Below are 126,746 nucleotides of genomic sequence, written 5' to 3'. Positions count from 1 at the left end.
GCTTATACAGTAGAGCGTCTGGAACTAGACTTCAACAGGAAGGTTTATACAGTAGAGCGTCTGGAACTAGACTTCAACAGGAAGGTTTATACAGTAGAGCGTCTGGAACTAGACTTCAACAGGAAGACTTATACAGTAGAGCGTCTGGAACTAGACTTCAACAGGAAGGCTTATACAGTAGAAAATATGTACTATAACACACTTTTTAAAACAGTGTTCATTGTGGATTCCAAAATGTGTTCTGCCAAAATGTATTATTTTGAAATCCTTCAAAGTAAATTCTAATTTTGCTGTAAGATGTTTACTACAGAATTTGTGTTTCAGATCTATTGTTGTAGGATAATTTATTGGAAGTGAAACTACCCTGTTCTAAACATAAGTGCATGGTTCTCTGTTTTTACAATGGCTGAGGGTGAACAAAGACTGTCTTAAAAACAATGTTTCAGATACACCACATGGATCAGTGAGCAGGACCCTGACAGATGGCATCACATGTTGCCAAGACAACCAGAACCATTAGTGTCTCCCCAAATATGGTGTAGGGGGGTGATGGAAATCCAGTAATCCCTGTGCTGTGCACCACTCAAATTGGTCTCCAGGGTCAAGAGAGCCCGTGCACAATCAGATGGGTTCACACATATTAAGTATAGACCAACGTTGCATCACTCTGTCAAATTAGAATGGACAGATCTCCTTTTCAGGGGTATATTCTGCGCTCAAGTAATACCATTTTTACCATAGATGTTAAATGTGCAATGTTTTAATATGTTTTAATAATCATACATTTTTGTTTGAGCATGTAGTTCCAGATCACACTGTGTATGATGACTGGACCCTTGAAGTTGTTAGTAATGTTTCACACACTAAATACTGAACACAATCAGTGGAAAAGCATTGCCATATTAAATGTTAGTAATGTTTCACACACTAAATACTGAACAGAATCAGTGGAAAAGCATTGCCATGTTAAATGTTAGTAGTGTTTCACACACTAAATACTGAACACAATCAGTGGAAAAGCATTGCCATATTAAATGTTAGTAGTGTTTCACACACTAAATACTGAACACAATCAGTGGAAAAGCATTGCCATGTTAAATGCCAGTCAGAAAGTATTTTCTGTCTGCCGTTGTAGAAAAAAAGAAGAAGTACTTTGTTATTTTTCACTCTGACTCTCAAAGGAACTTATTTATTTTTAATCAGCTTGCTGTCCTCTTCTTAATTAACCAGAGCTGGAAAATTCAATCAAACTCAAAGACAGCAAAGGAATGGGTGTGAGACGTTCATAAAAATGTCTAATGGATAATGTGTCAGTCCTGCCAGACAAATGAACCTGATATTACTGGAGCCTGGGCTTCCAGGGCGGCAGGTCAGTAGCTGCAGGGTACAGTTGTAAAGTAATTACACTGGCTGTCTGCTTTGTCACAGTATAATGCTGATCTTACATGGAAAATGAGACAGCGGTAGCCTTGGACTGGAAATGAGAAATATTTCAATAGGGATCGGAATTTGACAAACTAAACTATCCAGTTGCATTATTTTGGTGATTGAGTCATTAAGCTCTGCAGAAATATAACAATATGTTCTTCTCTATAGCATCTGTAAGATATTTTAGATACAGTATTCAGTATGTTCATGATCCTGCAGTGTTTAAACCAGCCGCCAGGGGGAGATATAGTTACTTACTCAGTAGACAGCTCAGCATACTAGCCAAGAAAAAGGGAGGAGAAATGTCTAGAGGGACAGCATGATATAATATGCTGTGTAGGATACAAACAGTTCTGCTTGGATTATCCTTTCCTGCCAAAAGGGGATGTATTGAAGTATATCGGTGAATCATTTTAAGCAAGTTCTTTCCAATACATTTATCCATTGTGGCGTTCAAGTTCCAGCCTCACCCTGCGTGTAATGACTTCATCATAATGGAATATTTTATTTGATTACATTATAATACAACCAACACATCTAATTCAAGTGAAATTTCAGCCTTTCCTTTTTCAGTATATTCTTAATCAGAAATGAACCAATCTTTCAGCAATTAATACAAGGAAAAAAAGATTATTGAACCAACCTCTGCATGACTGTTGCTCCCCAGCACCAAGGTTACTCAACAAAAGCTTTACTCCTCCACACTGTGCATTCATTCATTCAGACAGACATTGGCTGCTCCATGAGCCTTTGTATGAGAGAGGCTGCCTGTTCTCTCTGTCACTGGGATGCCGACTATTTGGTTTTAACAAGATTATCCTTAGAGTGTGGAAGCAATGGAGTGCCACTGAAATGTAATTATCATGTGATGGAGTGCTTGTGATGGCTGTATTATCACTCCTCAGTCTCTTAACCCCTGTCACCAGGTGAAGTTGTATACACCTGGTCTCTGAGTTATGACTGAGGGTGGACGCCTGTTTAAACATGTTGGAGGCTACCTGGTCATGACGATCGGACACAACCACAAGCTCCAGGGGAAGGTCCCAGCCAAGCCTCCGCAGGACTGGTGTTTGTGTGCATGTGCATATGGTTTCAACTTGTCCTCTTATCTACATTTACACCACTTGGCCTGAGCAGAGAAAGGAAAGCAGGATTTCAGCTGTGCCTGTGGTTTCTCTACTCTCTGTCGCTGTTGCAGTCTTCCTGCTCTCACTCTCGTTCTCTCTCTCTCCTCGACTCCACAATCTCAGAGTATCTCATGACAACTGGATTTCTCCCTTCTGCCTGTTTCCTTTTTCACAATTGTCCCGGTCTCCATGACAACCTATCTCAGCTTTGAAAAGATGGACAAAAGGTGTATAGAAAAAGAGAACTTGACAAGGACACACAAATATTCTACATGCACACATACACACCTAGTCATGTACTGGATGTACACTGCCATAGCTAATACAAACACACACAGGTACACTGAGTCAGGAGTTCTGATGAGCATTCCAACACACAGGGCGGCAGGTAGCAGCGGCAGGTAGCCTAGTGGTTAGAGTGTTGGACTTGTAACAGAAAGGTTGCAAGATCGAATCCCCGTGCTGACAAGGTAAAAATCGGTCGTTCTGCCCCTGAACAAGGCAGTTAACCCACTGTTCCTAGGCCGTCATTGAAAATAAGAATTTGTTCTTAACTGACTTGTCTAGTTAAATAAAGGCAAACAAAAAACAGGGACTGAGTTAAGAGTTCTGATGAGCATGCCAGGACACAGACCCTCTCTGAGTCAGGGTTTGTGATGAGCATCCCAACACACAGGGACACAGACCCTCTCTGAGTCTCACTGAGTCAGGGTTTGAGTTTAAAACTAGACTCTCTCACAAGGTAGAGAAAGACCTGTATAGTTGTGGTGTGTTATAGACATATTCACTTGGTTTCACATCAAACTAACACTGACTGCTCTGCATCTTTCCAGTCCCCTTACTGTGTGCTTCGTTTTCTGTCCTTAGTCAATTGTGAGGGGAACACATATACTACATGTATGCTGTGCCACAGCCTTCTGTTCCACTACATTTCTCACTACTACTTTCCGTTATGTGTCATATGATTTACTATGTTTCTCTCGCTCTGTCTCTCTCTCTCTCTCTCTCTCTCTCTCTCTCTCTCACTCACTCGGTCACTCTCTCCCTCTCTTCCTCTTTCTTTCCCTCTCCTCCTGCCATCTCCCCGTCTGTTGTCTGTGGTCCCATGTGTTCCTGGCTTCCAGACGGCCTATTTGTTGGCTAGACTTCAGGGGTCGTGTGACGGGGCGTAGTGCCACAACCAGCCACATATGACACAACTCACTTTCATGTGGGAGCTGCATTGCTACTCAGAGAGCAGTCAGATGGACTAAACAGGCTTTTCATAACCACACCTCCTCCCTCCTCCTTACTTCCTGCTCTTTCTCCCTCTCCCACCCCTCCTTCTTCGCCCTCCTTGTTCCCCACTCCTGCCTCCTTCCTGTCTCTCCTATCTCTCCTCCCCACTCTTCCTTATATCTCCACCTCCCATCATCATTTTCTCTCTGAACAGTACAAACATGTCTGCCAATACCCGTTCAGGGGACATGATTTTATCTGAAACAGTAACAAGACACTTAAGCATTAGGTCTGTGAGAACAGCGTGCATGTTTATTTGAAGGGGGGGAGTGGCAGTAAGTAATCCATTTGCAAGGGCACTTTGAAGAGCTTGTGCACCAAGCTGTTAAAGCAACATCAACCGTCCCAGAGTGCTCATAATGTCACTGAAAGCTAAATGACAAAAGAGTGTCAAGCATTCTTCTCAGGCCTATATATGCAGAACAGTTTTCCTTTCATGGTCACATTCTATCTATGGGCAGTGGGCACTTTTATTTTCAATAGAAGGCCTGTGCTTGACTGACTTGGCCTTCGAGACCAAAGAAAATACTTTTAAAAGACTGTGCGGTTTTTCACAGCTGACATACCAACCATGCAGTGCTGACTTTCAATTTGAGAGAGAGAAATGGAGAAAGAGACAGAGAGAGAGCAGGATGTCTCTGAGGGGAGGCGTGTGGATTGACAGCCTCAGCCAGTCTGGGCATTCATCTTGTGTGATGTGTGGTCAAGGCAGTGTGAAGAGAGCATCATTAAAATCAGTTTATGTATTTATTCAGGTGTCTAGGTACATTGGAAGAGCACAGTCTGGTAATGGGCTTTCTTTGATAAGTACACCAGCTCACTGTCCATGCCAGGCTGTTTGCGGGCCAGCTGCAGAGGAAGGTTGGTAGTGAGTACTGAGGCTAAATGTGTGTGTGTGTGTGTGTGTGTGTGTGTGTGTGTGTGTGTGTGTGTGTGTGTGTGTGTGTGTGTGTGTGTGTGTGTGTGTGTGTGTGTGTGTGTGTGTGTGTGTATGAGTGTGTATGAGTGTGTATGAGTGTGTATGAGTGTGTATGAGTGTGTATGAGTGTGTATGAGTGTGTGTGTGAGAAAGAGAGCTAGATAACGTCCGGTTGCAGTGTGACTAATTTCATATCATGTAAGACCTAGCAGTTCTGCAGTGTCTGAGTCACCATGCAGTGACAAACAGAGAGAGGGGGGGGGGGGCAGATGAACAGGGAATGGACATAATCAGAGAAATACAGCGACCGTGGTCATACGTTATCATATTATATCAATCTGACTCATTTTGACATTCATCTTGACCCTTTTCTGATTCTGTCCCCCACTCAATACATTATGCTCTGACATCTTCTTTATCAAGCAAACTCTGTGCTGATTTCTATAGTTCTGTCTTGGTGCCGAGACGATATATTGTGGAGTTTTCTTGCACATGTCTTTGTCTATTAGAGAATCAGACTGCACTTATTTCTCTCTTCAGTAAATGTCAAGGCACTGTGTCTCATGTGCCTCCCCTTGTATGTGTTAATTTTCTATGGTTTGTTCCCTCTCACTCATCACAAGGTGTCTGCGCTCACACCTTCCACTCTTAAAGGGACAGTACGCCCCAGCAGTGAACACCATGCTCATTAAAGCAGGACAGAGAAATAGGAAAGCGAACGAGAGATGAAAGAGAATTGAAAACCGAGGAAGGAGGAAGAGACCAAACAAAATTGAATATAAATCCAGAAGAAATTAATGAACATAGATCAGGAAGCTCACTGAATCGCCCAGTGAAAATTGGAAAGCACCGAAACGCTCACATTAGAAATGCAAGAAAGATGGAATCATGAAGCTGAAAAGACAGAAGACAATTAAAATTATTTGGCAGCACATAGTGTATCTGCCAGGAGGAAAGAGCTAGCCATCCATCTGGTTATCCGAGTGGCTGTAACATTGATAGGGTTTAGATGATAGGCCAATTGGTGTGTGTGTGTAATCTTACAATGAGTGAAATGACAGGGTTGTTGAATCTCCCATTCACTGTGTTAAACTATGAATTACAGGGTCAGTGATGTGACGAATGAGCAGTGTTCAAAGGAGGACCACCTGCACTTACAGAGACATACACACATTGGAAATCATCACTCAGTCAAGTTTGTGGATACAATATCATACAGTATAATATAACCATTCAGTCCCTAAGTACAACATTGTGCTCCATCTTAACACTGAACAAGATGGGAGACTGTGATACTGTCACTCCTGTGTTGTCCTCTTCCTTCTCTGAGATCCGTCCATCTGATGTGTCACCTCACTGTGACTTATGAAATCCGATAGAGAGGTGTGGTGACAACATGAAATCAATAAAGCATAGAGGGAGAAAGTGGAGGAAGGGACTAGGGTAGGCGGAGGGGACCAGGGACAGGGAGGAGGGCAATGTTTGTGAGTGTGGGTGGTTGTGTTGGTTGGTTGATAAGTGAAAACATTTGTTTGAAAGGAAGAAAAGATCATTGTAAAACTGGTTGACTTAAAATGCTGGTGATGTGTAACACAAGTCACAGACAGTCTTGTTTTGTGTTTGTCATTGTAAAATACGGCAGTTTTGTAAAATGTCTGTAACATTGTGATGCTTCCTTCATTTCATAACAAATATCCTTAAAGTATCTGAGGTTATTGAAGACCTTTTGTGGATAGAGTGAGTTACGGTGGGGGCAGATGTTTGTGATTGAATACAATATGCAAGCTTTCCCCATGTATTGTTATTAGAAAGCCTCCTAAAGCCTCCTTCAGCCACTCCTCTCACTTTTTAATGAGATTTGCAGTGTGCCTGCCTGTGTTACCCCACTGCGCTGCCATCGGTGACAGCCAAGAGGACAAAGGGAGGCCTAATGCTTGGGGTTCAGGAGAGCCCCCCCTACCCTTGCGACCCTCCACCCCTCCCTACCTCCCATCTGGTGAAGAGCTACTGAGAGGCTGAGAGGCATGCAGGGCTGAATGAGAAACTCTTGGCAGTAGACCCCCCCATACACACGTGCCTAAGCTCCATTAATTGAAACCCCCCTTCCTGTGTCTCACTCTTTCTACTCCGTCTACTTCTCCTATCATTCTCCATCCCCTACACACATCTGTTTTTTCCCTTCCATTCCTCAGTTGGCATTTTTTGGCAGGTTTGTGACCGTGGAGCTGTCCAGTGCTGAAACAGATCATTATGCTATCTCCATCACTCAGAGACTTTGGTGCTTTTCTGACATGCATTAGTTGTACGTGGAGGTTTTTGGCTTCTATCCCATCGTCTGTAACATGCTACCAAATGCTACCACATGGTCATTCCCTTGACATGACTAATGCAATAATGCAATTTCCCTTTTATAGATGTTCAATGCTTTTCAGATGTTATCGTAGAAAACCCATGTGATGCATCCTCTCCTTTTTATTTAGTGGTACATTTTTATGTGATTCTATTTATAGGTCAGGATCATCTCTCACACGGAAAAACATCCCCAAACCCATATTCCCAAAACCGCTGTGTCTCATTCTGAAAAATGAATGCTTCTAATGCCGAACCAATGTCCTTGATTCCTCTTATGAGAATATAGTACGAAATATTCATATTCATTCTCACTTTTACCTTTCCTCTTGAAAAACGTTTCCCTTATATGTTCTCTTCTATCCTGTAAACATCTCCTTTGATGCTACTCTAGATGCAGGCTGCACTACAAACACTGGCATATCCTTTGAAGATTGCATTCACTGACATTCTGAAAACAGTACGAGAGACAGTATTGTGTGCAACAATATTGCTAATGGAAAACTACGTACAGAGGTCAGTTCTTTGAGCAGAGAGAGGAGAGCACCTGTCCATTTGTCTGTGTGTGTGTGTGCGTGTGCGTGTGTGTGTGTGTGTTTGTTTATATGCTTGTGCTTGTGTAGGCAGGTCTTGTAGAGTGTGATCTGAGAGGAAGCCAGATGAAGTGGAAAACTACGTACAGAGGTCAGTTCTTCAAGCAGAGAGAGGAGAGTACCTGTCCATTTGTCTGCGTGTGTGTGTGTGTGTGTGTGTGTGTGTGTGTGTGTGTGTGTGTGTGTGTGTGTGTGTGTGTGTGTGTGTGTGTGTGTGTGTGTGTGTGTTTATATGCTTGTGCTTGTGTAGGCAGGTCTTGTAGAGTGTGATCTGAGAGGAAGCCAGATGAAGTGGAGTGTGTGTGTCTTCAGCCCTCTAACCATTATCGTGCCACACCCCAGAGATTTTCCAGCGGCTTCATACCTGTGATGCACATCTCATATCTCACACAGACGAGGGGGGGACAACACCTACCAGCTGGGGTGATGCAATTCAGCAGCACGTGCCAATCCCCTCCACTCTCTATCACATTGCCAGAGCCAGAGGCGGGCTCTCACCCAGCCAATCAAGGCCTCTCCCCTGCCAAATACACATCCTGCCTTAGTATGATCATTCATGTAACAATGTGAAACGTCCCGTGGCTTTTCATAACTGAAGATGGCTGGGGAGAGGAGATGCGATATGAGAGTGGAATCATATTTTTCATCCAGGGATGCCAGAGGTAACGGGGACATTACACTAATAAGATTCTACATTCTATTGTTCCAGTCTGGAATCCAAACAACAGAGTTCATTCAATAAAAAATCAGTCGGTAGCTTCGTTTGTTATTGCACAAATGTAATGAAACCTCCAAATTATAGATGAGATCTGTAGCAGTGGTTTATTAGAGAGGGGGTTGGGCTGTGTGGGTTGTACTGTTCATTGTGCTTTACAAACGACAGTTCATTCATTCATTCAGTGTTTATGCACAGAGATGCTGAAATGCACGATAGGTGTGCTTCACATTATCGTCTCTGGGGGTGTTGTGTCCTCGGACAATGATTTCAGTAGCTCCTCCGTGTATCATGGAGGCTGTATGTGGAGAACAGGATGTTATTTATATAGCCCAGAGGGTCTCATGGGCCCCAGTGCGTGCCCCAGTCATCAAAGAGTGATTTTGGCTTCCCAAAGCCTCCCCTCATGTTCCCCCGGGGCCCCTATATCACCTGTCCCCCAGCCACAGATGAGCAGTCATCTTTAAACCACTGAGCATAAGGACAAACACTCTCTTATGTAGCTACACCCTCTGATATGCACTAACACCACACATATATGTAAATTCACACACCACGTACACACACACACACACACTCACTCGCACAGACACTTCCATTTTGCTCTCTTGCCTTAATAATCATATAGGACAGAGTAGGGACAGACAGTTTAGTTATAATAGATGGGTTGATGGTCACACAGAGGGTTATGGGTCAGTTCCCCTGTTTGCTATGAGATGAGAACCGTGACCATTCTGGCTGGTTGGCTGGGAGAAAACATAATTTAAGGGGCTGGCTGGTGACACGTGTATCGAGCCTGTCAAATTAACGAAAGCAATGGGCTGAGCCAGGACATGGCTCATGGTGTAATTGCAGGGTGTCTGTGTCTACACGCTCCCTCCCCCTTGATTGTTTATCCTCTGCTGATCCAGAAGGTGCCATCAATCAGCAAAGGAGCTCCGCCCCCATGGCTTCTGCAAACATCCTGCTGTTTAGCAGAGAAACCAGGAAATACGCCTCACAGAGGCACCAAAAAACAGACGTCACAAGTGTAGAAAAAACTCTCTAGTCCTGTCCCTGTGTACTGGTACCTTTCATCGGGTGTTAAATGCTATTGAGCTGCAGCTGAAGATATATTTGATTTAAAGGGGGCAGTTTGGTTTTCTCCAGGGCACCAGTCAACACTTGACAATACTACGGATTGACAGTAGGCCAATTTTGTTAATGTATTATTTTATTTTTTATTATTACCTTTTTCTCCCCAATTTTGATCTTGTCTCATCGCTGCAACTCCCCAACCGGCTCTGGATGTGAACGTCGAGTCATCCGTCCTCCGAAACATGACCCGCCAAACCGCGCTTCTTAACACCTGCCCATTTAACCCGGAAGCCAGCCGCACCAATGTGTCGGAGCAAACACCATTCAACTGATGACTAAGGTCAGCCTGCAGGCGTCCGGCCCGCCACAAGGAGTCACAAGAGTGCAATGAGCCAAGTAAAGCCCCCCAGGCCAAACCCTCCCCTAACCCGGACAAACCTGGGACAATTGAGCACCGCCCTATGGGACTCCCGATCACGGCCGGTTGTGATACAGCCCGGGATTGAACCCGGGTTTGTGATGCAGGGCCTTAGACCGCTGCTCCACTCAGGAGGCCCAGGCCTATTCTATTTGGAATTAGTTGATCTAATAAATGGAAACAAAGCCAGGACAATAGCGGAATGCTAACACATAGCTTTACCTTTGTAGGGTTTAGGGGAAGGGACATGTAATGAATTAATCACAGTTAATGAAGTTGAATTGGGAGTTACTCATCTCTTCAGTTGTAAATTAGTTGGCAAGTAGAAGGTAGCTAAGTCAATTGGCATGACAGGGTGACAGGATTCTCTGTTAATGCACAGACACATGCTGAGACACAGGGAAGTCTAACAGAGACTGCAATCTTTCAGTTTCTGTCAAAATGTATTTGAATTGAAGGTCATCTTTTTACTGACTGTTGGTATCAATTAGCAGTGAATGCAAGAAGAGAAGCCCTTAACAATTCATCTGTGCTTTCTAAGCAACCACTCTTAGCAATCATGCTGGTCTTCACATCAACCATTTAACAATCACTCAATCTATCGATTTAACAATCTGTAAAAAACATATAAACTCTGTGTACCAGTTTAGTGCTGAATGTCGCGAATATGAGGAAATATTTCCTGGACCTGTTTCATAAAGATTGTTGTGGGTCTCCCACCATGAGGGGGGCTTTAGTCCCAAGGGTCACTCTGAATCGAGCAGTTCTTCCAAATAGCCCTATAAGTGCTGCTCCTCCCTCCCATCTCCATTAAGAGGTTAGAACAGTCAATAGGTTCGGCTGAGCACGAGGGACTGGTCCATTGATTTCACTACAAGTCAAAGAAGGAGAATAGAGAGGGAGGAAGGGTCCTTTAGTGGAGAGGGGTCACCATATCCTGTAAGCTTAGTGCAAGACGGACTCTGGTCGTGCGCAGACATCATGCAAGGTATACCATAAAGCAAATTCTCAAGGAGAAAGGGTGCTCTGGAGCAAGCATGTAACTCTGAAGGACCATTGTACCAATGTTAGCGGTCAGACACATGTGCCACTTTTTTCCTTTGGAATCCTAAATACCGCAGTTGGACTTAAAGCCAGGCTTCTTCATCAGCCTATACAGACTTCACTGACTGAGCTGTACGATTGTGGATGTGTTCACACAAATACAGACACAAGTTATGTTTTGTTCATTCGTTTTTTTATAAAATGGATATATAGAGCATTTCATTTTGACATCAACAAATCTCTCCATTGACACAGCAAAATAAGCCATAGAATCGCACTGTAACTTCACTCAGAGGCACAAAACAGGAAGAAGGTACCGTTACTTCATGTTATACATCTGCCATTTCTGTAAATGTTAGATCACCTTTACAGACAATCTTCACGTCATTGAATATTGCAACAATGAAAGGGGTTTAGGTGGTTAGAGACAGATGGTTAAGGGGGCAATAGGGGTCCAGCCACTGGCAGAACACACATCAATCAAACCAACAGGGTTTAGAGAGAGAGAGAGAGAAAAGAAACTGAACAATAGCACACCCTCCAAAACGACCACTGGAAACTGTACAGAACAACGGATGCGCAGACACCAACAGGAGTGAAACCATAGAGATATGGAGAAGGACTGGAAACTGTACAGAACAACGGATGCGCAGACACCAACAGGAGTGGAACCATAGAGATATGGAGATAGACATCATCCATGACACAGGAATGGCCCAGGATATCATTCTCTTCTGGTGAGCAGTCCCCTCACAAACTCCCTGCATTATCAGCATGTCAAAGAGCTGTGTGGAGGACTCTAACTACATAGGTTTTATTGTTACAAGTACTTGTGTTTGTTCTTTTCTATATTTGATATCACAAAAAACACAGCTTGAAACGTAAAAGAAACGCTCTAGTTACATATGCTAGTGTTTTACATTTTTCAATGGTTGACAACAACTGTTACCATGGATTTATTGCTTTGTACACTGAGTATGGTTAGCGCCACCTGGAGAGGCCTACAGAGGCCATGCAATGTCCAGCAATTCCCTTAGTATATAGCCCTCCTGTTCAAACCCAGCTTGACACGTTACCTTTGGTTAATTGTGCAAAGAAATTGACACATTAGTAACAGTTTGAGAGACAAAATACATTTTGTGAAAGAAATAAAAAGTTAAAACATTTAGTCTACGGCTTTGTTCCATGCATAAATACATTTCCATAAATACATTGTGAAGTGCTGACTTTAGGTCTCCACAGACAGACAGTGAAAAGCAGGTTTAGGTCCCTGACACGCTACTGAAACCAATGGTGTATTTAAACCCTGGATTGCTGATGCTATGTATTGGCCAATGAGAGGCTTTTGAAGCCATCGGTCAGCCATATTGGCACTCTCCAGTAGGAGCAGTCCTCCATTGGAATGAATGGAATTCTACAGTATTTTAATGAAATGTTTATAGGCCAAAATGTAATGTATTTAAGTATGTTTTGTTGTTGTATTGGGGACAGTAACGTTAGAACTTTCAAAACATTATACTTTTAAGGAAAATGTTTTAATATATATATTTTCTTTTTAAATGTTTAGCTCACATAATATAGTTTACAATTACTCATTAAATGTTCTGTAATAGAATAAACATGGCAAAAACAAATGTAGACAATAATAAATGAATTTCTATAGCTTCCAAAATATTTATTTACAATGTGCGGGAGTGCCAAGATGGAGGCACGGTGGCTTCTAAACAAGGCCGATGTCAGTCATCGAGTGTATATATAAATCATTGACTGGAACCCAGTATCTCTACACTGGTCATTCCCACTCTATACACACTGGCTAAATCATGTCTTGCTGCTCTTTTGATTGTCTACCTACTCTTTAAGGAATGGTAAACGTTCAATGTGACATACATTACATAGGCAGTAACAGCTATACTGTCATGTTTTTTAAAATTCTGTAATGCTCTAATGTTTTTACAAGTAGACGTAATATGAATCTCAATCACCAACTTGGCTAATTGTCCTCCTGGACTGCAAGGTATAGTTTTCTTTAACATTGTCTATCTGGATCACTATCCCAGTCTAAAAATGTTTCCTTTTCATTAGCAAAACATATCTCCTGCTGACAGACTGTCTGTACAGTAGATATACTGATTGGCTACTTCTGGATCGGCTGGCTGGTCTTTTTCTGCATTGCACAGGCCCTTGATAGTGCCGGGCAGCATTTCTTTATATTGTCCATGTTCTATTTCTTTAGTCACCTCAGACAAACATTTACCTTTAAACAACAACAAATCTCATTGAAATGACTTGAATTGACCAGACAATAAAACGGACATAACGATCATAAGAATTACATAACCGAGTTATGAATGTTTGTAACCTCCAATCATAAACATTTATAGATGTAACATTGTTAAAGGCATGAAATCGAGAGCTTGGGACTATAAGGTTCTATCTGCAAAAAGATGATTCTTAGATAATGTAATGTCTGCATCCAACTCACGCTCTCAAACACATAGATCCCCTGAACGAAGCTCACTCTCCAGATCCCAATGACCTGAATTCTGATCACCTGATCACACAGTTCAGTTCTTTGCACCCCATCATTGTGAGGTATTGTTTGTTTTGTGACACACTTCTATTGGGAGCGCTGTTTTCCCATAATGTAATCCTCCCATATATGATAGTTTTGGCCTGCCTCACTAACGATGCCTTTTGCCTATTCCCTGCCTGTACTTTAGCCTATCGGATTTCCTGTTATCAACCTTTTGCCTGATCTCCCAGACGACGTTACTAGCCTTTTCCCTGCCTGTACTGTTGCCTTGTTGGACCCGCTGTGTATAACCTTCTGCCTGTCCCTGGACCCAGCTACCTGCCTCCTACTGTGGTCCTTTGCAATAAACACCTGCTGCCCCCTGCACTTGAAACCAGCTCTCTGTCGTGTTCATTACAGATAATTGGCTTGAAAGTTCCGAACCCTCATTGGTTTGAATGGTGTCCGCTATTTTTATCTTGCATTCTTTTGAACTTAACAACTTGAATTGGGGTATATAGGTAGAGAGCATTGAACAGAACAAGGCTATGTCACTAACTTCATTTTGAAAGAAATGCAGATAGAACCGTATAGTCCCAAGCTCTCAAAATGCAGATAGAATCGTATAGTCCCAAGCTCTCAAAATGCAGATAGAACCGTATAGTCCCAAGCTCTCAAAATGCAGATAGAACCGTATAGTCCCAAGCTCTCAAAATGGAACAGTAAACACGTGAGCAACGCTTCGTCATTATTTCTTCTTTCATGCATCTTAAGACTTTTACATCAACCAGCGAAAGTGTTATGTCGTTCTTCAAAACATGATTGTATCTTTCAGCCTCTGTGTTAAAGACAGTTATACAAACACATAATAAAAAAATAAAATTATATTATGCATTGAAAGGACACTACTTTCAGTGCATTCAGAAGAGATACTGTACAACCTAAGACATACAGTCTCATTCCTGGTTAAGTCCCCTTTTTACAGTGACATGTTTCTTTTACACTGTAATGGCTGGCTCATGAGGAGTTGTAATAAGAACCAGTTAGGCATGATGATCCAGGAAGCCAGTTAAATCTTGTCTGATCGCACATAACAGGCTTCTCCAGAATGAAGAAGCTCAGATTGATGAGGTGGAAATGGTTCACACTTACACACAATTGCACTCCAAATAAATATATCTATAATTTATATGCATATTACATTTACAAATAGATCTGCCAATTTGATTTGCTACATCTCTATATTTTTTATTTTATTTGTACAATAAAATCATCTTTTGAACAAATTTTATCTTTAGAATTAATGATTTGAATTTGTGCAAACATACAACAATGGATTGTTATCTTTTTTGTTTGGTTTTTGACTCGTTTCGTCTAAACTGGTAAACAATACAAAATAAGTCTACCGTTTGATGGTCAGTGAGTCTCCTGTCTCTAGGAGTAGTCCTGGTCGTGCCTGTAGCCATACGGCCCTCCCTCTGCCTCTTCCTGGACAAACTCCTCCTTCTTATCCCAGCTGTCAGCCCAGCCCCCGTTCTGCGTAGTGGCACCGTACGTTTTGGCCGGACCGCCGCCCAGGGCACCGTAACTCTGGGTGATGTCGCCCGTCTCCTCTGCCAGCTCATCCTCATCGATGAAGCCACACTTCTCATCACTGGTCAGCTCTGGGTCGGCCCACGGCTGCTTCTCTCCAGAGGCAAAGATGCCATAGAAGATGACTCCCCCGTAGTGAACCAGAGCAGCGATGAGGAACACCCACTGCCACTCTTCTCGAGTCTTCATGTGGACACATGGAATATAAAAGGTTTTATACAAAGTCACAGAGAATTGTAGATCTATCCGATAATGAATCTACGTTTAACCATTATGTTTTATGGGCTTTCCAAGGGTAACAGAATGTCTTACCTTGTTTTTTGTCATGGCACCTACGATCAATGGGCATACCATGCCAGACAGGGTGCCCACACCATTGGATATGCCCATAAGGATACTGGCATAGCGTGGAGCAATGTCTAAGTGATTGACGTTGAATCCTGATGGAAAGAACGTTCAGAATGAAATACAAGGTTTTCAGTGTGAAGTTACTCTCTATAAGACAGATCTCTAAGACAACAATTGATTAGCACTTGATTAAATAAAAACAAGTGGTTATAGTTCTTGTGGTTTAACTGATTTCACTATAACTTAGACCCCGTTTCAATCAGATCGTACCAGACCGCGTTGGCCGACATCCGCATAGCGACTGTTGTTGGATGTGTAACTGCGGTATGAACTGACAAATAGGTGAGTGGCTGCTCTTGTGTCACAAACCACTCCCTACCTTAGTATCCCCACTGCGTTAGAAGTTCAAAACGCCAATAGAACGTGTAGGCTAATGCATGTTTTAATGTTAATTTGGATGGGGGGATTCATAGCCTATCAGACAATAAAACATCACGCATTCGAGCGTTTTAACTTGTAACACGGCTGCATGAACTTCTAATTATAAAGTTGGATTATGAAGTCGGTTGGTTTCGTATTTTGCATCTAATGGCAGTGTCCGCGATAAGCTGACGCAAGGAGCCACTTATGGATTTGACAGCTCTAACGCAGTTCCACCTCAGACACCGTCCAAACAACCGCTATGTGGGCGTTGGCTAGCGCAGATCTGATAGGATCTAGCCCTTACGGTCTCTAGAGCTTTTGCTCATTCTTGGTAGGTAATAAAAACCACCATTAGTAATTACCTTTTTTTCTTTAATGAAGACCACAAAACTACTGAAATACTACTGAAATATCAAAACTACTGAAATACCCCAAACATAATATAAATGTAATGGAAATGAAATTGCGATGAAAACAAAGCCCCATGCAGCCATCTTGTTGCAAAGGGAGTAGCTAGCCAGTGAATCTCCTCCCCCACACTGAGCGTCCTCTGTAGCTGCACACAGCCAGCCTGTATGGCAGCTCCTCTGGGACTTGTGCTGAATTATTAAATACTTCAGGAGAAAGCCCAAGAAAAATGAGTAGTAGTAAAACCAAGGTCTGCCTTGCGGCCACAAGCTTCAGCTGGAATAGATGTTTGAGAAATGTGAGAAATTGACCCTGTCCCCTTTGTAGCTGGATATTGCTGATTGCAAATCCTTTTTAGACCACATCGGTGGCTGTTGAACGATAAATAGGCAAGTTGGAGTTTTCATCATGAATCTTGTTCTGGAGGTAGCTGGTGGTCACTAGCTGGCAAGGCCACAAAGTCAAAAAATTTGATTTAAAATCTAATCCTAACCACACTGCTAACCCTAATGTCTAACCTTAAATTAAGACCAAAAAGCTATGTTGTGTTTTCTTGAATTTTTACAATATAGCCAATTTCGATTTTTCATGTGCCCATCTAGAGGAAATCACTCAGTTCTGCCTCCATGGCAAGATTCATGCAATAAATACTGGCCATTCTAGACAGAATCTACGGTGTAGTTGTTTGATTTGTTCTCTGTCTATGTAACAGTATTGCTTCCGTCCCTCTCCTCGCCCCAACCTGGGCTCAACCACAGTCACTCACGAAGCATCGTTACCCATCGTGCCACAAAAGCCACGGCACGTGCAGAGCAAGGGGAACCACTGCTTCAAGGTCTCAGCGCGAGTGACGTCACCGATCGAAACGCTATTAATGCGCTCCACCGCTATCTAGCTAGCCATTTCACATCGGTCACATCTACAAAGAGTAAGGGAGGAGTATCCTACAGGCAGCTGTGATCTATACTGGCAGACTCTCTGATGCCATGTGTTTAACAGGTACTACTGACCTGATATGGCAAATCCACTGAAGCCCACAGCAAGGACCAGGAAGGAAATAGCCACCCCTTTGGTGTGGGAAAATCCCACTACCAGCAGCAGCGTAGCCTCCATGCCAAACCCTGCAGAGACAGACAGTCACACACATGCTACAGTAACCCGGGGGCTATGGGCCATCACAGTTGCAATTTAATTACAGTCCCAAAAAGTCATTGTACCACGATCATACAGATAGTGTAAAAGCATTACTATTCTATCAAACTCATTTGATATAATTGTACATATTGTGCTGAAGGGGCTCTCTCACCTCCACAGTTCATGATCTTCCTGACTGTAGTGGTAGATAGGATGTTCCTGCTGCGTAGGTAGTCAGCCAACTGCCCTCCAATGGGCACAATGATTGTCATCACCAAGTGGGGCAGGGCAGACACCATGCCAACCTGAGGACAAGAACAGTTGCAATCAACATCCACATAGAGGTATTAAAAGGTATTAAAGTCAGTTAGAGCCAAGCACAACATTTTCACACATCCCTCACCTAGGCCTCGAGTACCATACCCCAGCAACACTGTTTGGCTAGGCTGGTGCCCTATCCTGGCAATGCTCCACTGGTCTCACCTTGCTTATCTCAAACCCAAACACCTCCTCAAAGTAGGCCGGCTGACTGATAAGCAGTAGGTAGAAGGTCCAGCTTCTGCAGAAGTTGGCCACGATGATTGCATAGACAGGCATGGAGGTGAAGAACTTTTTCCAGGGGGTCTTAAATTTCTACGATGGAGCAAAAGGGAGGAAAATACGTGAGTTACCGGTGAAAGGCTAGCAGCGGTGCGAAAGAGAGAAACACATACATGCAGCCTATAGAGAGTGCGTGTCCGCACATTCTGATAGATTTATTGTATATTTGAAACCATTTAAAAGTAGGCTAAATGCTACAGCCATCACACTTCTATGCAAAATACGAATTGTTCTTCAATATTTAGTTTATCATTATATCATTGGGTTTCTATGTCCTGCCTTCCTATAGGCTGTTAGTTGAAATAGGCTATGATGTTAAACTCCTATCACACAGCAATACTGTAGCTACCCATACTGTCAAATATTTTACATAAGCTACCAGTCAATTTACTGTGTTGGCAGAATCTTTTCATCTTTAGCAGTAATTTATGCTGTAGCTGACAAAAGAACTGTCCGTTTCTGAAAGAGAAAACAATGGAAATGTTGTTGACCTGTCAGCAGAACGTTTGAATTCAACAATGTTTTGCATCGACTTTTCATTGCAGTACATCAACCTGGCCTTAGAGCCATATGGAATATACTTTACGTATTTCTGAGCACCTCCAAGACGTACTGTATCATACCTTCTAATGGTCTAGTTACTTTGGACATAGGGAGGTTGGTCGGGGAGGATTGGTGGGCCAAAACAGTTCGGAACAGTTTGTGCATATATTTTGATGACATTTTGTGACTTTTTTCTTCATTGTGGACTGGCAAGGGTTTTCTCGGCTGTTCAGGCACACAAAACATTTTCTCCAGGCAAGCTAAAGTTGGAAGCCGAAGTGCCTGTTGTCATTCATCGAGAGACAACTCGTTCTCATGCAAAAAAATACTGCACCAAATATCCTAGTCAGATGCAAAACTGCACGACTATGAAAATAAATCTTCGATTAGATCTTAGATTAACTCTGACTATTTTGAGGAAGCGTATACTGGCTATGGCATCTCCAAATGGACAAACAGTACGACTGATGCTTTTTCTCGTTTTTCAAACAAGGGACTTTTAAAGTAGTATGTGAGCACACGCGTTCAGTTCACTTGGCCAAGCTTGCCTAGGCACCAGCCAAATTGAAGCATGCTGACGTCTTAATCCACGACAGACTAGCTATCCAAAAATTGCATGTTCAAGTCGCATCAGAGACAACTCTTGTATTTTAGCTAACCCTTCTCTTAACCCTTATTCTAAACGTAACCAAATTCATCTAACCAGCTACATAAATTCACGTAAACTTTGTCGTTTTAGTTCTCCTAACATTTTGTTGTTAGTTACCCTAACCGCCAACATAAATTCTCTCCATAATTCTCCTTTGTTATTATGGTGCAACAAGCAACCTGATCTCAGATCAAGACGTACAATACTATACCTAATTCAAGATATATGATAAATTAAGTCCAATTCGTATGCTATTGTATGACTGGGTAAGATGTATGAAACTATACATCCTCTAATTCATAGAATATTGTACGAGCGCTATTCCATTCATAATGTACCTAACCCCCTGAGACCCAGCAATTAATCAGTTCTTGGTCCGTATCTCTAAGGCCATACAAGCCACTGTATTAAGACCTGTTGTCCCTTTGAGAGGACATTATGGGCTTTTCAATGATATCACATGTGGGGGTGTGACCTTGACAACTTTATCTTCCTGGTTCTTTAAAAAAATGGATGCCGTTCAAAATGTACACACTTTATGGTAATTTGAAAAGAAGTGTGAGTAATTATAAATGATAATTTTTGTGAGTTTGATATTCAAATTGTTTCTAGTAAGTGGATTTCTCAGGAAAAGTTAAGTGAGTTGTCAGGACTTGTAATATTTTGTTCACATTAAATAAGATCTAAACAAGAGCTTATAAAAAAAATGTGCTCTATAGTGGACACCCACATGCTGCAACTATGTTTTTCATCTACTTTACCCATTGACTGTAATGTCAATTTTGTAATATTTACATCCTAATGACCGGTACAGAGGACAATTTTGCACATACAATAAAATATAAATAACCATATTTTTAGACCCCAAACAAATTTTTCCGGGTCACTTGTCCAAGATGGCGTAGCAGTAGGACGTATTGTCGTGTCGTGTCCCTTGTATATATCGTTTGTTTTCGTTTTTTTTCTTCACATATCTTTAAAACTTATTGCTGAACCTCAACTTCTTCTAAATACTCTCCTGCAACCCGCCTCACCCAACGTAGCTATTTTTCCTAAAGTATTTATATTTACTTCGGACCTGGAACCCCTCAACTGAAGCTAGCCAACTAACTACCAGCTTCAGCAAAACATTGCTAGCGGTCTTCAGCTAACCGGTCATCAGCTAACCTTTAGCTCGGAAAGCTCTCGCCAGTTCGAACAACGCGACTCTAACCAGAGCATAACGGACCTATTTATTATTTTATTTTATTTTTCATCCCCGGATTCCCATCGCAAACGGAACATTTTGAGCTCCTGGGCTACAATATCCAGACCCACGACCGGTCCATCGATGTCACTGCGTGAAGAGGAATAAACAGATACCCCCATCGCGACGTCCCCAAAGGCTAACTCTCTAGCCCTTGCTATCTCCTTGCTTGCAAATTCGGCCTGCTAACTGCTAGCTTGTTTAGCCCGGTCCGCTAACTGCTACCGTGTTTAGCACCGTCTACTAACTGTTAGCTTGTTAGCACAGGCCTGCTAACCGTCTGAATCGCCGCGTCCCAAACACTCACTGAACCCATATTTACTTTCTATCCCTTTTCGATTTTTAATTTGTTTATACCTTCCGGTAACCTGCCTCACCCAATGTGATACGGAACCGCTATTATCTTTACATTTTTAGAACACACTCAAGAACCTCCAGAAGCTAACCAGCTAACTGGCTACAAGCTATTTGGTCATTGTTAGTTTTCTAACCTGGATAACACTCGCCAGTCCAGCTTCCCTGCCCCATCCACCGCTGCCCCTTGGACACTGATCACTTGGCTACATAGCTGATGCATGCTGGACTGTCCATTAATCACGGTAATCCATTCTGCTTGTTTATGTTTTATCTGTCGGCCCCAGCCGCACTTAGGCTCTGTGTGTAGTTAATCCGACCCTCTCTGCCTAATCAATCGCCATTCTACCTGCTGTTGTTGTGCTAGCTGATTAGCTGTTGTCTCACCTACTGTTTTAGCTAGCTCTCCCAATTCAACACCTGTGATTACTGTATGCCTCGCTGTATGTCTCTCTCAAATGTCAATATGCCTTGTATACTGTTGTGCAGGTTAGTTATCATTGTTTTAGTTTACAATGGAGCCCCTAGTTCCACTCTTTATACCCCTGTTACCTCCTTTGTCCCACCCCCCACACATGCGGTGACCTCACCCATTACAACCAGCATGTCCAGAGATACAACCTCCCTCATCATCACCCAGTGCCTGGGCTTACCTCCGCTGTACCCGCACCCCACCATACCCCTGTTTGCGCATTATGCCCTGAATATATTCTACCATGCCCAGAAACCTGCTCCTCTTATTCTCTGTCCCCAACGCCCTAGGCGACCAGTTTTGATAGCCTTCAGCCGCACCCTCATACTACTCCTTCTCTGTTCCGCGGGTGATGTGGAGGTAAACCCAGGCCCTGCATGTCCCCAGGCACCCTCATTTGTTGACTTCTGTGATCGAAAAAGCCTGGGTTTCATGCATGTCAACATCAGAAGCCTCCTCCCTAAGTTTGTCTTACTCACTGCTCTAGCACACTCTGCTAACCCTGATGTCCTTGCCGTGTCTGAATCCTGGCTCAGGAAGGCCACCAAAAATTCTGAGATTTCCATACCCAACTATAACATCTTCCGTCAAGATAGAACTGCCAAAGGAGGAGGAGTTGCAGTCTACTGCAGAGATAGCCTGCAAAGTAATGTCATACTTTCCAGGTCCATACCCAAACAGTTCGAACTACTAATTTTGAAAATTACTCTCTCCAGAAATAAGTCTCTCACTGTTGCCGCCTGCTACCGACCCCCCTCAGCTCCCAGCTGTGCCCTGGACACCATTTGTGAATTGATCGCCCCCCATCTAGCTTCAGAGTTTGTTCTGTTAGGTGACCTAAACTGGGATATGCTTAACACCCCGGCAGTCCTACAATCTAAGCTAGATGCCCTCAATCTCACTCAAATCATCAAGGAACCCACCAGGTACAACCCTAACTCTGTAAACAAGGGCACCCTCATTGACGTCATCCTGACCAACTGGCCCTCCAAATACACCTCCGCTGTCTTCAACCAGGATCTCAGCGATCACTGCCTCATTGCCTGTATCCGCTACGGAGCCGCAGTCAAACGACCACCCCTCATCACTGTCAAACGCTCCCTAAAACACTTCTGTGAGCAGGCCTTTCTAATCGACCTGGCCCGGGTATCCTGGAAGGACATTGACCTCATCCCGTCAGTTGAGGATGCCTGGTCTTTCTTTAAAAGTAACTTCCTCACCATTTTAGATAAGCATGCTCCGTTCAAAAAATGCAGAACTAAGAACAGATATAGCCCCTGGTTCACTCCAGACCTGACTGCCCTCGACCAGCACAAAAACATCCTGTGGCGGACTGCACTAACATCGAACAGTCCCCGCGATATGCAACTGTTCAGGGAAGTCAGGAACCAATACACACAGTCAGTCAGGAAAGCTAAAGCCAACTTCTTCAGGCAAAAGTTTGCATCCTGTAGCTCCAACTCCAAAAAGTTCTGGGACACTGTGAAGTCCATGGAGAACAAGAGCACCTCCTCCCAGCTGCCCACTGCACTGAGGCTAGGTAACACGGTCACCACCGATAAATCCATGATTATCGAAAACTTCAACAAGCATTTCTCAACGGCTGGCCATGCCTTCCGCCTGGCTACTCCAACCTCGTCCAACAGCCCCCCCCCGCAGCTACTCGCCCAAGCCTCTCCAGGTTCTCCTTTACCCAAATCCAGATAGCAGATGTTCTGAAAGAGCTGCAAAACCTGGACCCGTACAAATCAGCTGGGCTTGACAATCTGGACCCTCTATTCCTGAAACTATCCGCCGCCATTGTCGCAACCCCTATTACCAGCCTGTTCAACCTCTCTTTCATATCGTCTGAGATCCCCAAGGATTGGAAAGCTGCCGCAGTCATCCCCCTCTTCAAAGGGGGCGACACCCTGGACCCAAACTGTTACAGACCAATATCCATCCTGCCCTGCCTATCTAAGGTCTTCGAAAGCCAAGTCAACAAACAGATCACTGACCATCTTGAATCCCACCGTACCTTCTCCGCTGTGCAATCTGGTTTCCGAGCCGGTCACGGGTGTACCTCAGCCACGCTCAAGGTACTAAACGATATCATAACCGCCATCGATAAAAGACAGTACTGTGCAGCCGTCTTCATAGACCTTGCCAAGGCTTTCGACTCTGTCAATCACCGTATTCTTATTGGCAGACTCAGTAGCCTCGGTTTTTCGGATGACTGCCTTGCCTGGTTCACCAATTACTTTGCAGACAGAGTTCAGTGTGTCAAATCGGAGGGCATGCTGTCCGGTCCTCTGGCAGTCTCTATGGGGGTGCCACAGGGTTCAATTCTCGGGCCGACTCTTTTCTCTGTATATATCAATGATGTTTCTCATGCTGCGGGCGATTCCCTGATCCACCTCTACGCAGACGACACCATTCTATATACTTCCGGCCCGTCCTTGGACACTGTGCTATCTAACCTCCAAACGAGCTTCAATGCCATACAGCACTCCTTCCGTGGCCTCCAACTGCTCTTAAACGCTAGTAAAACCAAATGCATGCTTTTCAACCGTTCGCTGCCTGCACCCGCACGCCTGACCAGCATCACCACCCTGGATGGTTCCGACCTTGAATATGTGGACATCTATAAGTACCTAGGTGTCTGGCTAGACTCTAAACTCTCCTTCCAGACCCATATCAAACATCTCCAATCGAAAATCAAATCAAGAGTCGGCTTTCTATTCCGCAACAAAGCCTCCTTCACTCACGCCGCCAAACTTACCCTAGTAAAACTGACTATCCTACCGATCCTCGACTTCGGCGATGTCATCTACAAAATTGCTTCCAACACTCTACTCAGCAAACTGGATGCAGTTTATCACAGTGCCATCCGTTTTGTCACTAAAGCACCTTATACCACCCACCACTGCGACTTGTATGCTCTAGTCGGCTGGCCCTCGCTACATATTCGTCGCCAGACCCACTGGCTCCAGGTCATCTACAAGTCCATGCTAGGTAAAGCTCCGCCTTATCTCAGTTCACTGGTTACGATGGCAACACCCATCCGTAGCACGCGCTCCAGCAGGTGTATCTCACTGATCATCCCTAAAGCCAACACCTCATTTGGCCGCCTTTCGTTCCAGTTCTCTGCTGCCTGTGATTGGAACGAATTGCAAAAATCGCTGAAGTTGGAGACTTTTATCTCCCTCACCAACTTCAAACATCTGCTATCTGAGCAGCTAACCGATCGCTGCAGCTGTACATAGTCTACTGGTAAATAGCCCACCCATTTTCACCTACCTCATCCCCATACTGTTTTTATTTATTTATTTTTCTGCTCTTTTGCACACCAATATCTCTACCTTTACATAACCATCTGATCATTTATCACTCCAGTGTTAATCTGCATAATTGTAATTATTTGCCTACCTTCTCATGCCTTTTGCACACAATGTATATATAGACTCCCCTTTTTTCTACTGTGTTATTGACTTGTTAATTGTTTACTCCATGTGTAACTCTGTGTTGTCTGTTCACACTGCTATGCCTTATCTTGGCCAGGTCGCAGTTGCAAATGAGAACTTGTTCTCAACTAGCCTACCTGGTTAAATAAAGGTGAAATAAAAAAAATAAAAAAACAGGAGGCTAACGTAACATACCATACTAAATAAGAGTGTCAGCGTGTCAGAGATTGCCCTGAGACTATGTTGTGTATTACAGTCGCCAACATAGCCCTACTTCAATGTAAAAGATCAACTGTTTACCTGTTAAATTCTACTATATACTATAAACCGTGCTGCTTATCGGATTGCATAACTTGAAATATACAGTTGAAGTCGGATGTTGACATACACTTAGGTTAGAGTCATTAAAACTTGTTTTTCAACCACTCCACAAATTTCTTGTTAACAAACTATAGTTTTGGCAAGTCGGTTAGGACAACTACTTTGTGCATGACACAAATCATTTTCCAACAATTGTTTACAGACAGATTATTTCACTTATAATTCACTGTATCACAATTCCAGTGGGTCAGAAGTTTACATACACTAAGTTGACTGTGCCTTTAAACAGCTTGGAAAATTCCAGAAAATTATGTCATGGCTTTAGATGCTTCTGATAGGCTAATTGACATAATTTGAGTCAATTGGAGGTGTACCTGTGTATGTATTTCAAAGCCTACCTTCAAACTCAGTGCCTCTTTGCTTGACATCATGGGAAAATCATAAGAAATCAGCCAAGACTACAGAATCAAAATTGTAGATCTCCACAAGCCTGGTTCATCAATTTCCAAATGCCTGAAGGTACCGCGTTCATCTGTACAAACAATAGTACGCAGGTATATACACCATGGGACCACGCAGCCGTCATACCGCTCAGGGAGGAGACGCGCTCTGTCTCCTAGAGATTAATGTACTTTGGTGCGAAAAGTGCAAATCAATCCCAGAACCACAGCAAAGGACCTTGTGAAGATGCTGGAGGAAACAGCTACAAAAGTATCTATATTCACAGTAAAACGAGTCCTATATCAGCATAACCTGAAAGGCCGCTCAGAAAGGAAGAAGCCACTGCTCCAAAACCGCCATAAAAAGCCAGACTACGGTTTGCAACTACACATGGGGACAAAGATCGTACTTTTTGGAGAAATGTCCTCTGGCCTGATGAAACAAAAATAGAACTGTTTGGCCATTGTTATATTTGGAGGAAAAAGGAGGATGCTTGCAAGGCAAAGAACACCATCCCAACCGTGAAGCACGGGGGTGGCAGCATCATGTTGTGGGGGTGCTTTGCTGCAGGAGGGACTGGTGCCCTTCACAAAATAGATGGCATCATTACGAAGGTAAATTATGTGGATATATTGAAGCAATAGCTCAAGACATCAGTCAGGAAGTTAAAAGCTTGGATGCAAATGGGTCTTCCAAATGGACAATGACCGCAAGCATACTTCCAAAGTTGTGGCAAGATGGCTTAAGGACAACAAAGTCAAGGTGTTGGAGTGGCCATCACAAAGCCCTGACCTCATTCCCATAGAAAATTTGTGGGCAGAACTGAAAAAAAGTGTGTGCGAGCAAGGAAGCCTACAAACCGGACTCAGTTACACCAGCTCTGTCAGGAGGGATGGGCCAAAATTCACCCAACTTATTGTGGGAAGCTTGTGGAATGCTACTTGAAATGTTGGACCCAATTTAAAGGCAATGCTACCAAATACTAATTTTGTGAATGTAAATGTATTTGGCTAAGGTGTATGTAAACTTCCGACTTCAACTGTATATAGCCTATCTATTTACTAGGCTACAAGGTCCACTTAAATGAGAGCTGTGCATTGTAATTTGTTGTATGGCTACTTCAAGAATATGAACCTGTCATGGAAAGAAAAGGTGAGGAATTTATTCTGCAATGGTTATGAAAATAAAATAAATAGGAAAAGATTCCTATGTCTATATGTTAGAATAAAATTAAACACATAGATTTTCAGAGATGTGAGATGTGCATCCGCATGGTCTAAAGTTTCCGGATAGGTTAGCACATTGTCTCAAGTTATATTTGTATAAATGTCAACTTTTTTGGCGCATGCACAATTTGTGGTATATTCTGGACATACTCACAGTTTATGCATGCGGCCTCAGGGGAGCAGAGATCAAAACAAGCCTGAGTAGGAAGTGGGGCATAGCATCATCTCCCAATTTAATATCATAGGAATTGATTTGAGGAGAAGTGGACTTTGAAGACGTTGAGAACTCTGGCCTAATATCACTAAGAAAACGTAATGGCCTACTAAAAAACTTTGTCAAGCTTTCACACAGATTTGGATTATTTCACTGAAACAGAGAAGCAGGGCATGAGGTTAGTTGAGTGAAAGTTGTTTGAAACCCTTCAAACAACTTTTATTCAACCAACCTCAAGCCCTGTCCCTCACCTCAGCAGGGCCCATGAGCTTGGCACTCTCCCCGATGCTCTCCTCTATGTAGACTCGTTCCTCCTGGGTGATGGTAGGGTGCACAGCAGGACTTTCATACGACACAAGGATCCAGAACATATACCAGAAGATCCCAAAGCACCCTGCACAATGATATTGGGATTATTACACAGGATAAATAAAATATGGGTGGTGGATTATGTATATCTTCTAGTCATTATGGAACCATGCAGCAAAGCTACAGAAACCCTATTGTAAATGTGTTTTAATTGTGTCATTGTTGTATGTGAACATGTGAAAAGCTTAGATCGGCCTGTACAATAACATTACATTCTTAAAAGGCAGCCGGATCTTTTAGAAATCCCCCATAGACTAAACCCTCAGACAGAAAGGCCAAATTCATCTAGTCCAGGGAGAGATGGAAAATTATTAGAGAACAGACACACCAAAACATTGGGAAGAAATCAATGGTCTGGAGGTCTGAAAGCATCAGCAACCAGCTTTAAAATGTCCTGAAGAGGATGTACTATACTCAACATATTTTCAATATTTTCAAATAGGTTGTTGGTTAGAATGTGATGATGATTAAAAAAAATGCAAAAAAAACTAATTTGGAAGCTATATAAAAAGATAGAAAGAAAGTGGAAAACTCTATATATGCTCCCAACAATTGAGTGGGTAAACCTAACCAACATTTCGGCACGCAGTGACTTTTCAGGGTGGGTGTGCATCAGATCATGCTTTTTACATTTGGAAGCTATAACATTGCCATGGAACTCCATCTTACCATAGAGATAGAACACAGAGGACCAGCCTGAGTACTGCACCAGGATCCCTGCTAGAGGCATGGCAATGACAGCACCAGCATAGGAACCTGTTATAGGAAATGGTAGAGAGGGGGAAGAGAAGAAAAAGGAAATCTAAATAGACAAAGGAAGTACAACTACTGTACCTCTTGCTTCACTACCATAGTGTGACAGATAAGATACTATTGAAAATAGTATTTACCACAGAAGGAGGTGGTGGCCAGGCGACTCCTCTCCAGAGGGGGAGCCCACTTACTCCAGATCCCATGGCAGGCTGGGTAGGTCACTCCCTGGGTAGGTCACACACACCACAGAACCATGAGCAACTAAGAGTAGGTAACTGGTTTAAAGTAAATCATACTGCTGCTATTATTCTTAAGTTATAATGAATAAGACGGCCAGAAAATTCTGATCATCCTGCTCCTTATGGAAATAGCAATGGATTCTAACATTTAGTATTTAGCATTTTATTAGGATCCCCATTAGCTACTGCTAAAGCGGCAGCTACTCTTCCTGGAGTCCACACAAAACATAAAACATGACTTAATACATGTACACAAGTACATCACAAGACAGAACTACATACATTGTAAATAAGTCTACACGCTTTCATACATTTATACCTTCATAATCATGTGATTCATAGACTACTGAATGCAGGTGAAACACACAACAATGGAAATACAATAACAAGGAGGTGCGTTGCAAATAGGCTGACACTTTTCACTAAGTTCCCATGATGTGAATATAGCAACCTTGGTCCTCTAAATTCCCCTGACGTGAATAAAGCTACCTTGTTTCTATAGTTACCACCCTTAATAATTGATAACCTGGGGTAAAGCTAAGTATAGACTTTTTATAGTTACCACACACAATGGGTTAAAAAATCTAATACATTGTTTTAAATATACAGTACCAGTCAAAAGTTTGTACACACCTACTCATTCAAAGGTTTTTCTTTATTTTTCCTATTTTCTACATTGTAGAATAGTAGTGAAGACATCAAAACTATGTAATAACACATATGCGATCATGTAGTAACAAAAAAGTGTTAAACAAATCAAAATATATTTTATATTTGAGATTCTTCAATGTAGCCACCCTTTGCTTTGATGACAGCTTGGCACATTCTTGGCATTCTCTCAACCAGTTCCCACATATGCTGAGCACTTTTTGGCTGCTTTTCCTTCACTCTGTGGTAGCCATGCTGGTGAAGTGTGCCTTGAATTCTAAATAAATCACAGTGTCACCAGCAAAGCACCCCCACAACATCACACCTCCTCCTCAATGCTTCATGGTGGGAACTAAACATGCAGAGATCATCCGTTCACCTACTCTGCGTCTCACAAAGCACAGAAGTTGGAACCAAAAATCATACATTTGGACTCATCAGACCAAAGAACAGATTTCCACCGGTCTAATGTCCATTGCTCGTGTTTCTTGGCCCAAGCAAGTCTGTTACTTGAACTCTGTGAAGCATTTATTTGGGCTGCAATTTCTGAGGCTGGTAATGAACGTATCATCTGCAGCAAAGGTAACTCTGAGTCTTCCTTAGTGATGATAGACTGTCGTTTCTCTTTGCTTATTTGAGCTGTTCTTGCCATAATATGGACTTGGTATTTTGCCAAATAGGGCTATCTTCTGTATAACACCCCTACCTTGTCACAACCCAACTGATTGGCTTAAACACATTAAGAAGGAAATAAATTCCACAAATTCACTTTTAACAAGGCACACCTGTTAATTGAAATGCATTCCAGATGACTACCTCATGAAGCTGGTTGAGAGAATGCCAAGAGGGTGCAAAGCTCTCATCAAGGAAAAGGGTGGCTACTTTGAAGAATCTAAAATCTAAAATATATTTTGATTTGTTGAACACTTTTTTGGTTACTACATGATTCCATGTGTTATTTCATAGTTTTGATGTTTTCACTATTGTTCTATAATGTAGAAAATTGTACAAATAAAGAAATACCCTTGAATGAGAAGGTGTGTCTTTTGACTGGTACTGTATGGTTTATTTGTCACATATACCTGATAGTTACAGTTTTACAGGGTCATCCAGTAGTACGACACCCTTGGAGCAAATTAGGGTTAAGTGCCTGACTCAAAGGCACATTGACACCTTGTCGGCTCGGGTAATTTGAACCAGCGACCAATCGGTTACTGGCCCAACGCTCTAACCGATAGGCTACCTTTCCTGGGGTAACATGTAATATCTTATACTTCTAAGCCTTTTGTTAGTTACCACCAGCTATGGGTTTCATTAGGTAAAATTAAACATTTATGAACATGAAATAACCACCCACTGGGCACAGACGTCAATTCAACGTTGATTCAACCAATGTGTGCCCAGTGGGCAGGCCTTGAATCTTGAGCCTTGTTACAGTCTATCGCCCTTAACGGGTTAGCTGAGATATAGTGTAACGTGTTACAGTACCACCTGTTATTGGATTCATTAGGTAAAATACAACGTTCATTTGTTATCTTAACTTGTCTTCTAATCTTTCTTCACATGTCCTTTAAATACATCCCCCATTTTGGCCAAACGGATTAATACATATAAATAAAAAATAAATAAAAACACAAAGTTGCACACAAACATTTTAAAGACTAAATGTAGGGAACTGTGTTATTCAAATAGATGGTTTCAAACAGATTGTCACAGAATAATGGGAGAAATTGTAAACATAAGACATACTGATAATAGATTTGCCTGCACTGAGCTGACAATCACAAGAGATGATACTACCAGATATGAGCTGCCATGGTTGTAAATCAAATATGATCACAAACCAAAACCAACATACTCTCTTCATTGCCTTTTTGATTAACATTAATAAGAGACGCAGTGCTCTGAGCTAACTGATGAGCCTCTCATTACACTGACAATGCTGCTGCCATTAAATGTTCATTAGCTGCTAATTGGAACAGAGTGTGCTATTTGAAAATGCAATCTGCATGGACATGCTAGGAGGAGATTTATCCTAGCTATCCACTGGACTGATCTGAGATCACTATATATGAATCACTTTTAGGTCCTCCTGTAAGCTCATGGAATGTGTACCACTCACAACTAAATTAATATTGCTCTATTTACTGAATATACCCCAAACACAGAAGCCTTTCCTTACAGAGACAAAAACAAGACATAACCAGATTAGCCTTTGTCATCTGATGGCTCATTCAAATCAAGGACCCACTGGGCACAGACGTCAATTCAACGTCTATTCCACATTGGTTCAATGTCATTTCATTGAAATGACGTGGAAACAACATTGATTCAACCAGTGTGTGGCCAGATGGGAGCTACTGGCCCAGTCTCACCTCAGCCATCAATGCCAAACACGTAAATGTGCTGTTGTTATTGAATTACACCATTCATTATCACAAGACATTCATTTGAACCCTATTTCTATCACTTACAGCCAACACAGCCTATAGACAATTATTTTAAGATAATTATTGCATTGAAAGTAGTTAGTAATGAGTCAGGCTTGTGAGAATAAATACATATTTCCATTCTCTGCAAGATAATGGACAATAAAGTATTATTCTAAAATTCCATCTATGGTGTTCAAAATTATTCTCAATGGTTGGCTCTGGTGCCAGGATGGTGTATCGGTGTAAAGTACTTAAGTAAACATACGTTAAAGTACTACATAAGTCTTTTTGGGGGGAATATTACTTCACTATTTATATTTTTGACAACTTTTACTTTTAATTCCCTACATTCATAAAGAAAATTATGTACTTATTACTCCAAACATTTTGCCTGACACCCAAAAGTACTAGTTGCAGTTCGAATGCTTAGCAGTAGAGGAAAAAGGTCAAATTCACACGCTTATCAAGAGAACGTCCCTGGTCATCCCTTCTGTCTCACATCTGGTGGACTCACTAAACAGACTTTTACTCAAGTAGCATTTTACTGGGTGACATTCACTTTTACTTGAGTCGTTTAATAGGTATCTTTACTTTTACTCAAGAATGACATTTGAGTACTTTTTCCACATCTGATTCGTTTAGCTGGATGTGTTTTATTATGACACTGTGAATGTAGCCTGCCCTTCAGTATCAACATGGCATCATGTTTTACTGTACAAGGCAGCCGCTGCCAACATCTCATGTTTCAATATGCCTACTGGACAGTGGATTCATGAGCTGATGATATATCAGCACATTGTCTTTGGGAATATGATTCTGGCTAGACTAGCATTTTCCTAACTGTGGTGTTACTACCAGAGAGCAGAGCAGATATGTTTCAGCAGGTTTATTGGTTCATTCGGATCCCTATTAGCTTTTGCCAAAGCAGCAGCTATTCTTCCTGGGGCCCACATAAAAACATAAAACATGCCAAGTAACAACCCACTGGGCACACACTGGTTGAATCAACTTTGTTTCCACTTAATTTCAATGAAATTACATTGAACCAACAAGGAATCATTGTTAAATTGCCATCTGTGCCCAGTGGGAAAACACACTGATAGAAAAGAACAGTCACACAAATGTAAAATAAAAACATATATAAACAATACAACTAAAGAATAATGTGTGTGTAGATTGTGTGTGTTAAGAGTGTGATAGTGTGTGTGTGTGTGTGTGTGTGTGTGTGTGTGTGTGTGTGTGTGTGTGTGTGTGTGTGTGTGTGTGTGTGTGTGTGTGTGTGTGTGTGTGTGTGTGTGTCATTTCACCATCCCTATTGTGCCATGAGAAGTTGTTTTATATTTTTTTAAAGGTAATTTTGCTGTTTGCTTGAGTAATTGGAGATGGAAGGGAGTTCCATACGATCACGGCTCTGTATAATACTGTGCTTTGCCGTCAATTCGTTTGGACTTGGGGACTGTGAAGAGACCCCTGGTGGCATGTCCTGTGGGGGATGTATGGGTTTCTGAGCTGTATGATATTTGATTATGCAGACAATCTGGAATTTTCATCTGTTGATCATCAGTTAATCTCTGATCAACCGTCAACCAGGAAAGACGGACACGTGCAGTTAAGGGCAAGGTGTGCTGCTCTGTTTTGAGCCAGCTGCAGCTTTAATAGGTTTTTCTTTGCTGCACTTGACCATATTACCGGACAGTAATCAAGATGGGACAAGACCAGAGCCTGTACAACTACAGTTAATTTTTGTGTGAAAAACGCAGAACATATTTTTTAGAACAGACAGGGGAGAGGACTCTCCCACAACAAATACCCAGCTACAGATCAATACAACAGTCTCACATTTCCCCAGGGTGCATTCTGGCTGTTGTACTGCCTCTATTCCATTGCCTCTGACATACTGTAGCCTAAGCATAATCGAACTGCCACAAAGGAAAACTGGCTATTTTCGAAAACTGTGCTATTGACAGGATAGGCGTACTCAATCTGAATTACAATTTGCAAATAAGAAAAAAGCTCTCCAGAAATGTGACTTTTGAATTAAAGAACTCCATACCTCCACCAGCCCTTGCAATATCCTCACAAAGATGACCAGTCCATAATGCGTCCGTGCCGCCGAGGGGATAAACATATTAAGCGTCGAGGTAAGGAAAATGGCAAGACCGAAAACCCTAAAAGAAACAGAAATATACACATTTGCATATATCGTATGTCGTAGGGTTTATACATCATTTTGATAAGCAATGTGTCCAGTAGGCCTAGTGATTTATTTAAGCTGTATTTATGTCTTGGCCAATTTATTCTTCAAAGCAGGAAACAGTTAGTTTAGTTTAGGCCTAGGCCTCTCATTTACTTCATGTTTAATTAATTTAATAATCTCAGATTTTTTTTTTGAAGCCATCCGGACTAAATTTAGCAGGGACCCATCGAACAAATCACATTCCACACTCATTTACTGGCTTACTATCGAAATGGAGTTAGTCCGATTCAATGTAATTTCTCTATCCTATTTTCTAATGGTTATAAGGCCTATATTGCTGTTCTTCTTCTAATCAAATGGCCAATCTTACGTCCAAATATATATATATATATATATATATATATATATATATATATATATATATATATATATATATATAATTTTCTTGCATCATTAAAATATTTAAGACTTTGATTTTTTTCATGTCAAGCATTGGCTAGTGCACCGTTAAATTCTTGATTTACGTTAGATAGCAATAATTAATTTGGAGAAATAAATGAAAGCGTGATGAACGGGAGTGCCGACAGCAGAGGGCATTGGTTTGAGCGCAGCTGAGCCAGTGGAGGCAATCCCAAATGAATAACCGGAACCATGGTATTTTTTACAATTTTTGTCACGTCTTGTAAACACCCGGAGACCACGCCCCTCCCACCCGCACGCGGGAGGCAACTCTAATCGGATTGAGGCAACTCTCTGGCATCGATTACATCTAAATGTCAACCAAGAAAACATATAGACAATAAACATGTTATACATTAAACTACATTATACAAATGTAATACATCGTATATATTTAACAAATAACAAATAATATTGTATTTACTCAACAAAACATATTATGATGCCAAATTGATTGTCTTTCTTCATATATATTCAGGGTATAAATTGCGATCACCAATTATGGACACTACTATTATGAACAGTGGACCAAAGACCCACTAAAATATATAGTAATTTCCTATTATAATATGCTATATTTAAATGCTGCTCATGCCTCATGTAAGCTAGGCCTAAACCTTATTTATAAGCCATGTTTAGTGTGCACAGTGCATATGAGCGTGAGTAAGCCTTCGGCGACGAGGACCGGGCTGGTCGCCATGCCCCCAGAATGCAGCAAGTTAGACACGGCTCCCCCCGGGGACCTCATTAACAGGTGGCAGAAAGCCCTGTGGACCGGAGCGACACCGTCAAATCTCAATAGCCCTGCCAGCGTCAGCGGCTGAATCGCTCCCTCCCAAATTAATTATCCATTAATGGCCTCCATTGCAGTCACAATGGTTACTATGCCTACTGTCTGTTAAACCTTGGGTCGCAATACTGGCCTGCAAATCCTCCCTCTCATTTACAATAAAGGTCTAATTGTCATAAAGATTTGAAACGTCCAATTAAACCCTTGTGGGATGCCTTTGTGTCTGCAACATTTCCAGACCATTAAAATGTTGATTTTGTTTAAAAATTCGTTCCTCGCATAATTTATTCTGACGGGAAAAGGTGTGATAATGACAAGTTGAAAACCGATAATATATCCAGGCTTCAGTAATCTACATCCACGTCATCATCCCAGTTGCTCGGATCTCACATATTGGGTACATCTCTTGATGACTAAAATAAATCGGACCTATTTTCATATTTTTTCTTGAGGGTCGTTCATTTCATAGTGATACATTTTAGTAACCAATTGAATCATTACGAATAGATCGCATTTGAGACTGTGAGAAGGAATACGAACTTATGTAAAAAAATATATAAATATAATAATAATAATGAATGTAGGCCTGCCTACCTGTTAGCTGCCAGTCTCGAGCATATATACCCTCCCGGGATCTGCGTCACTATATAGCCCCAGAAAAACGAACCATGGATCATACCGACTGTCTCTGGGTCCCAGTTGAACTTTGCTTTCTTTCCAGTGAAATAAAAACAAAGACAATCAAATAAACAATACACAATCGATGGAACATCGTAATAAATCCGCTTCACATATATAATTCCATTGTAATTCAATACAATAATTCACAAAACGTATAAGACGTATAATAACCTTAATAACCAAAGCCTAAGGTCACATATCATAACAGGAAATAGGGATATAGTGAGAAGCAGAAATGTGAGCTATAATCATTACCATCATATACGGTACACGGTGTGTAGGATACACATGCTAAATGCTGTGTTATTGTGGAATACAATAGTTTATGGTTGTGGCATACCTATAATGTCTGCACTGAAAAAGCATGGAGCAAAATGTATCTAGCTATGAAGGGAAATGTTCTGTATCTGCCTTTGCTTATTTTTTATTTTCAATATTAGGTCAGGTCAAGTGTGAGAAGATTAGGAGACCTCCAACATCTGGACTATTTTTAGGGACGACAAATTAGGGAGCAGGAGGGCGGTGACACGATGTTGACGTCAGTAAAGTGTGCACCACACACACCTCTGTGATGATGATCTTCCCATCTTTGTGAATCGTGCTGTTGTTGACCATTCCCACGATGGCCACGCCCAGATTGCATCGGATGCCGAAGGAGATACAGAAGCCTAGACCGCTCATGATGGCGATGATGTATCGGCGGGGCAGCCCAAAACACGTGCAGTCGCACAGGGGTGCTTTCTTCTCCTGGGCCTCAGAGGGCCTGCCGTCCTCTGTTAGTTCGATAACTTCACCAGTTCCCTGTCGCTTCTCCATCACCCTTCAAACAGCCAGATAAAAAAAGTCATCCAATTTCGTCGGAAAATCATACTCAAATTAATGGATTAATCTATGTTCGATATTTGAATGTTATGAATAATAAATGCATTTTAGTGTAGCAAAAATTCCGGCCTGTAATTAAGTTAAATGATAGACCTATACAGTTCTATATGTTGTAGTCTGCAGCCTTCAAATATAGCCTGCATCAAGTCCAATAAAAATCTTTAAAATGTAAACGTTTTTGAAAATAAGGAAGGAGACTAATTTATATTTTAAACCCATATTCTTCGGATAGCGTACTGAAACACCATTTTAGGTTATCTAGGGCTACATTAAATATCTATGCCTATTCAATCCGCTATTTTATGAGGATAGTGTATTCGCCCCAACGACTGGGGGCGCTATTTGATGAATGATAACCAACATGATTCAGAACATGATAACTAACATGATCCAGAAAATGTTTTTGTTTTTTTCATTAAACGAAAAGTCTACTTTAGCAAGGTCATTTAGCAACTATTACTAGACAATAGCGTTGTATGTTAGCGGCACCAGGTTCAATTTCATCGAATGCCAAAAAAAAGCATCGTACATTGGAGCAAGAAGCGAATGAAGATGCGCCCACCGCATTGCAGCAACCGCTCACCTTCACCCTCATTTGCATTCACGGATTTGGCTGTTGCTAATCTCTCCAGGCAAACATTCACCCTGCGGTTTCAAATGCATTATTGACCATTTTCACAATTAATTCGTTTGCCAAAATAAGCCCAAATAAAGCTTAGGCTAAAGTTACAGTATTAGGTCTATACCTCAAAAAAATATGTAAAATCGCCATAAGGAAAAAATTACAAGAACTCTTATCTTATCTTAGCTAATTATGCACTCCTGTTTAGAATATACATTTGGAATATCAAAACTATTGCACATGAACTAGATGAATGTGATCATTTCGTTATGCCCAACGAAAAATACATATTTTTAACGCAACAACATGCAGCTGTTATTTCATACAAGCTAAGTTTAAAATGGGACTTGGAATCCAAATAGGCCTATCGAAGGAAGCAACAATACATCGAAAAAAATCCAGACCAAAACTAAATAGATTTATTTAGAGGCTTCAACAATACATTGATTGACATTAGGCTGCAACTACAAACATCAGAATAGATGTCAAATGTTATTTGTCACATACACATGGTTAGCAGATGTTAATACGAGTGTAGCGAAATGCTTGTGCTTCTAGTTCCGACAATGCAGTAATATCTAACAAGTAATCTAACAATTACCCAACAACTACATAATTCACACAAATCTAAAGGGGTTAATGAGAATATGTTCATGTAAGTATATGGATGAGCGATGGCTGAGCGGCATAGGCAAGGTGCAATAGACGGTTTAAAATACATTATATACATGTGATATTAGTATTGTAAGAAATATAAACATTATTAAAGTGTCATTGTTTAAAGTGACATTGTTTAAAGTGACTAGTGATCCATTTATTAAAGTGTCTCAATGTAGGCAGCAGCCTCTCTGAGTTAGTGATTGCTGTTGAGCAGTCTGATGGCCTTGAGATAGAAGCTGTTTTTCAGTCTCTCGGTCCCAGCTTTGATGCATGAAGCCCTTGCCACTTAGCAAGACAAATCAGTTCGACGTTTAGGCTACTAGCAATAAATCGATACCCATCCCGTAAATAATGAAAGAGATAACCTCCTGTAGTTGTTGGTTTCAGTAAAATATTTTAAATATTACAGGGACCCGGTCACAAGCCAATTGCAAACGAAGATAACACTCGGTGGATCTGTATTTAATCGCATACATCGTAGTCTAGTTCACGGCAAATGCTTTTCGCAGCTATCTGTTTATTGCATTAATGTATTGTTGACTTTTTCCACATGCATCAAGGTCCTTCCTGAGCTTTCACGAGGTTATGCATAATTTTCCCACTACGTCTATTAGAGGCGTGACCATGACTGCAAGCTGTTTGAGATAAAAGTAACACACTTCTCGGCATAGGATAGGAACGTACAGTAGTCTACTACCATTACACCACCATATTACACCACCATATTGTAGGCCTATCACTTGAAAATACAGAAATCATAACCAGCCCTATGTTTAAACATGGGCTAGCCTGCATATTAAATATAATTTCAACACCTACTTGTACATCTGTCCCAGGGTCTTCGCCCCAAATTCCTTTATCCCCTCTTTGGCTCTCATCTTGACGGACTCCATATCCAAATTTGATTTTTTTCAAAAAAATGTCTACTGTTTAAGCTTCATGTTACGGTGCAATGTGACCGAACAAACCGGTGGAGCAAGCGATGTATCTGATTATTTGACAAGAAAAGCAGACAAGATCTGTAGCCTATCACGCGTCGTTCGCTGTAAAAACGCCTACATGTGAGAGAAATCAGATGAGCTCTGATTCCCCATTCCCCATATAAACTAATCGTTCACCTCACGTACAAGTGCCATCGCAATGAAAATCAACAGATAATTCCTAAAGCGAACGAAAGAGAAAAACGTTAGAAGCGTCTACGGTGAAAACCATATAATCTAAAACAAGAAACAACCAGTAAAAGTGGGAACTAGCGGTGTGTGGAGTTGCTTCTATAAACCACAGAGCTGTGCTTGCGCGTCTCAGTGAAGAGCGCCAGCTTTTCTGACGTCGCGAGAACCTCTGGCTGTTCAGCACCAAGGTCAGCGACAGCCTCGTGCACACTATCTGCGCTTGGTGCACGCCGCATCCACATAACTGATCAACAGAGTAATACTCAATATAGCCTACTGTCCAGAAAGCTATTGTTGTTACACTGTAATCGACTGTTTTAGGGAGTGGTTCAGGCTGGAATAAGAAAGGATGGTTAGATGGTTTGTTTGCATTTGGAAATCATAACCGTACAAAGTGTGAGGGCTATGCGTGGTGACATACAAACGCAAGTTATTTTCAGTTTTACAACCTTTCCCAATATTTGTTTTTATATTAGGCATGAAGTCTACATGGAGCCTACATAAAATACTGTCTTATCTTCCGGAGGGCGGTGCTATGGAAACCAGATGAGGGCTGGATTCCCCTCCTATGAGCTCTCGTGAAAACAGGAATCCATCAATAATTTAGGCATCCCCCCAACACATACACTTTTACCCACTTCTCTCTCTTGCTTGCTCCACACACACACACACACACACACACACACACACACACACACACACACACACACACACACACACACACACACACACACACACTACTGTAACTATAGCATCAAAGGGTAGCTCAAAGTTATTTTGCGGTTCCACCACAGTTCATTCTGAAGTTGGGTCATTGTGAAATATTAAAATGTAAGAGCCGAACACCTTTGAGAGACACATGGAAATTCTTAAAGAAACTGGCAGCTACCTAATGCTAATAGAGTATAAATGGATTGGGGAACTGACGCCATCTGGCGGGCACTTAGTATAATTCCTGTCAGGTTTTTGCATTAGGCCAGTGAGACATCCTCGAAGTACACTACATTTTACATGCATTACTGGATGGGATGAAAACGTGATAATATATATATTTTTTTAAACCATGATATTTGATTTGAAGTATTTCTGATATGAATAGGCTGCTATTGTCATGCCTGTATCCTCCAAGATACCCTAGACCCACTTAAATTTGCATACCACCCCAACAGATTCACAGATGATGCAATCTCCACATTGCCCTTCCCACTTGGACAAAAGGAACACCTATGTGAGAATGCTGTTCATTGACTACAGCTCAGCATTCAACACCATAGTGCCCACAAAGCTCATCACAAAGCTCATCACTAAGCTAAGGACCCTGGGACTCAACACCTCCCTCTGCAACTGGATCCTTGACTTCCTGACGGGCTGCCCCCAGGTGGTAAGGGTAGGCAACAACCTGTCTGCCACGCTGATCCTCAACACTGGGGCCCCTCAGGGGTGTGTGCTTAGTCCACTCCTGTACTCCCTGATCACCCAGACTGTGTGGCCAAACACGACTCCAACACCATCATTAAGTTTGCTATACATGTTCTATACATGTTCTTAATTATACAGTAATTGTAGTGCACACATATAAAATCCTGAAACATTTTATTTAAAAGGACATTATCAGAATGTTGTTAATAAGTTCAATAGCCTTTCATGCAAAACAATCAAGACACAACATATTTAGACAACACAGACTATGATTTTAAAACATATGAGTTGTGAAACATCATAGGAATAGAACAATAGAAAGTTATTGTTTTTGAAGTACATCCCAAAAAGTAAACATAGACATTTAAGGCATTGATCTGCTGGTCATGTACTGTGGCTTCCACCCTGTACGCAAAAAAGGACATGAGGAGTCAAGAGTCTCCCAAGGGATTTTGTCTGTATGGCTGAGAGTGGCGTTAGTCAAGCACTGGAATATTGACAAGCCTGAGATAGTGATGTAGTACGTGACTTTGAAGTTGAAGTTATACCAAGTAAAATCGTCCAGGGGTATATTTTCCACCATCAGCATGAGAGGCTATTAACATTTACAAAACAGATTAGTTCAAAACAGATGAACCTAGAAAAAGCCTACAAATAAAATCGGATCAATATATTACATAATTAACTGCATTATAAGACCTAATCCTACATTGAGCAAACTATACTTTACAAATGTAATCTGTACAACAATCTAAATAAGTGATTTGTTTACTGAACTTAATATGGCAACTACTGTACATACCCCAACATTTTTCATGTGTATACAGGCTGTGATAAAATAGTGTGAACTGATTGCTGTAAAGGGGACATTATGCAGGTTAAATGATGCATGTTTCCTTACATTGAATGTCTATGGGACACGAGATTGTGATGCATACTCTGAGTCTATATACTATATAGCTAACACCTCTGTTTGCACAACTCACTTTACAGTAACTTGAAATCTATTCAATAAGCGACAGTTCCTTTTGAAGTTGAATTTAATAACAATTGCTTTGAAACATGTAATCTAAAGTCAACTTTCCTTTTAATATGAGACCATCCAGACATGTTGGAATGATTGACATTAAACAGTAATAATGTAGAGGAGTTCTCTGTCTGAAAGACTCATTGGCTAAATAAAACCTGTCCCATCCATATAAGTGCTCTGTGCTAAATCAAAATTAAAAAGAGAAGGCCTCCCATTGTGACACTGAGTACAGATATAGAGTATGACTGAAAAGCAGATAGGAATGATCAACTTAACTTAAGTGAGTAATGACTAACAGGGCTGAGGAATCTGATTTTCCTGCTTACAATGAGTTTGATAAGTGTCAAAATAAAGAGCAGATAGACATGTGCAAGTAACACAGGCAAAAACACATTTGGGTCCCACACCAGAAGAAATCACACATACAAGTTGCATATCTCGCCATAAATCTAAACAAGGAAGCGGAATGCAACCCCAAAAACAGGGCTAATATTTTGTCTGGTTTGACTTAATATGCCACTCAAAACATTTCAAACTGAGTGTAGATTATATCCACTGGAAAGGGCTCTATCAGACCAAACATATATAAAGTAGACATGGGTGTATTACCGTCTTGGACCATTACACTATCTCTATCTATCATTACCCAGCTGAGAGAAACATATTTTAAAGAGCCACTACAGTCAAAATGCTTTTTTCCCCTGTGTTTTATATTGAAATTCTACAACAGCTGATGAAATTAACACTCTAAAAGTGTGAAAAAATGTGATCAGTGTTAATTCCTGATAATCGCTGGTTGAACATACAATCTACACAGGACCTCCTAATCATCAGGTTTGCATGGATGGGAGTTTCAGCTTTCCATGGTGACATCACCATGTGGTAAATTGGTTGATAGACCAAAAACAAAGAGAGTTCCAAACCTCCAAACCGATAACATCTAGTTTTGAGTTTTCCCCTCCCCACTCAGACTACTCCCAGACAGTCCTAGCAAAATTCTTGATTGAAAAAAAAGTTTTTTTTGATAAAAAGCGATTTTAGCCAATTTTTATAGAAATCTATTACGGTAAGGTACTTAATTGTTACCCAGAAATGATTTGATATTGATATACAGACGGTTGCATTGGGCCTTTAATTGACAGTTTTTACATTGACTCCCATGAAAATATTTCAAATACATGACATTAATGAAAGGAAAACACATCACATTTAATGTAGCCCAGTTACAGCCAAATTGAAGCAGATAACATGCCAACACTTGAAGGCAAATAAATTAGATTTTATATGTTACATTCTATCAAACACGCATATGACTTTAAAGGTAATTCATTAGATAGCTGCCGATAAAAGCCATGGGATATCTTTGGCAGTCTTTGCTGGATATGTTAGTAACATTGTGGATAAGGTGAGCATTATATTACATTTTTTTCAAGAAGCTGTATATTGTCTGGTACAATATCATGAATCCCAATAGCATTTAACAAGTTGGCACATACTTTTGTAGGATTCCATAATATCCCATCACAATCAACACTGGCACTGAATGACTGAATCAGTTGCAAGAAACATCATTGCACAGAAGATATGAAGCAAGCTGAACAATAGGAGCTTGCATTGCAACAGCATTGGACGCTGAGAAAAGGTGACGAGATGGGGTCATCGATCAAATTATTCCGTCCCTGCCTCCAATGAAAGTCCTAATATAGGCAAAAAGGTTGAAATCTGCTAGCTGCTCATTAGAAAATGAACAAATAACAAAACAAAGAGAAACAGTTGATAGGATTGCAACCACTGACAGAAGCCCTTTACTGTACGTATGTTTGCCTTCAGTGGAGGAGCCTTCACAGCAACACCCTCCCAGTTAGGTTAGCCAGGTGGATGTGAGTTACTGATTTGGGGCCTACAGGCACTCTGATAACACGTCATGCATGTCGGTGGCAGTGCAGACCCCAGGTTTGGGTTCAATGATAAAACTCTGACTCAGCTGGATCTTGAGCTTCTCAACCTCGTAGTTGTGCAGGTATTCCTGGATGAGGTAACGTTCCCGTTTGATCCGAGCCTTCACCTCGGATGGCACATCCGGTATCAGCCAGGCCACAAAGAACTTCACCACAAACACCACGTGCTGATGGGAAAGGAAGAGGGTTTTTACAGAGCAAACCTTTATCACACACTCACCTAATGAAGTACAGATGATAACATGTTGAAAGACAGTGATAGCAAAGATTGGGCTCTGTTGCATACTGTATATAATGGAGAGAGCACCTGCTGGTTTAGAGTGGAGAGATGTGCTGTGTTCCATACACATATTTTGGATGTCTTACCTCCATGATAATGATGAAGGCCAGTTTGGCTGCCAGGATGTGCCAGAACTGCATAGTGTGGGAGTACTGCCTCTGGTGGCCTGGAGGGTAGCGGTAGTCACGGTACCTGAGACAACATATAGGACTAATGTCGGGACACAACAACTACATACACTAGTGCTAAACCCCAAGCATTGACCTGTCGTCTGTAAACATCTGGATTAATACAATCACAGCTCCATAGTCAAGACTTCAAGTGAAGTCAAGACAAAGGGTATTTAAATGTGCAAGTGAGTTTCCTGGCATTGCAGTCGCTTCCCACCTGCAGGTGGTGATGAAGGAGCTGTTGAACCAGGCAGGAATCGCCCCCTCCTCGGGCGTACTGAGGAGAGGTATCTGGGAGATGTCATACACTGACAGGCTGTTGTTGATGTAGCCACTCATGGTGGCTTCAGAGCCAGGGTGGTATGCATACAGGTAGACCAGGCGGGGGATCATGTCTGAAGTAAAGGCCATGATGAATGCCTGGGAGATGAGAGAGCATGAGAGGGGATCCAAGACACATTGAACTATTGTATTTTGATTATACAGTATATATGAATTATAAAATGGGGCTGTTCAACAATAAAGACATAGATTTGAACACTTGATAACAACAACGTGGCTACAGCTTAATAACATTTAATCCTACTCACATTGGTGACAACGGACAAGATGGCCACCACATTGAGGATCTCCTGCCATGCTCCGATGTTGTGGGCCTTGGCCGCCACAGGCCGGCGGAACTGGGTGGTGAACTTCCAGGCGTCCACTCTGACCTCCAGGATGTTGTTACAGAGGGCCAGCAGGGGGGCCAGGGGGAAAGAGGCCACAAACAGAGTGATGAAGCCAAACTGGATTACTGCAGAGAGAGAGAGAGAGAGAGAGAGAGAGAGAGAGAGAGAGAGAGAGAGAAAGAGAGAGAGAGAGAATGTTGATGAACAGCCATACATAGTCTCCTGTCTATGTGGGAAGAGAGTGAAGTGGGTTAAGGGCCTTCTTACCCATCTCCAGGTACTCATAGAACAGGCCCAGCTGGCTGAAGTTCTGCAGGTCGTGGTCCTGCTCCCAGCGGCTGTACTGGTCTTTCCGGGCCTTCCTGCTGCACCACCAGTTCCTCAGCAGCCTGACAGGATATAATATAGATCAAGAGAATACTGAACTCTGAGGAGGGCACGTGTACAAATTACATACTGAATGTCAGACATTTTTAACAAGTTCAAGCTGGTTCACACCCAATGGTGGAGTAGATATGCAACTGAAAGGTCATCGAGGTACATTTCGCAGTCTATCAGAAGTAGCACAGAGGTCAGTGAAACTCACGGTAGTAGGGCCTCCTGGATGTTCCCACACACCTGCTTCCCTGTCATGACAATCACCAGCTGGGTGGTCAGCTCAATCAAACAGCCTCCTGGGTCACACTGGGACAAGTTGCAGTGGGTGTTTAACAGTTAGGTTTGAGATCTAAACATAAATACTGTAGTTTATTCTTCAAAAGGTGTGCGTTTCATATAGTAAAATGTGTTCATATACTGTAGATGGTGTGTGACAAAGCTCACCTCCTCGTTCCTCAGCCTGCTGTATTTGCCAAACATGTACGTGTAGTTGCCTGGGTAACCCACAAACTTCCCCTTGAAGAAGGCCACGTAGAAACATGAAGAATAGTAATTGACAAACTGGAAGAGGAACATCTTCATTGTCAACTTGTTTTCATACTCCAGATGTGTCTTGGGAATTTCTGTTGGAGCAAGTAGTTGGAGGTCAAAGGCATTCAAGGCACACCAGCTACCTAAACTATTGGAGGAAAAGTACTGCTGAGGTATGAGTGAATTTTTAAAGGAGAGATTTTTTTTTTTTAAATGAGCAGGAAATGGGTAGTTAATGTGACCTGGGGTAAACATCACTTTAACTTGATGTGCCATCTGTGTTCCATCTCCCTGCATTTCCTGCTCCTCCTGATCTAATCGCCATGATAGCGAGCTACTCCTCCTCACCCATATCAGTGATCCAGATGGCCACTCGCTCATAAAAGAAGTTAAGGATCATAATGATGACAAAGTTGATAAAGGAGGCGGTGACAGAGGTAGCGAGCTGCGGGGTGATGAGAGAGCCCACCAGATGGATCTTCTTAGTGGGGCTGTCCTTCATGATGCTGGCGAAGGCTGCATACACAGCCAGCCTGTAGACTATCACCCCAGTGATACAGGCCACAATCAGAAGCATCTGTGGAGAATACAAAATCCACATGCTACAGTGCACACATACAGCACACATACAGTATACTGCACACTGGCGAACAAATGCTTGCAGACACACAGAGTTGATGTAGTATGTTGGCTTACCCAGAACAGAACAGTAACACCGGAGAGGCAAAAGCGACCACACTTTTTGGGGAGGGGTAGGTATGGCTCCATTTCCTGCACAATAACAAATAACGGAAAGCCCAGTCAGTAGTTTACATTGAACACTTTAGAATTTTCACACAAGCAGTGTGTAAATAACCAGCTGGCATCCCGTACCTGGGTGATCCGGTTGAGTCTCTGGTCAGTGCACTTGGTCTCAAACTCCGGGCGGATCTGGAGCTGCTGCTGCTCCTCCTCAAAATCCACCAGGTCCCACTCATACTCCAACTGGGCCTGGCGCCGCTTCCAGAACTCCAGGAACAGAGTCACTGCAGAACCGACAGGGTCATTACACTCTAACAGTAACCGTCTGTCTCCCTCACAGGGGATGTACTGTAATTCTCCAACAGGTTAATACAGTAACAACAGAGTGGACAGACACTTACCCCAGATCCCCATAAACATGGCAAAGAACACTGTCCCCTCGTTATCAAACAGATGGGATTGCTGGAAGAGGGCACATGGGACAGGATGAGCTCCTAACCACCCAGAGGAAATTACATGCTGTGCTTTGGCCATAGCAAGATGACATACTGCACACTCAGCATGGGAGATTTCACTGGCTTTGATTGACAGGATGGTTTAAACAATATAACAATACGCTAATCATGCATAATTTCTTTAAGTGTGAGGAGCCATCAAGAATTAGATGTAATGGCTAATCGTCAAGAGATTATGATTAGCCATTTTAGGAAAGATGACGTTGTGACTGAATGACAGAATAAAATGTGTATGTTCCTTTACCCAGGATGAGAGGCACGTTGAGTTGAGCTTCCAGTAACTACACTTCTTATCACACAGCGGACACATCACAGTACTCCCTCCAATGCTGGGGTCACAGATCTCCTTACTGTGGGAGAGATAAATAGGAGGAATAGAAAGTGGGAAAGAACATTAATACATTTGATATGACGTGACTTTACATGTCCTGTATAGACTGACAAAGTTGTGTGATTTAGTGTACTGTTGGATGTGCAACAACAAAGATTTCATTTTTTTTACACAATTATTATTAATATACTGACTACACACCATTAGGTGTGTGTGTGTGTATGATAGCCCACTTATGCATGATTCAAAGGCTGTGTTTAAACAGGCAGTCCAATAATTCAATATCAGATCTTCTGCCAATAATTTGGCAAAATATTAGAATTGGGCTGCCTGTTTAAATGCAGCCAATCAAATGTATTCCTATTTTTCAAATAAGGCACCTTTCTGCCCCCTGGTGGTACTGACCTTGTTAAATTATCATCGTAGCTTAGCACACCATAGGTAAAACATATGACCCCCATGACCGCAGCAAAGAACAACATCTCTGTGTAGAAGCCCAGCCAGGCAAAGTAGATCCCAATCTTCTCCCCATAATACTTCCTGTTAACAACACAGACATAATTCAACTTATTTGGCATCAGGGAGTAGGGACACTTAGTATTTGCATGGTGCTATAGATCAGGGGTTCCCAAACTTTTTATCTCGGGGGCCCCCCTTCCATCATTGGGGGACATCCTTGTTCTCTCCTGCGCATGCACACACACCACGTCTATTTCTATGGGCACAGGGACTGTTCATGATATAAACTGTTCACACCTCTCTTGTAGGTGGAGAGAAGGTTGCAGATTTAAAGCAAATTTTCATGTAATTCTATACATTTGGTCATGTCTAATGTGTGTTCATGTGATATTTGAGTGACAACAATTATTACAACAATATCTATGGGCTAAAAAAACTAAATAAAAAACGTCAGCTGACATTTCTGACAAGTTATAAATAGCTCTCTAAGATATGCAATGACTGACATGATAAGAGGAACTGATGATGTACTACCCTATTTAGAAATTGTACCTTGTGCATTCTACTATTACAACTTTCAAGAATAAGTTTAAAGCCGGACTGAGTTCGCCACCCTCCCTCCCCCTGTTATAGACGTGTCTTTGTGTCTATGCATAGGGGAAATATAACCGACGTCCAAACCGATGTTGTCTTACCTGATGAGGTTGAGGGGCTGCTCCTTGTAGAAACAGAGGAACCTAGCCCAATTCTTATAGAGGTGGTAGCGTTCGCTCTCACACTGCTCATTTGTGTTCCTCTCCCAGTATCGACACTGACAGCATAGAGGACAGGAGAATAATCAGCTCTAGTTTAGAAATAAATCTGACATCCTCACATCTACTGTGAGTATGTTGATGTGATGTAGGTGGGGCGTCACATGATTCTTACATCATGAAGTGGGAAGGCTGAGGTGTAGGTCCCGTTGTTCAGCAACCGCTTGATACCTTTCTTGTCTGTCTCCTTGCGGTCCTCTTTATGGTACGGACAGCGAGACAGGATGTAGTACACCTGACAGGAAGGGACATCAGATCAGTGTGTGTGTGTGTGTGTGTGTGTCGCTGGATTCTGTGTTAAGATACTGTACTCACTATTCTGTTGCGTGTGGAGGGGGGGAAGAAGGTGTCTTGGTTTTTGATGAGGAAGAAGTCTATCTTGTCCTTATCAAATGGAGAGGTGAAGTAGTCAGGCTGTGGGCGCATCACCTTCTCTGGCAGGCGGAACGGTCGGGAGAGCCACTCCAGTGGAACATCCTGTCCGTGGGGGATGTCACTTTCCTTAAAGGGAACCTTGATCTTCAGCACATCAGCGTAGGTGGCCAACACCTCCCACGGGGCGTGGATCTTCAGGAAGTACGTTTTCAGATCATCTGAGTCCTAAGAGGAATGAGTTGAGAGAGGACAGAGAGAGGCAGTTTGACTGACCATCCCATTTAAGCAAAAAACAGAGGAATCATTGAAAATATTGAGTACATTTAATAATTATATAACATTTATAATATTTTCTACATTTTCCATTTGAATATAGTACACATTTTCACCTAAAAATGTGTAAAGAAAACATAGAAACACTGAGTGTACAAAATATTAGGAACACCTTCCTAATAGTGAGTTATTTTATTTTGTCCTCAGAACAGCCTCATTTCATCGGGGCATGGACTTTAAGTTGACTCCAATGTTCACACCTCTCTTGTAAGTGGAGAGAAGGTTGCAGGTTTAAAGCAAATGTTCATGCAATTCTATAAATTCTGTCAATGTATAGACCAATTTCAGTCTTTGTTTCCTTTTCTTGCAAGGACTCCAGTCAATAACAACGGAGGTGGTGGTGTAAACGTGGTGGTGTAAACAACTGCATTGTGTCAAGTTGGCTGGATGTCCTTTGGGTGGTGGAACATTCTTGATACACACAGGAAACTGTTGAGTGTGAAAACCCCAGAAGCGTTGCAGTTCTTGACATACACCAACCTGTGCACCCGGCACGTACTACCATACGCCATCCAAAGGCACTCAAATATTTTGTCTTGCCCATTCACCCTCTGAATGGCACACATACACAATCCATGTCTCAATTGTCTCAAGGCTTAAATATCCTTCTTTAATTATTAACCTGTCTCCTCCCCTTCACCTACATTGAATGAAGGGATCATATAAGGTAAGCTTTCACCTGGATTCACCTATGTCGTGGAAAGAGCAGGTGTTCCTAATGTTCACTCAGTATACGTTAAACACCCTTCTACCACTTAGGAAAGAAGACTGTTGAGTGGAATTCCCCTATAAGAAAGCTCTGCTGAGATATGCCCCACCTTGCAGTAATGTGATGTGCTGCTGCATGATGACCACTAGAGGACACCAGCGTGCCACGGCTGGGTAACTCACCGATTTGTCCTCAGTCTCAAGCTCCAGTCCAGCCTTCTTAAGGTTGGCCTCAAACTCCCTCCTCCTCTCCTGTACAAATACAGAGACAGACACACATGCACTTTAAGCAATAGCAAGGACCAGGGCAGAAAAGCCTTTTTCCTTGTATCTCCCCCTCTATCATCACTGCTATTACTTTATCCTTCCATCCATCCTTGTATTCTAACTTCCCCATTCATTCTCATAATCCATTTTGTTCTCGTAGAAGCTCTCAAAGTCCAAAAATGAGAAGCTAGAGGGCCGGGTAATAATGAAATGTGATCTGTCTATGGTCTGTCTGTGGCATGAAATCTTTGCTTCTCTGTCAAGAAAGAGGTGATGCAATTACCCCAACAACAAAGTTTCAACCACTGGGAACTTGTCAGCCACTTCCTTTTAGCCACCTTCTCCTCTTTACCGCCCTGATTCAGGCTGATTATGAGTCATGGTCACGTGGCCAGTTGACCCCAGACACTGTCTTTACTGTGACAAAACGTTTTGCAACGGAAAACTAAAATATCTGTGTTCTTACTGAAGCCAGTCAGGCTCAAAGCAAGCCTGACCACTCCAAGGTTAATGCTCTGTGCTGTCATGTCCATGTTGATAAACTGCCATGTGTCTCTCTGTAACCACACAATGCTCTCTGTCACGGTGTTAATGATTGTGCGTTATGCTGCCCACCTGCTTCTTCTCTCCATCCTTGTCATCTAGGTACGACAGTATGAAGTCAATCCTGCGAACCCCGTCCCTGAAGAACACAGTGTCTTTGTTCTGCTGTAGCCTGTCAGTCTGGAGGGCAGACAGAGAAGAGTGTCAGAACACTAACCCACAGAAACTATTTCTCTCCTCCTCCTATGAACAGAGAACATCTGCTTGCTGAATGTGACGATGTACGTTAGAAGTACATTAAAAGTACATGGTAGTAGTTTAGTATATGGTTTTGGACACGCCCAAAATTAAATAAACAGATTTATTTTGTAACGATTGTGGACTTTCTCTCTTTTGTGTGGTTTGTCTTATGTAACTTGAATAGGAGTTAGGAGGCAGTGGATCCTGGACATGTTCCAGGGAAGGCATGCCTATCATTATACTAAACGTAGCCCTCAACTATGGCAAGCAAAGAGGTACATACTGTACTAGGGCCTGAAATGAACTTTTTGTTTTTAATAATAGCGTTAAACCTAGTCTTGATATTCTCAAATCATCCCAGACCAGTATACAGCCACTTCTTGATTCAAGCCCCAAACCTGGCACAGACAATACTCTTCAATCACAATGATCCACATTCCAGTTTGCATCTACACTCCACACTCCAGTTTATTTATAAGCATATTAAGCATATGCAGGATTAAGTCTTAGTATAGAGATACTGCACCCTTGTTAAAAAGAAAACTGCTTGTGAAATTGTATATACAGTGGGTTAAAGGCTGTTTCTCAACTAGGTTTGTTTACTCCTGGGTTTATTCTACCTGAGGGGTACAGCGAAGTATTTACAGTGGGTTAAAGGCTGTTTCTCAACTAGGTTTGTTTACTCCTGGGTTTATTCTACCTGAGGGGTACAGCGAAGTATTTACAGTGCTATGCTCTGCAGTCAGGACGACAGAGGGGAAAAACCTTATCGACACAGCCTTGGACCTGGAGTGGAGGAAAATGGCTTTTCTTGATCCAATCGGCTAAGATTATGTTCACCAATTCCAGGTATTACATCATCTTTTGAACCTCATTTGTGAAAAAGGATTGTGTGGAGTCAGTTTCATCATGTGACTAGGAGGAAAAGCGCTTCAGTCCAATTAGCAATAAAACACAGGCGTGTCCCTAAATTCAGCAGTATCCTGGCTCTGGAGGACACACTGTGGTCGGGAATAGAAACAGAGCCCCTCCCCTTTTTGTTTATCAGCCCCCACACCCACAAACAGGGAGGAAGGAAACAGGGTGTGGATACAGCATACAATTCCCAAGATCATCAACAGAATTAGGTTGGCGAAAGCATATTAGAACAATTTGAAATGTATGGCCTTCCACCTTCATGTGTCAAAGCACGCTTGAATATGAGTGAGAGAGAAAGTGTTCAAGTTCCCTCGTTCTTGAACAACAGATTAATGCTGGATAGAGAACACAGACACAGACTCATAACAGACACAGTAATATTCTCTCTGTAGGCAGTATTTTAGTTTGTGCTTATTGCCTGGGGAGATCTGATAAAGAGAGGAGCTCTCTGAGAGACACTGAGGTCTTGTGACTGAACAATGAGAACTGTAGTAGAAAGAGGTCAGTTGTTTCCAACATAGGCAAGGTACACAAAGGCATGCAAAACAACCTCTTTTCAATACACACTCACTATTGATCAAGAATATTGATCACGGATGAGGATCAATCAAGCATGTGGAGGAAGACTAAACACAAGCACATAATCATACATTTCTTACAGCGATGTACACACATAAGTGCAAAAATGAATCTACTAATCCAGTATACCTTCAACATTGTGTTAACCTTTATCATGCAAATAATATGATGTGTTTTTTGTTTGTTGTAGCTTTCAATTAATTTGCCCGTTGCATTGCAGACCACTGCTGCATTACAGCACAGAGAGCTTGGGAAGTCATCTAGGGCAGGGATAGTTAATGTAGAGGGAAAGGAGAGTGTCCAGGCAGGTCAACATGGGGTCATGGGACTCAAATCAACGTTTATTTGTCACGTGCGCCAAATACAACAGGTGGAGGAGACCTTACAGTGAAATGTGTGAAACTCACCTCTGTGTGTCCAGGTAGCTGTGTTCCTCCGTCCTCTATAGAGTTATTATGACTTTGGCCATTACATTCCTCTGTGTAGAGAAAAGAAACACGAGCAGAGATGAGTTGAAAGGGGCAATCTTCAGTTGCTACAGTTGAAGTCAGAAGTTTACATGCACTTAGGTTGGAGTCATTAAAACTTGTTTTTCAACCACTCCACAAATTTCTTGTTAACAAACTATAGTTTTGGCAAGTCGGTTAGGACATCTACTATGTGCATGACACAAGTAATTTTTCCAACAATTGTTTACAGACAGATTATTTCACTTATAATTCACTGTATCACAATTCCAGTGGGTCAGAAGTTTACATACACTAAGTTGACTGTGCCTTTAAACAGATTGGAAAACTCCAGAAAATGATGTAATGGCTTTAGAAGCTTCTGATAGGTTAATTGACATAATTTGAGTCAATTGGAGGTGTACCAATGTATGTATTTCAAGACCTACCTTCAAACTCAGTGTCTCTTTGCTTGACATCATGGGAAAATCAAAAGAAATCAGCCAAGACCTCAGAAAAATAATTGTAGACCTCCACAAGTCTGGTTCATCCTTGGGAGCAATTTCCAAACGCCTGAAGGTACCACGTTCATCTGTACAAACAATAGTACGCAAGTATAAACACCATGGGACCACGCAGCCGTCATACCGCTCAGGAAAGAGACGCGTTCTGTCTCCTAGAGATGAATGTACTTTGGTGCGAAAAGTGCAAATCAATCTCAGAACAACAACAAAGGACCTTGTGAAGATGCTGGAGGAAACAGCTACAAAAGTATCTATGTCCACAGTAAAATGAGTCCTATATCGACATAACCTGAAAGGCCGCTCAGCAAGGAAAAAGCCACTGCTCCAAAACCGCCATAAAAAAGCCAGACTACAGTGTGCAACTGCACATGGGGACAGAGATCGTACTTTTTGGAGAAATGTCCAAAAATTTCAAAAAATTCACCCAACTTATTGTGGGAAGCCTATGGAAAGCTACCCGAAAGATTTGACCCAAGTTAAACAATTTAAAGGCAATGCTACCAAATACTAATTGAGTGTGTGTAAACTTCTGACCCACTGGGAATGTGATGAAAGAAATAAAAGCTGAAATAAATCATTCTCTCTACTATTATTCTGACATTTCACATTCTTAAAATAAAGTGGTGATCCTAAATTACCTAAGACAGGGAATTTTTACTAGGATTAAATGTCAGGAATTGTGAAAAACTGAGTTTAAATGTATTTGTCTGAGGTGTATGTAAACTTCCGAATTCAACTGGACATACATTTTGGACTTAGGATATATAGTATAATGATATACTGTATATGAGTCCATTGATTCTTGAAGGATATTACTTAAAAATGCCGCATGAGCTTAGTTTAACTGTCAAACCCCATCAGAACCCAAAACATAAATGAGTTTTAATCCAATGTTTGTAAATATTGTAAATGTAAACAAACACTGTATAGCCTCATAACATGGTTAAAACTATATTGTTGATATCTTGGAAGGTCAGTCCTTGCATCTATCCCACAGGGCAAAAACTGGTTGAATCAATGTTGTTTCCACATCATTTCAAGAAAAGAAAATCTATTGTGATGACATTGAATCATCATGGAAAACTGATTGGATTTGTAAAAAGACATCTACGTAAGGGAATTTCATCTCTATTTCACCTACCTTTGAACCTAAATCCAATGTCATGGTGAATTCACGTTAGTTGACAACTCAACCAAATGTAAATAAAAAATGTACTTTGAACTGTGGTCTGTGCCCAGAGGTCTAAGGATGGCCTCTAACAGAAAACGATTTACAATGTACAAATTACATAGTGATACAGTGCCTTGCGAAAGTATTCGGCCCCCTTGAACTTTGCAACCTTTTGCCACATTTCAGGCTTCAAACACAAAGATATAAAACTGTATTTTTTTGTGAAGAATCAACAACAAGTGGGACACAATCATGAAGTGGAACGACATTTATTGGATATTTCAAACTTTTTTAACAAATCAAAAACTAAAAAATTGTGCGTGCAAAATTATTCAGCCCCTTTTACTTTCAGTGCAGCAAACTCTCTCCAGAAGTTCAGTGAGGATCTCTGAATGATCCAATGTTGACCTAAATGACTAATGATGATAAATACAATCCACCTGTGTGTAATCAAGTCTCCGTATAAATGCACCTGCACTGTGATAGTCTCAGAGGTCCGTTAAAAGCGCAGAGAGCATCATGAAGAACAAGGAACACACCAGGCAGGTCCGAGATACTGTTGTGAAGAAGTTTAAAGACGGATTTGGATACAAAAAGATTTCCCAAGCTTTAAACATCCCAAGGAGCACTGTGCAAGCGATAATATTGAAATGGAAGGAGTATCAGACCACTGCAAATCTACCAAGACCTGGCCGTCCCTCTAAACTTTCAGCTCATACAAGGAGAAGACTGATCAGAGCTGCAGCCAAGAGGCCCATGATCACTCTGGATGAACTGCAGAGATCTACAGCTGAGGTGGGAGACTCTGTCCATAGGACAACAATCAGTCGTATATTGCACAAATCTGGCCTTTATGGAAGAGTGGCAAGAAGAAAGCCATTTCTTAAAGATATCCATAAAAAGTGTTGTTTAAAGTTTGCCACATGTTTGGTGTGTCTGGGAGACACACCAAACATGTGGAAGAAGGTGCTCTGGTCAGATGAAACCAAAATTGAACTTTTTGGCAACAATGCAAGACGTTATGTTTGGCGTAAAAGCAACACAGCTGAACACACCATAGCCACTGTCAAACATGGTGGTGGCAGCATCATGGTTTGGGCCTGCTTTTCTTCAGCAGGGACAGGGAAGATGGTTAAAATTGATGGGAAGATGGATGGAGCCAAATACAGGACCATTCTGGAAGAAAACCTGATGGAGTCTGCAAAAGACCTGAGACTGGGACGGAGATTTGTCTTCCAACAAGACAATGATCCAAAACATAAAGCAAAATCTGCAATGGAATGGTTCAAAAATAAACATATACAGGTGTTAGAATGGCCAAGTCAAAGTCCAGACCTGAATCCAATCGAGAATCTGTGGAAAGAACTGAAAACTGCTGTTCACAAATGCTCTCCATCCAACCTCACTGAGCTCAAGCTGTTTTGCAAGGAGGAATGGGAAAAAATGTCAGTCTCTCGATGTGCAAAACTGATAGAGACATACCCCAAGCGACTTACAGCTGTAATCGCAGCAAAAGGTGGCGCTACAAAGTATTAACTTAAGGGGCTGAATAATTTTGCACTGACAATTTTTCCGTTTTTGATTTGTTAAAAAAGTTTGAAATATCCAATAAATGTCGTTCCACTTCATGATTGTGTCCTACTTGTTGTTGATTCTTCACAAAAAAATACAGTTTTATATCTTTATGTTTGAAGCCTGAAATGTGGCAAAAGGTCGCAAAGTTCAAGGGGGCCGAATACTTTCGCAAGGCACTTTATGTGCATCTACTCATTTATTTAAGAGAGAGAAAGCAATGGGTTGTTTGTCTAAATATTTTACTTCACTAGTCCAGAAGCGTAATTATTCCAGCTTCATCACACCAATTAGCCTAATAGGTCTTAATGAGATAAATGTTCATATCTAGTGTATGTTGTCAAACTTGTTCACTGTGTATGATACCTTCACTACATACAGTCAACTGGCTAAATGAATCCTGGAAAAATAAAGCTATGTTATTTAACAACAATTACTTTGTAATGTCATCAGATACACTACATGAAATCCCATATACACTACATGAAATCCCATGACCCATTCCTCTGTTTCCATCCACATTCCTTCTCTACAGATTTGCCAATGATTTTGCAGATGATAAAGTCGGTCTCCCTCCTATTACACAATAGTTCTATATTGAGAGCAGGGATTGCTGATGTGAAGAAAACAGCATTAGTCTGTCAGTGGAACTGTGTTGTGGTCAGATGTCAGAACACCCCAACACAACACTGCGTTGACATGGACTGTCCTCAGGGCAACAGCATGGTGAAATAGACATGAAGACACTCACTCTCCCAAGAGCTCTCAGACATAAAACCAGGGGAAAGAACTAAACACATATACCTATAAAGACCCACTATCATAAAATCACACTTTCCATCTGGAGACACACAAACAGAAACACACAGCATTCCAGTAGCAGAGCAGAGCACTCCCCCAGCCTGGCAGACCCTGCTAGAGGGAATGTGCTCATGTTGCAGCGCTGCCTGCCTCCTGGTTATTTCTGAATGCTGGGAAACAAGCACTTCCCGTGGGGGAGGTTAGGCCTCTACGTGCACGGAGGGATTTGGGGAGGGGGCAGCAGCCCAGTCAGAGGCCCTGTAGTTCCCTCAGACATAACACAATCTAGCTTACCACAGGAAGGACTTGTTCTGCCCTGAGCCTTTCTTCCATTGGATGAGGGGGATATTTTTTAAGAACCAGAATTTTACTGAGTGCCTTGCAAGCCAATGAGAGGCTTGAGGGAGCAGCTCTGTACAGCTGAGAGGTAAATTATAGAGACAACTCATGAGGAAGGAATGATGTTGAGACTGCCAGCCAGCCATATGAGTCTGAGCACGAGTCTCCCTAACCCCTATGAAGGTCACAGAAGTTGTGCCAAGCTGTGATGATTGGTCTGCTAACAGTCCCGAGCTGAGCAAACACGGAGAGAGAGGGAGTGTGTTACCAAAGACAGACAAGGCCACTTTTATTAGACATTTACAGATAGCAGCACATCCACACACATGCAGAAACACACAGTATAGTATACGTATAGTATATATACGTTCACATACACCTCAGCACCCAAGCCACACACATTTTTCAATGTTTTCAAAAATGAATACTATGGGGAACACATATCCTCAAATAAAACTACCACAGTATGGTTTAACACATAAATACACACACAGAGGTATGTGGACACCCCTTCAAATGAGTGGATTCGGCTATTTCAGCTACACCCGTTGTATGAAGTGTATACAAATCGAGCACACAGCCATACAATCTCCAAAGACAAATTTTGGTAGTAGAACGGCCTTAATGAAGAGCTCAGTGACGTTCAACGTGGCACCATAATAGGAGACCACCTTTTACAATTTCTGCTCTGCTAGAGCTGCCCTTGTCAACTGTAAGTTCTGTGAAGTGGAAACATCTAGGCGCAACAACGGCTCAGCCGCAAAGTGGTAGGCCACACAAGCTCACAGAACGGGACCATTGAGTGCTGAAGCACGTCTGTCCTCGGTTGCAACACTCTGAGTTCCAAACTGCCTCTGGAAGCAACGTCAGCACAATAACTGTTTGTCAGAAGCTTCATAAAATGGGTTTCCATGGCAGAGCAGTTGCACACAAGCCTAAAATCACCATGCGCAATGCCAAGCGTCGGCTGGAGTGATGTAAAGTCTGCCGCCATTGGACTCTGGAGCAGTGGAAACACGAATCATGCTTCACCATCTGGCAGTCCGACGGACGAATCTGGGTTTAAGGGATGCCAGAAGACCTGCCTCAATGCATAGTGCCAACTGTAAAGTTTGGTGGAGGAGGCATAATGGTCTGTGGCTGTGTTTCATGGTTCAGGCTAGTCCCCTTAGTTCCAGTGAAGGGAAATCTTAACGCTACAGCATACAATGACATTCTAGACGATTCTGTGCTTCCAACTTTGTGGCAGTAGTTTGGGAAAGGCCCTTTCCTGTTTCAGCATGACAATGCCCCCGTACACAAAGCAAGGTCCATACAGAAGATTGTTGAGATCGGTGTGGAAGAACTTGACTGGCCTGCACAGAGCCTTGACCTCAACCCCATCGAACACCTTTGGGATGAATTGGAACGCCGACTGCGAGCCAGGCCTAATCGCCCAACATCAGTCCCCGACCTCACTAATGCTCTTGTGGCTGAATGGAAGAAATCCCCGCAGCAATGTTCCAACATCTAGTAGAAAGCCTTTCCAGAAGAGTGGAGGCTGTTATAGCACCAAAGGGGGGACGCACTCCGTATTAATCACCATGATTTTGGAGTGAGATGTTTGATGAGCAGGTGTCCACATACTTTTGGTCATGTAGTGTACCACCTCTTGGAACTAGACCCACATTCAGATAGTAGGAGATCCACTAGTGAAGATGACACGACTGTAGTCTCCAGCACACGCTAAATTAAACTGACATTGTTAACCCCATTGATGAAGTCCTAGAGAACATCTCCTCCTACTGTAGCTGACCTACCAGTACCTTCAGTGGGTAGTCTGGAGTGATGAATAACTCACATTCATTTAAGCAATAAAGTCTGAGGGGGTGTGGTATATGGCCAATATACCACGGCTAAGGGCTGTTGATATGCACAAGGCAATGCAGAGTGCCTGGATACAGCCCCTAGCTGTGGTATATTGGCCATATACCACAAACCCCCCGAGGTGTCTTATTGCTATTATATAAACTGGTTACCAACATAGTTAGCCTTAGCTCTTTATAAAGGGAGAGATCTGGCAGGTTTCTGTTCATGTTTCCCTTTCTGAAATATTAAATAATCCACAGAGAGATGCATACACATAGATTAAATTATCCCAACAAAATCACACAAAAAAACATATTTTAAATGTCAAATATGGTGTAGATAAATTCAATTAATGTAGCGTGTTGGATTTGAAATGTAATTTCCTGCACTCACTCACACAGGACCAAAGGACTCACACTGGCTCTGCAGCCACTGGCATGAAGGGAGGGAGGCTGAGCAGAGTACAAGCACAGTACGAGCCTCAGAGTAACCAACAGCAGTACATAAAGACACAGCCACTCACTATGAGGTGAGGTTTGGAGAGGAGATGATGAAAGGATGGATGGACAGACAGGCGTCACATTAAGCCTTTCATCTGCCAGTACCTGTTAATAGGATCATCCTGAATGCTGTCAGCACAGCAGGGCCATCTTCTTCAGAGGAGAGACACGGGACAAAGGGGTTAGTCTGCTTAACAATATGCTGCTGGACATTGATAGATGGATTTATGATATCACAAATACACAAATTCTGAATTATAACATCTAGAGTAGCAGAAAAACTCTCTGTTTTTGCACCCACCACTGACACAGACATACTAGCCTCAAAGAAACAGGCCAGCTGTTAAATATGTTTGATATATTCTCTGTTTGGCTCAATCACAGCAAGTGGCAGTGTGAGGACAGGAATACATTATTCAAGTTTATTTGTGCCATTAAGAAGCTGTCACTTTGATGCTGGTGAGGATCTAACAGCACCTGCGTCACCTGCTCCTACCGGTGGCACCTGTCTACTTTCCAGTGATAAAGATAAACCTTTAGACAGCCTGGTAAATTATGTATTTCATCAGACCAAGCCAATCTGGTTAGTGATTTAAATGGTAATACGAGGCCTGAGCTTTAGGCTACTTTCCTCTAATGAACCTTCTCCTCTTCTGTTTCAGCTACTGGGCATCCCCTGTTATTCATGTTTCAAGTTTTATTAGTCGTTTGTACAGGATACACATGGCATGCAACGTCCAACAAAATGTTTACTTGCAGGTTCCTTCTCGACAATGCAACAACAATAAGAAATAAGAAAAGATAAGATTATGAACATAAAGTAAATGGCTCAGTTGTCACACCCTGACCTTAGAGAGCCTATTTATTTCTCTATTTGGTGATTTGGGTGGGCATTCTAGTTTTCTATTTCTTTGTTGGCCGGGTATGGTTCCCAATCAGAGGCAGCTGTCTATCGTTGTCTCTGATTTGGGAATCATACTTAGGCAGCCTGTTTTCCACCCTAGTTTGTGGGATCTTGTTTTTGCACAGTTACTAGGTAGCCTGCAGAACGTTGCGTTTGTGTATTCTTTTGTTGGTGTTCATCTTAATAAAGAAAGATGTACGCTTACCACGCTGCGCCTTGGTCTCCTTCTAACGACGGACGTAACAGAAGATCCCACCACTAAGTGACCAAGCAGCTTGCCCAGGAGTGGAGGACATCCTGGACCTGGGAGGAGGTAATGGCAGGGGACAAGACCCTGTCATGGAAGCAGGCGGAGGCAGCGAGAGAGGAACGGCGATGAGACCAGGAATATAGGACTCGACGCAAGCACGAGAGGCAGCCCCCCAATTTTTGGGGGGCGGGAGCACACGGAGTGGTCGGCGGATCCGAGGGTGAACCAGAGCCAGTCACGGAGTCGAGTGAGGAGCTCGACACAAGATTCCGGAGAGAGGCAGCACGGTTCCAGTGATGTGCTGGGCTGTCTTCACCACCCTCTGAAGGGGCTTGCGGTCTGGCCTGAGAAAATCCCGACCGTACCAGGCCATAATGCAAATAGTCAGGACGCTCTCGATGGTGCAACTGTAATATTTGGAGAGGACCCGGGGTGGCATGTCAAATTGCTTCAGCCATCTTAGGAAGTAGAGACGCTGTTGCACCCTCTTGACAAGAGTGGTGGTGTTGTTGGTCCATGACAAGTCCTCTGTGATGTGGATGCTGAGGAATGTAAAACTAGTGACTCTCTCTACTGCAGTCCCGTTGATGTGGATCGGGGAATGTTCCCTCCTCTGCTTCCTGAAGTCAAGAATCAACTCCTTTGTTTTGCTGATGTTGACAGAGAGGTTGCTGTCCTGTCACCACTATGCCAGTTCACTGACTTCCTCCCTATAGGCAGACTCATCATTGAAGGTTATCAGGCCTACAACCGTGGTGTTGTCAGCAACTTGATGTTGGAGTTGGTGTCATGCAAAGCCACACAGCCGTTGGTGAACAGGAAGTACATCAGAGGGCCGAGGACACCCCTGGGGGCCCCCATGTTAAGAGTCAGTGCGGATTAGGTGTTGTTGCCTATCCCCACAACCTGTGGTCTTCCCATCAGGAAGTCCAGGATCCAGTTGCAGAGGGTGGTGTCCATACCCAGGGCTCTGAGCATCATTATCATATTACAGTTGGCTCTACCAGAGAAAGCTTATTGATGAAGGAGAAATTGTTCTCTGATGAACTAAATAAGTGCTTCAGTCTCATCTCATGTTAGGCCAGGGATTCTCACAGTTTATAATAGATAGAAGGACAGTTTATAACAGATAAAATGGCAGTTTATAATAGGCATTGTGATGCTGCACAGTGATGCTGTACCCTGTTGCTAGCTATTTAATTAGATGGATCTCTAGACTAGAGGTTAAAGCATTCCAATATGTCTGTATATACTGTAAGTCAATAAGTACTAAATGGAAATCAGTGGCCCATTATGTGTCATTCATCCCCCACATAACTAGAGCTGATTAGTTTATCAGGGAAACACTGTCGGCCACATACATTCACAACATTCTCATTCACTCCTGACTAACATGGTAAGATAACCGGCTATATGTCTTATGGCCCTACATACAGCAGATGGATCATCTAGAAGGCCAGCATGTGAGGCTTGTGCAACATACATCCTATTGTTGAAAGATGTTAGTGTTTTAGGAAACACAATGAATACACAACAATGTCACTATGTTGCTACCATGGCCTGATGTGACCTATTATGTCTAAACTATTATCATCCTTGTAGCTCCAACTAAAAATAGCACCATGACATATCAGACTGGCTTCTTTTGACTGACTCAATAATACATGACTCCTGGCTCCAATAGCCTAACTATTGACATCATCCCCAAGTTCCTTTTTTCAGGGGAAATACAACATACAGGATACCTCACTGAAATTACATTGGTTTCCTTACCCTGTAGGAAGAGAGACCAATCCATGCTTTGCCTTTGTTTACCTTGCTGAAGTCACCAAATGCTAACTTCAGGATTTTAAGTACATTTAATTTAGCATGTTTTAAATGAAGCAGCATAGGGTCTATGTTAAGGGGGAGGACATACTCCCAGTGCTAAAGGTAAAAACCCAATGGGTGCAGACGTCATTTCAACATCTAGTTTTGATTTACATTTGGTTGAGTTGTCAATTAACATGAATTCAACAGTGAAATCAACAAAACACCATGTCATTGGATTTAGGTTGTAAATTCAATGAAAATATTAAATTCCCTTTTGTTGATGACTTTTAAAAAATCCAATCAGTTCTCCACGTTGATTCAGCGTCACCACATTACATTTTTTTGTTGAAATGATGTGAAATCAATGTTGATTCAACCAGTTTTTGCCCAGTTGGAAAGCTGTTTTGTATCCCTATTCTCACATCGTCTGTTGATGACTTTCTGCACATGGAACAAACAAAATCTCCTTTCTTATCTCCAGGATACAATAGGCCTTGTCCCAGACTGGAACTGTGCCTTGACAAAACCCTGAAAGTTAGATCAGTAGAGTGGACCAATACCCCGGTGCCCCTCCCAGCGAGGGATCGTGGGCAGAGCAGATAGCAGAATTCATACTTTATCTTCTCTAAAACAGACATGAAATGTCATCGTTCTAATACTATACTGTTTGAATGAGGCATTCTTGCATAAGGAGGAAGGGTAGAAATGTTAGAATATTACAGATTTTGTCCTTCCCCTAATTCTCCTCATCTCCCCCCTGTTTGGCCTTGTTGCTTACTGCATAATCGCCACTGAGGATATGGCAGAGTACATGAAAACAAACTGTTGTTCTTTGTTCTTCGTAGCTTGTTGCCTGTTAGCCTAATCAGATGTGATGCCCAGGTTAACCCACAGATAGAACATGAAATGCTTTGGCACAGAGCTTCCTAAACCCACAAAGCAACACAATCACAAAGCCCACTGTGATCAAGTGCATCGATCAATGTTATTCAAGATTTATATATTAATCTGCTCATGGCCATTGAAATGTAATTGTGGAAGACCAAAGAAGGGATAATAACCAAATGGAGGTGAAAGGAGAAAAGTCCAGACATGTAATGTTTTTTATCATCCAGTGCACTAACAGAAATGAGAAGTGGGTTAACCCTCACGCCAATATTCAGATTTTCAGATTCTGCCCACAGTCTGTCTAACTCAGCTATCAAAGAGAAAATATAATTACTCAGCTAGTTTCCATGGCAACACTGGGGCTCCCCTAGTCTGTGAGCCAAGATGAATTCACTGGCGTGCCCTCCACACAACTATCTAATACGTTTCTTTTAGATCATCAATGATTAAGGGTGAGTGCTGTAATGCAAAGATGATTATTTAGGCCTAGTTTGTGCCGGACTGCCCCTGATCAAGACCAATTAGGAATGCAGAAACGGAAACACACTATGAAAGGCTTCGGTCTCATCACTTGAAGCATTGAGTTTGAATGAATAGAGGTTTTACTGTGATAGTGAGAGATGTTGTTTGTAGAATAGCAGGCCTAGTATTTGATAATACTACAGTGCCTTATCAGAACCTTTCAGTACAACTATTTTGACAATTTAAATGATTTAGAGCCATGAGAGCCATAACAAGGCAGCCAGTGTGAGCATGTGGGTAATATAACTATCAAAATAAATGATTCTGTAATAGAACTGTACTATAGATGCAGATGAACCTGAAGTCTATTCACGTTCAGTCCCTACATAAAACTGTCAACATGGTGATCCACAACACAGACGCACATATAAATATATATTTTTGTTATTGTGCAGGAAGGGTTTACCTGATAACACCCAACACAAATTCGTTGGTGTGAAAGGGCAGTCTATCAACACAGAACTCCACACTATCTAGACCCACTGTGGGGAGTCAGCCGTACTGTGGATCTTTACTAACAAGGAGCCTTACCACCAAAGGGCAAGTGACAGATTGTCCTTAAATTAACCTGCTCAGTCAACTTACTTCACATTAAGAGCATAAATGCCTATTGCTCAGAGATAGTGGAACCACATCGCTTGGCCTTGTTTCCGTACTACCAAAATAAGTAAAATGGACAGCAGAGTTTGTTTGAGGAATCTTCTATTTACGGTTTCCATTTACGTTTTAGAAGACCCGCTTATCCAGAGTGACTTACAGGAGCAATTCGAGTTAAGTGCCTTGCTCAAGGGCCCATCAACAGATTTTTCACCTAATCAACTCGGGGATTCAAACCAGCAACCTTTCAGTTACTGGCCCAACGCTCTTAAACACTAGGCTACCTGCCGCCCTATAGGGGTGAGATGCTAAGAGGGATGTAAACAGTGTGAGAGAGGTTGGGAGGATGCTGGACTGTTTCCATCCATCAATGAACTTGCTCCAACTCACTTAATTTCCCAGCAGAGGAGAGACGGATGTAACAATATCTCAAAACCATATTTACTATGGCATTATTGAAACTGCTTTACTGTCAACATTATGAATGCTCAAGTACTTTTCTTTCTGTGAAGCCATACATAATAAATTGTAGCCTACAAAGTCATTTTAACAAAAGGAACATTTGTAATTGTTCAATATATTTATTACCCACAGCAGCTCTACATTTTCTGAGCTATCTCTCAACCAGCAACATTTCATAGAGGGACCCTTGCTACCATGACAGCTTAACACATTATGCAGTGGATGGCTGTATTTGGAGACCAAGTTGGGTCTGTGGGCAACTCTGTATAGGCACACTGCCACATTCTCACAAATTGTGAGAAAATGTGACATTTTTGTTATAACAAATGTGATCTTGTAATATATTCTGACATGTATGTCTATTTGTCACTAAGCACAATTGGAAAAAGAGTAGTACTGTTACAGTCGAACTCCTCCCTACAGGTCTCTTCAGTGAGTGACTGCTCAGTCAGTCCATAGCATCATGGTATATTCCCTGTCTAGATAGTCTCTCTACCTTGAGTGCCAATCAGCAGATCATTATGTTTAAGTGTTCATGCACTTAATGTTAACAACTGTCTGGTCTCTAGCGTGTAATTATGTGAGTATTACCTTGGGACAGTGTGGCACCACACAAAGCAAAGGTTATAGATATGGATTAGAGGTCTACTGACACCCTTTGACACATCCTGAAACTAGGGAATAACTGAAAACAATTAGCAATCCAATTTGTGTTGGATTTTACAAATCCATGATTAGACAGTTAAGGACAATCCCATGCCATGTATTGGGAATGTCTGTTAGCACACCATTGCAGATGTCTACCTATAACTTGTTTCCTTTTCGCCATGAAATCTTACAGAAAACATGAACATAGGACACAGCTTATTCACACAGGAGCACATTAAGGGGAGACGTAGGGGAGCAATACTGAGAGCAATACTGAGAGCAATACTGAGAGCAATACTGAGAGCAATACTGAGAGCAATACTGAAGTTATGGGGCAGTTAATGGTGTTTAAAAGGGAGGGCATGGCCACAACAATGGCCAGTTTCAAGCGACATTCCTTGTGCAGTGTGGAGTGACAAATACTGTCAATTTTCAATAAAGGGATATAGATAAGCAGAGTGCCGCTTGCATCAGCTTTACTAGGCCTATACATTAGCACAACAGACCAACCTTCCATCGAATAAGACATCCATCTGCAATTTAAAAAAAAAATCACAAACCTGCTTGGAAATTACATCATTATGAATAATATTGAACTTATTTGGGGTCAATACTGATCACTTTGAATGCTGATGTATAAATCAACAAAGAAATTGCCAAATACATGCCATTTTACAGACTTCTGCAATGGGCTTTAAGTAACTGTCCAGTAAAAATCTCTTTAAAAAGGTCATATTCTGATAACTCATACCCAAATAATGTTGCTGACTCGTATTTGTGGCCAAAGCATAAATTGGAGAAAAAACACTATAAAAACACCCCACCTCAAACCTGTATCTCAAACAGACGTTTCAAAAATGCTTGTTATTTCCTTACAGAGGATGATGTCATCCTAGATGGCCAATCAGCAGTCTACTAGTGTAAATATGTTTTGGGACCGGTATATGCCCACACCATTCTGTTGTTGGGCTATGCCCACACCATTCCAACACAGAAAACATAAGACACTTAATTGCCATTTTTTGGAAGGACAACTATTTCACTCATATTGCAATTAATTATTGGTCATATTTCATATAAAGATAGAGACACTGGACAGTTACTTTAATTTGTCAGTTTCTCAAACTTCAAATTTGTCTCCCAGTAGACCTGTCAGAATGTGAATGACGTCACCGCATGTATTTTCAGTCATTTCAGAACTATACATTTAGTTGTACAATTGTACAAACACATGGAACTGTTCCCGAAACATAATCTGTTATAAATAACATGTAAATTCCCTGAAATGTGCTCATCTTTAGGCTAAACATTGTATGTGCCTCTCATCTAGGTAGCACACTTACATAGTGACATATGGCACAGACACAAGTAAACCATTAGCCAAACATTATTCCAAAACCAAATAATAGACAGTGGTAGTTCCAGTCACAAAACTGATAGAACCAACCTTTAGTTGGTTGTGTTTCCTTGAACATTTTCTGAAAGCGCAATAGTAAACTTGTTAATAGCCAATGAAAACAAAGATTATGGTATAGCCTACGTTTACCTTGTATATTACCAAAATCGGCTAATCTCTGAATGTGCTCTTTACCTCCAATCTGCGAATCCATTGCGCTCTTCATCTCGATCAAAGTTTCCTCCCTTGCCATTCCCGTTATTCTTCTCATCTCCACCGACTACAAGGAAGGAGCTGCTTTTTCAGGAAAGTGAGGACGGAGAGAGAGGATGCCACCCCACGACTCGATCCTCGCCACACTGTATTTGAGTTTGAGGCTTGGGTTTCACACCAAAATCAACGTTTCGGGGCATTTATTGGCTGAAAGAATGCCCCGAAATTGTCTTGACATATCCTTTCATATTATGATTGCACTCATACTGCTTCTCTAGCCACTATACATATTTAAGGGGAGTGGCAAAACCAAGCACATTCTGTCGGCAAATCATTGTGCATAAAGAAGTAGCCTATTCACACAAGTAGCGCTTGGGAATTAGTGCATCATGCATTGGAATTCTGTCTGTGAGGGTTATGCTACCCATGTGAATGGCCTCAAACTTGATGTTTGGCAATTTTGTATGGTTTTGAAAACCCTTCAAATCTCACCAAATGAATTTATATTTTGTACAGCCTAACCATATGAGCCTAATTGACTAGCCTACTCAATTCCTTCAATTTGGGCTATGTGAAGAAACACAGTCCACCATGCAAACTGCTATATATATATATATATATATATATATATATATATATTTATTTTTTTTAATCTTTCTCTTAGAATTAGGCCAAATTGATTTATAATATAATTATATTTTATTCAAGAGATGTTCTCTCTGACAGATTACAGTACTAATTGAAGATGGGTGATGGTTCTTAAAATGTAACCTACTTTCTATCGTTATTTTTGTAGAAAAAGGGGGAAACACTGGAAGATGTTCATCGGTCAACTGTAGGGGCGCCCATGTTTGCTGGAATTCGGAAGTGTCGGTGCCAGAGTGGCAGGTTAAATTGGCCAGGGTCAGAGTAAGTAGTACAGAAGGTGTTTTATGCTGAGGCAGTGAAGAAAGTAGCGGAGGATGGGTCAAGGGTGAGGGATCCTGAGAGAATCCCTGTGAGTAGGCCTAGTAGATCTGTGACAGCACAGAGGGATAGGTCAATGACTGATGTATGCTTCATAACGATGGTTTTAATGAGTGTAGGGTTAGATGGTAGGGTCAGTTAAATGTTTTTACTTTCCCATTTTGTGGATCAAAATATAATTAATATATACCCCAGTCTTGGTGGCGGTAATGCAACAGACATTGAATGCCATCCACCGTTAAACCTCAGCGAATAAGATAAAGGTTTAGCAACTCTGATGTAAGCCTACATTTACAATCCAGCAGACTATGGCGATAGGGTATCGAAGATTGGGTTATTTTCCCACCAAAGGTAGGAGCGGGGAAAACTACCCTACCCAGCATACATTGCAGCATGCAAACCGAAGTTGCAGCGCCAGCGTGAAGAAGGTAAAGCCGGAGATGCAGCTAGCAATACAGATCAGCTTTGAACGCTTTATTTAGTATCTAGATAGTTTCATGAACACATCCCAACGTATCAATGAAGTATTGTAAGATATAGAATGATTATGTGGTTGTGGTGTGTTCCTCCCTTTATTCAAAGTCAGCTAGCCAACCAGGCTACTAGCTAACGTTAGCTAGATATCTAACGTGGATTTCCATAACTGGTTTACTTCGTGGTGGACTACTCAACCCTCCATGTTTTTCTGCTGTCTTCCCGTCAAATACCATGACAAACAAAAGCTAGCTAGGATCGCTGTGAGATGCTCGAACTAGCTACTAATGTTGGGGGGCGTAGTCGCTGTGTTAGCTCGTGTCCATTGCACGACGACGAGATGCCCATGTTCTGTCGTGTTCCATATTTTTTTCATCGTAACTCACCAAAGTAAACAGTTTTAGAGTGCGGGATTACTTTTCTCTGTATGTGCAGGGTGTAATTTCTCCCAAAATATGAGTACTTTGATTACCATTAAAATACCCTGATCCACGCGTATGCGTGGGATCTGCACTACGAGCTGCGTGGACAAGAGCTTGTCTGGCGGTATCATTGAGCTGGATGGAGGACTTAGGCCCGTTTTAGGATGGCAGCGCCATTGAGATTTTTAAACAAGTTTAAGTAGTGAACTGAGTGGGACATCCTATAGGTTAAGGAAGGATCACATAATTCCATCCAGGTCATCATGAGGGATCAGCCAATTAATTATACACACGAGCAAACATCCCATAACTGCAGGTGTCAGTAAATCGCCAACATTGGCTTCATACCTGTTCAAACAACACTCCGGGTGGCAATATGACTCCTTTCAGTTTGTTTACACACTCCATAGTAGTAGAAGGAGGAAATTGAATACTTCAAAATGGAGATGGCCTCAGTGGCATTGCCCATGCTCTAGCAGATTTCATAATGGGACAGATACAATGTTGCGTCCTCTAACTACAATATCTCTATGGGTGGTATACAAGGCAACTCATATTCGTTGCGTGATGGACCAGAGCTACTGTGTTGTATTCAGATCTATCTAAGTATATGACTCTGGTTGTATGTATGCAATGTAATCACAATTTACATATATGCAGTGAGTGGGTAACAGACTGTAATCTGGGTGTATTTATTATTATTATTTTTTTTTTTACAGATTGTCGCTACACCATTTCACTCTGGTATTGGTCACACCATGGCAAAAGTTGGAGCTGTCATCTATCCCCACACGTTTGTTGTCTTATCTGAGCTGAGCAGAATTCCAACCAGCTCCCACAACCTGTGAGTCTGCAACTCCAGTAAGATACGTCCTCACACTAACACAAACGGTAACATTACGTAGGATGTCAAACATGAAATTATCTGAAGGCCCTCGGTACTTACAGTACTCAATGTTCACACGACGCTGCAGAGGACTTATAGGCCTACTCCTCTGCAGTTGACTCACCACACCTGATGTCACACTTGACATCTTGTGTTGATGTTGTGCAACTGCTCTGAAATGATAGTTTCATTGTTTTTAGCTGTCAATGTACTTATTATTTACAGTATAGGCCTAAGCTTTAAATGGCTAGATCCGTATGGCTGTTTTTAATGTATATCTTTCTGTGTGTCTGTTAAGGGTGGAAGGACTGCCACCACCATTGAACCTCACTGATACAGAAAGTGGCGGTGTTGCAGCTCTACCAGGCTAAGGTCAGTCATTTCTTGACAAAGTGAAAATATTATAATGCATGCTATGTTACCATACATATGTTTCAATTACCACTCAGAACAACCCTCTCATACTCTTCCAGGCTCTTGACCCCTTGACTGTGTGAAAGTCGTAATTTCTTCCTGTGGTATCAGACCCAGGCCCTTGAGAGCAATGTGTGAGCAAGAGGACCATGGAGACGGTGGCCGTAACAAGCTGTCCAACAGTGACGCCATCAAGCTGACAGATGACCTCTCTCTGAGTGACTCCGACCCTGAAGAGCGTAATGAGTCCATAGACCCAGAGGTGGAAGACTTGTCCTCATCTGATGATGAAGTGCACCAGAACTCCGGCCCTGGTCCCGGTCCCAAGAAACCCGCATTCAGTCTGACAGGTGGCAGCTCAAGCTTCTCCAACCGCAGCCGAAGCATCTTTGATTGCCTGGAGAGTGCCGCTAAGCTGTCCTCGTCCAATTTGGGACAGGACAATGTCATTGACGGGGTCTTTGCACGTCCCCCTCCACCCCCACTGCTGCCGAGTGGAAAGAAGTATGGGGAGAAGGTGGGGGAATTGGTCAGCAAGCCTCCTCAGAAGAGAGGAGTGCCAGATTACCTGGTGAATCCTGAGCGCTGGACGCGCTACGACCTGGAGGATGTGCCAGAGACCAGTGACAGCAAGAATAGCATGGTGGCTCAGCAGTACATACAAAGTCTGCAGCAGCAGAAGAAGGAGAACACGATGGAAGATGATCCTGAAGAGCCTTTTATACCTACTTTCAACCAGGGCCAGAGCAGTAGCTCAGAGCATAAGATTGTGTTCTCCAGGCCTAGCCGGCCACAGAAGGATGACGCTGAAGAAGTTAACAAGCCTGATCGAACCAAGAAGGTAGGGATGGGTCTCTGTCACTTAGATGATGATGAAGAAGAGGAGGGTATAGGCCTAGCAATCGCCCCCCAACGCCCAAAGGAGAGTGAGCGGAAGAGGAAGTGGACCCCGGTGGGGGAAGAAGAGGGCGCGCTGAGTGATAGGAAGGATCAACCGCCTATTGGCTTCGTCATTAATAGGAACGTCAACAGGAAGAACTTCCGCAAGACATCAGAGAAAGAGGAGGACTGAGAGTACACATACTTGACCTCAATCAATTGAAGTCCTCTGGAAATAATGGAGGACCCTAAATATGGACAGTATTTTAGTGCTTCCCTGTAGAACCTCAAGCAGAGGAGTTTTTTTCCTAATCAAGGGAATGGTTTCGGCCTCTTGACTTTATCAGAATTAATGTAAAATGTGTATTTTGAATATTAACTTCAGACATGAAAATCACTTGTCAGTAATGCTAATGTATATTGCTGTTTCGAAGTCCAAAGAATATTGAATTTAGCTGTCAAGTATATTGGTGGAAGTGTAATGTAAACAATTGTATTTGTAGTAGACCCTTGTAAGTGGCATCATTTTTCATATTGCTGTAACTATTATTGATTATTGGAGCAGTAAAGTCTTCCTACAACTAAATAGTTTCTCTGTCACTTATGAATCTTTGTTCCTGTATTTTCCGTGACTGATGTGAAGCCAATAGGTTATATTACAGTATTTGAAGAATGTGCTTATGAGAATCATAGACATTGCTACGTTCATATCAACTAATTAAATGCATTCGTTGGTTTCACAGATAAGAAAAGCCCATCATTTGCATGCACTTTCAGGAGTAGAGAGATATAAAGAGACTCAGTTTTGGTCACTAACTGTAGACCTATTAAACGACTGCGACTGTCCGATTATGACCAGATGGCCGCATTACTAATCCACCCGAAGCGTTCAATATCAGCGCCTCACCTTTTGAGAAGCATGACGCTACCTACCTGAAAGTAATTGACTCAGAAACGCGGAAGTGAAGTCAACTTATTTTTTTTTTAGCTCAGTACAGTAGTTTTTCATATAGTTTTAGTATAATTAGAGCTCCCCGTCTGTCTGAAGTAGGGGTGAACGTTTCGTGAGTAATGAAGACAACGGCGCTCGAACGACAGAAGATGTGAATGGGGATTTTCAATATTCGCTCAATTTGGATAACGAGCGTATTGCAACATGTACCTAATGGATCCAGAGCAGGTGAGGAAGATTATTTATAAACAACTCACCTGCAAACAGTTTAGGAAACATGTTTTCATGTCGCCTACAGTATTTTGAATGAGTATAGAAATTGTTGGACTGAATAATGTATTTTTAAAATGTTATGCTCATGGATAATGGTAATGAAACTATTTTTTAGATACTTTGAGGTGACGGTCATAGCAGGTTAAAATATATTTCCGTATAGCTATAACCTGTATCAGACATCTATCTATAAGTTTGTGTGCAAGTATGCTGAGTTGTGTTATGTTACCGTACCAAAAGTGGTCTACAGTGCTTTATCTATGAACTAGATGTGGATCAAACACACCCTAGATCTAGATCGAATCCCTGAGCTGACAAGGTAAACATCTGTTGTTCTGCCCCTGATCAAGGCCGTTAACCCACTGTTCCCAGGCCGTCATTGTAAATAAGAATTTGTTCCTAGCTGACTTGCCTAGTTAAATAAAATATTACAGGTGTTTTATTTGGACTGAGAACACATGACTGTAGCTGACGTTCCCTGAAACTATTTTCTGCCTCACCATGTGCAGTGCCTTTGAAAAGTATGCAGACCCCTTGACTTTTTTTTACACATTATGTTACGTTTCAGCATCAAGTCTTCTTGGGTATGATGCTGCAAGCTTGGTACACCTGTATTTGGGGAGTTTCTCCCATTCTTCTCTGCAGATCCTCTCAAACTCTGTCAGGTTGGATGGGGTGCGTTTCTGCACAGCTATTTTCAGGTCTCTCCAGAGATGTTAGATCGGGTTCAAGTCCGGGCTCTGGCTGGGACACTCAAGGACATTCAGAGACTTGTCCCGAAGCCACTCCTGCGTTGTCTTGGCTGTATGCTTAGGGCCATTGTCATGTTGGAAGGTGAACCTTCACCCCAGTCTGAGGTCCTGAGTGCTCTGGAGCAGGTTTTCGTCAAGGATCTCGCTGTACTTTGCTTTGTTCATCTTTGCCTCGATTCTGACTTGTGTCCCAGTAACTGCCGCTGAGAAATATCCCCACAGCATTTTTTTATTTTTATTTCACTTTTATTTAACCAGATAGGCCAGTTGAGAACAAATTCTAATTTACAACTGCAACCTGGCCAAGATAAAGCAAAGCAGTGCAACACAAACAACAAAACAGAGTTACACATGGAATAAACAAACGTACAGTCAATAACACAATAGAAAAAAAATCTATATACCGTGTGTGCAAATTAGGGAGGTAAGGCAATAAATAGGCCGTAGTGGCGAAGTAATTACAATTTAGCAATTAAACACTAGAGTGATAGGTGTGCAGAATATTTATGTGCAAGTAGAGGTACTGGGGTGCAAAGGAGCAAAAATAAAATAATAACAATATGGGGATGAGGTAGTTGGATGGGCTATTTACATGCATGATGCTGCCACCCCCATGCTTCACCGTAGGAATGGTGCCATGTTTCCTCCAGAAGTGACCCTTGGCATTTAGGCCAAAGAGACCAGAGAATCTTGTTTCTCATGGGGTGAGAGTCTTTAGGTGCCTTTTGGCTAACTCCAAGCAGGCTGTCATGTGCCTTTTACTGAGGAGTGGTTTCCTTCTGGCCACTACCGTAAAGGCCTGATTGGTAGAGTGCTGCAGAGATGGTTGTCCTTCTGGAAGGTTCTCCCATCTCCACAGAGGAACTCTAGAGCTCTGTCAGAGTGACCATCGGCTTCTTAGTCACCTCCCTGACCAAGGCCCTTCTCCCCCCAAGTCTTGGTGGTTCCAAACTTCTTCCATTTAAGAATTACGGAGGCCATTGTGTGCTTGGGGACCTTCAATGTTGCAGACATTTTTTGGTACCCTTCCCCAGATCTGCGCCTCGACACAATCCTGTCTCGGAGCTCTACAGACAATCCCTTCGTCATCATGGCTTGGTTTTTGCTCTGACATGCACTGTCAACTGTGGGACCTTATAGACAGGTGTGTACCTTTCCAAATCATGTCCAGTCAATTGAATTTACCACAGGTGGACTCCAAGTTGTAGTAACATCTCAAGGATGATCAATGGAAACAGGATGTACCTGATCTCAATTTCAAGTCTCATAGCAAAGGGTTTGAATACTTATGTAAATAAGGTATTTCTGTTCAAATGTTTTAATAAATTAGCAAAGAATTCTAAAAACATTTGTCGTTATAGGGTATTGTATGTAGATTGCTGTATAAATAATAAATTGTTTTTATTTAATCCATTTTAGAACAAGGCTGTAACGTAACAAAATGTGGAAAAAGTCAAGTGGTCTGAATACTTTCCGAGGGCACTGTATAGGCTGGATTCATTGCAGCAGCTAAATAAATAAATTATAAAAAAAATCAGACCAACTTAAAATATTTCACAAATTTAAAGGTTGCTTATCTGGCCGTTTGTGTTTTAAAGCATAACTTCACCTGCATGCTTTAGATGAGATCTTTGAGAAATTGTCAGGTCAGCTTTTTACCTTGGACCATGTTTCTCTGAAGAGTGTCTATGATTTATGTGATGCTGAGGCCTGATGTATGACACCATTCCTCTGGCAACCCATGCCATATCCACTACACAGTACCCTACATCAGAGCCAGCCTCCTTTCAATGTTTGCCTGGTCTTCTTGGCTGTGCTCCTGGTGAAACAGGTTATCTCATTAAATCTTATGCAAACTGCACTAAAGAGGGTAATAGTGGCACACTTCCAAAATATAATCAGTCAAGATTGGATCATATCTCTCGAGACATAGCAGAGCATAGAACTCCCACCCACTGAGTATGAGGAGCAGTCTATAGAATATTTTCACTGACGGGCGTGTTGGAGCATGTAATCTGGAAAATCCTGTGGGAGTCTGGAAGAATGAAAGTGAAAGACTGACAGGCTTTAGAGAGAAACATGCATAACAACAGAGATGGCAAGAGGGATGGCCCAGTTGCCTTTATTTGTTTTACCCCTTTGCTTAGAGATGTGTGTTATTGACATCTCATGGACTGTAACTGTAAAAAGGAATTTGCCTAGTGTCCCTTTTTTCGACACAGGATAGTGAAGCCACAATTACAATTTGGCTGTAGTGAATGAAGGCACATCATTGACCATTATGTTAGCTGAGAGGTTCCTTGTGGTCCATGTTGACTGGCACATTCCTGGCGGACCACTTCAGTGAGGTGGGGAGGAGGGCCAGCCCTTGTATCACAAGAGAGATGTCAAATTGTCCCTCTTTGTTACCCTGTGTTTTAGGATGGTATTGAGCTGCAGGAGAGAAACACGGATGGCTTTGACAATACCATGGAGGCATTACTCCCAATTCTGGTGAGACCGCACAACACACACCATCTATTCATTTCACTGCATTCATAACTTAGAGACATACATAGTCATACAGGTGATAATTATTCAAGCTGTTTGTATGACACAGTCCCTAGAATACAGAAAAGCTTGTATGTCTCCCACAGCACCAGCAGAGAACATATGATTATGTTCTAGTTGCTGACAAAGTTGAGGACCAGGATCACCCAAAGTTTCTGAAGCAGGTGGCTTTTATTGACCACCTGAGGAAGAAAAACATGAAAGTAACAGTGAGTTTGTTACTTGATTAAATCACGTTTAAATTCCATATGGAGTGATGTTGAGGCAATGTTACTTTATTGGGTTGTGTACAATATTTTATTGGGATGTGTACAACTGTAGAGAATGTGTGACATTTATACTGTAACATCATGGCCAATCCTCCCAAAATGAACCTGGTTCAATGCTCATCATGAACTTTGCCTTTTTGTGTCAGAAAATCGTTCATGATGACAAGGTGTTTTATGGTGTCCGGGCCCCGAAGGAGATCTTTGACAAGTACAGGTACCTACTTAAGGTGTCTGATTCTTGCAACTGGAGCGGCGACCGGAAATGTGCCAGGGTTCCTCACTCAACCAGGTGAGATGCATTGAACTCTCTCTCTTGCCATTCCATATGCAAATAACGTTAACTTCCAACATGTCCTCTTACCTTGTTCCTGTTTTTCTTTCAGAATCAGAGTAGTGCATTACATCCTACACCACACCCATATCAACACAGGAGGTATGTGAAGTGCTCCCTCCATTGATCTCTTTAGCAACATATTTGTCCCTGACTTCAATTGTTCTGCACTCCTAACCCTCTTTTTAATTTAAACACAACAGAGAACCTCACAGAGCTCCAGGAGAAGGGTGTCTTTGAGGCCGCGTTCTGCCTGCATGAGGTAAAAACAAAAAACATTAATATTTGTATACCTGATTACTTGTTAAATTTTGAGGGGCATTGTAGCTGTTTATGTCTTGTAAGTAGCCCATATGAAATTCATTGATGTGAAATACATCAGTATGAGCCTCTTTCTATTTTTATAGAGGAACAAGCAAAAGGTGTTGAAACAAAAGTGGGCACGATGGTCTGCTCTCTGTACGACCCAGCCTGTCGATGATGTCAGGTAAGACCTTCTATATATCCTGCTGTGTTTCTGTGTCTTTTGGTTTCACAGTGGCCTTTCCTCAATTGGATTTATTCAACTCTTGCTTCCTCTCACCTCCATCCTCTCTGGCCTCCTTTTGAAAAAGGTCATAGGTAATCAAGGAGACACGTCAAGCAGGGGAAAAGTGGACAAAATTGTGCTTGTAATTAATGAGACTCCTTGTCCAATAGCACATTGACGAAAATGACGTTTACAGGGTGGAATCCCCAAGTAAATGTATACAGTGATACAAACAAATGTAGCTAGCTAGTTGTGCAAGACATGTTGTAGATAAATGATCAATAGAATATTGTTATGAAATGTTTGCATGCTTTTCTCCTTCAAGAAAACAATAGCTGATTTCAAAGTGGGTGTGGAAGATTAAAACTCTTCCGCAAAGGAATCATGTAGGATTCATTTGCGCTTCCATGCCAAAATGAGGCTATCGAGGAAGGGAGGACCCTCTTCAGTTTGCCTACAAAAAATTGTCGCTCTCCTTGACCACTTATCGGTTTCCAGGTCAACGAGGAGAGAGGACTGGGGAGAGAGGGTGGAGAACAGACTTTTTCCCAATGAAGAAAAGGCCTCTCTCTCTCACTTTCAAAGCAATTAACTATGTTACCAAGAAGTATGCCAGCTAGTGGTTATATCCACATAGAACTTTGGGTTTGCCGATGCAGCTAAACGTGATGTGCTTACCTAAAGCAGGATTTCCCAAACTCGGTCCTGGGCCCGTTTTGTTTTTTTTCCCTAGCACCACACAGCTGATTCAAATAACCAACTCATCATCAAGCTTAGTTTAAACCAGCTAAGAACAGCCCGTAGCTATGGTATATTGGCCATATACCACACCCCCTCATGCCTTATTGCTTAAATATACAGCATGCAAATAGCAATACAACATGCCATTTACCTCAGTCATGTGAAAGGGAAATTATCAAGATAAACGACATGTTAATTAAATATTTATTTTAATCCCCCTGGAAACCTGGGTTAATGGGTGTTAACTGATTAGGAATGTCCTTTTCCTGGTTTGAATTTGAACATGCAAACTGAAATGTATCTATGTCTGTCAGGAGTTACTTTGGAGAGAAGGTGGCTCTGTATTACCTGTGGTTGGGCTGGTACACCATCCTGCTGGTCCCTGCAGCCATTCTGGGTGTGATTGTGTTCCTGTATGCACTGGCTTTCTTCAACACCAGCCCCCTCATGTGAGTTGACAGGCCCACTGAGACAAATTCTTTATTAAGCTGATTGGTGCTGACATTTTAGTAGGAATAAAAAATTGGTTACATGGCGTTGCTCCTCTTTAAAACTCATGTGTTTCTGAAGGTGCATTGTGTGTCTTCATATTACAGAAAAGAGGTCTGTGAGTCTGACACTGTTATGTGCCCGAGGTGTGACAAATGGTGTCAAGTATGGCAGCTGCGTGACACCTGTACCTATGCCAAGGTAACTCATGTCATTCTACCATACTGCATTGCAAACTTTACTATTTAAAAAATAGTTAATGAAGTTTGTATGTTCAAAATGTGTCTTGTGTGCAGGTGAGTCCTCTGTTTGACAATGAGGGGACGGTGTTCTTTGCTATGTTCATGGCAGTGTGGGGTAAGTCTCTCACACAGGATAAAACTGATTCTTTCCACCCAATACATTTTTAATTCAGATAAATCTAGACATTGTTATGACTCATGCCCTTATTTTTCCAGCTACCATTTTTCTGGAGCTGTGGAAGAGACGCAAAGCAACGTTTGTGTCTAAATGGAAAGTATTTGACTGGTGTGAGGAAGAGGTATGGCTTCACTTAGGCTTAAGAAACCATTATATGTCTGGATATACTGTAGGAAGGTTTTATCATGGTTTAGGTTGTCTGTTACTCATTCATATTATCCAATCATATGCTCTTTCAAGTAACTAAAATAATGTCCCATTGATTACTGTCATCTTATGGTAGTGATCCATTGTGTGATTGATATGACCACAGACCTCTGTGGTATAATCCTGAATATTGTTCCATCTGGCCTGCAGGAGGAGCTCATCCTGGGAGTAGTCAATGATCCAGACTGCCATCCCAAAGAGTTTCGCCATTCTTATCTGCGCAGCACTCTAGTTCTGGTGCTGGTCACTCTCATGGTCAGTCCCAGTCAGTCACTCAGTACCATATTGAAACAGACGTAGCAATTTTCATCCTGGGCTATACCAGTGTTTAGCTCCGGTTCAGTCATTGTTGTCCTCTCACTGTGTGTGTGTGTTCTTTTACCAGTTGGTTCTGATCATCGGGCTAACCCACGCTCTGGTGGTGTTCCGTGTGGTTGCTGCTGTGCTGTTGTCAGAGGGAACATGGGAGTTTGTAAGGGACCATGCCAACACTGTAGCAGTAATGCTGGGTGCTGTACTACACTACTTCACCATGCAAGTTATGACCAGAGTAAGTTCAACCAGCAACCCCTCTAAGTCATGTAAACCTGCACAGTCCCTAACTCTTCTCCTCTTACCCGGATAGGTCAACAAGGCCGTGGCCTTCAAGCTGTGTGAGATAGGTGAGTCTGAAGAGGAACATCTTAATTTGGATGAGCAGAACATATGTTTATATTGAACATTTTCATTTACAATCAAACATGTACAGTTGAAGATGAAAGTTTACATACACCTTAGCCAAATACATTTGAACTCAGTTTTTCACAATTTCTGACATTTAATCCTAGTAAACATTCCCTGTATTAGGTCAGTTAGGATCACCACTTTATTTTAAGAATGTGAAATGTCAGAATAATAGAGAATGATTTATTTCAGCCTTTATTTCTTTCATCACATTCCCAGTGGGTCAGAAGTTTACATGCACTCAATTAGTATTTGGTTGCATTGCCTTTAAATTGTTTAACTTCGGTCAAGTGTTTCAGATAGCCTTCCACAAGCTTCCCACAATATGTTGGGTGAATTTTGGCACATTCCTCCTGACAGAGCTGATGTAACGGAGTCAGGTTTGTAGGCCTCCTTGCTTGCACACACTTTTTCAGTTCTGCCCAAAGATTTCTATAGGAGTGAGGTCAGGGCTTTGTGATGGCCACTTTGTTGTCCTTAAGGCATTTTCCCACAACTTTGGAAGTATGCTTGGAGTAATTGTCCATTTGGAAGAACCATTTGCGACCAAGCTTTAACTTACTGACTGATGTCTTGAGATGTTGTTTCAATATATCCACATAATTTTCCTTTGTCATGATGCCATCTATTTTGTGAAGGGCACCAGTCCCTCCTGCAGCAAAGCACCCCCACAACATGATGCTGCCACCCCCGTTCTTCACGGTTGGGATGGTGTTCTTCGGCTTCCAAGCCTCCCCTTTTTCCTCCAAACATAATGATGGTCATTATGGCCAAACGGTTCTATTTCTGTTTCATCAGACCAGAGGACATTTCTCCAAAAAGTGAGATCTTTGTCCCCATGTGCAGTTGCAAACCGTAGTCTGGCTTTTTTATGGCGGTTTTGGAGCAGGGCTTTGCTGAGCGGCCTTTCAGGTTATGACGATATAGGACTAATTTTACTGTGGATATAGATACATTTGTACCTGTTTCCTCCAGCATCTTCACAAGGTCCTTTGCTGTTGTTCTGGGATTGATTTGCACTTTTAGCACCAAAGTACGTTCATCTTTAGGAGGCAGAACGCGTCTCCTTCCTGAGCGGTATGATGGCTGTGTGGTCCCACGGTGTTTGTACTTGCGTACTATTGTTTGTACAGATGAACGTGGTACCTTCAGGCATTTGGAAATTGCTCCCAAGAATGAACCAGCCTTGTGAACGTCTACAATTTTGGCTTGGCTGATTTCTTTTGCTTTTCCTGATGTCAAGCAAAGAAGCACTGAGTTTGAAGGTAGGCCTTGAAATACATCCACAGGTATACCTCCAATTGACTCAAATTATGTAAATTAGCCTATCACAAGCTTCAAAAGCCATGACATAATTTTCAGTAGTTTTCCAATCTGTTTAAAGGCACAGTCAACTTAATGTATGTAAACTTCTGACCCACTGGAATTGTGATACAGTGAATTATAAGTGAAATAATCTGTAAAGAATTTTTGGGAAAAATTACTTGTCATGCACATAGTAGATGTCCAAACCGACTTGCCAAAACTATAGTTTGTTAACAAGAAATTTGTGGAGTGGATGAAAAATAAGTTTTAATGACTCCAACCTAAGTGTATGTAAACTTCCAACTTCAACTGTACATGTTCATCACTTTCATTCTATCAGATGGAATTGTACTTAACTTCTTTCACTGACTCACTTAGCTAATGTTGCTGCTTTTGCCTGCAGAGAAGACACAGTCGCGTGCAGCCACTGAGAGGAGCTTCACTGTCAAGATGTTTACCTTCCAGTTCTTCACCCTCTTCTCCTCGCTCGTATATGTGGCATTTTTCCTGGGCAGGTACTGAGTGCAACGTGTGTGTGTGTGTGTAGTATTAATATTTGATCGGGCTGACGGTACATGGGGCTCCTGAGGGACACAGTGCTCTAAGGCACTGCATCTCAGTGCTAGAGGTGTCACTACAGAACCTGGTTTGATCCCATGCTGTATCACAACCGGTCGTGTTTGGGAGTCCCATAGGGCGGCGCCCAGCGTCATCCGGGTTAGGGTTTAGCCGGGGTAGGCCGTCATTGTAAATAAGATTTTTTTCTTAACTGACTTGCCTAGTTAAATCAAATAAATCAAATATTGCAGACTAGCCTAAAACCAAGGGGAAAACTGTTGGTAAAGTACTGCTCTGTGTCAGCTGTCATGGGCAGCCTAGCTGTACGGAGAAGGTGCTTTCTGTATCCACAAGTGTCCATGTATCTTGAAATGTTTGAGTCCTGAACCATAAATGTGTAAGTATTTGAAATGTTTATGCATATGTGCTTGCATTTAATGAATCTAACACGTTGTTCTCGTGCATAGGATAAATGGTCGCCCAGGCAGCTATGTTCGTATTTTTGGTAAATGGAGATTGGAGGAGGTGGGTAGCTCATCACTATTATATATATTTTTTAAAGTATTACTTAACATGGGATTATGACATGGTTGAATGGTTTGGATTGTCTTTAGACTGTTGCCATATCTGCCTTTTCCTGTCCTTACCAGTGTCATCCCAGTGGCTGCCTCACTGACCTCTTCATTCAAATGGCCGTCATCATGGTGCTCAAACAGACACTGAATAACATCTTTGAGTTTATTGTGCCGTAAGTACAATATATAGCTATGGTTTTCTACCTGCTTAACATAGATACATTCTGAGGAAATGAATAGGTTGAATAAGCCCTTTGATGTGTTGAGTAAGCTTTTGGTAATTCAAATAAACGTTTGACTGTCAGTCAGATGATAAAACCATGTGTAAAAATGAATTATAGTTAATGAATTGAATTAATTCTAATTAACCGAATTGGACATCCAAAGTGGAGCATCATACTTTCTCACTTTAGGTTGTCCTATGTTGTTGTGCAGCTGGTTCAAGAGTTACTTCAAAAGGACTACAACTAAGAAGCTGGAGAGGAAGTGTGGCGACTGCTACAAAAATGCATGTCGCGAAGAGGAGAAGAGAGGCCATGACCCATGTGATATCTGCAAGCTGCATGATTGGCTGCGCAACTACGATCTGAATGACGTAAACTTTTTCAGTCTCTTCAATGAGTTTCTGGAAATGGGTACGTCACATTAACAAGTCACTACCTTCCATGGATGTCTCTAAGTCCAAAGTCTTTATTTATTTCACCGAAGTGATTCTATCTCTCTCTTTCACTGTGATTCATGGTTTCTTTTATGTTCAATGATTCTGCCCAGTTGTTTTTATTGACTTCCCAATCCCCTGTGTTGAATATTAAATCTCTGTTGTGTTATTACACTCTTCTCATGCAGTTCTTCAGTTCAGTTTCACCACCATCTTTGTGGCGGCCTTCCCTCTGGCCCCTCTACTGGCCCTCATCAACAATATCTTTGAGATCCGTCTGGATGCCATCAAGATGGTCAGCTTGGAACGCAGATTAGTCCCCAAGAAAACCAATAATATTGGTGAGTTAAACAATATATGCAAAAGCTTGTGCTTCTCTGGTAAACTCCTTACCATGTTTTTGTTGGGGCTTGTATGCTCATCCCATAATATGATTTCTCAGGTATATGGATCAAAGTTCTGGAAGCTATTGGTGTTCTGGCTGTCATTGCCAATGGGCTAGTCATTGGGGTGTCCTCAGACTTCATCCCTCGGCTGGTCTATCGCTATCACTACGGTCCCTGTGCCAATGGAGAAGAAAATGTACAGTAAGTTCTACTGTAGCACATTGTGCAGTGACTGGTGCATGAGTTGCACCTACAGTAGAGTAGACCTCTCACACATGGTCTGGACTCTGAAAACAATGAATGCCATAGTAATAATGTAGATAATGTCATCTGATAGACCACTGCGCCACTCAGGAGGCTCGAATGTAGTCTAAGGCACTGCATTGCAGTGATTGAGGGGCCACTACAGACCCTGGTTTGGTCCCGGACTGTGTCGCAGCCGGCCAAGACCGGGAGACCCATGAGGCGGCGCACAATTGGCCCAGCGTCGTCCGTGTTAGGGGAGGGTTTGGCCGGCCGGGATGTCCTTGTCCCATCACGCTCTAGCGACTTCTGTGGCGGGCCGGGCGCATGCACGATGACACTGTTGCAAGTTGTATGGCGTTTCCTCCCACACATTGGTGCGGCTGGCTTCCGTGTTAAGCGAGCAATGTGTCAAGAAGCAGAGCGGCTTGGCAGGGTCGTGTTTCGGAGGACACATGGCTCTCGACCTTCGCCTCTCCCAAGTCCATACGGGAGTTGCAGCGATGGGACAAGACTGTATCTACCAATTTTGATATCACGACAATTGGGGAGAAAAATAAAATAAAGACTACATTCGCTACTGTCTCTCTATTGAAACTGTTCCAAAGGCAGAGTTCAACAGTTCCCTAGTTTAGTCTTTATTGGCATAAGTAACCATGCTGTGGGTAAACACTGGTGGCAGATGTCAAGGACATCCTAAAGTTGTAATAATACTGACTCGCCATGCTATCATGTGACTATTTGTTTGCCCTTCAAGCTGGTTGTGAAAAAGGCTCGCAATTTCCAATTCTCCAAATTCCAAGACAAATTAATATGGAAATGTATTTCCAATTATGATTTTGTATAAGCAAGCTGAGTTGTATGTTTTGTGTTGATTCATGGGGCATTACTTTTTGGGTTCTCAAAACGGTTAGCTGCATAAAACCTCATGAGTTGGAGAAGGGTTTGTTTTTATATGACCATAATCCCTTTTCCTTTTCCTCCCCTTATAGCTGTATGAAGGGCTATATCAACGACACCCTATCCACTGTTCATATAACAGACCTGAATGTGCGGAAGGACTTTTTCCCCAGTCAACTGATCACAGAGAGCGGCTTCAATGTTACACAATGCAGGTGGGCATCTGTGAGGCACAACTAGGTCACTACGGAAGCTACTATTTACCAAAGCCTGGCTCAACCCTACTGCCCATCGCTGAATTTCACTGTTTATATTAACGAAGTGTTTGAATAATCAGAAACCAAAGCAACCAATTCTCCTCAGGCATCCATACATGTAGCTAGAGTCTATGCAGTCACAGAAAGAAACCCAGTCCAGTGATACCAGTAGTTGTTGAGAGAGATTGTTGATGGTGAAACTGGTGTGTGTTCCCAGCTATAAAGACTACAGAAATGATGTTGACTACAGCCTCACCTCCCAGTTCTGGCTCATCATGGCTGTACGCTTTGCCTTCGTCGTCCTATTTGAGGTATGTCTTTCTTTGCATCTGTGAATGTGTATTTACGTCAAACTACTTACATTATTTTCAGTTTAGTTTTGGCACATCAGGAATCACTGAATTCCATGTTATTGATTTTAATTAAGCTCTGCACCCATGATCCAATCAAACATTATTTAAAATCATGACACTTTACAATAAAACTAAAGATGTAAAAGCAAACGCCAAGGATGTCTAAAACTATAAAATCACTTGTTAAAGGCCAAGCTAAAAAGGTGAGTTTAGGGTTTTGTCAAAACCTTATCCTTGCAACTCCAAATGGCCATTGAGCAATACCAAATATCATGGATATGATTGAACAAGCCTGTCTGTCTTTCACCTCTATCTGTAGCATGTAGTAGTCATCTTTAAATGCATTGCTGCCTGGTTTGTGCCTGACTCCCCCATGCTGGTGAAGAACGACAGACTGAAGGACAAACTCAGTAGACTCAAAGAGGAACTGCAGTGAGTTAAAACATATGGTTATAGACTACCACAATATTCCTGGTATGAACATGTATGATTAAGTGTTGCCGTACTTCATCTGCATGGAACTTATTATCACCATAGTGATTTCCATGATCGGATTAAAACGAATGTTGTCTGTGTTGACAGGGAAATGAAGTACAGCCAGTCCACAGATGTGTGATGACCACAACGGAGGGACATCCTGAGGCATGACACATGACTTTAAAGCCTTGAAAAAGTGATGCTCTCTGCACTGACCTGAGATCAGCATCTTACAGAATAGTTAGCGCCTGGTCGTTATGAGAGGTAGGACAGCCCCATCTCCCAACACCTCTGCGTTTTCTCCCACATGGTCAACGCACTGTTTATACCTGTGTGATTAATGGCCACCCGTGGCGCATGCGAGGGTGTCTCGATAGCCAATCGGGGCGACAAGTTTCTACAAGGATTAAACGGCTCCAAACTGTATTTCACATATAAGCAAGGGTACCCCAATATAAATGAACCAATATACTGACAGACTAACCTCAGATACCAGACTCCAAACCACAACTGGGGTTCATAAGAAGAGGTCCATATAACATTGTATTTTCTTGAATGACTGATGACCCAGCAGTAGCCTCAGCCGAGTCCCCAACAACCAGATGTTCCGGTTTTCAGGGGAAATGGAAAGAGAGCCTGTGACGCAACTTCCGCTTTTGGACGTTAACAAGGCGACACTCCATCTTAACTCCTCCTCCACATTTACCGGATTGGTTGAACAGTGCAGAAGATAACGTTTTTTTTCTTCTCGTCAAGACCAGTATGTAGGGGATCTAGTTTCAGGCATTTATTTTTCCTAATCACAAGGGGATCATCGCAGTCTCTCAGAAGTTTGGTTGGTGCGTAAAACGTGTGAATTCAGATAAATAAAAAGGTGTGATGGGTCCGTACACCAAACATGTTTTCACTGCATCAGGGATAGTGTACAGGCTTTTCGACTTTGCAGCCTTCTTCAGTGTGTAGATTTATTTTATGCCTGCTCCATTAGGTTAACCTAGCAGGGATACCTATACAGTAACAGAGTTGGGGTTAATTTTGTTTCACAAACTGTACGTGCTATACAAATGGAAAACCTGAGTTGAAATGTATTGACTCCCTTACTCTGGCCAATATGAATGTTTTACAAAGAACTGCGGTAGTTTTATTTTTGGTAAGGGTGTAACAACCTGTTTTGCAAATACTGTACTGATGTTTCCTGTTTACATGCTTTTAGTAACCTCAATGTTCTCTCAACATAAAGAATCACAAAGTGTGAATAATGTAATTTATCTTTGAAATATTAATATCTTTGTTATATAATTATGCCTCTCTTAACTTTACTTTTAATCCACTGCATTAATTCTTTATTTGAAATGATATTCGGGAAAATTGTGTTATCGCTTTTTAAATTCAAGGGTTGCTTCATGTTGTGTGTATGAGCAAGAGTTTTTGTAAAAACATTTAAGTATAATTCAGAAATGACTTGAGCCAATACCTATGGATATTGTATTGTTGTTGGAAAGGTGTAGATTTTGAGTTGCTTTATTGTTTTGTTTTTTAATGTATATTGTACATACAGTATGTGACAGGGTTTTGCTCATCAGTCTATCACTTGCGTGAAAGTGCATTGTAATTTTGTCCTTTTGCTTCTCACTTTTGATGGACAGACGGGACAAAGATTAAAGCTTGCAGTGATTTTACTCTCAGCTGAATGTGTACTTGAGGACTTTTTTTTGGTAAGCTAAGTAGACACAATTAACTGCCATTTGGTGGACCACACCCTGTCTATTTCTCTAACAAGTTAAGCCTGATCAACAACAAAATACTTTTTACATTAGGTCAGGTAAATAAAATAAAGAGAGAGATGTTAGAGACAATTGGTCCATTAGACGGTTGCTATGAAACAACCCTCTATGACCATAATGTCTGTATACCACAAGAGGGCAGAGTGGTCTTCTCTCCTACAGCCCAAAGTTATATACAGCACTAAACTACATAACCTACCTTGTGTAAACAGTTTTGGTGAAGGGAAATGAAAGGGGTCATCTACATGGTCTGCTAAAAGCAGTTCCTAACTACAGTGCCTTGCGAAAGTATTCGGCCCCCTTGAACTTTGCGACCTTTTGCCACATTTCAGGCTTCAAACATAAAGATATAAAACTGTATTTTTTTGTGAAGAATCAACAACAAGTGGGACACAATCATGAAGTGGAACAACATTTATTGGATATTTCAAACTTTTTTAACAAATCAAAAACGGAAGAATTGGGCGTGCAAAATTATTCAGCCCCCTTAAGTTAATACTTTGTAGCGCCACCTTTTGCTGCGATTACAGCTGTAAGTCGCTTGGGGTATGTCTATCAGTTTTGCACATCGAGACATCGAGAGACTGACATTTTTTCCCATTCCTCCTTGCAAAACAGCTCGAGCTCAGTGAGGTTGGATGGAGAGCATTTGTGAACAGCAGTTTTCAGTTCTTTCCACAGATTCTCGATTGGATTCAGGTCTGGACTTTGACTTGGCCATTCTAACACCTGGATATGTTTATTTTTGAACCATTCCATTGTAGATTTTGCTTTATGTTTTGGATCATTGTCTTGTTGGAAGACAAATCTCCATCCCAGTCTCAGGTCTTTTGCAGACTCCATCAGGTTTTCTTACAAAATGGTCCTGTATTTGGCTCCATCCATCTTCCCATCAATTTTAACCATCTTCCCTGTCCCTGCTGAAGAAAAGCAGGCCCAAACCATGATGCTGCCACCACCATGTTTGACAGTGGGGATGGTGTGTTCAGGGTGATGAGCTGTGTTGCTTTTACGCCAAACATAACGTTTTGCATTGTTGCCAAAAAGTTCAATTTTGATTTCATCTGACCAGAGCACCTTCTTCCACATGTTTGGTGTGTCTCCCAGGTGGCTTGTGGCAAACTTTAAACAACACTTTTTATGGATATCTTTAAGAAATGGCTTTCTTCTTGCCACTCTTCCATAAAGGCCAGATTTGTGCAATATACGACTGATTGTTGTCCTATGGACAGAGTCTCCCACCTCAGCTGTAGATCTCTGCAGTTCATCCAGAGTGATCATGGGCCTCTTGGCTGCAGCTCTGATCAGTCTTCTCCTTGTATGAGCTGAAAGTTTAGAGGGACGGCCAGGTCTTGGTAGATTTGCAGTGGTCTGATACTCCTTCCATTTCAATATTATCGCTTGCACAGTGCTCCTTGGGATGTTTAAAGCTTGGGAAATCTTTTTGTATCCAAATCCGTCTTTAAACTTCTTCACAACAGTATCTCGGACCTGCCTGGTGTGTTCCTTGTTCTTCATGATGCTCTCTGCGCTTTTAACGGACCTCTGAGACTATCACAGTGCAGGTGCATTTATACGGAGACTTGATTACACACAGGTGGATTGTATTTATCATCATTAGTCATTTAGGTCAACATTGGATCATTCAGAGATCCTCACTGAACTTCTGGAGAGAGTTTGCTGCACTGAAAGTAAAGGGGCTGAATAATTTTGCACGCCCAATTTTTCAGTTTTTGATTTGTTAAAAAAGTTTGAAATATCCAATAAATGTCGTTCCACTTCATGATTGTGTCCCACTTGTTGTTGATTCTTCACAAAAAAATACAGTTTTATATCTTTATGTTTGAAGCCTGAAATGTGGCAAAAGGTTGCAAAGTTCAAGGGGGCCGAATACTATTCTATCCATGTCCCCTGGCCTGTCATTTCATTGAGAGTTCCTCCCCTCTATTAGAGTTAAACCAAAAATATTCACAGTGTTCCAATAACTTAAATCCTCTTAGTGGGTTCACTTCATATCTGGAATGCATTCAGTGAGGTTGCAGAAATACTAACATAACAGCATATAAAATACTTTTCTTCTTATTTTAAAAATGGCATGTTTGTGTGGACATATCAGACTAACTCATGTTTGAACAGTTCATCACAATCCTCCTTTCTCTATTCTTAACTTTTGTTTCTCACTAAAACTCTCTAAGCCCCCTCTCTGCTGACTCTCTCTGGTCTCTCTCTGCTGAATCTGTTGATCTCAGAGGAGATAAAAACCAAGCCAGATCCTACTGTCTGCATTCCAAGGCTTTCTCCACTCCCTTTATAAAGAGGGTTGTTAGCCTGTGTCTTTGCTCTTCATCTGGTCCTTTTACTCCACCACCATTTCCCATGACTTCCCGGAGAACCTTACCCTCTCACCACAGTTCATACCTCATAGTGTGCTGCCAGACTGAGGAACAGTATCTGTAAACTTAAACACGCCCTGTTTGGCCTGCCGCCAATGAGAACAATTCCTCCCACAAGAGAAGGCTGAGTACAGGGAGCCCAAACGCTTCAGAGGAAACTCCGTACTATGTGCATGTAATTCAACTTACCAAGTAAAAAAGTGAAAACAGAAGTTCCCTTGAATTTGATTGTATCTTTAGAATGCAATCATGTATCATGCCAAATCATTTAAATTAAACTATTACTTATGAGAAGCAATTCAACTCACATACTGTAACCTAACACCTCACATACTGTAACCTAACACAGTTGGAGCTAGCCAACGTAGATGAATAATGCAGAGAAGTAATGACCTGTGTGTGCAGTGGTCTCAGAGTTGGGTTAACTCCCTGTATCAGACACCTCCAACTCTTCTATGCTTCACTCAGTCATACATCAATGTGTCAGAGGTCATACTGGGTAGTACTGTAAAGTCTGCTTTCATAATCAGCACTTTATTTAGGCATCATTATTACAACTTGTTTTTTAGTCATAAATGAAACAAGGGAGAGTGAATTTCAGAGGCAGGGAACGTTTACGATTAGTAACCATTATTATTATATTCTTTTTTTATTTAACTAGGCAAGTCAAGAACAAATTCTTATTTATAATGACAGCCTAGGAACAGTGCGTTAACTGCCTTGTTCAGGGGAAGAATGACAGATTTTTACCTTGTCAGCTCAGGGATTTGATCGAGCAACCTTTCGGTTACTGGCCCAACACTCTAACCACTAGGCTACCTGCTGCCCAAACAATGTAGCACAGATCTGTGAGGGAGGGGTAAGATAATGAGAAGTTTATTTTCATTCTTAAAGGACACACTGGGGACAACTGTCTGGTCATGTCAGATGCTGTTTATTGTTAGTTATTTGGGGTGAAAATAAGCACAGAAAAGCCTCCTTGGATGGAGCAGGAAAACATTGTATTACCATGAAGTGGAGACTGGGGTGACTAAAAGCAGGGTCTCTTTAAATTGCTCTGGTGATTAGTAGTTCAAAGGGGAGTTTGGAGGGCACCCATCCTGTATATTGTCTTTCAGTGAAGCATCCATGTACTGTAGAACTAACAATATAGAGAATTGTATACACAGTATGTCTGTAGGAATGGCAAGTTGAGCCCATATGGTACCAGAGATGAAAAGAGGCATCCAATGCCTTTTACAGGACGAGTCCACTAAGTCCAAACATTCACACACAGGCATGCACCACACACACGCACACACACCGTCCTGAAGTGAAGATTCCTCAGTCATACAAAACACTCTCATGGCAATACAAATATTAAGCTGGTAAAGCAGTCCATTTTGAAAGACCAATAAAATGTGATAAAATCTAAAAAATATTGAGTAAAGAAAAGCTGCTTCTCCTCCGTCCTTAAATACATTTGGTAAATACATTCCTCAGAATTATTCAGGTTCCATCAACGCATCCATTTGAGACCAGATGTGTCAGGTTCATTGTGGGGGTCCTCCTGCTGGCTCTACCAGCAGGTCCAGAATATGAATCCAGTCAACGGGCCAAGCAGTCTGCTCTAAATGACCGTGTCGGTGAAGTCACACCTCGTGAACCCTTTCTGTAAAACACAAGGGAGAAGGCCACTTAGATAGAGCAGTCTGTTTTTAGCAAGGGTAAATAGTAGGCCCAGGACTATACCAGTATCACAATATTTTGTTCCGTGGCAAAAATGAAAACACGAAGCAGATCAAACTCTTTGCTCCTTTAAAAACCTGCTGTCTGTGAAATAGTGTGTGCTATAGCTTGGAAAATCAATACATGTGACTGCATGACAACATCCTGATGTTTGTTTCCAACATTAGGGCTAAAGAAGTTAAATCCACTTTTTTGTTTTCTTGCCACGATACTAAAAAGTATCAAATCAAAAAATCTAATCAAATGTTATTTGTCACATGCCCGAATACAACAGGTATTTACAGTGAAATGTTTACCTACGAGCCCTTTCCCAACAATGCAGTTAAAAATTACAACACAAATGATTGCTAAATAACAAAAAGGAAAACAGTAACACCATAAAATAACATAAGGAGTATCAGTACAAAGTCAATGTGCAGAGAGAGTTACATGCAGGCCAGTGGAGGCTGCTGAGGGGAGGACGGCTATTAATAATGGCTGGAATGGAGTCAATGGAATGGTGTCAAACACATCAAACCTGGTTTCCATATGGTTGATACCATTCCATTGGATCCATTTCAACCATTATAATGAGACATCCTCCCCCCTCAGCAGCCTCCACTGATGTAGGTAGTGCAATGTTGTTGTTTTTTAAATAAAGGTGTCAATGTAAATAGTCTGGGTAGCCATTATATTAACTGTTCAGCAATCTTATGGTTTGGGGGTAGAAGATGTCCAGGAGCCTTTTGGTCCCAGAAGCTCTTGTACCACTTGTCGTGAGGTAGAGAGAACAGTCTTATGACAATTTTTCACGATTCTGGTATCGTTCCGGCCCTAGTAAACAGGCCTAAATATTCTACAGTGTGAAGAGGGCACATAGAAGTGTTTACAAGTGTCAACTGAAGATTGATATTTAGCACAGAGAAAAAACAGACAGCCGTTATCTTGCAAGAGACAATCAATGGCTGCTCCCAGCATTCCACTGCCAGATTCCAAACATACCATTTAACTGACCATCCAAGGAAACACAAGACACTGCACTACAAACTCAAGTAGCACTATAGCACAAAGAAGAGGACTGTCCAGTTGCCAACCACCAAACCAAGGTGTTTTACTGGTCCTGTTCAATAAACACCACAACAACTCAAGCAAAGAAAACCATGATATAAAAGATAGTCTAAATATATAACCGGTAACAGCTAACTAGATTGTATAAACTTGAACTGATAACTGTAGTACCTGCACAGAATAAGGATTCCTAAGGGCCACAAGAAAAATTCACTTCCATGAAAATGTAATAACTAACAGCTTTAGTGAAAATATTTACATTTGCTGTGCCAAAGAATTATGGGGGATATCAGTCGATCCAGGGGAGGGGGAGGGGAGAATTCTTAGAACTGATTAAAAAAAAGAGTTAGACTAACCGTTAGAGGCCATAAAGAAAATAAAGAACCATCTGGACCAAGACAAGAGGTTAGAAGGCCATGCACAATGGAAGAGGCCAAACGACTCCCCCGTTTCCTGCTCTCCAAGCCCATCTATCACAATGTCTATGTTAAATGGTGTTAGCCTCACCTGTTTATAATCTTTATGCAGCTTGTTGTACTGGAACATGTTGAAGAGTACTGTGGAAGCAGCCTTGGCAGACTTCAGCTTCCCTGAGCTATAGTAGGAGAAAAACACAGTCAAACACAACAGGAGCCAGACAGGAAATTGGAAATAAAAAGCAGACACAATGAATAACAAAACCAAGAACACTGAGAGACAAGATTCACTAACCTGTTGTCGTGGGAAGACTTAATTGCAACAAGTTTGGGGAGTCCATCAAAGAAGGTGATGTCTCTCGCTGCTAGTGAGCTGCCTGCAACCAGGTTATTGAGGGTCCCACATATGTTGACCACCACTTCACTGGATGGTTCCTTCTGGTGGCCATCACTGGGGAGCTTGGTCACCAGAATGTTCACTATCTTCGTAGCTAGAGGTCAGAAGGGAGAGAAGTAGCCATTCTTTAAAGTCTCCTTATAAGGGGAATTACTGTGATTAATATGCATGGAATGGATGGATACAAGGTTGAGGGCAGGAGAGACAGAGGTAGAAATTAACAGTGTGCGGTACTGGGGGTTGAGTCTCACCCATGTCGTCCTTGTTTCTGCTGTGTCGGGACAGGTTCCTCAGGAGGCCAGTGAGGGAACGCATCTCCTGGTCACTTTGTGTCTGCAGGAGGTCCAGGACCACAGGCAGCATTCGCTCCTGCTCTAAAGCCACCCAACTCAGCACTGACGCCCACTGATACACAAGGAGGAAGAGGAATTCAACACTAGTGTTGAGTACATTTTCAGTTGAACTGTAAATGTGAATGAAGCATATGTAGCCTGTCATGGTGAAAGTGATGGCTAGGTCAGCTCGTGGGGGAGAGGAGTGGGACCTACCCTGGTCTCTCCGGCTGTGATGTTCTGCAGGGCCCCTGTTGCAGCCTCTCGTGTTGCCGTGTTGGTCTCATAGTGCTGAAGCACGCGGTTATACAGCCCCACCACCTGGGGGTGCCACAGCCACTCCGCCCCCTTTGGCTGCTTAGCCACCTCTGAGAAGGTGGACAGTTCCTGGTTCTGTCGCTATAGAGATCAGGGGAATAGATAAATTACAGAAAAAAACATATCATGGTCCCATGTCCATCAGGATTGTATGACGACATACTGTATAATGTTTCAGTGTCTTGAAGTTTAGCCGTAATTTGATATTTCCTTTGGGTTTGCCTTGGGTAAATGACACCTACCTCCTTTGCCTTCTTGCTCTGTGGGGTGAAACAGCCAATGGACTCAGTCTCAGTAGTGGCTCTGGCCCGCGTAGGCCCCTCCAGTCGCAGTAGGGTTGAGGGAGGGATCTCACTGTACAGCTGATAAGACAGGTTCCTCAGGACACACACTGCATTCTCTACACCCTGCAGGCACAGACAAAGATCGAGGGAGGGGGGGAAGAGAGAGAAAGAGAGAGCGAGAGAAGGGATGAGGAGAGGGTGAGATGGAAACATAGGTGGCCATTGTGTCTCTCAAAGCAGCCTGCATTACATACAGCAGATAGGCCACAGCATGACCAGTCTGGCTGTCTGGTAGATAATACAAACAGTAACACTAATGACGAACTGTACAGATACAATGATTGGCTCTCACTATACTCCAGCTGAACCCATGAGTTGCTGAAGACTGTAGTATATGAGATCAAATCAAATGAGATATTAAATCAGGGAAAAGGGTTTGACATGAAAGAACATGCCCAGAAAAATAATCAAGTTGTGAAAGAAACACACAATAATGTGACATAAGTAGAACAGTTGAGGCGTACTTTGTCCTCTGCTTTCTCATCCTGAAGGGAGTTCTGGATGTAGGCCACCAGCGAGTCCACCAGCCCTCGCATGTCTCTCATCTGCTGCCTCGTCCTCTCATTCACTGAGCTCAGGTTCCTGAACAGAGGAAGAGAGTACAGAGAAGTTGTATACAGCACATGTATCAGTCCTTGTACAGTGTGTATGTATACAACATGTAGGCAGATAGGTATAGCTACCTCAGGCAGCCTGTGGTGTTGTAGAAGATGTCTGCCTCAGATGGACTCTGACGGATCAGCTCTGAATCTCCAACACTGCACAGGGGCACCAGCACCCTCTCTGTGAGCTCACTCAATGTCTCTCTGGCCAACTTCTCCTTCAGACTGTCCTTAGAGGACATGTTCCACAGAATACCTGCAGGACAGACAGAGGAGAGAGAGGGTTTATTGAACCACTCTGTCGGATACACAAAACAGCCTCTATGACCAGGATAGAGTGTGTGCTGATAACCTGACATCCAAATGATTTAACTTCAATAGGTCTAAATAATCACTATTATCACAGTGGGATTCATGTCATATGATTCCAAAGTAAACCCTGGGAATCCTATTTTCTATTTTCAATGTGGCCAATAAATAATATCTGATGTATCAATATCAAATCAAGTGTTATTTTGTCACATGCGCCGAATACAACAGGTGTAGGTAGACCTTACAGTGAAATGCTTAATTAGAAGCCCTTAACCAACAATGCAGTTTTAAGAAAAATAAGTTTTAGGACAGTATTTACTCAAATAAACTGAAGTTAAAAAAAATTAAGAAATAAGAAATAAGAAAAATAGAAAAAAAAGATAATAATAATTAGGAAGCAACAAAAAAGTTACTGTAGCGAGGCTATATAAAGGGGGTACCAGTACAGAGTCAATCTGCGGGGGCACCGGTTAGTCGAGGTAATTGAGCTAATATGTACATGTAGGTAGAGGTAAAGTGACTATGCATGGATAATAAACAGAGAGTATCAGCAGCGTAAAAAATGAGGGGGGGGGGGGGGGCAATGCAAATAGTCTGGGTAGTCATTTGATTAGCTGTTCAGGAGACTTATGGCTTAAGGGTAGAAGCTGTTAAGAAGCCTTTTGGACCTTCTACGGATCTATAATGGGAAATATTATTTCTATAATACATTAACTATCACAGTATGATAAGAATTTCAGGGAAAGTATTTACAGAGCATAAGTGACACATCTATCGCCCCCACACACTAGTTTATCTAATGGCCGAGGCTGCGGATTCGTAGGTAATTCCGCCCCATCCCCCCTGGATCTTTTTTCCCCAGCGTTGAAGATCCCAATCACGTTCTGCTCGTGTGTTTCTTTACCTCTACTTTACTTACCAGTTTTTGTGGTCACCCTCTCTTCACATTTCTCACTGTCAGTCGTGAATTATAATTATTTTACAGGTGAAGTTCACAGGCGAAATGCCATGCAGCGTCTGCATGCCAACCATTTGATCTCAATCCAATTCATGGGGATATGCATAGACAGCTGAAGTCGGAAGTTTACATACACCTTAGCCAAATACATTTAAACTCAGTTTTTCACAATTCCTGACATGTAATTCTAGTAAAATGCCCTGTTTTAGGTCAGTGAGGATCACCACTTTATTTGAAGAATATGAAATGTCAGAATAATAGTTCAATAATAGAATAATGATTTATTTCAGCTTTTATTTCTTTCATCACATTCCCAGTAGGTCAGAAGTTTTCATACACTCAATTACTATTTGGTAGCATTGCCTTTAAATTGTTTAACTTCGGTCAAACGTTTCGGGTAGCCTTCCACAAGCTTCCCACAATAAGTTGGGTGGATTTTGGCCCATTCCTCCTGACAGAGATGGTGTAACTGAGTCCGGTTTGTAGGCCTCCTTGCTCGCACACACTTTTTCAGTTCTGCCCAAAGATTTCTATAGGAGTGAGGTCAGGGCTTTGTGATGGCCACTTTGTTGTCCTTAAGGCATTTTCCCACAACTTTGGAAGTATGCTTGGAGTAATTGTCCATTTGGAAGAACCATTTGCGACCAAGCTTTAACTTACTGACTGATGTCTTGAGATGTTGTTTCAATATATCCACATAATTTTCCTTTGTCATGATGCCATCTATTTTGTGAAGGGCACCAGTCCCTCCTGCAGCAAAGCACCCCCACAACATGATGCTGCCACCCCCGTTCTTCACGGTTGGGATGGTGTTCTTCGGCTTCCAAGCCTCCCCTTTTTCCTCCAAACATAACGATGGTCATTATGGCCAAACAGTTCCATTTTTGTTTCATCAGACCAGAGGACATTTCTCCAAAAAGTATGATCTTTGTCCCCATGTGCAGTTGCAAACCCGCAGTCTGGCTTTTCTACAGTGGTTTTGGAGCAGTGGCTTCTTCCTTGCGGTACGGCCTTTCAGGTTATGTCGATATAGGACTCGTTTTACTGTGGATATAGATACTTTTGTACCTGTTTCCTCCAGCATCTTCACAAGATCCTTTGTGTCACATGGAATGACGATGGAGAGACGAAGCAGGTACGGAGAGTCAAACATTTAATATAGAACGGACATGGAACGAGACAGGAACAGCGTCAGCAAACTGGTAATACAGACAAAAACAATCAATGCATCAGCAGGGAACAGAGCAGGGGAACTGATAAATATAGGGGAGGTAATAAACAGATGATGAGTGAGTCCAGGTGAGTCCAATATCACTGATGCGCGTGACGAGGGAAGGCAGGTGTGCGTAAATGATGACAGGAGTGCGTGTTGCAGGGCAGCCGAGGGATGAGCGGGAGCAGACGTGACAGTGATTTTGGTGGCCCACCATCGTGAGAGACGCTCGGGAATTCATCTCAGCCTGCTCGGTCTGTGTCCGGAAACAAAACCTCCATCAAACCTACATCCAGTCGGCTTCGCCCTCTTCCCATACCCAGCCGCCCCTGGTCACACATAGCTCAGGACTTCGTCACTGGCCTTCCTCCATCTAACGGTAACTCAGTCCAGGACCACAGGAGCTGTTGTCATTGCACCTGGAGGAGGGGCCGGTCTGTTCTTCGTGCCTCCGCCAGGAGGGGGGAGGGGGGGGGGGGGGGGGTGTACTGTCACATCTGCTCCTGCCACAGTGGTCATCAGGTGTCTGCTTGACCTGCAGCCATTCCCCCAGTACACTCTCTCTCTCTCTCCCCCTCCCTTTCTGTTTGTGTCTGATTCTGTGGTTGGAGACAAGTGTGCTGGAGTCAGATCAGATCCCTATCAGCTGCAACTCGTTCCATTATCAAGACTTCCACTCTGTCAGATCGTAATCTCTGCTCAGTCACTTTATGCTTCTAGCCTTTATTATTATTCAAGATCCTGTTTCCCTGCTGTACTTGTTTCCCTGCTTGACGATGTTTATCTTCTCACTGCAGTTTTGCCGCCCTGACTCTGGCTCCTGTCTCCTGTTCCACATCTCACCACCCTGCTACCCTGTTCTGGACTCACCACAACACCACTCCCTTGGATTCCCCTCCGGACCTGTTTACCCTGTCCCAACCCATCACACTCCAACCTCAGCCTCCACATCTGGTTTTATACAACTCATCCAAGCTTCCCCAGATCTGCACTCCATATCTCCCTGTGTTACAATAAGTACCTTGGTTCATTCATCTCTGTTTCCTAGTCTAAGTCTGCTCTTGGGTTCCCCTGTGCTGCTCCTCATAACACTTTGCTGTTGTTCTGGGATTGATTTGCACTTTTCGCACCAAAGTACGTTCATCTCTAGGAGACAGAACGTGTCTCCCTCCTGAGCGGTATAACGGCTGTGTGGTCCCATGGTGTTTATACTGCGTACTATTGTTTGTACAGATAAATGTGGTAACTTCAGGCGTTTGGAAATTGCTCCCAAGGATGAAACAGACTTATGGAGGTCTACAATTTCTTTTCTGAGGTCTTGGCAGATTTCTTTTGATTTTCCCATGATGTCAAGCAAAGAAGCACAGAGTTTGAAGGTAGGCCTTGAAATACATACACAGGTACACCTCCAATTTACTCAGATGATGTCAATTAGCCTATCAGAAGCTTCTAAACCATGACATAATTTTCTGGAATTTTCCAAGCTGTTTAAAGGCACTGTCAACTTAGTGTATGTAAACTTCTGACCCACTGGAATTGTGATACAGCGAATTATAAGTGAAATAATCTGTCTGTAAACAATTGTTGGAAAAAATACTTGTGTCATGCACAAAGTAGATGACAAAACTACAGTTTGTTAACAAGAAATTTGTGGAGTGGTTGAAAAATACGTTTTAATGACTCCAACCTAAGTGTATTTAAACTTCTGACTTCAACTGTAGATCTTCTTGAGCTAAACAGTGAAGAAGCAAGCCTACAGTGTTGTTTTCAATTATGTACAGTGAGCAAAAATTTTAGCAGATGGTGTTAACAAACTGTAGCACTAACCTGTGTTTAGTTTTTATCAAAGCACATATTTTGCCTAGTGGTGCGCATTGCTGAGTTTTGGCCACATGAGAGAAACATCCAACCATTTGCACAATCATCCTAAAATCTCATATGAAATGTTTTATTATTTTTTGTCTTACAGTAACGGTATACTATGCTATTATATTTAGTTCTGTTATGTAGAATACTAGCATTATGTGATGTTGCAGACATTGATTCCCCAGAGTACTTTGTTCTCTGGGCAGCCTAACAGTGGAGCAGAGACTGTGCGTAAAGTAGAGAATTCCGCACATTCGCAGAAGCTTCGGACCTTTAGCTGTTGGGAAGTGGGGTCCAGAGAAGTCGGATCCACAGCTACTCCGTTATCGTATTAGCCAATGAAAGGTCAGTGGCTCCATATACCCTCCAATCAACTGATCAGAGCAGCATGGCCCTCTCTCTCTCTCTCTCTCTCTCTCTGTGAAGTGCAGTTGACACAGGGGAGGGTTCAAATACATACAGGGTCCAGGAATCTCAAGGACTATTACTCAGAGGAGGAGGCAGCCAAGCATGAACAAAGCACAAGAGACTGCTGGGAAATTAGGCTGCCCCTTTCAATGGGCTGAGGGATTTGAGTGTCCTCAGGTTACAGGGCATTCTTCATTCCCAGCTTGACCCACTTACAAAGGGAACCTCTATTACATAGTTACTACCGGTCCACATGCTCAACCTGTGTACAGACAGATTCTATCTCTACAGACTACAATTAGGCTCTGTTATATTTGACAGAATCTTCAGCACGTGAATGATAAAAAAATATATAGCCTAAACATTTGTGGTGGGCAACAATATTGAAAAACCTATATTGATATCAAATTGAATTATGATTGCTGTTACCTTACACAATTATGTAAAAAAACAAACATACATGACTATTTCTGCAAGCACAACGTAACTGCCTGCTGATGGGGCATCAACTGGCTTTTCATTGTATCCTAAGTGGTTGAGTAGGTTAGGCCCCTAGAACATTCACACAGCAAGCAGTTGTCTGTACTTCTCAAAGCCGTAGAAGTAAACAGAAAATATGACATTCACACAGCAAGCAGTTGTCTGTACTTCTCAAAGCCGTAGAAGTAAACAGAAAATATAACATTCACACAGTAGCTATGTTATTCATAAAATGATATAATATTGATATCAGTTAGAAAAAAGCAAATGGCATTTGATATATAGATTTTCCATATCGGTGCCCATCACTACTAAAAATATATTATTTTGGTTGGGATTCTATTTGGGATTTGAACTTTATTAACTTTATGTTGGACTCTAATTGAAAGAAAGTGATTACTTGAATCTCTGATTGGTGACAATATACTGTATGCTTCTTCTGCTCACCTCATGTCACGTTGACTATTTTGCTTTTGTTGCTCTCATATTGACAGTATTTCCTTGAACTTTAAAATTGTAACTTAGTTTGAGATCCAAGCTGATTGTTAAAGTATATTGATGATCTTACCAGTGATGTTCTTGCGAAGCTCCTCATCTGGTTCTTTCAGGACACTGATGAGCTTGGCTACTCCCCCAGCCTCAATGAGGGCCGCCTTGTTGTCCATGTTCTCATAGATGAGGTTGCGTGTAGCGCCTGTAGCGTAGCGCTGGACCTCCTGGCTGTCACTGCTGAAGAGCTGCACCAGGGCTGGGACACCCTTCAGCAGACGCACCTGTTGTCGACAGGGCGGGTCAAGGGGAGACAGACAGGTGGATGACTGACTAGTCTATATGACTATCAGGCTGACTTACTAAGCCATAACAAGACAACAAATTCTATATTACAATGGCATTTTTGATAAGAGCACGGAGAACTCAGTTTAGTTTAAACAGTAGGGCTGTAAATTCTATTTTGGGCAATGAAGTATGTTACTGTATATGGCTATTTTTATTGAGAAGGATCTGTTACCTGGTTCTTGGCATCACTGCTATGGTAACATTGGTGCTGGATGTAGGCTGCTCCCAGCACCTGCATGGCTGTGTCGGACATGGAGAGGTAGTTGACTGCGGTGGGCATGTCTAAACTGTGCATTCTGTCCACAAACACCAGGAAGACAAAGGAGAGTGAGGTTAATCTGAAGCTTATAACAGTTATGTAAGAAGAACAGAATGTACCTAGGGCTAAGTTTGTTCGTTTGATATTCCAGGAGATTTTAACAGTCCATGCATCTCTCACCCTTCGAGTTTCTCGTTGCTGTCAGCTGAATCCCTGCCCCCATCAGGCACGTCCATGCCTTTCCCCATACTCTTCATGCTGTTCAAGGAGGCCGGTCGGGGCAGGGAGTTCTGGTACTGCCCCCAGCCTCCGTACACACTGCCACCGCCCCCGCCAGACACCTGCTGCCACTGCTGCAGCCCCGACGCTGAGCTCAGATGTTGCTGCTGCTGTTGTCTGTTGTTGATGCGACTAATGGTACGGTGGGCGGGGCCTTTGTAGGAGTGCTGGTAAACTAGCTCCGCCTCTCTCCACCCACCGCTACCACCCCCCGCCAGGGTTCCACTGAGTGTGCGCCTCATCGTTGCTGGGGCAGGTATACCTCCACCATGGTAGGAGTGGAACTCTGTGGCCATGCCATCACGGGCCACCCAGCTGGCCACTGGGCTTTGCTGCTGGTGGCGCAGGGTGAGCAGGCCTCCCACACCCTGGACCACTGCCTCTTGGTCAGCCTGACAAACTGATCTGGACCTGGTGGTCCTCGTCCGGCTGGTCTGGTAGCCACCCAGCTGGATGTCGTCTTGGTGGAGGTAGCCAGTGTTGACTGGAGGCTGGCTGATTCTGTATCTGGGTCCTAACTCCACCGCTGAGAGAGACGAGTACCTACCTCCCAAGTACTGCTGGGATACCGGGGGCATCTAGAGGCCATACAGAGAGGACACTGTTACACTTAACTATCTACACTACAATAATCCCCAAAAAGCAAACATTGGCCAAACTGTAGTCTAAAAATGAGGTCATGGATAAGATGTTTTTAGACTCTTTGGGCAGTAGAATCCTGTACAGAGATTTTTGTTCCTGTGTCTCATCTAAACATAGTTATGGTAGGATCCTGTGAAATACTGCATGTATGTGCTGTGAGGGTGCAGCTGTGAAGTGTGTCACTGTGGTAGGACTGTGGAGTTTCTTTTTTTAACACATATCTCTCCTGGTTTAGATAAGGGACAAAGGTGGCATGGCAATCAGCTAGAAAAGCAGGACTTTGGGGCTTTTAGATTAGGGATTATCATGAAGGCAAAAATAAACACAACTGAACATTAGAAAATATGAAGTCCTACAGTACTCACCTTCATGGTCCTACTCCCTGTGTTATACACCATTGACTTAGAGCTGAATCCGGGGTTGTACGTGTTATATCTCATTGTGCCACCATGGTCTACATGTGGATAGAGAAAGACTTTGTCTTAGACAGAGAATGCAACCACAACTTTCTCCTGAGATTACAATTTCACAATTAGTCTAATTACATATTAATGAAGCTATAACCTGTCCTGCAAAGCACTTGTTCTTGTTACTAAAAAGTGTAACAAATGATGACTCTGATTAGCTTCTTGCCACTTGCTTTGCTATTTGGACTCATGGTTACTATGTTTGTGCATGAAAAACAACAACAATATCAGCCTCAGCTGTACACCAAGACAAGCAGCAAACATGTAGAAATGTAAACACACACCCAGGGAGATATTGCACAATACCTCATGTTTTAGGGGGATTAGCCTAAAACTTGAGCTGCACTGTACCGAGATATCGAAAAATTGAGGACAGGATAATGTTGGACTAAGCAAGCAAGGTAGTATACCTTTGGGAGATTTTTTGTTTTGTGAGAGAGTGCATTAAAACAGACCCTGGCATTTCATACTGGACCAGCTAAACACATAAAGACCACTAGAAAGTAATGCTGACACTATAGCTTAACTAATATGGTATAGTGAGGGTTAACTGAGTGGATATGTCCCAGTGAGGCTGACTCCTGGCAGAGTGACCTAGCAGGGGTTGAGAGAGGCCAACTGAACTGTGTGGGAGGATTCCATGCCTGAGGGTTGACATTGAACAGGACAATTCTGGTCAAAAGAGAGTCTACTTACTCACAGGAAACGGCTACAAAAACATTGATTTACGCTGACTACAGACGCTCACTTCAATCTGATATTAATACTGAACCTTTTATGTATATCTTAACTCATTAACTTTAATAGTGATATAAAAAAAAAACTAAACAAAGGGGAGGTTTGTTAAACTAATTCTCTGCATGCACAAAGTTGTCTCTGCACTGTGTGAGAGCTGAGCTCTGTCCACTACTTTGCAGGTCAAGTGTTACTCTACCTTTAGGTCTGAACATTAGGTCATAAAAATCTACTTTTCTTACTGTGTATACAAATACTGTATGTTTTGACTGTATAACCATGGCAACAATGTGATAATATGGTGTTGTAAGTCATTTGAGACAGTATTATCTATAGCCCCCTGTTGAGTTTGAATAGGAGTTGCGATAACATAAGCTTTTGTCAAATAGACTATCCATTAAATTCCCAATATGAGTTTTACACACACACACGCACACACGCACGCACGCGCACGCACGCACGCACGCACGCACGCACACACGCACACACACACACACACACACACACACACACACACACACACACACACACACACACACACACACACACACACACACACACACTACTTCACTGCTGAGTGAAATATGAAATAGGCCCACTGTCACTGTATGTTTTCAATCAAAATACCTATCTTAATTACAGTTTGTAACAGCACTATAATTAACAGTATAGTTTTCCCAACTCAAGTTGTTTGCCTTCTCATTGCAAAACACAGGCAGCTGACTGATTTATGTGTTGGTTTCACGTAGTTCTTTCTGAGATGCCATCTGACCACAATATCCAACCCAACCCACTCAACCCTGTCCAAAATAGAACATGAGCTGAGCAGCTTGGTGCTACTGATAACCCATTCTGAAGAGCTGAATGGATTGACAGGAATGTTTCATACATCAGAGGGTCCCATTTTTTTAAATTTTATCTGAGCTTTATGTTATCAATAACCACATTGACTAGCAGTTCAAAACTAACATTATACTTTATCATATTATACTGTATTGTGCATCATTTTCCTCCCCAATCCTGTAAAAAATTATGTCATAAGGTGTCAACTACAGTGCCTTGCGAAAGTATTCGGCCCCCTTGAACTTTGCGACCTTTTGCCACATTTCAGGCTTCAAACATAAAGATATAAAACTGTATTTTTTTGTGAAGAATCAACAACAAGTGGGACACAATCATGAAGTGGAACGACATTTATTGGATATTTCAAACTTTTTTAACAAATCAAAAACTGAAAAATTGTCAGTGCAAAATTATTCAGCCCCCTTAAGTTAATACTGTAATACTGTATCCGAAATCGACATGCTCAAAACATTGCCTAGTAAACTAGCTACCTAATGATATCATTCTAGTGTTAAAAAAATAAACATTCTCCAACTGTGTAACCATGTTGAGGAATCCAGCTAAATTGTCCTTCTATTAGTATTGGGCATGAAATAATCTTTAAATCCTTAAGTGTTAAATCATTCACATAATATGGTTCATTGCCACATGCAGTGATAATTCCTGTCTGTGACTAAATGTTCAGATTTTTCAGAATATCACATCTTCTGTGTAAAAGCATCTGTGTATAAATAACTTTTATATACAGAATTACTGTGAAAGTTTGGCATCTGGCAAGACAGATTGAATGCTTTACTGGTTTGGCTTAGCATCTGTTGACACCATGACTGCAGATGTGAGAACCATCTGTCAGATCACTCAGATGTGTTACCTTGCCCCCTGCATGTTATGAAATACCTGCAGGCCTGCATTTTTATGGCATGTAGGAGAGAGTAATATAGCCTAGTTGGGGAGGTGGTCTTAGGGGAAACCGCTACTCACACCACACTATAAACGCTTAACCCCATCTGGCACCAGCAAGACCAGTCTGCCAAGACAAGGACTAGTTTCACTGATTACAATACAATAATAATCTATCAATATTGACAAGTCTTTAGGCTACCAATGATAAAATGACCTGTTCCATGTTTTGTACATCAAAGGAAAACGGATCATAGTAAATTTGGACTGGACTTATGTTGAAAGAGTACGGTTGAGCCATCTTCCCTAAGGGTGTAATTGAAAAATGTAATGAGTATTTGGTCTGGTCTACACACAGCCAGTAATTCGTTTGTTCGTTTGTTGAAAAACAAATGCCTCACATTTCTAAAATAGGACACAGGCTAAAATGTATAATAAATTGCCCACCTGGGGAAATGCAGTTCGAGCCGTTCAGCCGTGTGAGGGATGAAGACCTCTTTTCGGCGAGGCGCAGATGGACTTGTTGTTGAACCCTCTTAGCCCTTTCCACCTCGTCCATTATGGAACCCCTCGGTCCCAACTGCACATCGGACGGGACTGCATAAGTGGTGACCGCGGTGTTGGGCTGTAGGGCGGACAGAAAGCAGCTCTCTGATGCAACGGTCGCACTCATTGCGATAACCGCAAATTGAAACAATCCTTTAAAAATGACAATCAAATAGAGTCCCTATTCGTTATTATGTGTAAATGACGCCCAGCTCCTATGTATAAAGTGGCAGACTCATGCATTCAACTCCTATAATTCCCAAAGGAATGCAGACCACCCTGCTGCACTTCTTTCCCGTCAGTGACAACCTTCTCTCTGAACTGATGCTTGCCTCCTCGAGCCAAACGCTAGGAGGAGTTATTTGATGTTACGCAGTCTCACATTGGCCACTTGGAGAATGTTTCAATTAAAGCTGGAATCCTTAGTTGCAACATACATGTTTGGTCATAAATTAAAGCAACTGTTCCAGTGAAAATCAAATTTGTAAAAGTTCATATTTTGTTAACTCATATGTTGTTGATTCATTCTATTATCGTATATACTCGTACGTGAGGCCAAAGCATAAAACACTTCAAAAACCCCTCCTCAAAGTTGTAGGCTATCTCAATGCTTGCTAATCATCGGTCTACTGGCATGATTTTTAATGACCGGTATATGCCCACAACATTCTGTTGTTGGGGTACGCCCACACAATTTCAACACAGGGAAGCTGCTTTTTGACTAACATAATGAAACATGTTTGGAAGGAAAACTATTTCAATCATATTTTAATTTATTGTATGTAACATGCCAAATACATCTGGAAACAAACACTGTATAGCCTCAAAACGTGTTTAAAACTATAATTTTGAGATCGTGGATGGTCAGTCGTTGCATCCATAGCACTTGTCTATGAATTTGAGAGTGGTTGCATTTCTCCAGGCCCATCCCTCGATCTTTTACCACAACACAGACCCGGTGACCGTTTTGTTATTGTTTTAATGAAGGATTCTAGCTTTAAACCAAGGCAGGCAGCATACTTTATTATCTTGTTTTTCCCTCACTACTGAATTGATGTGAAATGATTCTAAGTTCTTATTTAGCCTATTAATTAGATATGAAAAGACAGGACATCATTTTTAAAAATTGTATCTTTATTTAACTAGGCAAGTCAGTTATTTTCAATGACGGCCTAGGAACAGTGGGTTAACTGCCTTGTTCAGGGGCAGAACGAGATTTTTACCTTGTCAGCTCGAGGATTTGATCTTGCAACCTTTCGGTTACTATTCCAACGCTCTAACCACTACCTGCCGCCCCATTTGAGACCATGTCATCTCCTTCTGAACCAACATTGTATACCTTACCATCTTTGACTCATGCCCAGTTTTAGGTACCTAATGTAGGCGCTGTACATGGCGTGGTGCAAGATACAATAGGATACTCAAAAGTTGAACATGTATCATTATCCCATCAGATAGTCCAATCACCCCAACATAGTCAGATTAAGGGACTCACCATCATAATAGGTTTTATTATCCTTTGCCAGAGTGATTAAAATATTTTCTGTATTCTTTCAGTATTCCTTCTTTCTGTCCTCTTCAGTTAGCTGTAGTCCGTCTGTTCTCTTTTCCTGAAATCTCAGCTCTTTTAGGGAGGCGGTGGTTTTAGACTAAGGAGTGCCGAGCTCTGAGGGCTCACCCCTGACTTAACCCTTCCCTAATACTCCACACCCTGGCCCAACGTAGATGAAGATGGGAGTATGGGAGAGTGATAAAGACAGAGAGAAAGTTGAGTCAAAGAGCATAGGCTAGGTTAGAAGTGAAGATGTGAGAACATATTTTACCTGAATGTGTCAAAATGAATCACTAACTGTCAGGGCCCAAAATTGTTATGGTGATATCAATGGGTTTGATGTCAGTTGTACTGGTTCTGTTTGGTGAAGATTTTGTATGAGTGTGTGGTGACATCAGAGGGTTGGACCAAAGGGGTAAAAGTGTTGAACACTTTGGTTGACCTTAGCATAATCTGTACTGTATGTCATTAAATCAAATCAAATTTTATTTGTCACATACACATGGTTAGCAGATGTTAATGCGAGTTTAGCGAAATGCTTGTGCTTCTAGTTCCGACAATGCAGTAATAACCAACAAGTAATCTAACCTAACAATTCCAAAACTACTACCTTATACACACAAGTGTAAAGGGATAAAGAATATGTACATAAAGATATATGAATGAGTGATGGTGCAGAACGGCATAGGCAAGATGCAGTAGATGGGATGAGTTCAGTATATACATATGAGATGAGTAATGTAGGGTATGTAAACATAAAAGTGGCATAGTTTAAAGTGGCTAGTGATACATGTATAACATAAAGATGCAGTAGATGATATCGAGTACAGTATATACATATGCATATGAGATGAGTAATGTAGGGTATGTAAACATTATATTTAGTAGCATTGTTTAAAGTGGCTAGTGATATATTTTTACATCAATTTCCATTATTAAAGTGGCTGGAGTTGAGTCAGTGTTTTGGCAGCAGCCACTCAATGTTAGTGGTGGCTGTTTAACAGCCTGATGGCCTTGAGATAGAAGCTGTTTTTCCAGTCTCTCGGTCCCTGCTTTGATGCACCTGTACTGACCTCACCTTCTGGATGATAGTGGGGTGAACAGGCAGTAGCTCGGGTGGTTGTTGTCCTTGATGATCTTTATGGCCTTCCTGTGACATCGGGTGGTGTAGGTGTCCTGGAGGGCAGGTAGTTTGCCCCCGGTGATGCGTTGTGCAGACCTCACTACCCTCTGGAGAGCCTGACACCACACTCCGAGGGCCCTCACCTCCTCCCTATAGGCCGTCTCGTCGTTGTTGGTAATCAAGCCTACCACTGTAGTGTCGTCCGCAAACTTGATGATTGAGTTGGAGGCGTGCATGGCCACGCAGTCGTATGTGAACAGGGAGTACAGGAGAGGGCTCAGAACGCACCCTTGTGGGGCCTCAGTGTTGAGGATCAGCGGGGTGGAGATGTTGTTACCTACCCTCACCACCTGGGGGCGGCCCGTCAGGAAGTCCAGTACCCAGTTGCACAGGGCGGGGTCGAGACCCAGGGTCTCGAGCTTGATGACGAGTTTGGAGGGTACTATGGTGTTAAATGCTGAGCTGTAGTCAATGAACAGCATTCTCACATATGTATTCCTCTTGTCCAGATGGGTTAGGGCAGTGTGCAGTGTGGTTGCGATTGCGTCGTCTGTGGACCTATTTGGGCGGTAAGCAAATTGGAGTGGGTCTAGGGTGTCAGGTAGGGTGGAGGTGATATGGTCCTTGACTAGTCTCTCAAAGCACTTCATGACGACGGAGTGAGTGCTACGGGGCGGTAGTCGTTTAGCTCAGTTACCTTAGCTTTCTTGGGAAAGGGGACAATGGTGGCCCTCTTGAAGCATGTGGGAACAGCAGACTGGGATAAGGATTGATTGAATAGGTCCGTAAACACACCAGCCAGCTGGTCTGCGCATGCTCTGAGGACGTGGCTGGAGATGCCATCTGGCCCTGCAGCCTTGCGAGGGTTAACACGTTTAAATGTTTTACTCTCGTCGGCTGCAGTGAAGGAGAGTCTGCAGGTTTTGGTTGCGGGCCGTGTCAGTGGCACTCTATTGTCCTCAAAGCGGGCAAAAAAGTTATTTAGTCTGTCTGGGAGCAAGACATCCTGGATTCGCGACAGGGCTGGTTTTCTTTTTGTAATCTGTGATTGACTCTAGACCCTGCCACATACCTCTTGTGTCTGAGTCGTTGAATTGCGACTCTACTTTGTCTCTATACTCATACCTAGCTTGTTTGATTGCCTTGCGGAGGAAATAGCTACACTGTTTGTATTCGGTTATGTTTCCGGTCACCTTGCCCTGGTTAAAAGCAGTGGTTCTTCCTTTCAGTTTCACACGAATGCTGCCATCAATCCACGGTTTCTGGTTTGGGAATGTTTAAATTGTTGCTATGGGTACGAGATAGTCAATGCACTTTCTAATGAACTCGCTCACCGAATCAGCGTATTCGTCAATGTTGTTGTTGGACACAATGCGGAACATATTAACGTTCTCTCATGAACATGCTGCTGTCATTGATTATGTAATGTAGGGACCATGCCAAGGTCTGTCAAGGTGATGCAGGAAGGTGGCACTGTAGAGACCCTATAATTCATAATGTGATTCTATGGGTGGCAATGTGTGTCATGAAGTCTTTCTCAGGAACAGATTGCTGTCAATGATTCCCGTTGGACGACCGAACCTGTCAAGATCTGTCATGATCATCGGCAGCTAGCTGACTCAGGTTGAGGGTGGTTGCAGGTACACACACACACTGAGGTCTTGACAATAACTGTATCTGTTGGGGGGGCATTCAACCTGAAAAGCAGCTCTTGTTTTCCCTTCCGGATGTCTCCAGATATATGTCTACAAGCTAGTTCAGACTAACACCGTACCTTCAAACTCACCATTGGCCTGAAATTTGACTGAAATTAAAGAAATGATTGAAAATCATTATTGTGATTGAAAAGCAGCCCATTGGATAAGAGACATTTATATTGCTGTTTGCATTTTTGTATGAATGAATACATTCAAAGCATTTGTTTGAAAAAGTCCAATCATTTGTTTCCACTGTGTTTCATTAGGACACAAGCTAAACTGATTTCAGTCCCAAATTGCATAGTTTTGAGTGAGAACAAAAACAAGTATTAGTGAGGTCATCACATGTGCCTTTCCTTACTCTGAAACAGTGACATCACTTTGGGAGTCTGTTCAGAATCCATGGCTACTCGTTACAGGCTGTGGTAACACTTTATTTGGATAGTTAATCAGTAAAATGTTCAGCTAACTAACTATCTTCTAACCTTAACTTTTACCTTTATTATAAACCTAAACCAAACCCTGACTGTAATCTTAGCAAGCAGTTGCTTACCAACAGATAATTTGTTGATAGTATGACCATCTGTAGAGATTCTTCAGATGGAAAAGCTATACTATAAACTATACAAAAAAAGTGTGACAGTGTAATGTGTACGCTAGGAGTCGGGAAGCAAGTACAGGGAGTGAATATTTAACAAATAAACAAACATGGAACAAAACAAGAAACACAAGTAGTGTACAGACATTAAACACAGGAACATAAACAATAACACCTGGGGAAAGAACCAAAGTGAGTGATAGTTACAGGGAAGGTATTCAGGAAGGTGATGGAGTCCAGGTGAGTCTGAACAGGCACTGTTGCGCTTAACAATGGTGACAGGTGTGCGTAATAATAAGCAGACTGGCGACCTCGAGCGCCAGAGAGGGATTATATGTGACAGTACCCCTCCCTGACCTGTGGCTCCAGCAGCAGTACGCCAACCAGGAACCAGAAGCGGACTGATCGCTTCTGCTGAGGCGCGGAACCTGTCGATCGAACAGAGTCTTATTTAACTGTCGAGCTAGCTGAAGCATCGGAGTCTGATGAGCAAGCTGAGGCATCCTCGGTAGCGTCGGCCATGGACGCTTGACAGAACAACCGATACTTGAGAACCTGTCGAGCCAGCTGAGGCATCCCCGGTTGCTTCAGCAGAGGCCCTTGGACCCAACGTCACCAGTAAAATAAATATAAAAAAAATATCGCTGTTGCTTCCCTTTGCTGAGGCGTTATTCTGTAACGTGTACACTAGGACTCGGGAAGCAAGTACAGGGAGTGAATATTTAATAAAAAACAAACATGGAACAAAACAAGAAACACGAGTAGTGTACAGACATGAAACACAGGAACAGAAACAATAACACCTGGGGAAAGAACCAAAGTGAGTGACAGTTATAGGGAAGGTATTCAGGAAGGTGATGGAGTCCAGGTGAGTCTGATGAGGAGCTGGGGCGCGTAACGATGGTGACGGGTGTGCGTAATAATAAGCAGACTGGCGACCTCGAGCGCCGGACTGGGAGTATAGGTGACATCCAGGCTGTTGAGGAATGTCTACAGTGCCTTCAGAAAGTATTCATACACCTTGACTTTTTCCACATTTTGTTGTGTTACTGAATTTAAAATGTATTACATTTATATTTTGTGTCAGTGACCTAAACACAATACCCCATAATGTGTAATTGGAATTGTGTTTTTAGAAACTTAAAAAATTATAAAAAAATGAAAAGCTGAAATGCCTTCAGTCAATAAATATTCAACCCCTTTGTAAGTGTCACGTTCTGACCTTAGTTCCTTTGTTTTGTCTTTTGTTTTAGTATGGTCAGGGCGTGAGTTGTGTGGGTTGTCTATGTTAGTTTTTCTATGATTTGTATTTCTGTGTTTGGCCTGGTATGGTTCTCAATCAGAGGCAGCTGTCAATCGTTGTCCCTGATTGAGAACCATATTTAGGTAGCCTGTTTTCGATTGTGTTTGGTGGGTGGTTGTTTTCAGTCTTTGTGTGTCTACACCAGACAGAACTCTTCCAGTTGTTTCTTTGTTGTTTTGTTGTTCAGTTTACTTTATTAAAAAGATGAACACGTACCACGCAGCACATTGGTCCTCGCCTTCTTCCACGACAACGGCCGTTACAGAATCACCCAGGACCAAGCAGCATGGTAACGGGCAGCAGCAGCGAGATCTGGACTATGTTACAACATGGGACGAAATAGAGAGGTGGTCGGTTGACCCAGGGAGAGTGCCGGAGCCCGCCCGGGATTCTCTGGAACAATGTGAGGAGGGATACCGGCGAATGGAGTTGGCACGGCGATCAAGGAGGCCCGAGAGGCAGCCCCAAAAATGTATTGGGGGGGCGGCACACGGGGAGAGTGGCAAAGTCAGGTAGGAGACCTGCGCCAACTCCCCGTGCTTACTGTGGAGAGATGGACCGGGCAGGCACCATGTTATGCCGTGAGGCGCCCGGTGTCCCCGGAGCGCAGGCATAGCCCGGTGCGGTACATAGCAGCGCCTCGTATCGGCCCGGCTAGGTTGGGCATCGAGCCAGGTGCTATGAAGCCGGCTCAGCGCATCTGGTCTCCAGTGCGTCTCCTCGCCGCACTGGCCTGGCTACGGGGAGCATTCAACCAGATAAGGTTGGGCAGGCTCGGTGCTCGAGACCTCCTGTGCGCCTTCACGGTCCGGTCTATCCGGTGCCACCTCCATGCACCAGCCCTCCAGTGGCAGCCCCCCGCACCAGGCTGTCTCTCCATCTCCTTCCTACAGGTGCTTCCGCCTGTCCAGTGCTGCCAGAGCCTTCCTCCTGCCCACCGATGCCGGAGTCTCCCGTCCGTCCTGAGCTGCCGGAGTCTCCCGTCCGTCCGGAGCTGCCGGAGTCTCCCGTCCGTCCGGAGCTGCCGGAGTCTCCCGTCCGTCCGGAGCGGCCGGAATCTCCCGTCCATTCGGGAACCCGTGGCTTGGGTCCAAGGTCGGCGGCGAGGGTCGCCGCGTTAAAGTGGCCACGGAGGCGGGTAGAGAGGCGGAGAAGGACTTCCCGCGCCAGAGCCGCCACCGTGGACAGACACCCACCCAGACCCTCCCCTCTAGGTTTAGGTTTTGCGGCCGCACCTTTGGGGGGGGGGGGTGTACTGTCACGTTCTGACCTTAGTTCCTTTGTTTTGTCTTTTGTTTTAGTATGGTCAGGGCGTGAGTTGGGTGGGTTGTCTATGTTCGTTTTTCTATGATTTTCTATTTCTGTGTTTGCCCTGGTATGGTTCTCAATCAGAGGCAGCTGTCAATCGTTGTCCCTGATTGAGAACCATATTTAGGTAGCCTGTTTTCGATTGTGTTTGGTGGGTGGTTGCTTTCAGTCTTTGTGTGTCTACACCAGACAGAACTGTTCCGGTTGTTTTGTTATTCAGTTTACTTTATTAAAAAGATGACCGCGTACCACGCTGCGCATTGGTCCTCACCTTCTTCCACCGACGGCCTTTACAGTAAGGGCAAGCCTAAATAAGTTCAGGAGTAAAAATGTGCTTAACAAGTCACATAATAAATTGCATGGTCTCACTCAGTGTGCAATATTAGTGTTTAACATAATTTTTTAATGACTACCTCATCTCTGTACCCCACACATACAATTATCTGTAAGGTCCCTTAGACGTGCAGTGAATTTCAAACACATATTCAACCACAAAGACCATGGATGTTTTCCAATGCCTCGCAAAGTAGGGCAGACATTGAATATCCATCCCTTTGTCCATGGTAAAGTTACTGAATATCCCTTTGGTTGCTGTATCAATACACTTAGTCACTACAAAGATACAGGCATCCTTCCTAACTCAGTTGCCGGAGAGGAAGGTAATTGCTCAGGGATTTCACCATGAGGCCAATGGTTACTTTAAAACAGCTATAGAGTTGAATGGCTGTGTTAGGAGAAAACTGAGGATGGATCAAGAACATTGTAGTTACTCCACAATGCTAATCTAAATTAGAGTGGAAAGAAGTATTCCACTCAGAGTGGAAAAAATATTCCAAAACATGCACCTGTTTGCAACAAGACACTTAAGTAATACTGCAAAGAATGTGGCAAAGCTATTCACTTTCTGTCCTGAATACAAAATCCAATACCATCCAAATTTTCAAGCATAGTGGTGGCTGCATCATGTTATGGGTATGCTTGTAATCGTTAAGGACTGGGGAGTTTTTCCAGGATAAAAAAATAAACTGAATGGAGCTGAGCACAGGAAAAATCCCAGAGGAAAACCTGGTTCAGTCTACGTGCCAACAGACATTGGGAGACAAAACCTTTCAGCAGGACAATAACCTAAAACACAAGGCCAAATATACACTGGAGTTGCTTACCAAGATGGCATTCCTGAGTGGCCTTGTTACAGTTTTGACTTAAACTGGCTTGAAAATCTATGGCATGACTTTGAAAATAGCTGTCTAGCAATGATCAACAACCAACTTGACAGAGCTTGAAGAATTAAAATAATAATAATGTGCAAATATTGTACAATCCAGGAGTGCACAGCTCTTAGAGACTTACCCAGAAAGACTCACAGCCGCCAAAGCTGCTTCTACAAAGTATTGACTCAGGGGTGTGAATAGTTACTTAAATTAGATATTTCTGTATTTAATTTTCAATACATTTGCAAACATGTCTAAAAACCTATTTTCACTTTGTCTTTATGGAGTATTGTGTGTAGATGGGTGAGGAAAATATATATATTTACTCTGATTCTATACTGTATTGTCTCAGGGGGTTGAATACTTATGTAATGATGATATATTAGTGTTTTATTTTTAAAATATTCTTTACACATTTTTCTTCCACTGACATGACAAACTATTTTTGTGTAGATCGTTGACAAAAAATGAATTACATTTGAATCCCACCTTGTAACACAACAAAATGTGAAAAAAAATGGGTGTGAATACTTTCTGTAGGCACTGTATGTTATTGTCTTATAGCTGTGTTCCCTAAATCACAACATGACCAATCCAGAGAGACCAGGTTGGGGTCTGGGAGGACAAGGCTGAGAAATAACTTGCGTCTCAGAATGATAGAAACCCAGGGAAAGTGGTTGAACAGTCCACTCTGCCTTAGACAATGAAACCACAGGATGTTCTGAAATAAAACCACAGGATGTTCTGAAATAATAATAACAACTCAGTTGAGTTCTTGGATTTCATAGCTCATCATAGAGAAACAGTAATCTAGCCTCTCTGAGTAAACAGATTCAAGACAGGTTGAACAACACCAAAAACATTCTTACGAGTTTTAAATAGCAACTGAACCAGGTTATGAAAAATAAGAAGTGAAGGCTTTCGACCCCCTAGAAACACTGGGGGATTTTTTTGGAGCCCCAGTAGGGGCTCATGCAGATAAACCCAGGGTTAGTGTTTGACAGGCCGGTGGGGAATGGGCTGCTAGCCACTACATTCTCACACTCCCCTGTGTATTTCTGAGTGTACTAACCAAGGCATAAAACAGCAGTTATACCAGATGTTAGTCTCACATATCGTAGAGATAGCACAGCACTGGGAGATGTTGGCAAGGTTGGATGAGCATTACATCTTTCTGCTTGCTTCATCAATACATCTAGTTCTCTAGAATACAAAACTCTGTTTTCTCAGTGTACTGCTGATGTACTTTCTGCCTGGCAGTAATCGGCTACTTGGCTTATTTTGTCACACAAATTCATTGGTTTTCATATTTTAGATCAAATGTTTGAATGATTAATCTGCTTGGTGTTAAGATCCTGATTGCCAAAGCCACAGTTTACCATGAGGGACAGATAGCAGGGGTCTATAAATCAGGCATGACTGTGTGCTTGTGCTCACGATGGTCATAACAGCTGTCACATAACTGTCAATCACATCAGGACTCTCAATCAGTGACCCAATCAAATCGTCTCCTCGTCATTCTTTCACAGTCAGTTCCAACAGGGCTGTCACTGTCAGAGACATATCGATTGTCTTCTTCTCTCTCCCATTCCTAATGGAGAACACAACCATCCCATCCTTCCAAAACAAAAACAGAATGTGCTTGCTGACACCCACCTCCTTTCACTTCCCAGCCAGCCACACCCTGTAATGTCAGAAATGTGTGGCATTTGTCACACCAAGCCTTTAAAAAAAGTCATGACCAATGTGAGTATTTCACAACCATCATATATGTGACTAGAGAGGTCTTAGGCCCACGGCTAGGCTGCTTCGGTTTGACACAGGTTATTTTGTACAGGACCATTTTACCCACGTAAATATGTCAGTGAGTGCTTCCCAATAATTGAGGTGTAACAAGTTTTGACATTGAGTGAATTAGTGATGTGACATTGGTATGGAAGCTGTGCCACTCCCCCACTCCAGTGTCACAATACCAACAAGAATCAAGGAGCATTTTGTGTGTAAAGTATCTAACAGCTTTGGTATATTCAGAACGTAACCGTGTTAGGACCTAGGACACATGGTCTCAAAGGCATCTTGAAAACCTATTGGTACTGGACCATGTTATGTGTGGGTTATAAAGAGACCCTGTAGTCCAAAGAGACCACTGAGAGAGGGCTTTGATGGATACACTTTATTTGAAGTACAAAAACAAAACACTATGGACACCAACCATACACACTCCTCATGAGATTTGCGCCACAGCCATTGGCTAAAAAAGGCTGAGAGGTACAAAGCGAGGCACATATATAGAGCCTTCATTGAGGTGAGAACTAAACAAGAAAAACACTTTGTTGGGACAGATCCACTGCAGTGTGTACAGACAGTAATGATAAAAAGCCATGGCCCCAAAGCCATGAGTGCATGAAGCCAGCTGGTTCCCATTGTTACCTTTAGTCTTGGAGTTTGATTAATGGTAGGCATTGTCCCCTATGTGCAGGTTCAGAATCTATAATTCCCGACCCTTGTCTATGATTATAATTTACTATGAAATGGACCCAAAACATAAGATGGACGAAAGACATTGTACTCTGATAAGGTGAGATACTTCAGTACAACATGGACCACATAGAACCTTGTCCAGATACAGTATACTGTCTGCCTTCTCTAAGGTAGTGTTAGAGGTTTTCTTGGAGTTTGCCTGGTCTTTATTCCCCAATGGGTCTGGTTGTAAGGTTGTTAAACTGTTCTGGTATGTGAAGAATCTGTGCAGCACTGTCGGGTCAGGGGAGTGGCCTCTTCATCCTTACAGTGAGGCCTTAAATCTGGGCTGAGGACAGCCGAAGTGCCTCGCCACAAGAGGGTGAGTTGAGGTGTCCTAATGACAGAGGTGTAGAGTAACTAATTAACTACTCTCGTTACTGTAATTGAGTAGCTTTTCTGCTTGTACTTTTTTCAGTATTTTTCCAAATCAGTAGTGTTACTTCTACTTGAGTCAAATTTCATTCAAGTAACGGTACTTCTACTTGAGTAGGATATTGCAGTACTCTTTCCACCCCTGGTGAGTAAGTGAAAGAGGGGTTTCTTGAGTCAGTGAGTGAGTTAGTGAGGAAAGAGGGACTGAGTTAGTGAGGGTGAATGGGTGAGTGAGTGAATGTCAGTTGGTCACATGGCCAAGTAATGAGTAAAAGAGGGGTGAATGAGTAATTGAATGGGTGAAAGAATTAGAAACGTTTATTTCTGGAGTCTGGCAACATTATTATTTATTCACTTAATTTTGTATTGCTTTTTATTTATCAATAGATTTTATGTTTAATACATTTTCAAATGTTAAAAGTATATTTTTAACAAATACTTATTTTTTTACGTACAGATGTGCCTTGTTGCAACTCATAAAATAAATTAACGTAGTTCATTTCCTCTCTTCCTTTTAAAAATGTTACGCATGGAAAAGCTCATGTGTAACAACATTTGCGAAATTAGCTAATAATATTTTTATTTAAAATTAACTACATTTTTTAAATTTCACCTTTATTTAACCAGGTAGGCTAGTTGAGAACAAGTTCTCATTTTCAACTGCGACCTGGCCAAGATAAAGCAAAGTAAACAATAAATGGAGTAAACAATAAACAAGCCAATAACACAAACAAGTCAATGACACAGTAGAGAAAAGAAAGTCTATATACAGTGTGTGCAAAAGGCATGAGGAGGTCGGCAATAAATAGGCCATAGGAGCGAATAATTACAATTTAGCAGATTAACACTGGAGTGATAAATGAGCAGATGATGATGTGCAAGTAGAGATACTGGTGTGCAAAAGAGCAGAAAAGTAAATAAAAAATACACAAAAATAGTTTTACTCTGAGTACTTTTTACTTTTACTTGAGTAGTTTTTTTACACCAGTAATTTTACTTCTACTTGAGTCAAATGTAATTAAAATAATAGTACTTCTACATGAGTATGTTAGTGGTGGCTGTTTAACAGTCTGATGGCCTTGAGATAGAAGCTGTTTTTAGTCTCTCTGCCCCAGCTTTGATGCACCTGTACTGACCTCGCCTTCTGGATGATAGCGGGGTGATCAGTCCGTGGTTCGGGTGGTGGATGTCCTTGATGATCTTTTTGCCCTTGCTGTGACATCGGGTGCTGTAGGTGTCCTGGAGGCCAGGCAGTGTGCCCCTGGTGATGCGTTGGGCAGGCCACACCACTCTCTGGAGAGACCTGGGGTTGCGGGCGGTGCAGTTGCCATACAAGGTGGTGATAAAACCCGACAGGATGCTCTCAATTGTACATCTGTAAAAGTTTGTGAGGGTCTTAGGGGCCAAGCCAAATATCTTTAGCCTCCGGAGGTTGAATAGGCACCTTTTTCACCACACTGTCTGTGTGGGTGGATAATTTCAGATTATCAGTGATGTGTATGCAGAGGAACTTTAAGCTTTTCACCTTCTCAACTGCGGTCCCGTCGATGTGAATAGAGGCATGCTCTCTCTGTTGTCTCCTGATGTCCATGATCAGCTCCTTCATTTTGTTGACGTTGAGGGAGAGGTTATTTTCCTGGAACCACTTTGCCAGGGCCCTCACCTTCTCCCTCTAGGATGTCTTGTAATTAGGTCTACTACTGTTGTGTCATCTGCAAACTTGATGATTGAGTAGAGGCGTGTGTGGCCACACAGTCATGGGTGAACAGGGAGTACAGGAGGGGGCTGAACACACACCCTTGTGGTACCCCTGTGTTGAGGATCAGCATAATGGGGTTGTTGTGCGAGTCGCACCGGTTTGTATCAAGAACTGCAATGCTGCTGGGTTCAACAGTTTCCCGTGTCTATCAAGAATGGTCCACCCATCAATTAACATCCAGCCAACTTGACACAACTGTGGGAAGCATTGGAGTCAGCATTGGAGTCAGCATGGGCCAGCATCCCTGTGGAACGCTTTCAACACCTTGTGGAGTCCATGCCCAAATGAATATTAGGAAGGTGTTCCTAATGTTTGGTATACTCAGTGTACATGTAACTATTGATAATCTATACTGACCAAAAATATAAATGCAACATGCAACAATTTCAACGATTTTACTGAGTTACAGTTCATAAAAGGAAATCAGTCAATTTAAATAAATCATTAGGCCTTAATCTATGGATTTCACATGACTGGGCAGGGGCGCATCCATGGTTACCCCACAAAATGGCTTTATTACAGACAGAAATACTCCTCAGTTTCAGCAGCTGTTTTCAGAGGATCCCGCAGGTGAATAAGCCGGATGTGGAGGTCCTGGCATGGCATGGTTACACGTGGTGTCACGCCCTGACCTTAGAGAGCTTTTTATGTCTCTATTTTGGTTTGGTCAGGGTGTGATTTGGGTGGGCATTCTATGTTCATTTTTCTATGTTTTGTATTTCTTTGTTTTGGCCGGGTATGGTTCTCAATCAGGGACAGGGACAGCTGCACAAACCATCCAGCCAGGACGGGTTGTGCAGGCTCCTAGCTCGAGACCCCCAGTGCGCCTCCACGGCCCAGTGTATCCGGTGCCTTTGCCTAGGACTGGGCCTCCTGTATGTCTCTCCAGCCTGGTGAGTCCTGTGCCTGCACCTAGAACTAACTATCCCATATGTCTCCCCAGCCTGGTGAGCCCTGTGGCAGCTCAACGTACCAGACTGCCCATACGTCTCCTCCCTCCAGTGATGATCCATGGCACGAAGCCTCCAGTGATGATCCATGGCAAGAAGCCTCCAGTGATGATCCATGGCACAAAGCCTCCAGTGATGATCCATGTCAAGAAGCCTCCAGTGATGATCGATGGCACGAAGCCTCCAGTGATGATCCATGGCACTAAGCCTCCAGTGATGATCCATGGCACAAAGCCTCCAGTGATGATTCATGGCAAGAAGCCTCCAGTGATGATCCATGGCAAGAAGCCTCCAGTGATGATCCATGGCAAGAAGCTTCCAGCAACGTTCTCCAGTCCGGAGCTTCCAGCAACGAGGGTGCCCAGTCCGGAGCCTCCAGCAATGAGGATGCCCAGTCCGGGGCCCGCTGCGAGGGTCCCCAGTCCGGCGGCGAGGGTCCAAACACCAGATGCGCCACCTAAGCGGGGTGAGCCAGAGGAGGAGCGGGGTCTACGTCCCGCACCAGAGCAGCCACCGAGGATAGATGCCCACCCAGACCCTCCCCTATAGATTCAGGTTTTACGGCCGGAGCCCGCACCTTTGGGGGGAGGTATGGTTCTCAATCAAGGACAGCTGTCTATCATTGTCTCTGATTGGGAACCATACTTAGGGCAGCCTTTTCCCACCTGTGATTTGTGGGTAGTTATTTTGTGTTTCTGCACCTGACAAAACTGTTCGTTGTCGTTTTGCTATTTGTTATTTTGTTCAAGTGTTTTGAAAATAAATCATGAACACTTACCACGCTGTGCTTTGGCACCACTCCTCCTTCATCAGACGAGTGTGACACGTGGTCTGTGGTTGTAAGACCAGTTGGACGCACTGCCAAATTCTCTAAAACGTCATTGGAGGCGGCTTATAGTAGAGAAATTAACATTCAATTCTCTGGCAATAACTTTGGTGGACATTGCTGCAGTCAGCATGTCAATTGCACGTTGGCGTTGTGTGACAAAACATCCCCATTTTAGAGTGGCCTTTATTGTCCCCATCACAAGGTGCACCCATGTAATGGTCATGCTGTTCAATCAGCTTCTTGACATGCCACACCTGACAGGAGGATGTATTATCTTGGCAAAGGAGAAATGCTCACTATAGGGATGTAAACAAATGTGTGCAAAACAATATATAGAAAATTTCTGGGATATTTTACATATTTATATGTATTATATTTTTGTTCATGTTGCATTCATTATTTTCTCCTTACAGAGTTTGATCATATATTGATTTCCTGTCTAAACCTGCTGACCAAATACAAATTACGACCAATGGTGCTGACTTTTGAATCCATAGATCTTTTTCTCTATATCCATATAATTAGGCAACTTTGTAATATGGGAAAAATATTTGTATGAAATTAGGGTGAAGAAAGAAAACCCTGGTTTAAAACTTCCTCTCTAGCCTAGAATAGAAAACACTGCCACATAGGGCCTACCTGTCAAGGTTATGTAAAGGATTTTAACATCAACTCATGTACTATATAAGATGTGAAAAAGACAGGTTATTCCTTTATTATTTGTAAAATACATTTAATCCCTTAATACTTGGGCAACAAAACCAAATCAAAATCTAAAACAGGAGAGAAAGGGCACAGATTTGGGCAGCAGTGGGCTATTGCGTCTCAGTCACTACATTGTGTATAGTGTTTTTACAGTAGGGCAGTGACATAGATACTAAAGAGAGACACGCTTTTACTGGCATTGTTCTTCACTTTTGTGTTGTACAGCATATACAGCCATGTTGCTAATCTTCCCAACCTTTAGTAACTCAACTGATTTCTCAGTCCTGCACACTGCCACTGAAGCCGACACCCATTTTTCTTTTGACAACGTACCAGACAAAATATCACAATATCATATGAAAGGCATAGCTACATTGTCTTTACATGGTCATTAGTACAATAATATATAGCTGTACATGTTACAAGACACTTAACCATATATCAGCATAGGCATTGTGTTAACAAGACTAGGTTTTGGTTGGCTTAGAAAGCCATACAGTCTATTATGTAGGACTACACAAATGATGATGGAGTGAGTATGTGTGAGTGTTTAAGTGCTTATGTGTGTATATAGGTGAATGTTAAGGGCCTGGTTCCACTTCAGTCCCTAGCCCATACCCCTTTTGTGTTAACAGATCTGAAAGGACTGGATGGGTGTAGATAATAGGGTGATAGCTCCACCTCGCCCTCTAATGGTTCAGTTTAAAATCTGTAAACGCTGAAGGGAAGCTGAAGATCGAAATGGAACCAGCCGAGAAGTGCTTTGCAGTTGAGCATGCAACCCTAGTCAGAGTGGAGAAAGAACGTATGACAAGCGCTCCCCCTGGCTTTGGAACCATATCCATGGAATACCATGAAGCATCACAACAGGTCTGCCCCCTAGTGGTTGGTTGGTTGTGGACTTGACTTGTTGACATGGCCAGTATTGGACTTCCTGACACACAAACACAACCTCTCACAACTGCATGGTCAGTGGTATTATACAGTATCTTCATACAGCACAGATACAACACTGTCTGGCAAGTCCCAGCATAATAAGATGTTTGACTGTCAGAGTATAACAAGCAGGGGTAAAAAAAATATATTTGAAAATAAAATAGATTCGTCTGAACGTCTGAAGAGGTGACGTTTTTTTTTTGCGTTTATGGCACCTGGTATTCCCAGGCGGTCTCCCGTCCCAGTACTAACCAGGCCCGACCGTGAACAGACGTGTTCAGGGTGGTATGGCCACAAGCGTATTTTTTTACCCCGTATTAGGTCCTTTGGCTCATCTCTGCAACAGTCTTAGGAGAGGCGAAGGTTGAGTCATGTGTCCTCCAAAACATGACCCATCTGGCTGCCTACTTCTTATCATACTGCTCTCTTAACCCGGATGTCAGCCGCACCAATGTGTCGGAGGAAACGCCATTTGACTGATGACTGGAGTCAGCTTGCAGGCGTCCAGACCAGTCACAGCGAGTCATTATAGCAAGATGAGCCAAAGAAAGCCCCACCAGCCAAACCTTCCCCTACCCCGGACGGCACTGGGCCAATTGTGCGCCGTCCTATGGGGATCCCGGTCACTGCCGGTTGTGACAGTCTTGGATCAAACCCCATGCTGTAGTGGTGCCTCAGCACTGCGGTGCAGTGCGTTTTACCGCTGTGCCAGCTTAGGACCCCAAGAGGTGAGGTTTCTGTAGGTATGCACAGTACACAGCAATAGGTTAAGGATAGGACATTCAATGTAGTTTAACAGGAACAAGGTGTTGTTGGGGAGGATGGGTTATTCCACTCATAAGGCTTGGAGGCATGGGGTCTCTTTATGGCTTGGTAGGTGTTATAAAAGCACAGGACAAACTATCACTTCTATTATCTTGGTTTTAGATGGGACAGACAAATCAATAGTATCCATTCACTGTTAGTGGTTGTTCTCTATGGAGAAAACTCAGGCAGACAAGCAGTGAGTGCAGAAACTTGTGATAGAAGGGATTCAATACATTACCCATGCTTGACAGTCATAAAGCACTGCAAATATATACAGTTTATACATATACATTTGAAAATAGATTGATAAACCAACAGAATACAATGTTTTGGACTCCAGCATAACATATGGCAATACTTCACAATTAACACGAGAATTCCAGGATCTGTATTTGTGTGTGTGTTTAAAAGCCATGCCAATGTAAACCTCAACATTTTGTACGGACTAACATTAGTCAAAATATTGAACAGCTATCTGTGCCTGACAAGAATAGTTGGTACTGTATTATCAAAAACTGTGTGAGAAGATGCATTTTTGATCTTGTACAACTGACAAAGTTAGCAAGCAACTATTTGAGGAAGTGACAGGCTATAAAAACAAAAAAGGAAGATAAATATTTTCCTTCAGTCATTGGCTAGTATCTCCAGAGGTCACTAGCCCTTGCTTCTTCCCCCTGGACTTTAGTACACCGGGCTGTTGCGGATCCCACAGCACAGGACCATACTAAATGTCATCTCAAAGATCTGACAGGAGAGAACAAAGAAACGAGAGGGGCATTATGGATTTCTTCATAGAGAGACCAAGGATCCTTTATCTTGTATGAGCTACACTTCCACACAAGCTACATACTCTCTTTCATGATACTCACCATAATAATAGCAATTATCAGGGCAGTGATGCCAATCAGGTAAACCTTCTCGGTAAAGAGCGCAGTGATTTTTCCGTGACAGTCCTGTCAAACAAAAAAACACATTTGAGTCGAAATTGTACTTTGTGGTTTATGTACTATATAACCAACATTCTGTATTGTCCTCATAGTTGGCCATAAGAGTACTTACTGTAGTAGAAGCGGAGACTGACTTGGGGCAGATGTCCGTTAAACCTTGGGTGATTAATGTAGTGAACGGGTTGCTGACGCCCCTACCACAGCATTCCAACTAAAATAAAAAAGGCATGTGTTAGTGGAGTTGTATTAGTGAGATGTGTGTCTGGATGTTGATATGAAATTCACTTTGCTGTGTTTGAAATCAGCCTACAAGAGAGTTTTGGACAGTTATGCTTTTTGTTTAAGTATGAGCTTGACTTACCGTCTTATGGAAGACCTTCAGCACAGCAGCTGCAGCCTGTTTCTTGTCCTGGTCTGTTAAAGTGGTTGTAACAGAGTTCTCGTACACATTGTCATAGAAGGTAATCAGCTCTTTGGAAATCTACAACCAAAAGGACAGGATGTGTCTGGTCAGGTTATGACAGATATGGAACTCTTAAGGAATAACTGAATGTAGTTATTCCGCCCTCAGTTACTCATGATCACATTAATGCCACACTATGACATTATCAAATGGAGTTTAACTCTATCATGTAGTACTGTATAATACACTGTGTGTTTCAACATACATTTTGTTTTTGTGTATGTGTGCAATGTGTTTCTGTGTGTGTAAGATCAGAGTTAGTATGTTTCCTCACCGAATCTTTGTGCATGAATCCAAAGATTCCAGCTGCCACCTCACAAGCGAACAGGATCACCAAGCAGGCAAAGAACTGGAGGAAAACAAAGTAATTCATTCAGTGGACAATTTAGGGGATAGCGGGGAATGGGCTGGCTAGACCACATACAAGTGACTCTTTGCTGCATTGTGTTCTGTCTGTATGACTCACTGTTCCAAGAAGACACTGAGACTCCTGAATGGCACCATAGCAGCCGAGGAACCCGACAACCATCATCACTGCGCCAACAGCAATCAGGATGTGAACACCTAAAATAGAGATGGAGAGAGAATAAACAAAGACAACTTAGTCAATATTCTGCAGAACATTGCTAGTGTGTCTACTACCTTATGATGAGTGCAGTCATCTTAACAACCACCAGGTGGCATGAGTTGGTGTTATTTATTTGGTTTAGCATGTTTTAATTCTGCCTAAATATGGGATCTTTGCAGTTATATTTACACAATGTGCTTGGCTCTCAATCCAATGCAATAAGCATTCATGTCTCATGTCAAGATGCATCCAAACATTGTAGATAAATGTTGTTCTTATGAAGAACATTTGGCATAAGAATTGAAGAGAATGCAGGAGTGGGGAAGGATATTTTGTTTTCAGTTGAAAGGTTTATAATATATCAAAGTCGTCTCTCGCCAGGCTGTGCAATGTTTTGTTTTTACAGCTCCTTGGTGTGGTCAGATTTCATTAGCCCCTCCCATCATGCCTTGTTTTCATCCATCAGATTCTCACACAGGGCTAGCATGGTAACCATGGAAACCCATGGTAGCTCTGCTGACCTTGGTGTGCTGGACTGATTTCACCCATAAATTCAATCATAAACAATGCGCTTAGAAATAGTCCAACTATGCATAAGACCATATAATGCCTATGGTCTCACACTGAATGTCAATCAGGGGGTTTAGGTGATATTTTCAACAGGTGGGTCCAATCCTGAATGCTGATTGGTTAATTATCTTTTGTTCTGACCCACCATCCTTCTTTCTTTCCCTTTCTTCCTGTGACCTCAGACTTTAGCATGTGGTCCAGAGCAACAGTTGCTGAGCCACCGCTTCCCAAGGAACGTAACATTATTGTTCACTGCTGTTTCCGTGACGATAGCCCTAAGGTTTTGCGGGGACAGTAGTTCCGAGAAGATAGGGTTGGTGTGAGGTGAGCTGTGTGGTGAATCTGTGTGGCACCCTTTTATTGGCTGAACAGTGAATGCAGCCCGGGGTAGAAATGACTCACTAACCACAGACAATATGCCACTTTTTAGCTCAAGAAAGATCTTTCTTTATGCTTTAGTCCACATATGTCAGAGTCAAGGCCCGCGGGCCACATCCGGCCCGCAAGAAGGTTTTTTACGGCCCCTGGGATGATCTTGATTTATTATTAGAACCGGCCCGCAGCAAGCCGGCAGCCCGCAGATCTTTTACACGCACCAATACTACATTTCCCACAATGCAAAGGTGACGCACCGAGCAGTAGGCTGCTTCATTTCAATATTTATTGGCACAGCAGTCGTCAGCATCACAGTAAAATTAACTTTCAGATACCCATCAAAAATGGCAAAACGGAAGGTGGATACTGAGAACCGGGGGTTTCAAACAAGGTGGGAGTCGGAGTATATGTTCACGAAGGTAGCTGGAAAACCTGTGTGTCTTCTGTGTGGAGAAAGTGTGGCGGTACTGAAAGAGTATAATCTGAGACGACATTATGAAACGAAACACGCGGACAAAAACAAGAATATGGACATGGAACAAAGGCTACAAAAGGCAGAGGAATTAAAACGAGGCCTCAAATCTCGACAGGCTCTGTTCAAAAAAGCCAAATCACAAGGCCAGGCTGCTGTCAAGGCCAGTTTTATTTTGGCAGAAGAGATCGCTAAATCAGCCCGGCCATTTACGGAGGGGGATTTCATCAAAAACTGCATGATTAAAGTTTGTGACGAAGTTTGCCCAGAAAAAAGGCAACTCTTTTTAAATGTGAGTCTGAGCAGAAACACCATTGCCGAGAGAGTAGACCAGTTGTCCATCAATCTAAAAGAGCAGCTTGTGAAAAAGGGAAAAGATTTTATTGCATATTCCTTGGCTGTGGATGAGAGCACCGACATTTCTGACATTGCCCAGTTGTCAATTTTCATCCGCGGAGTGGACTCCAACCTAAGCGTGACAGAGGAGTTTTTGGCTTTACGTCCTATGCATGGCACAACTACGGGGCATGATTTGTATGAAGAGGTGTCAAGATGTGTAAATGAGATGGAGCTGCCTTGGGAAAAACTCGTGGGTTTGACAACCGACGGAGCACCTGCGATGTGTGGACACAGGAGCGGACTGGTGGCGA

The 126,746-nt window shown here is 42.4% G+C and overlaps 6 protein-coding genes across 9 annotated transcripts in view; 2 read left to right on the top strand and 4 right to left on the bottom strand.

Annotated features, from left to right (window-relative positions):
* Window positions 1-13,523: 13,523 nt before the first annotated feature.
* LOC139384900 (vesicular glutamate transporter 2.1) lies at window positions 13,524-38,862 on the bottom strand. Its single transcript, XM_071129801.1, has 12 exons — window positions 38,430-38,862; window positions 36,011-36,266; window positions 35,360-35,478; window positions 33,373-33,487; window positions 28,138-28,225; window positions 27,917-28,003; window positions 27,130-27,272; window positions 17,853-18,002; window positions 17,542-17,674; window positions 17,246-17,356; window positions 15,369-15,496; window positions 13,524-15,239 (listed from the first exon to the last, which is right to left on the bottom strand). The coding sequence occupies exons 1-12, from the start codon at window positions 38,501-38,503 to the stop codon at window positions 14,898-14,900; spliced, it is 1,746 nt and encodes a 581-aa protein (XP_070985902.1). The 5' UTR covers window positions 38,504-38,862; the 3' UTR covers window positions 13,524-14,897.
* Window positions 38,863-42,344: 3,482 nt separating this feature from the next.
* On the bottom strand, window positions 42,345-67,231 carry LOC139385219 (anoctamin-5-like). Of its 3 annotated transcripts, XM_071130332.1 has the most exons (21): window positions 66,916-67,004; window positions 66,772-66,802; window positions 52,448-52,518; window positions 50,376-50,483; window positions 49,677-49,745; window positions 48,393-48,677; window positions 48,193-48,312; window positions 47,961-48,076; window positions 47,212-47,346; window positions 46,720-46,825; window positions 46,362-46,422; window positions 46,093-46,244; window positions 45,916-45,990; window positions 45,568-45,796; window positions 45,133-45,311; window positions 44,897-44,994; window positions 44,578-44,699; window positions 44,230-44,435; window positions 43,857-44,059; window positions 43,556-43,661; window positions 42,345-43,356 (listed from the first exon to the last, which is right to left on the bottom strand). In XM_071130332.1, the coding sequence occupies exons 2-21, from the start codon at window positions 66,797-66,799 to the stop codon at window positions 43,132-43,134; spliced, it is 2,694 nt and encodes an 897-aa protein (XP_070986433.1). In that variant the 5' UTR covers window positions 66,800-66,802; window positions 66,916-67,004; the 3' UTR covers window positions 42,345-43,131. The 3 variants fall into 3 exon arrangements, with proteins under 3 accessions (XP_070986433.1, XP_070986432.1, XP_070986434.1); XM_071130331.1 differs by lacking the exon at window positions 66,772-66,802 and having other exon boundaries at window positions 66,916-67,231; XM_071130333.1 differs by lacking the exons at window positions 66,772-66,802; window positions 66,916-67,004 and adding an exon at window positions 52,936-53,078.
* Window positions 67,232-68,287: 1,056 nt separating this feature from the next.
* Window positions 68,288-86,607, top strand: LOC139385217 (anoctamin-9-like). The gene is made up of 27 exons (XM_071130330.1): window positions 68,288-68,327; window positions 69,515-69,639; window positions 69,980-70,053; window positions 70,155-72,154; window positions 75,373-75,444; window positions 75,588-75,710; window positions 75,917-76,059; window positions 76,154-76,203; window positions 76,305-76,363; window positions 76,509-76,588; window positions 77,686-77,820; window positions 77,968-78,061; window positions 78,157-78,217; window positions 78,319-78,401; window positions 78,638-78,742; window positions 78,873-79,037; window positions 79,113-79,149; window positions 80,919-81,030; window positions 81,541-81,598; window positions 81,724-81,821; window positions 82,084-82,283; window positions 82,495-82,647; window positions 82,749-82,893; window positions 83,928-84,050; window positions 84,310-84,403; window positions 84,765-84,877; window positions 85,028-86,607. The coding sequence occupies exons 4-27, from the start codon at window positions 72,131-72,133 to the stop codon at window positions 85,059-85,061; spliced, it is 2,361 nt and encodes a 786-aa protein (XP_070986431.1). The 5' UTR covers window positions 68,288-68,327; window positions 69,515-69,639; window positions 69,980-70,053; window positions 70,155-72,130; the 3' UTR covers window positions 85,062-86,607.
* LOC139384584 (U5 small nuclear ribonucleoprotein TSSC4-like) lies at window positions 70,226-71,167 on the top strand. Its single transcript, XM_071129415.1, has one exon. The coding sequence runs from the start codon at window positions 70,226-70,228 to the stop codon at window positions 71,165-71,167; it is 942 nt and encodes a 313-aa protein (XP_070985516.1).
* Window positions 86,608-90,014: 3,407 nt separating the features above from the next.
* Window positions 90,015-106,663, bottom strand: LOC139384358 (plakophilin-3-like). Of its 2 annotated transcripts, XM_071129065.1 has the most exons (14): window positions 106,524-106,663; window positions 104,930-105,107; window positions 101,903-101,991; window positions 100,797-101,473; window positions 100,530-100,653; window positions 100,089-100,293; window positions 94,365-94,539; window positions 94,146-94,263; window positions 93,580-93,744; window positions 93,236-93,418; window positions 92,939-93,092; window positions 92,586-92,781; window positions 92,382-92,469; window positions 90,015-90,750 (listed from the first exon to the last, which is right to left on the bottom strand). In XM_071129065.1, the coding sequence occupies exons 1-14, from the start codon at window positions 106,527-106,529 to the stop codon at window positions 90,709-90,711; spliced, it is 2,400 nt and encodes a 799-aa protein (XP_070985166.1). In that variant the 5' UTR covers window positions 106,530-106,663; the 3' UTR covers window positions 90,015-90,708. The 2 variants fall into 2 exon arrangements, with proteins under 2 accessions (XP_070985166.1, XP_070985165.1); XM_071129064.1 differs by lacking the exon at window positions 106,524-106,663 and having other exon boundaries at window positions 104,930-105,357.
* A 14,302-nt stretch (window positions 106,664-120,965) lies between these two features.
* Window positions 120,966-126,746, bottom strand: part of LOC139384542 (CD81 antigen-like) — a 21,848-nt gene continuing 16,067 nt past the window's right edge. Inside the window, exons 3-8 of the mRNA XM_071129378.1 lie at window positions 124,578-124,675; window positions 124,386-124,460; window positions 124,010-124,129; window positions 123,761-123,859; window positions 123,571-123,654; window positions 120,966-123,445 (exon numbers count right to left, since the gene is read on the bottom strand). Of these exons, the coding sequence (XP_070985479.1) occupies window positions 123,383-123,445; window positions 123,571-123,654; window positions 123,761-123,859; window positions 124,010-124,129; window positions 124,386-124,460; window positions 124,578-124,675 (539 nt within the window). The 3' untranslated portion in view covers window positions 120,966-123,382. The remainder of the gene's footprint in view (window positions 123,446-123,570; window positions 123,655-123,760; window positions 123,860-124,009; window positions 124,130-124,385; window positions 124,461-124,577; window positions 124,676-126,746) is intronic.

The sequence above is a fragment of the Oncorhynchus clarkii genome, chromosome 26 (assembly GCF_045791955.1).
Source record: "Oncorhynchus clarkii lewisi isolate Uvic-CL-2024 chromosome 26, UVic_Ocla_1.0, whole genome shotgun sequence".
In the NCBI taxonomy this organism is placed as follows: domain Eukaryota; kingdom Metazoa; phylum Chordata; class Actinopteri; order Salmoniformes; family Salmonidae; genus Oncorhynchus; species Oncorhynchus clarkii.
This window is presented reverse-complemented; position numbering and strand designations above follow the sequence as displayed.

Coding starts and splice junctions, on each gene's coding strand:
- LOC139384900 (XM_071129801.1), bottom strand. CDS start 38,503: ATGGAGTCCGTCAAGATGAGAGCCAAAGAGGGGATAAAGGAATTTGGG. Junction 28,226..33,372: donor TATTGCAAGGGCTGGTGGAG/GTATGGAGTTCT, acceptor TGACCTACCCAG/GGAGTGACCTACCCAGCCTG. Junction 18,003..27,129: donor AGCTCATGGGCCCTGCTGAG/GTGAGGGACAGG, acceptor GCTCCATCGTAG/AAATTTAAGACCCCCTGGAA.
- LOC139385219 (XM_071130331.1), bottom strand. CDS start 66,991: ATGAGAAGAATAACGGGAATGGCAAGGGAGGAAACTTTGATCGAGATG. Junction 46,826..47,211: donor TACGATGATAATTTAACAAG/GTCAGTACCACC, acceptor TCTCTCCCACAG/TAAGGAGATCTGTGACCCCA. Junction 44,060..44,229: donor TCTTGTCCGTTGTCACCAAT/GTGAGTAGGATT, acceptor CTCATCTCCCAG/GCATTCATCATGGCCTTTAC.
- LOC139384584 (XM_071129415.1), top strand. CDS start 70,226: ATGTGTGAGCAAGAGGACCATGGAGACGGTGGCCGTAACAAGCTGTCC.
- LOC139385217 (XM_071130330.1), top strand. CDS start 72,131: ATGTACCTAATGGATCCAGAGCAG. Junction 78,218..78,318: donor TATGTTCATGGCAGTGTGGG/GTAAGTCTCTCA, acceptor TTATTTTTCCAG/CTACCATTTTTCTGGAGCTG. Junction 81,599..81,723: donor GTAAATGGAGATTGGAGGAG/GTGGGTAGCTCA, acceptor TGTCCTTACCAG/TGTCATCCCAGTGGCTGCCT.
- LOC139384358 (XM_071129064.1), bottom strand. CDS start 105,155: ATGAGTGCGACCGTTGCATCAGAGAGCTGCTTTCTGTCCGCCCTACAG. Junction 101,474..101,902: donor CAGGGAGTAGGACCATGAAG/GTGAGTACTGTA, acceptor TATGGCCTCTAG/ATGCCCCCGGTATCCCAGCA. Junction 92,782..92,938: donor CAGAAACAAGGACGACATGG/GTGAGACTCAAC, acceptor TCTGACCTCTAG/CTACGAAGATAGTGAACATT.